At 38.4% G+C, this 144179-nt stretch overlaps 8 protein-coding genes across 17 annotated transcripts in view; 3 read left to right on the forward strand and 5 right to left on the reverse strand.

Moving 5' to 3' along the window:
* Positions 1–795: 795 nt before the first annotated feature.
* On the reverse strand, positions 796–11077 carry hmgcs1 (3-hydroxy-3-methylglutaryl-CoA synthase 1 (soluble)). Of its 2 annotated transcripts, none has more exons than XM_026172853.1 (10): positions 10906–11077; positions 8678–9126; positions 7412–7537; positions 6948–7112; positions 6040–6208; positions 5700–5870; positions 4855–4961; positions 4615–4740; positions 3930–4087; positions 796–1639 (listed from the first exon to the last, which is right to left on the reverse strand). In XM_026172853.1, exons 2-10 carry the CDS (start codon positions 9123–9125, stop codon positions 1562–1564), a joined length of 1548 nt encoding a protein of 515 aa, XP_026028638.1. In that variant the 5' UTR covers position 9126; positions 10906–11077; the 3' UTR covers positions 796–1561. The 2 variants fall into 2 exon arrangements, with proteins under 2 accessions (XP_026028638.1, XP_026028639.1); XM_026172854.1 differs by lacking the exon at positions 10906–11077 and adding an exon at positions 10315–10446.
* A 1413-nt stretch (positions 11078–12490) lies between these two features.
* Positions 12491–53638, reverse strand: ythdc2 (YTH domain containing 2). Its single transcript, XM_026172852.1, has 31 exons — positions 53460–53638; positions 51502–51667; positions 51234–51324; positions 49559–49755; positions 48811–49013; positions 48187–48353; positions 46326–46428; positions 44408–44564; positions 43342–43449; positions 43058–43188; positions 40288–40423; positions 39963–40089; positions 39582–39647; positions 36338–36513; positions 35319–35415; positions 34843–34930; positions 33233–33313; positions 33058–33140; positions 32820–32925; positions 31276–31395; positions 30923–31195; positions 30461–30587; positions 28798–28985; positions 27484–27673; positions 26459–26550; positions 25167–25286; positions 24918–25072; positions 22407–22575; positions 17078–17293; positions 16771–16956; positions 12491–13095 (listed from the first exon to the last, which is right to left on the reverse strand). The coding sequence occupies exons 2-31, from the start codon at positions 51659–51661 to the stop codon at positions 13045–13047; spliced, it is 4164 nt and encodes a 1387-aa protein (XP_026028637.1). The 5' UTR covers positions 51662–51667; positions 53460–53638; the 3' UTR covers positions 12491–13044.
* A 2443-nt stretch (positions 53639–56081) lies between these two features.
* Positions 56082–68208, reverse strand: dcp2 (decapping mRNA 2). Of its 2 annotated transcripts, none has more exons than XM_026172856.1 (11): positions 67603–68208; positions 66117–66268; positions 65778–65905; positions 62947–63045; positions 62698–62850; positions 61179–61291; positions 60243–60323; positions 58556–58655; positions 58112–58201; positions 57780–57831; positions 56082–57198 (listed from the first exon to the last, which is right to left on the reverse strand). In XM_026172856.1, exons 1-11 carry the CDS (start codon positions 67668–67670, stop codon positions 57074–57076), a joined length of 1161 nt encoding a protein of 386 aa, XP_026028641.1. In that variant the 5' UTR covers positions 67671–68208; the 3' UTR covers positions 56082–57073. The 2 variants fall into 2 exon arrangements, with proteins under 2 accessions (XP_026028641.1, XP_026028640.1); XM_026172855.1 differs by having other exon boundaries at positions 58097–58201; positions 67603–68207.
* Positions 68209–69594: 1386 nt separating this feature from the next.
* On the reverse strand, positions 69595–75566 carry cenpa (histone H3-like centromeric protein A). Its single transcript, XM_026172858.1, has 5 exons — positions 75390–75566; positions 72866–73006; positions 72543–72664; positions 70998–71072; positions 69595–70052 (listed from the first exon to the last, which is right to left on the reverse strand). The coding sequence occupies exons 2-5, from the start codon at positions 73002–73004 to the stop codon at positions 69924–69926; spliced, it is 465 nt and encodes a 154-aa protein (XP_026028643.1). The 5' UTR covers positions 73005–73006; positions 75390–75566; the 3' UTR covers positions 69595–69923.
* Positions 75567–76840: 1274 nt separating this feature from the next.
* On the reverse strand, positions 76841–87539 carry psmb10 (proteasome 20S subunit beta 10). Its single transcript, XM_026172859.1, has 8 exons — positions 87332–87539; positions 87098–87191; positions 86896–86993; positions 85819–85959; positions 85355–85470; positions 77595–77653; positions 77296–77447; positions 76841–77028 (listed from the first exon to the last, which is right to left on the reverse strand). Exons 1-8 carry the CDS (start codon positions 87394–87396, stop codon positions 76917–76919), a joined length of 837 nt encoding a protein of 278 aa, XP_026028644.1. The 5' UTR covers positions 87397–87539; the 3' UTR covers positions 76841–76916.
* A 6302-nt stretch (positions 87540–93841) lies between these two features.
* il6st (interleukin 6 cytokine family signal transduce) lies at positions 93842–107077 on the forward strand. Of its 5 annotated transcripts, none has more exons than XM_026172863.1 (16): positions 93842–94055; positions 94449–94523; positions 97478–97774; positions 98606–98753; positions 99234–99394; positions 99557–99708; positions 100227–100395; positions 100725–100804; positions 101777–102035; positions 102539–102706; positions 103299–103400; positions 103676–103822; positions 103927–104067; positions 104296–104392; positions 104733–104814; positions 105792–107077. In XM_026172863.1, exons 2-16 carry the CDS (start codon positions 94460–94462, stop codon positions 106404–106406), a joined length of 2682 nt encoding a protein of 893 aa, XP_026028648.1. In that variant the 5' UTR covers positions 93842–94055; positions 94449–94459; the 3' UTR covers positions 106407–107077. The 5 variants fall into 5 exon arrangements, with proteins under 5 accessions (XP_026028648.1, XP_026028647.1, XP_026028646.1 ...); XM_026172862.1 differs by having other exon boundaries at positions 93842–93952; positions 97475–97774; XM_026172861.1 differs by having other exon boundaries at positions 93842–93938; positions 97475–97774.
* A 13103-nt stretch (positions 107078–120180) lies between these two features.
* On the forward strand, positions 120181–125442 carry purg (purine-rich element binding protein G). The gene has a single exon (XM_026172865.1). The coding sequence runs from the start codon at positions 120530–120532 to the stop codon at positions 121556–121558; it is 1029 nt and encodes a 342-aa protein (XP_026028650.1). The 5' UTR covers positions 120181–120529; the 3' UTR covers positions 121559–125442.
* A 7527-nt stretch (positions 125443–132969) lies between these two features.
* slc38a9 (solute carrier family 38 member 9) overlaps positions 132970–144179 on the forward strand; it is a 16710-nt gene continuing 5500 nt past the window's right edge. The window contains exons 1-11 of one of the 4 annotated variants that reach the window (XM_026172868.1): positions 132970–133176; positions 133348–133419; positions 135411–135554; positions 137077–137206; positions 139644–139762; positions 139889–139952; positions 140130–140223; positions 141532–141702; positions 142169–142228; positions 142697–142903; positions 143692–143799. In XM_026172868.1, the coding sequence (XP_026028653.1) occupies positions 135457–135554; positions 137077–137206; positions 139644–139762; positions 139889–139952; positions 140130–140223; positions 141532–141702; positions 142169–142228; positions 142697–142903; positions 143692–143799 (1051 nt within the window). In that variant the 5' untranslated portion in view covers positions 132970–133176; positions 133348–133419; positions 135411–135456. Of the gene's footprint in view, positions 133420–135410; positions 135555–137076; positions 137207–139643; positions 139763–139888; positions 139953–140129; positions 140224–141531; positions 141703–142168; positions 142229–142696; positions 142904–143691; positions 143800–144179 lie in introns of all 4 variants that reach the window. The other 3 variants (XM_026172869.1, XM_026172867.1, XM_026172870.1) reach the window with 3 other exon arrangements.

Genomic DNA, 144179 nt, shown 5'->3' on the forward strand with positions numbered 1-144179 from the left:
CAACTCAATTTATGCCAATCTAATGTATGTATGTGTAAGGCAGTGACTGGAATACATATGTAGTCACCCTCATTCTACAGGAATAATAAAGGATTCTTCCATGTTTTGTATAAGTATGACAAGCAGCTACAGGAAATTTCTGATGGAAGTTCCTGCTTCTACGAGGTTGTCAAACTACAAGTTACTGAAATGAAATTGTTTGGCTGCTTTCTGCTTGCACTGTTTGCAACAGAAACCTAAAAGTACACATGTAAATTTGTGTAAATTTAACAACTAAATTTAATTAGAAGATCAGACTGCACTTTCAAGAATGATAGGATAAATTACTCAAATTCAAGAAGGTTTACAAAGGATTTCTAGCAGTTGTTTGTACGGTACCTATATTTTTCCCCCCTGAAACACTGATTAGATTGGATGAATGTAAATTTCAGATTTCTTAAAAAGGGCCACATCACAAGAAGAAAACCTTGCAGGCACTGGCTATAATGTTTCCATGACATTTTTAAATAATCTTCTTTCCCCTTTTTGTTTCCTGTAATAAAGTGAACTGTTTCTGTACACATAGAGGCAATAAATAACTTGCTTGCTATTTACTTCTGTAAGTGAACAGAACAGGTTTAGAAAATAACAATGAATGACAATGCAACCAATGACCTTACCCAGTTTAATGAATTAGACTGCAAATATGAAGTTTCAGCTAAAGTTCCCTCTGTCCAAGAACATGTCTTTTCTTGTCTGACCAGTTTCTCAAATTCACACAAAGTTCTTTTAAAAATGGGAAATTAGAAGCCATAGTCAGTTTGATATATTTGATTTATTTATCAGTGAAATGTTTAACACTATTAAACATTTTCTTACAATAACCCCTCAATAAATTGATTGGTGTCTCAACAAAATAAAACCAGGTATGTGTTACAAAGTATACAGTATGCTACAGTGCATATTTTCTTTTTTTTTTTCTTTTTACAGATTTACATTGGGTTTTAGATATTTGGCTCCCGGAATCAGAAGTTTAAAGATAACGCACCATTTGCCTACTGGAAAAAGCTCCTCTTTATATAGCATCATTTTGCCTCTTGTGTTGAACTGTTCTGGTTTATGATGACCAAGTGACATTGTAAAGTCAGCACCTCCATCATATGCTGTGACAGCAGTACAATTTTAAATCATAAAAACAGGTGACACATACTCTTCGTTCTGTTTCATTAGAGGAAAACCTGAAGTCACATCATCACTGGTTGGCAGCTGTCAGAATCAATCATGCTATGTCTATGTCTGTTTATGGTTCTCCCAAATATAGCTGTTCATGAAATATAAAAGTTGAAATAAAGGATAACTAAAATAAAATATTGTGGTAACAGACTCTGCTCAGGTTTACTGTCCTGCAGTAACACATGAAGACAAGGGGACTCCAGCTGTTTGTAGTCCTCCACTAATGGAGATTTAATCATAATTTTGCACGGCACAGCACTTTCTGTTGCTATTCATCTGATCTCTATTGTCTCGCATAGTTTCCAAACTGCTGGAACTTAATAATTCTCCAAGTAAGTGCAGAGTACTTTCAGTTGCTGACGGCTCTTTCAGAGCCAGCCGTGGCTGCAGGCATACGAGGCATCTTCTTTACTGGACTTGGGATGTGCTGAAAGAAGAAAAAATAATCAACATCATGAAACAATTCATTACTGTCCATATATTGCATTTTGACAAGTTAGAGCCCTCTGATTATATGGGAGAAGCAATGCTGCATGTGCAGGGGGATTCTTTCGTAGATGGGGAAAAGGGCTTCAGTATCTTGTCTAGGTACACCAAGACATGCAGAGAGAGAATGCTGACAAGCTTTCTCTTCTGAATCACAGGTTCCTCCACATTTATGTTTTACATAAACCGTCATCCATCCAAGTGCCCAGGAACACTTTTCAGGAAGCCAAATGGTTCCTTCAGACTACTGCTTGTTTGCATTTCCACTGAGAAAAAGAACCATCTGACCAGTTTAAATCTGAGATGACAAGTGTGGTAGTGTGATAGAATGCCACCAGTGGAATTTCTTTCCCATTCCACAGTACTCTCTTAGTTGTATTAAAACAAAGTGGAAGTGATTAGGAATGACAGCCACCAAGCGGTACGCCGTGTAAAAATCTGAGGATGCTGAGGTGCAGAGTTTGCAACATTCTGCAGAATCAACACCTCCAAACTTCCTGTGGAAATTAGCTCAAGGACAATGTGCAAAGAGCTTCGTGGAACGCATATCCCTGGATGAAAACTTATCCAACCCTTTCACCACCAAGTGCAATGCAAAGCAGATCATTTGTTAGAGCAGCTGAGACATGTTCTCTCCAGTTACAAATCACGACTCTCTGTTTGGCAATTCAATGGACAAGTCTGGGTTTGGCTGTTGCCAAAAGAACTTTTAATGTATTGGGGATTATGGTGTGGGGTTGTTTTTCAGGAAGGGCTCAGCTCCTTAGTTCTAATGAGAGGAACTCTTAATGATTCAGCATCCAAGACATTTTGGACAATTTGATGCTCCCAACTTTTAGAGACCAGTTTGGGGAGCCCCTCTTCCTGTTCCGACATGACTGCACACCAGTGTACAAAGCCATGTCCATAAAGACATGGATGAGGGAATTTGGTGTCAAAGAACTTGACTGAGTCCTGATCTCAAACCTATAGAACACCTTTGGGATGAATTAAAGAGGTGACCATGAGCCAGGCCTTCTCACCCAACAGCAATGTCTGACCTCAAGAATGCAATTCTGGAAAGGGAAGTGTCTAATGGAGGCTCCTGCCACAAATAGTGGACTGACATTACATTAAACTAGATGGATTAAGGAAGGGATGTCATTTAAATTCATATGCATGTGAAGGCAGACAAACAAATGCCTTTGGCAATATAGCGTATAGGAATGTGCATGACTAGACAACTACAGGAGTAATCGTCACTACTGTCACTAGTCGGTACCAGATGTACTAGTTGTTTAATGTAATTGTTTTCAATTGATGCCAAATATCAGTAAATTGTTGTCTTCTAAATGCTATCTACCACCAGGTGGAGCTGCTGCTCTGAGATTGTTGTTGACAAACCCCATAAATCTCTTAATCTCACCTGATCTTTTTGTTGACAAGCTTATTGTGTGCTTTGTAAAGCATTCACACTACTGAGTTCCTGTTTCTCTTTATTCTTTACTATTCTTCTTCTTCTAGTTGTTAGTTCTTTTTCTAAATGTAAAAGAATGAGATTGCTGATACCAGCTGTGGAAACGAGCTGTCTCTGCAAGGTGGATGGGCTTTCCCTTAGAACAGGCTGAGGAGTTCAGTCATTCAGGAAAGGTTTAGAGCACAGCAGCTACAAAAGAAGACAGTTGAGGTGGTCGCCTCCTGAATAAAGTGTTGCAACACCAGCTGGGCTTGTCATACTGAGGAGGAAGGCTCAGCCTCAGAACACGTTGGAGAGATGACATCTACCGACTGGCCTGGGAATGCTACAGTGTTCCCCCAGATAAGCTGGAAGAGGTGGTTCTCTGTTTAGCCTGCAGCCCCCACAACCCGAATATAACTAAATTATATAAAATAGCTGGGTGATTTCATCCATTCATCCATCCACGCTCTTCCACTTATCCATATCAGAGTCGTAGGGAGGTTGGAGCCTATTCCAGCTACCATAGGGCAAGAGGTTGGGTACACCCTGGATGGATCGCCAGGGATGACAGACATTCGTACTCGCATTCACACCTATGGCCAATTTAGATTCACCAATTAAAGGTTTTATACTCTTACTAAGCATGTGGACTCTTACATGCCCACCATGTCATTTGTTTCTATAAGGGACTGCTCATATAGTCATTTACAGATTAAAAAAAAAATACTGTTACAGAATTCATTTTGTCTATATGAAAGATAGAAAACTGCCCAAATATTTATTCCTCCTGTACCTCTGTGGCACTGCTTGAGCGAACCCGTTCTGATTCTGCTGGCAGGTCATCATCCAGAGGTCTGCGGGCATATTCCCTGCGGTGTTTGTCATCCACTCGCGTCAAGTACCATGTACCTGGGAACAGATCCTCAACAGAGCCTTGTGGGACATAGTTGGCTGTATGGAAGAAGAAAAAAAGTGATCAGTGTAAACAAGCCATTATTCCAAATACCAGTCTAGTTGTGTGTGTGAATAACTCAGTGAGCGTTTTAGCCAAACCAGCCTATTTTACTGAGGCAAGACTCTGACAAGTTAAAGACTTTCCATTGAAGTACTCTTCAGATGTGTGAATTTGAAAGCAAAGTCAGGGTACACTGTCTTACATTTACCTGGGGTGTGAATCTTCTATTTTTGTTTTTGACTTAAATCAGTCAATCAAGATTTGTTAATCATGTTTCTTTGTGCAGAATAATATATAAATAACCAAGTAACATTTTATATTAGGGCACAGCAAAAGCCGTTGTGAAGCTCTTTAATTATATTAGAACAAGAATCACATACTTGTCATTACTGTAAACATCACAATTAACATTTTCTATTTGTGCTTACATGAACGCTATTTTGTGCGTTTGTGACAGCTCTTAGTGTCCTTGCTGTCAGAAATATGGAAAAATAATAACCAAGCAACAAAAGCGAGGTCATACCCAAGTGGTGTGTGTCTTCTCGCAGCTTCATATTCTCAGAGAAAAGAGCTGGCGAAACTTTCTTCCTCGAGTCCAGTCTTGTCTTCAGGTCGCTTAGGCTCAATACAAGTTTGTCCAGACTAGATCCTGACACAGACAACCAACCAGAAATGAACTACAGTTTCTTTCTACTGTTTTTAATGGCAAAAGTTTGCAATTTTACTTATGTCACACAAGTCAATTGTAAAATATATGACTTACCAGGGATATGGTCCTGTGTCACTCTGAGAGAATACAGTGTAGCAGCAAATCCTGAACCATAGGAGAAAACTCCAATCCTTTGTCCTGCCATTTGTGATGGTGTGTGTCTACAACAGAGGCAACAAATATATATATATTTTTTTTTAATATACATACTGGATGAGTAAAACTAGTCCCAAATAAATAGTAATCTTAGCAGGACAAGCATTTCAAATCAAGGACAAGGATCCAAAGAGACTCTTGATGTTAGTGTTGTGGAATCAGTATGGATTCAGGACTTCTATGTGATCTGTTCAGCCTTTATTATTCAGGCAGTTGAGAAGTGAACTATAACATGGATTTTTAAAAAAAGAAAAAGAAAAGAAAAGAAAGGAAAATTGTGCGCTCCCGCTCACTCAAGCACACACACACACACACACACACACACACACACACACACACACACACACACACACACACACACACACACACACACACACAAAGCCTAACACAAAATTTGGAGCACATCCCACAGAATTTTAATTATGCCTCAAGTCTGAGTGGATTTTGTCTTTTTTGCCTTGACTAGATAGTGCAGTGAAGAGCAGACAGGAAGGTGGGGAAAGACATGCAGCAAAGAGCTCAGACTGGAGTTGAACCCAGGACATTACTTTAAGACTTGCAGCATATGTTCATCTGCTCCAGCAGACAGCTAAACTATTGCACCCATGTGTTGCTGCCTTTAATTTATTTATTATAGGTTAATCCAGGCTTTGACTTCAACCTTCTTAAGCACGTGATTCAAACTAATGTTTGACCTCAGTGGACAAATAAATGCAAAAGGAAGAAAAGACAATGAGACATACTGTGCAATAAGTGATGCCAGGCAGCCATAGACAGAGGGGGTGTACATGTTTCCATTCTGGTTGGAGATTAGCAGGGATGCCTTGGTCTTCCTCTCAAACATATCTGTACTGGCCTTCATGAATGCCTTCTCCACATCCCGGTCAAAGTAGGTATCCTCTGGCTGTACATCTCTGCAACACACAATGAGTAAGAAAACTACTACAAGTGCTTTTCCCCCCTTTGTGTTTGTATAAAAGTACAAATGATGAAAATGTCTAAATATGTCCAAAACTAGCAATTACACTTGAGCTCACGACTTTAAAACAAACTATCTGGCCAGGTGCTTTACTTTGAGAGTACCTGAAGGCTTCGAGGCCTGTGAAGGGTCCGGTCTCAGTGTTTGGGCTGGGGTGGTTCAGAAAGTCATTCAGCATCAGTCTTGCCAATGACTTCTGTACCAGCTTGCAATAAGGAGAGTGGAAGACTAAAAAGCCAAAGTCCTCCAGGCTGAAGCTCTTATCTGAACCCTCTGTTAGAAAATATAATGATTAAAGACCATGTGAAAAAATTAATTTACTGAATGACACAATGGTTATCTTGTGTGTAGCTCAAGCAGTACTACCACACTAGGCTACATACGGCACAGGTGTAAATGACAGTTTGAAATGATAGATAAGAGTTTCACTCAAACCAACACTTCTCTTGAACATGTTTTTTCTACATACAACTCAAATCTTGTTGCACTTCTTCCTAGCCCAGCATAAATTCCTGCTAGTTTTTAGGGCTTGATTTAGATTCTTTGTGACTTCGGTTCAAAATCAAAACACATTGTTCAATAAAAAGAAAGGGGCAGCTAAGAGCTTTTGGCTCATACTCCAATTTACAGACCCCATACCACAGAGCAGTTTATACCAAACCGCTGACCTTGAGAGAAAACCAAAGAAGTAATTTTTCTGGCCAAGGTGTGTGTGTGTACTGGTTTTTCCTATTTGGGGGGGTCCAAAATACGAAATTTACTATTCTTTGGGACCAACAGGCCTGATGGGGACCAAAATCCATGTCCCCATGAGTTTGAAGACTCAAAATGTGGTTTTAGTGTCATGGTTACAATTGCGTTATGGTTAAGGTTTAGGGTAAGGATTAGGCATTCATTTTTGATGGTTAGGGTTAGGGTTAGGGTAAGCGGCTAGGGAAAGCATAATGTCAATGAGATGTCCTCACGAGGATAGCAAACCAGACATGTGTGTGTCTTTCTATATACTACCAACCTCGTTGCCACTGTGCATGGATTTTGTTGCGGTACACAGAGTAGCAGCGGTCCAAGGCACTCAGGTAGCACTGTATCGACAGCTTGCCATCTACAACAGGATACTCTGACACCATGTCTGGCTTATAGAAGTCATATGCATGCTGCATGTGGGTTCCCCGTAGGCCTGTATATTAAAAACAACAACTTCAGTCATTCCCTCATTTTACCACAAATGTCAAAAGACATATGTTCAGACACATTTTGTGCGATGCTCATTTAAAACGTTGCACGACTGAGGTCATTTCTAGATACATTTTATCTACTAACAGATTTAACACAGTCCTACTGGTGTATCCATTACAAGTGCTTATATCATAACTCATCTGAGCAGAAATAAACTTTTTTCCAAAAATGTATAATTTCTTTCTCAAAAGCTCTGTCTCAGAGACTGAGCATAAGAAACAAAGCTATCAATTAACTGACCTCGCTCAAAGGCCAGAGGAGCATTAGGCCCAATCAGGATGGCCACAGCACCAGCCCCCCCTGTAGGCCGGGCGCTTCCTGTGGCATAGACAGCAATGTCCCCTGCTACCACCAAAGCATAACGTCCTGCAGAGAAGAAACACAAGGAGCAGGAAATCACTAAGGCATTCTTTTTAGAAAAACAGAAGCTGCTTCAGGTACACTCAACACAGACTACACCAAAAAGACACACACATAAGATAAGATAAGATAACCTTTATTAGTCCCACACGTGGGAAATTTGTTTTGTCACAGCAGGAAGTGGACATTGCAAAAGTTATGAAGCAAAAATTAGAATACAATAAGAATAAATACAGTACACAACTGTACAGAATAGAATAAAATACTATATACAGTAGAATAAAATAGAATAAAATATACAATAAGATAAAAATAGAATACAAATGCTATATACAACTGAGTAAAAATACCTACATACCCCACATACTGCATATACAAGTCTATCTACTTAAGTTTTCATGCATAATATAATGTTTTAACTTTATTTAAACTTTATTTATACAGGTAATACCGCTGAGACTTAGTGTCTCATTTACAAGAGAGATATGTTTGAGTCAGCATGTCACTAAACACTGGTGAAGAGATTTAAAAAAAAAGCCACTGTGGCTTTTCAAAAAGCTTACATGTGTTATATTTTGGGCGCTATGACTGCACACAGAGTCGATTCTAGACCTTTGTTCTCAAGTTGAGAACCCAGAGCGTTCATTCAGCACTTTTGTCTAACAGTCACATGATCGCACGACGGACACATCTGAGGAAACTGTTCAATTCACCAAGCTTCTGATTGGTAGACGCCCTGCTCACTCACCTAAGCCACAGCTCACTAACACACAATGATTTGTGAAATATGAAGAACTTGTAACACTAATAAGTGAACATTCATGAAATTACATTGCTGCATGACTTGCTGGGTAATGCTGAGTAATTATGCTTAACTGAAAGACTTTTTTTAAGTGGACTGGGATGATAACTATAGCAGTGCAATGCACTTTGGAGACTACTTAAGTTATTAAACAAAAAATGGAAACCACTCTGGAGCTCCAGCATCTCAAATGTTTACATTTTGTGGATTTCTTTGGTTTATCTAATTGTAAAATTTTACCTTTTGGGGTTTAGAGAGGTCAGCTTTGACTGGAAAACATGAGATATTTCTGGTAATTTTTGATATAAACAAAAGCAGCTTAACATTAACAAAAGCTTACTCACCATCCCATGAGCTGGATTCCACCCAGTTGACAGCGTTGAAGAGTGCAGCTGTACCACCATAGCAAGCATTTGTGGTGTCAATTCCCTCCACATCTGTATTGCCAGAGTTCTCAAATAGCTGCATGAGGGCTGTCTTGACAGACTTGGACTTGTCAATGATGGTTTCAGTACCAACTTCCAGTCGACCAATGCTGTTGTAGGATAGAGCATTCTTCTCCATCAACCTCTGGACCACAGTCAGGCAGAGAGAATTTATATCCTCACGGTCTGAACAAAAGCCCATGCGAGCTTGGCCCAAGCCCACGGTGTATTTACCAGTGGGCACACCATCAAACTCCTCCAACTCAGTCTGGTCCACATATTGGGATGGGAAGTACAGTTCTAAGGCAATGATACCCACATCTTTAGGCCATGGTCCCAGGTAACTAACTGGGGCTGAGCCAGGCATCCTGAACAAATTAGGGGACAAGAAGGGGTTTTATATTAAACATTATATTAATAACACACAGATAACACATAAAAACAGATATACTCTTAGTTTCCAAGCACACCAGTTTTAAAAATGTCAATAAACAGGGTGGATGGATACATACAGGAGTTAATTTATACTGATAATTTGTTAAACAAAATAAGGATTTGATCATATATGTTAAGTAGCTATATGCAGCAGTTCCAGTATCTACATCTGTGAGTATGCAGTTTTGGATTCACTCTCTGATGGTGAAATCTGAATCACTCTAACACAAGTTAAATCAGTAGGTTAGTAAATGGCACAATTTTAATGTTTTTATAGAAAATATGGAAAAATCCATATGTTAAGTATCACCATTCAGCCTTAAAATACTGGCATATGACCAGCCCCATTGACAGGTAAGTACTTGGTTATATCTCATTCAAATCAGTTTTATTTATATAGCACCAAATTACAGCAACATTTACCTCAACAGGCTTCCGACTAAAATACCCTACACTAACAGATGCTGATGATGAAAAGGGATAAAATTGGTTGTATAAGGGTTGAAAATGTACAGCCAAAATAAACTAATATAACAATATTACTTATGCACAGGCATCAGCACCAAAACCTTTACAGCTGCATAATTATGGGGGTACATTTTATTTAATTACAACAACGTCGCAGAGCACGAGTCATTACAGGCTAATAATCATAAACAATAAAATCCAACTCTCAAACTGTATGCTAGTTTGAGACTTATTAGAAAGTATTTAGAAAGCACAAAAAGTAATACTAGAAAAGAACAGTGTACTGATATTAGTCTATTTACTGATGATCTCTTTACCAATAATCTGACAGATAACGTTAGCCGACTTGCTGCGATTACGGGTGGCATTGCTAGCAACCACGTTAGCTAAGAGAACAGCAAATGTGATATACTTGCTACAGCTGTACTGATTCTATGACCTTCTTTCTTTCCTTGACTTTTACATAAATATCATCAAATGTTGACATATACTGTCACTCCACATGAATATTTAAGCCGGTAAGATTAGCTAGTCAAAAGGTCGGCCCAGCAGATTTTCAGAACCAAATCTTAAATCTTAGCTTAAAGTGGAGGACACGTTTCTGGAGCTGCCCATAACTATATATTTGCTTTCATACCATTCAGAATACGTACCTAAACGGCTACATAGAACTAGACGGGGACCAGATAAGTACAGTGGGCAACAAAATTGGGTGAAAGGGCAACGGCAACTGGATTTCCTGGAACTTAAGCAGTGCATGCCTGGGAGCCAAAGTATAGTCTACCACACTGAGTTAACGGGACACTTGCGTATGAAAATATGTTGTTTTCATTAAAAAAAATGAAATTAAAAAAAATTAAAAAGTAACTAGTTTGATGACATTCTTATGCAGGGCACATACTTTGATAGATCACAGTACGGACTACAAGCGTTTCTTCGGACAGTTTGCTAGTCGGAAGAATACAGCTGACGGACCAACTGAGGTGTATATATTTATATATGCACTCACTGTCATAAACCTGTACTAAAGGGTCTGACTCGCCATGTCTGCTTCAGTGTTAACATTCTTACATTAACTAAAACATCTATTTATATGTGTGTGTGTGTGTGTGTGTGTGCTCACACAAGAACGATTCTTTATTCTCATGTGAAAATCAGATTAACAGCAACGCACAATAAATTTATCTTGTGTTTTCTTCATAACTGAACATGTGTAGCTGCAGGATATTCGTAGCGATTCTCACCTGTATGTAGTCAACTTCAGCGATGAAGGTTATTCTCTTCGGCGTTTCTTATATCCAGCTCAGCAACCTCTAGCAGTCAAGTAGAGGTGTATTTATATCAGACAGTGACGAGGCAGCGTAACTTCAGTACTACAGCACCTGGCTTCCTGTCCAATCACAGCTCACAGGCACGATGCGGCGCTACGAACCCCCTGAAAGCTTCCAACCAATCGGAGAATACCAATCACAACCACGCATCACGGCCGTATTTGCTGTCCAATAGTATGACATGCATGATGTCTGGTGAGAAAGAAAGAGCCAATCAGGTTGCACAAATAATTCCTGGCGCGGTAGTGTGTAGCACTTGTAGTACAGAGCACCATGGTTATGAAAAATTGTAGCGGTCATAATTTCTGGTGAGTATCAATAGTTGCCAGGTGTTTTATACTGCAAAAACAATGTGAATTACAATAACATTATATACACATTACTTGTGCTAAAACTATATTAATCACTAATCAATAGGCTTCTAGACTACCTTTATATATTTTAACCTCCTAAGACGCGAACTCTTCCACGGCATACATTTTTAATTACTCTTTGATATTTGGGCTGATTGGGACCTTATGAATGTAAAAACAAAGAATTACCAGATTTATTTATTTTTTAACCAAATTTTTGTTTATAAGAAAAATGAGAGCCACATATGAGGATATTCGTTTAAAATTTTGATAGTATAATGTCCTCGTAATTAGATATAAGGCCCCTGTAGAGCAAAATTGAGTATTTTGGTCTAAATAACCCAAAATATGATGTCCACATATGTGGATGCCAGGTCCTAGGAGGTTAATGATGACAGGAAAATAATCAAAAGATGAAAGATAAAAGTAACCCCCTAATTGCAGAATTGACTAGAGTTAGTGGTCTGTACAAGTCATATGCGTTTTACATGCATATATACATGGAGATGTGTATAATTATATGATGAAATAATCTTCCAAGCAACATTTTAACACTGCAGCTAAGCCATAACGTGCTTAATAGCTATATGTTAAATCTGCTTGCCAACTACAGGTTTCCAAATGATAACCAGAGTGACTGTTATTTACTTTATTTTACCATTTTTCTGTGAAAAAACGAATAAACAAGCAAAATTAATTCGGTAAAAACACCACCACTTTAAGACGAGAATGAACACCATTACACTTCAATTGTGAATCTGGGTTGTATTATTATTCCAAAGCATAAAGATTTAGAAAAAAAAAAACAAAACTTCAAAATTATAGGTTATAAGGTAAATAACAGGTCAATACTACTGAGTCAGCAACCCCACTAAGAGTTGCTTAGTAGAGAGGAACAATTAAATGTAGTCTCTATCAAGAGCTACACAATGAATAAAAATGCATCAGCAAAAATCATGGGACAGATTAGGTATAAAATAGATTGATAAGAAGAGCACAAAATGTGGCAGGAGAAACCTGTGTGTGTGTGTGTGTGTGTGTGTGTGTGTGTACGTACATATATATTCCTTTAACAAAAGAATATATATTGATTTTGCTGATGGGTTAAAGACCTGATGATACCAAGTATGAGGCACTACAGCAAGTTGGCAACAAGAAATAATCACTGTTTATTTGCTATAAATGGGACACAGTGTAAACATTTGACCCTGTCAAAACTCTGTAATTCAAACTAACTGAACATCACAATTTCACAATAAAATGTATGATGAAAACAGTAACGTACATACATATTACAAACATAGTACAAGCATTTTTCTTTCATTCATTTTCTTGTCAGACATTTAAAAACCCTGTTTAGTAAGTTTTTTAAAGCATCAGATATTTTATTCTGAACAAACAGTTCATTAACACAACACTGTACCCTTTTGAATACATTCTAAAACTGAACTTGTGTATTAACAAGGGAAAAAAAATTACAATTAGTCAGCCCTTCTTCCATGCTCCTGCTACGTAGCCTTAGCTAGTAGAACAGTGTACCACTGAAGGTAAAACAGAAATAATGCGTGTAATAAGTAAAAGATTTAATTTATGCAGATATAACAACAGGTATGAGGAGATATAAAAACAAAACTTAATGAGTGTGGAGTATGGAGAGAGGTTTTTGGCTGCTACCTCTCATTTAACTTGACTCCCAGAATTAATTCTCCCATAACAACAGCAGCTGGCTTCCAGCTTGTGGCTCCAATTCCTACATTAGAAAAAAAAAATGGCAGAAAAGTTCAAAACAAATCAAATGCATAATCAAATTATTATATATTTATGAAAAATGTGTCTAATAATAACAATAATTAAAAAAAGGATCAGCTTTCAGTCCCAGTTTGTAACAATATGTATAGCAGAACATTTTAATCTTTTGTGTGAGGTTATTAAAATGTATTTTGATTGTTGCCTGGTTGAGGAATATACCTTACACCAGTGATTTTTAACCATCGGTGAGCCATGCCTTGAGGGGCGCAAAACACCTTTTTTGTTTTACACCTGTGGGCCGTGGGACATCATTAGTTATTAATTGAAGACACCAGGGACTACTGTTATCCATGAAAATCTCAGTTACAATACAGCTTCTCCCAGCTTGGTGAGAGTTGTTTAATCAGCCTCAATAAGCAAGCAGAAGAAGACACCCTGCCTGCCGTCAGCAAAATATATGGAGTAGTTCTTAAAATGCAAAAATGAAGATAAAAGTGACAACCCCCCCCCGCAAAAATTTTGTGCAAGTACAACCCTGACTTCCTGAATATGGGTTTGTGAACGGAAAAGAAAAGAAGCAGACCCAAGAGCCCAATGTGTGGAGTGTGGACTAATGCTATCCAACGAAGCACTAAAGCCTTTGAAATTAAAACGGCATCTCGAAACCAAACATCCCACACTCGCAAGAAAACCAGCGGAATATTTCAAGGGAAAAGAAAAATGGACAGCAGATGCAGGAACTGTCTGTTGTGTCACTGACTGGTAACTCTAAATGTGCTTTAAAATCTAGCTACCTTGTATCCAGACTTGTGTCACAGAGTAAAAAGTCTTTCACTATAGTGGAAGAGTTGATTTTGCCTGCCCCTGTACATATGTTTCATGAAATGATCGGAGAGGCTGCTGCAAAAAAGGTACTGACCATCCTACTCTCAAACAACACTGCAAGCCACCATATCATGGACATGGCCTTAGACATACAGCATCAGCTTCTAGAAAGAATAAAAAGTAGTTCACTGATGTCACGAATGGTGCATTATTGCTGGTTTCAGTTTGTTATCGCTGGGACAGCAGAAGACATGCTGTTTTGTGGAGAGCTACCAACACGAGCCACGGCTCAGGAATGTTTCCGCTGCATTGACAACTACTTCACTGAGAACGATCTGAACTGGCAGAACTGTGTTGGGGTGTGCACTAATGATGAAGCTTCAAAGACTGGCAGGCATCATTAGGCAGATCTTTGATTGTGCACCAGAAGCGAAATGGACCCACTGTTTTCTCTACTGTGAAATCCTTGTAGCAAAAAAGATGTCACTTGAGTTCCACGAGGTGATGGATGTAAACTATCAAATTCATTAAAAATAACTACAGATGTTTTACCAAGCTTTGTGAGGACATGGAAGCAGGTCAGGTCCAGCTGCTCTACCAGAGTGAGGTAAGCTGGCTTTCAAGAGGACTGGTCCTCAAGCATTTATTTGAACTGAGGAACGAGGTCTTCTCTTTTCTCACAGAGAAAGAAAATCTGCTCTTGCACATTATTAAGCCAAGCTTGCCTACCTCTGTGACATTTTTTCACTGCTGAACCAGCTGAACATCTCACTTCAAGGGAGAAACAGCAACATGTTTTTTGTTGCAGACAAAGTTGAAGCTTTCAAGGGGAAAATTGCTTTATTGACTAAGAGGGCCCAGGAAAAGAGGATGGACATGTTTTCACTTTTATCTCTCATCTTGGAAAACTCCCCTCAAGTGAAGATCAGTGATTCTGTCTGTAACACCTTTCACAACTGACAGAGAAATTTGATGAATATTTCCTATTTTCTGCAGATCCCACTCAAAGTGATGTCGCTTTGCCCTCACATCTCTAATCCCATCTTCTGGAAGTTTCCACCGATAGCACTTTAAAGTTGCAGTGGGGCAAACTGGACCTGGGCTCCTTTTGGATTGCTGTCTCAAAGGATGTCTGGCACTGAGAGCTGTGAAATTCCTCCCATTCACAACTACATATCTGTGTGAATCCGGATTTTCCACTGTGACCACAACCAAGACCAAAGCCTGAAACAAACTCAGAGAGCGAGTCTTTCTCTCTGCCTTATTGACCACAGTCTACAAAACTGTCAATAATAATATGCATAACAGTATTTCAAAAACTGCTCATCTACTGGGATTTCTCTAGGGTTTGCAGAGAATGGTCTGAAAAAGACAAAAAAAAATTTTTTTCCAGTATATCCAGTATCCATTTTTTCTGGGGAAGAAAGTTTTATAATAGGGTCAGGATTTGGGATAAATATGAAAGCACAGATTTATCATGGGCTTGGCTTGGCGCTTTGCCTTTTTTATTCCAACAACACTGTGGCCCGGTGCTGAAGGTCAAATTCATACGTTTGGTATTGGAAGTACTAACCTACTAACCTCAACCCCATCAAGAACTAGAATGAATATAATCCACCCACTGTTATCATCTTCAATGCCCTGTACCAACACAGAGCAGAGCAGCTACCTGAATGCTACTCCAACAGAGGTCGATTATCTTGTTAATAATTTTACCTCCTCACTATGTATGACTCTGGATACTGTAGCTCTGGTGAAAACATAAGGCCTCAAATAAGAAGTACCTGATTCTGTGGTATAATTCTCAAACACGTAGCCTAAAGCAGATGACTCGTAATCTGGAGAGGAAATGGCGTGTCACAAATTTAGAAGATCATCATTTAGCCTGGAGAAATAGTTTGTTGCTTTATAAAAAAAGCCCTCTGCAAAGCCAGAACATCTTACTATTCATCACTGATTGAAGAAAATTAGAACAACCCCAGATTTCTCTTCAGCACTGTAGCCAGGCTGACAAAGTCAGAGCTCTATTGAGCCAACCATCCCTTTAACGTTAACTAGTAATGACTTCATGAACTTCTTCACAAATAAAATTTTTATCATTAGAGAAAAAATTACCAATAATCATCTCACAGATGTAATATTATCTACAGCTACTTTTAGAAAACTGGCATGATTCTATCATGGAAATAACTGCATGGGATCAGGAACACTACCACAAATCACCATCTATAAATGCATTTCACCATGCCATCCACAAATCAAGTTCAAGTTCTCTGATACAAAGAAGAAGCCGGAGGCTATATGTAAATATGATACAAAAACGCCACCACCGTCTCTTTTAACCAACGTAAAATATTTGGTGCATCATAAAACTGTATATAGAAAGGACCACAACTGCTGAAAAGCTAAGATCCTCTATTAGACAAGAAGGGGACTAGAGTTCTCTCCCAAAAGATCTGCAAGTTTTAATGGGTGTTAAAAGAGGGGATAGCACACAGTAGGAAACATGGCTATGTCCCAAGTTTTCTGAGAAGTGTTGCTACCATCACCTTTTTCATCTTTAAAAGGGGATATTTGCTCAGTTTAAGCATTCGGTATGCTTTCTGTGTTTTTTGTGGATACAAAAATTGTTTAATGAGATCAGATTTTATTCACATTTTACACAACATTAAAACTTTTTGGAGTTTGTGTTTAGTTCTAATTTAGTGTTTGCAAATGATCCGTTTATTAACTGTTCACTGCATTCTCTGCTGGAGCAGTATGCCACTACCATTCGTGCTGGCAGTCACATTAACTGCTTGTACCAATATGTGAAAGAGCTTCTGTGCTGTGATGCACCCTGTATATGTACCTGCCCATCCCTGCTAATCTGGACCTTCTTGTTGTCATTCCATGGGTTGAGGATATGCTGGGTGCACTGGAAGGGAATATTTTCTTTGTGTATCCATTCTACACTGAAAGCCCCTCCTAGTTCCATGAGGCCCCAGTCATGACAGCTCTCCTCCTGACTGACGACAGACGTCATGCGAGCATAGCCCTGTGAAAAAGAAAACAAAAACACAAGTTTGGTCTTTCAAAACCGATTTTCTTTTTACTGTTGCAATTTCACAGTCAGCATCATGACTCTGGCACACATGATCATGCATACAGAGTGTCACCTGGAAGTGTCCAGAGCCCTGAACAGAGAAGATAAGGATGATGGCGCTATTCTCCAAAAAGGCCTTGGTGAGTTTGGTCTCATTACTTGGTGTAGTAGACCAGATGCCTTTTTGCTGAGAAATTTCCAAGTTCCTGATGTTGCTGCTTTTCATAATAAAGTATCGGACTAATGTCTGATGGCAGGCCAGCTGAGTGCACACAGGCTTCACAACCTGCTGCAAAAGTGGAGAGAGAAACATTAGCAAGCATTACCATCCAACCTCAATAACCCATCATTTAGTTAGTATGACTGTAACGTGCGCCAAGCTCACCTGTTTGTGTTTAAAAAAACCCCCAAAAGGAAGCAGACACTTAGAGACTCATTAGTTCATTTTGTTTGTGCTCTGTGTGTGTTTCCAAATCATATCAGATGCACTGTACTGAAAAATTATTTTAAAGTTGTTAACATACTGAACTGAGTTGAAATATTTGTTACTGGCAACACAAAAGAACCGGACTAAGATTGTCTAAGATATTAAATAAGATGAAAAACGAAAACATAGGAGTCTCAAATACATCTCAAATAAAAAAAATAAATACATACATAAATAAATAAATGATCCAAAAAGTAGCTATATTAATACTGAAACAAACAAGAAGGTAAAATATTCCCTCCAAACAAAACATACAGATTCTAAATGAGCAAATCAGTCCATGCATGATTACATTGATCAGCCCATGGAAAAGTCTATTAATGCTTATTGGACTGACAATTGTTGGTTTGAAAATTTTTACATATCACCCAACCTTAAAGGTTTCTGTCAGTTTATTACAGAGTATCTTGTAGTAATATTTAATAGAGATGGCACGATACCACTTTTTTATGTCCGATACCGATACCGATATCATAAATTTGGATATCTGCCGATACCGATATGAATCCGATATAGTGTTTTTTAATCAACAAAACTGTTTTTTTAAATATCTTGCTGCATTTTGTATAAGTTCATACTCAAGTTTAAAACAACAACTACACTAAAGCTATTCTGTTATACCTGTATGCAAAAAAAAAGATTTCATAGTTCAGCAATACTGATCAATCTAATAAACTTAAACCTACACCATCCTCCCTATTCTGGTATTTTAAAGAGTACTTAGCATAAATATTAAGCAACCTAACTAATAGGGTTCCAACTCCCAGCAACAACAAAAATAAAAAAATAAAAAAATAGGTAACCACCCCTCACGCTCCACCTCATGATGCTTAATCGACGTAATCAACCTTAATTTGATGCAGTGTGAAAAAAAATGCACAGAAATCAATTATTTTTCAAGAAATATTAAATAGATTCAACATCTTTCTTCAACAAAATTGCAGACTGCACAGATGGTACCTTCCCAAAGGAAAAAGTACTATAGCTTACTAGGGTATATATATTAGACTTAATAGTTACTATATACAGTAATTGACTTCTATTCATTTTACATCAAATTAAAACTTTGGGTGTCAGATAATTATTTATTAAAAGCTAGACATTTTAAATGAGAATAAGAAAGAAAAGTATGTCTTTGTGCCCCCTTTTCCCTGTTAATGCCCTATCGGCCCCCCTGGCTAAACTTTGCTAGATCCGCCCCTGCACAGTTACCAGCTGTCAGCTACGTAGAAAAAGATCCTGGAGTAGAAAGTAATATTAAATACATTCTAACAATAGCTGATCAAGCTTAAACGTGCTGCTGTTGTTCAGCCGCTGGTTTACTCTTTCTGGTGCAAAGTGGGCCAAAAACAAACTAGAGAGACGGACTCGCGACAGAAAAGCCGATCAGCTGATCGTTAAGCAGTTTCATGATTGAAGTAGCAGCAGGAGAGGCAGTCGCTCCATATATCGCTTGTTAAGCTTAACGCAGGAATGCTTTACATTCAGAGATGGACTTACACACTTGCTTTACTTCTCTCGGGGATAACTTTGTCGGAGATGAAATGCTGGGTTGCTAGCGAAGCTCCAAATGCTATCCAGACCACCGACAGGTCCCGCATGCCACAGCCGCTCTATCACGTGATGCATACTGCTCTGACGTGCTAACGTTCTGAGGTGAGTTACAGCGTGTTGCAAGTTTTGTGAGGTGCTTTCGTGATATTTAATGGATCGGATTACATTTTTTATTTTTCTCCGATATCCGATCCAGTAATTTAGGTCAGTATCGGACCGATACCGATACGTAATATCGGATCGGTCCATCTCTACTTTCTACTCCAGGATCTTTTTCTACGTAGCTGACGCTGGTAACTGTGCAGGGGCGGATCTAGCAAAGTTTCGCCAGGGGGGCCGATAGGGCATTAACAGGGAAAAGGGGGCACAAAGACATACTTTTCTTTCTTATTCTCATTTAAAATGTCTAGCTTTTAATAAATAATTATCTGACACCCAAAGTTTTAATTTGATGTAAAATGAATAGAAGTCAATTACTGTATATAGTAACTATTAAGTCTAATATATATACCCTAGTAAGCTATAGTACTTTTTCCCTTTGGGAAGGTACCATCTGTGCAGTCTGCAATTTTGTTGAAGAAAGATGTTGAATCTATTTAATATTTCTTGAAAAATAATTGATTTCTGTGCATTTTTTTTCACACTGCATCAAATTAAGGTTGATTACGTCGATTAAGCATCATGAGGTGGAGCGTGAGGGGTGGTTCCCTATTTTTAATTTTTTTATTTTTGTTGTTGCTGGGAGTTGGAACCCTATTAGTTAGGTTGCTTAATATTTATGCTAAGTACTCTTTAAAATACCAGAATAGGGAGGATGGTGTAGGTTTAAGTTTATTAGATTGATCAGTATTGCTGAACTATGAAATTTTTTTTTTTTTGCATACAGGTATAACAGAATAGCTTTAGTGTAGTTGTTGTTTTAAACTTGAGTATGAACTTATACAAAATGCAGCAAGATATTTAAAAAACAGTTTTGTTGATTAAAAAACACTATATCGGATTCATATCGGTATCGGCAGATATCCAAATTTATGATATCGGTATCGGACATAAAAAAGTGGTATCGTGCCATCTCTAATCCAGACCACCGACAGGTCCCGCATGCCACAGCCGCTCTATCACGTGATGCATACTGCTCTGACGTGCTAACGTTCTGAGGTGAGTTACGGCGTGTTGCAAGTTTTGTGAGGTGCTTTCGTGATATTTAATGGATCGGATTACATTTTTTATTTTTCTCCGATATCCGATCCAGTAATTTAGGTCAGTATCGGACCGATACCGATACGTAATATCGGATCGGTCCATCTCTAATATTTAAATCTTGGAAAACTGAAGAATAGAATAGAACATGACTGACAAGAGAAATGACTGCAAAGAAATAACAAAACAAAAAAACCCAAAACTCGTCAGTTTGTGAATTCAAGATAAAAAAAAAAGTACACTAATGGAGATCTTAAATACATTTTATGAACAGAGAATTACAAAAGTAGACTTTTAAAGTCTAGGACAGGGGTGTCAAATGTACGTCCCACATCCGGCCTGCGATACAATTATATCAAGCCCACAAGATAATTTCATATTCAGTCATTAATGGCCCGTCAGTACGTCGGAGCCAAAAAAGACAGCAAGTGTAGTGGTACAGGCCAGGTATACAGAAAGTTGGGTAGCCGGATTTTAATTAAGCATGTTGGAAAAAAAGTGAAGGAAGGAGCAAAAATGTGAATAAGCAGCATCTGGAAAGCTGAGTGTAGAATTGTGGAGGATGAAAAGATTCAAACTTGTACCTTAAAACTTGTGTGTTTTGTCTAGTAGTAGCAGATGCATATAAGGCATATAAGGCACAGAAATGTGTGCATGTAGCACAGAGCCATGGCTCGGTGTCGTGAGTGTCTAAATGAGTCTCACGGGCTTAAATGTGGTTCAAGCTATTTATACCTCTTAACTTGTTTGATCTGCTGCTCACCACAAACAAGCACAAGCAGAAATGTTGGACTTTTAGCTGTATTTTCATAAGTTTACCAGGTTTTTCTACAGATAAAAACCTCCCTTGTGGCCATTCATACTACACAAAGTAATAAAGCAATAAACAATTAAACTGTTGAACCCCAACACCTCCGGTACAGGGGCAGAACATCTGGTTTAGCAAGATGTACCGCCAGATGCTCAAAGAGTCATTTCAACAACCACCAAACAGCTAAAACAGCAAACAATTAACAAGAAGGTACATAGAGTCCACAAATAGATATGGACATACTGTCAGGAGCTGAAAGCAGAAATCTCGCAGATTCTGCAGGTTTCGTCACTCTGACAGCACTGTACACAAAACTTCTTTTTGCTGCTGGTTCAATAAAGTTTGGTCAGCCACTTTTTCTTTAGCCCAAAAATTACTTCTAACAAAAAAGCCAAATTTTTGCTACTTAATACCGAAGAAATTTCAGCTTTCACAAATTATGCCAAATTGCTAAATGCTTAGCTATGTCTCTAATAAATACTCTGTGACTTTGTGAAAAACAGAAGAGTAGCTGTTTTTCACTTTGTCTTGGTCCGCGGCTCGGTGTCTGAGGAGCGATTGGGATGCCCAGGTGGCCACGCCAGTCCATCAGTCACCATTCAGTGGTAACTACGGTTGATGTGGAATTTCTGGTTTCTATGAACTGTGTTAATCCTGTCACTGTTTGCTCAGGTTATTGTCCGCCGCGTTCAAGCCTTCACCTGCCTGTCCTCCTGGAGTTCAGAAAAACCGCCTATCATCCTCTCCGTCTTCCTGGAATCCTCTCCCGCGGACACTCACCCCTCCCTCCGGTTCCCACGGTCCGACCCCGATTGTAAGATAAATAGTTCTACCCCTGTTGTATGCCGTTATCTCTCCAGTAACTCTCTCCCCTTACTGTTGCAGCCTCCCACGGTCCTGATTGCAGCATCCCCAAATCATTTATCTCCCGGTCTCTTCTGTTCTAACATTAAAACAGCGTGTTCCCTTTGGTTATTCCGGGTCACCTTTAGTTAAGAAATAAAGTTAATTTGCGTGCATTCCCGCGTATTGTGTTTGCTTCTGGGTCCAGCTTGCGTGTTAGAACTACGGTTCTTGACACACTTATTACAAAACTTTTTCTGTAATTTTACACATTTATTTCTTACAATTTAAGTCCAAAGAGTTGTGCTGACCTATTTCTTTCACTTCATCATGAACAGTTAAATAGTAGTAGGGAAGTTTCACTGGTCTAGCCAGCTTAAGATCAATGTAAAATGAGTTTGACACCCCTGGTCTAGGATATGCATTGGGTATCCATCAGTAGAGTTTGAAAGGTGTTAGGAAAACATGATGTGTAGAAATAAACACTGCTTGGCAGACTGTTCATACCTTTCTTGAGAAGAAATGATCAACGGTATCTGACTGACAGTCCAACGTCGCAGAGCAGGAAGAAATACTGGAAGACGGATGATCAGAGAACTGATATCTGGACAGGGAGGGCTCATCTTGGCCGTGGGGTTGAATTTGATGTAGGTCTGAAGCTGTTGTTAGACAAAACCTAAAAGAAAATGATTAAATGGTGGAACAGTATGACCAACTATGTTACTCACTGTGACTAACATATAAAAGGTGTATCGAAAAGAATAATGTGGCTACACTGCAGGCGAAAGCGCATCAAATCTGACTTTTTTGACCCTATGCGACCCATATCCGATCATGGTATGACAGTGTGAACAGCACAAATCCGATATTTTCAAATCCGACCTGGGTCACTTTCGTATGTGGTACTAAATCCAACACATATCTAATGTTTTAGAAAATGACTGCTGTTTGAATGGTCATGTCGCATTAAATCTGTCTTTTACTTCACTGACACAAGACGGACGGCAATTATCAGCGCTGGAGAAGCGCTCGAAGACATCGTGAAAGCTTCCTGGCCATCCCGTGTAGATGTTAGTGAAACTGTTGGGAAGACAACGTTGGAGAAACGTGAACATTTTATTTGTACTGTATAATCTGCAGATTCTGACAGAAATTTCCAACTATCCTTTGAAGCACTGCTCCTCTCTAAAACAGCAATAAGGATCATTATTAGGCCATATGTAAATAACAAAATAACTTTATAACTTAAAGCAAAATTGGGAAACAAAGTCCAAAACAAGTCTTTATATTAAGGGCCATCAGTCAAACAATACTGTTTGGACTGGGTCTAAACAGAGCGCGTTTTGTGTGACATCTTCTTTTGCGCATGCGGGCCGCTTTGAGGGTTCACACTAGAGCGCGTTTGCTGTCACATTTTATGTTGGGTCTGCACTTCCACAGGCCAGGCTAGTTTAGAAACTTCTCGTTACATACAACAGAGGTAGAGCTATCTTGTTAACGACAAAAACAAGACAAACATCTTTTACTTGCTAGCAAGGGAAGGCTTGGTTGGAACCAGGCTCTTGGAGCTCAACGCTCCTCACCTGTCTCCAACCCAACTTGTTCATCAAGCCGGCCTCCTCGCAGGGTCATAAAAGCAGGAAGCTTACCACACAAGAAACAGATCTTTCAGATAGGATGTGCCTAATAAAGCCTCCCCCAGCACCTGAGTAGCTGGGGAGGTGGTCAGAGACAAAGGAATGTCTTTGATCCTACAGTTTGAACTAAGACTTACAAATTTAAGAAACACAATGACAACATTTAAAAATTTGACTCCAACATTTATTTGTAGTGTGAACAAGCAGACAAAAAAAAAAAAAAAAAAAAAAAATTGGATTTGATCAAAAAATTGGAATTGAGCATTAAGACCTGCAGTGAACGTAGCCTATGATTTCAAATTTTTTACAGTCTGCATCATTTCACTGGTAACAATTGAAACATGTACAATTAGAAAGAGGGGATTGGTGAGTTTCACATGGTTGCTGGGGAGTATTTTAACAACGCAGTGGTTGCATGGATCGCAGACATGCTCGCAAAAGTATGGAAGGAGTATAAACTATTGTACAGACATATCCCATATGGAAAAGAAATAGTAAAAACTTATATGTGATTACTCATGAAAGTGGCCACTTTCGCATTACTTTCATATATTGTTTTAGTAAGTATCCAAAACATACAAGTTTCATTATATAATTTTTCAAGGGATCTTATATCTGTTTTCACTCTTATATGCTTTTCATACAAATTTCACACAAGACAGATACAAACTTTATAAGATATAATATATCTATATCTATCTATCTATATATATATATATATATATATCTATATCTTTTCCATATGGGTATGTCATGCACCCAGAAGGGGACTCACTGAGTACTTGGGAACACTATAAGCTTTGTATATAAAAAGCGGCTGCTGAGACACTATGCACCTCAGCATCCGCTGATCCACTCTGTAATCTAATGGTTGAATGTGGAACATTTAGGTGCTTGATTTTATACACCTGTGGCCATGGAAGTAACCAGAACATCTGAAATCAATGATATGAGCGAGTGAATACTTTTGGCTACATAGTATACATGTTAATATTAACTAAAATCTCAAATCCACAACCACACAGTAGAATTACAGTGATTTGATTCTTGTTTTGTTTTTATTATTATTTGATTCAGCTTTTCCTTTGCTCCTGCTAAATCGCTTTAATAAAATATCCTGCTTTCAAAAAGTCTAAATTGTGGAAATCTTTACCATTTGATTTATTCCTTTTTAACTAGAAAGTAAAAAACATTTCCCCTTGAATTCTTGAATAAAATATTTAGTTTCTTAATATATCAGCTGTTATCGAGATGGCAAAATAATAACATATCTACTGTCGATATCTACTCTTTTGTCCTTTTGATTGATTTCGGATTGACAGGACATAATAACAACAATAGCATTAATTACACTGCGGTGTAAAAGCTATTGAACTCTAACCTTTCATTGGTGGTGGAGGTGGTGGGAAGTCGGGGAGTATTTTTGGGGTTTTTCACAGAGGTCCTTGTTCCTTCTTCTAATGGCATGGGCCTAGGCCGCTGACCAATGCCAGTGGGCTGCTGCAGGCCTGCTGCCTGCTCCTCTGCTCCAAGCACCTGAGGAAAGTTAGTTAAAAATGGCAGTCACTGAGAAAATATAGTGTATCCAAATAAGTGAAACGTAAATGGAAAGCAGAAGAATAAGACATACAGAAACCAGAGTCTGAATGACAGCCTCATCCTGTTGTGACCAGGGCTTTGAAGGACAACGGATCCTCTTGATAAATAGGCTTTGCCACTTCTGCCTCAGTTCAGACAGCAATCCTGCAGCCTGACCACAAGATACAACTTTATTCAGAAATGTATGTAATAGTTTATACCAAAATATTAATGTGACAAAATTCAAACAACACCAGAGAATATAGAAAACATAATTACAAAGTAAATAAAATGTATAAAGCTCTTTTATAGACAAGCAGTCAGTGCTTGGGAACAAAACAGGATAAAATAAGAATATAAAGTGCCACAACAGAAATACAAAATTAATTTAAGACAGAATAAAGTTAGCTGGTAATTTAAAAACAGTTTCATCAATAAAAAATCTGGTTAAACAAAACAGTTTTAGCTGCTTGTTAAAATAACCCACAGAGTCATTTATAAGTAGGTAGAGTGGAAGGCTGTTCTAAAGCCTTTGTGCCACCAACTGAAATGCTCCGTCTGCTAAACTACATTCTGAGCCTTTGATCAAAGACTGCAAGCAGCAGTATGTTTAGTAAGAAGCTGGGATAAATAGTCTGGCAACTGTCTTTGTATGCATGTAAACAAATACAGCCACGAAGACCACATGTCACAGCTTAGAACTGTTCATTAAATGAAAGAAACAGGAATGAGATTTTACATGTAAAGGCCCAGAGAGGAATAAAACACTACACCGCCATTTCAAACACTGGACTTGGCAGCTGAACAAAAAGAAGCAGAGTTGGCAATTTTACGCCAGATAGGTTTCCTAATGCAATATCCAAAGGGATTTGTGTCTCGGAGGGAATAATTTATTAGTTTGCCAACTTAATGTGTAAACCACGGCCTTGCCTCAGAGAACTGTTAATCATAGATGGCAACCATAGACCAATGCTAGTTGGAGTCTCAAATAGGATGGAAGGAGGTAATATCTCTAATAAGGCATGATGAGGGTCTTCTCTAGACTATTACTTTAATTTAGTCATTAAGTGTAATTGGCCAAAAAGAACTAAATGACTCAGGACACTGAGAACCATCTTCACAAAGGGTTTAACTTGAGTAGATTTTGGAATTCAATTATTTACAAAGTGACTGAGAAATGCAAAGCAATTAAAATCCTCCTCCTTATTATGATTTATGAGATTAAACAAGAGGATTTTTAATCACTGGCAGACAACAGCCCAGATGTTTTCATATAGGGAAAATAACAAAGGACTCCAAAAGGTAAAAAGTTGGCATTGGAAGCAATGTTCCCTTTGTTCCCACCTCTCTGTCCATTTCAAAGCCGAGCCAGTCATCTATCCTTATCTCGGATAGATCCTCTGTCTCACTGTCACTGATGTCATCCAGTGGATTTTCTAAAAGAAAGAAAATTAAGACATTGACTCTGTGATTCTGCACAGTGTGGGCTTATAAAATGTGGCATTTAAAAGATTTAATGTGTCTACATTTTAGGTTTTTTTGTTTTTTTAAATTAACAATGGTCAAGAAGACCATGTCTCTAGGAAATTCAACTCAGGAGTCAGGTCGTGAAAGAATAACCCAAGAACCTGAACCATGACCTATCTCAAAGTGAAACTAAAGCGCTTGAAATGAATGATTGAGAGTATCGTTCCTTGTAATAGTCTCTGAAGATGTATGCAATTTTTTTTGGTTCGTTATTGGGCTGGTTTGTTTTCGAATCATCCATTTCATTAAAAGTTATGTGTGCTTATTGGCTTCTTAAGTCTTCTTGTCCGTAATTTTATGGCCTGACTCAAGATAATTTTTCTTTAAATACTTTGCTTTTGACTCTGCTCATATAAGAATAACTCATAATTTCCTTTCTTATTGTGTTTATTTGTTGTTGTGTTCATTGGTCAGCTTTTCTGTTGTGTTTCTGTTCTAAGTATCCAGAAGTGATTAGTTTAGCCAATAATTAAGATATATTGTTGTCAGTAAACAGTGAGGTCTAACAAGCAGGCATTGCCATATTTTTCCCATGTTGCATGTCAGCACAATAATCACATGCACGTTGTGGACAATCTTAATCTTTGAATTCAGGTGCTTTTAGTCTCTTTGTCAAAGGTATAAAATAAAGTACCTAGATATACTACAATGCACTGTAAGTAATATTGCAAAGTGGGAAGCATTCAGAAATTCAGCCACAGAGTGGGAGACCACATAAAGTTAAAGAGTGGTGCAACTAAGTGCTGAGGCCAGAGTATTTTTGTTCATATTATGCATGTATTGTACACAAAACTTATATTAACATTACCAAGCTGAGCTATGTAGTATTATGACTTGCTTACCATTAGTTTTCTGTACAGCAGGTTCATGGAGGGCAGAGCTGTGTAATCTGGAACAACCTCCAAATATGGCAACAGTGATAGAAGTCACAAGGGTGCAACAGCGGACAGTGACCATCCTGTGGCCTCGGCTCATCTCGTCATAGATCATCCAATCTGTGGGAAGGGCCTGGGCCATTCTGGTTTGGTTCTTCTAAACAGGAGAAACACACATTCACACGACTAAAACCCTTTCCTTGCACTGATTTAAAACATTTTTAAATGTTATGTAAGAGGGAAAATAGTACGGAAATAATGAGCCAAGTGTGGTAAAAGAAGAATTAGATGATACCCAAGCACCTGCAATGACACATGGATCCAATGAGCTGAGAATAAATAACATGTTCTAGGTACCCCAGGTGGAAGGGAACAACTGCACGCACTCAAAGCTGAGACTAAGTAACATTAAAAAAACGAGTGCTAGAAAACTGAGAAGTAACAGGGCTTGATCGAACATCTATAGCAAATGTGCAAAATACAATCCAAAGTGATCAGAGAGGTAAAAGGAGCATTAAGAGCAATAATTGTACAAATGGCAGAGCAGCTCCAGCATATTCTAGGTGAAACCTCAAGAGGTTTCTGTCCAAAAGAGTGCAATCCCTTTTTAGATTAACTACTGGGCTTTCATCAGATTTGAAATTATCTTGTAGGAGAAGAATTAGAAAAGTGGAGAGAAAGTAAGAAACAGCTCATATTCCGAATATCACATCTGTCAAACATAGTGGAGGGAATGTTTTAGCATGGGCATGTAGGACATCCAATAACATCAGGTCACCAGTGCTTATAGATGATCTGACTGAGTGCACACACTGAGTGTAATTAAGTGATGTACTGCATTACTTTTAAGAAAAGTGTTCTGTGTAATACGTCTTCTAATTACTTTGTTGAGTAATGACCCCAACACTGATCACAAAATAGAGGAGACATATACGTCTAACATGCAACAACATGCATGGATGTAATGTCTTTAATATGCTGCTTAGAGATTGTTGCGACTCTCAAAGTTGAGGCAATAAGAAGCGATAAGAGAATCAAAAGGAAATCGAGAACATGGGAATAAGTACTTCACAATTAATAGAATACTTTTGTGAAACTGCTTGAATTAAGGCTGAAAGTTTACACCTTGAATAACATTTTGTCTTTGTTATATAAAATCCACTTTGGTGGTATACATAGGAAAAATGACAAAACTTAGGTCATTCTCCAAATACCCATAAAGCTAACTGCATGTATGCATAAGACTGTGTGTGCGTGTGTGTGTGTGTGTGCATCTCCTACCTCCTTAAACTGAAACTGGCTTAGGACAGATGTGGGATGAAAGTGAAGCTTCTTCAGGGAAGACTCTTTGTTGAAATTAACCATATTTGGGTACATGCCAGCTACCAGGGCTGCCTTCACCATGGCCCAGTTTTCCGAGTTTAGATTCACATCACGGATGTCACAGCCCCCACGGGCTCGCACAAAACCTGGGGGACAAACAGACTGCTTACCTTAACTAATCCCTAACCCTTCCTTGTTATTCAAATTTCATAGTAAGGTATAAATCAGTTTTAACCTTGGCCAAAAACCACAGGAATGTTTAAAAACACTGGCGGCTGCCATTGCGACCCCTCAGCCTCCTAGTAAATACACCTATAGTATCAATTTACACCACCGTTTACTCAAGTTATCGCAGTTACACGATTTTCCAAAAACCTGACCTCTGACCTTGAGGTCAAGGTCACCAGGATTCAAACTCATCTGAGATTTGATTTGAAAATCCTAGGTCACTTAGATATTTCAAATTTTTCTTTAGTTATTGGTTTCACAAAATTTTCAGAAAACTTTACCTCTGATCTGGTCGAGGTCACTAACATTAGAATTTATCCAAGATTTTTAGGAAATACACCTACAGCATTGAAACTGGCACCAACTTGCATGTATGCATGCACTCATTAACCCCCTGTGCTACTTGACTGAGCAGATCAATTTTCCATAAGTTTAACTGACTTGATGCTATACTCTTGTTTAAAAAGCATTACTTAAATTTTTTGAGTTGGGTAGTAATAATCCCTGTAACAGTCATAAGATATATCTAATACTTTATGTAAATTACAGTGTTCACAGATATTCTGTCAAATTCAAGCATTTTCATCAACTTTGCGTTTACATGCTGGTACTTTACACTGATTAATCTGGCACTGACACACCAGAATTCCTATTGTAAGACTTTAGCCACTTCTAGTAGCCTATCAAATAGAGGACAGTACAGAAAAACACACCGCAGTGAAGGAAGAAACTCATTGAGGAAAAAAAATGGGGGGCACACAACGTGCAAGTAAATTAGAGGCCCTATTAAGTGAACTGATATACAACTTTAAATGATAATTTTTTTTACAATCCACACAATGCTGTCCAACCCAATTATGTTAAATATCTGATTTTCATGATAAACTGAGGAGGATTAAATAAAAGAAACATTGAGAATTTCCCTGCTCAATGCTCTCAGGGACAGGAAATACCTAGGGCTTTGCCCTAAACACTGAGAGCCAGTTTCTAGAGAGCAACCTGAAGGACTGACTCAAATCATTGGCACTACAATCAGTGGTGTGAGCTATCACCACACAGTGATCATGTTATTGTTCCAATAAAAAGTAACCATGTTAAATGCAAATGAGCTAAAACATGCTTCAACAGAATGTAACATAATAAAACCAATATAAGGTAAAAAGGAATTTAAAGAAATTTGACATCAGACTTGATAAAATTAAGCAAAGAAGAATAGGTTTAAATAAAATATATTGATAACATAACAAATGATTTCAAAACCCAAAAAGCAAAAGCAGAATTTAAAATGGCCATTTAAGACTTATCCAATAATGCCAGCAGCAGGGTTTGGGGTCAGCGAATCTAACCTTTAGTGAGTTATGTATGGAATATCACAGAAAAAAGTAGAACTGACCAATTGCACGGAGTTGTCCTAGCAGTTGTGTCCTCATGCCAAGTATCATGTCCATGGTAGCCTGGGACAAGAAGTTCTTCTCACAGAAGGCTCTCTCCCAACCTTCACTGCGAGCCTTTTGCCATGCCTGGCACCACAGAAGACAAAGATGTCAGAGAAATGTTTAACAATAACTTTTAATCACAAGGGACTGACCTCAAATTTGTAATCCAAAACATGTATAAAAATACATTTTTATAGATCATCCCAATTAATGAGTCAATATTTTTTAAATCACTGATCATGCATTTTTGGTAGATATCTGTTAAAAGTTGTCTTCTTAGTGTCGTTAAGAAATTATGAGATTTACTTTTGAAAGGGAGATAGGAATAAATCAACGCAAGCGTCGTAAAACCCATCATTACAACATTGTTAAAATCAAGCACTCAACCTAAAACACTCTTCGTATGGGTTTCTGCCTACCTGGAAAGCTCTAAGTAAGGCCATGTGATCACTAAAGGTGTTGGAAGTGAAGCGTTTTCTGCAGCTTAGAGCAGCTCTCTTCTGTGAGCTTTGGGTGGGAAGAATGAAAGGGTCACGATATGCCAGGGTACAGGCAATGGTTAGAATGGGGTCCAGACACTTAAGAACAACAGCACACAGCACCATCTTCCCCAGATTGGGCTCCACAGGTAGATCAGCCAGGTGGTAGCCCAGATCAGTCAGGTCTTCAAACTGGTTCATAGCATCTATTTTCTAAAAGTGAATAGAAAGAGAAGAGTGGTGAGAGTCAATATGGACACAAAGGCTTATTGCCAGATTGTTTCAAATATTACCTTCAGCATTTGCACAGCGTTTCGGACAGCATGTGTGGGAGGTGGCTGGGGAGCCTTGGCCAAGAATTCAGCTACTGGACAGGAGGAGGGAGCCAGCAGTTTGGTCTGCAGACACAGTTCCTTACACACACAACATGATCTAGTGTTTAGAATTATTGGGATAAACAACCTACTGTACTGTAACACAGGTAACACACATCTATGTTACATGTGGAATTTTAAAAGGTGAAATAAAGCATCCTGCTCTTTAAGTAAGCCATAGTCAAATTTTATATCATGTAGCCATCATGATACAAGTTTTACAAATACTTTATTATTGCACAGTAGCGTTTTCTGCTCAGTGGCGCTTGATAAACTGCAGATTTAAAGTTTATGTGTAATGGCATCATTTTAATCACATATTGAATTTGTATGTCAAAAACACATCACATACAGATGCATTTTCATTTAGTAATGGTAGGTTAATTCAGGATAAATAGGTTAGTTTGCAGTGATGAGTTGACAGTAAAGCTCTGTGTTGAACTGGTGCACAATGGCAGTGGTGCTCATGGTTAATGTTAGGTTACACAAGTGTAGCAGAGATGAATTTGCATCTAAACTGATGATGCTTAGAGTCCTTCACTGAATTCCAACTTCAAACCAACTGTATCCTGTCTAGTTTAAAGATGGTATAAACAGTACAGTGTCAGTGTAGGGGATGGAAATCAGCCAGGATAGCTGTGAAACATCTGCTGATATCTTGTTGAATTCAGCTGTGTAAATCCACAAAGAGCAACAAGTCAGCTGATCACAGCACATAAACTAAGAAAACCAACTGGAGCTCACATTAGAAATTATTGAAAGTTATTGAAAGATTCTTTCCCTATGCTGAGCCACTACACAGATCTTAGAGTTTCACCACCTGTTGAATTCCACTGTAATCCCTGACTGTACTCATTTTACTGCTCAGGCGTGGAGAAAATATAGAATTATCTTTCACTGCTTGTGGCCTACATAATAGATTCAAGCTGAGTACATTCCTTAGAATTTGAATTTAGATTCAAATAAAATTTGCATTCTTATGTACTAATATTATTTTATTATAATATTAATATAGCACAAGGTTCAGTTACCTCTGTACAAAAATGGACAATAGAATTGTCCCTCAAGGAGCTACTTTTTGCTTTTTTAGTTTGAGTACATTTCAAAACCTGTACTTTTTTTACTTTTACTTGAGTAAAGAAGTTTCTTCAGTACTTTAACTTTTAACAGAGTATTTTTTAACTCAAGTATCTGTACCTCTACTTCAGTACAGAAAGTCTGTACTTTTACCAGTTCTGTAGATAACCATCAGTTCAACATAAGTGTTATGACTCTGCATGTTCGCTATAAAACTAATAGTAATGTTTTTGCACTATAGCCAGAAGTTGTAAGCATAGCTATAGGCTTTGATAAAGGAATATATATTTTACATATCATTCTGCAGGTGCAGAACAGCAACCAACTCCTGCACAACTGCAGGAATAGATTTAGACTTGAAACATGAACATGTAGTATGTTTCTACCTGTAGAGGCATCCGGAGGAGCTGTGGAACTTGGAATTCCAGCATATTGTTGAACCTGAGTCGACTAAAGAGATGGAAGCAAACCCCTGGCCTGCAGCGCCCAGCTCTGTAGACATGTCATTTGTTTAACAGCAATGGAGTAGTATTTGGTTGTAAGAGTAAAACCCATAAGCCAACAATGTAAGTTTTAGCATAGTTTTTTTTGATACTTATAATAAAAATATGAACACTACAATACCTTCCTTTCCTTTGCAGAGCACTGGCTTTTGAGATCCACACAGTCTTTAGCATGGACACATTGCTGAGAGTATCAAAAGACTTCTGCAACAGGCAACGTTTCAGTTAAATACTAACACCTTTATGAAATCCATAGAGTCATAATTTAAATCCAACTTTCTGAAGTGTTAGTGTACCTCTTTGACCTTTCCAGAATCAATGACGAAAACAACATCATTGATGGTGATGCTCGTCTCAGCTATGTTAGTAGAAAGAATCTGAAATGAAAAACTGACCAGTTACAATCTAGTTTCATAAGCACATTTCCTTCAAATATCATTTTGCGTTATATTAAATGAATAAAATACTCCTGAGCGATGGCACAAATCACTAGATTACAGCTTCTTTTGTGAAATGATGTTGAAACTTCCAAACTTCATAAAAGAAAGCAGACAATGCTGAATTAAATTAATGTCGGACATACCATTTTCCTTTAGGATACATTCTTCTGGGTAGGAGAATGAGGTTGTTTTTTTTTTATATATACACTTCACAGGTTGGTTGTTCCAAGTATCCTATTCTTCTTGTTCATTATTATAGGTCAAACATGTCTCGTGTTAGTTTTGGGGGTTTTGTACTACTGTGGAATAAAGTTCTAATCCAAACATTCAAATATGAACCAGATCTGAAGGCTGCACTGCACTGTATAAAGTTAGTATGAATACAGCCTATGCAATTAAACAGTCAACAAAATGGCTCAGTAATGGTAATAATCCCTAAATACCGTAATTGTCGGGCTATAAGCCGCTACTTTTTGCACAAGCTTTGAACCCTGCGGCTTTTAGTCAGGTGCGGCTTTTCTATGGATTCTCCATGATTTTTGTCATATCATAAGACGATTTGTTTTGTTTGTTCCGCTGTTGTACGCCACTACGTTGCCTGGCGGAAGGGCACTCCAGCAGTGGATTCTGACAGCGTGGAAAAGTGTGAAAACATCCATGATCACCAACGGATTTCGAAGTGCTGGACTGCTGCATGATGGAGAGGAGGACACCGCCACGGCCCTTCAGAGGGTGTTTGACTCTGACACTGACAACGAGGATTTGTTTGGTTTTGAAAGTGACAACGAATGAAAGAAGCTGAGAGTGGATGACGAAGCCACCCTGAACCTGTTCGTTCCGACACTGGAGAAGAGGACTTTGGTGGTTTTAGTGCGCAGGAATATGGTGGTGAATGACTGACTTTTCTTCTTGTTGAAGCCGTGTCACTGCACCTGAGCCTAAAAGGTAGTCCGAATCTATTTTTCTGGTGTGCTGTAGGTTATTGTTATGTACTACATTTGTTACTCATTTATGAAGCACAGTACATGTTTCGTACTTGTAATTACCAGTACTTGTACATATACCTAAAAAGTTATGCAAATATGTACCCGTAACTTGTTTTTCAAAATATTAATAAAATATTAATGTCTCCAAACAGCCATCTCTTTCCTGACAATTCCCTTTGTGCATATTCTCTTACATATGATAAGTCAACATTGAAACACCTGCGGCTTTTAGTCAGGTGCGGCTAATGTATGTACAAAACAGGATTTTCCCCTGATTTTAGCTTGTGCGGCTAATATTCAGGTGCACTTTGTAGTCCGGGAAATACGGTAGTTCAGTTCTGCTAAACTATTTGAATTAACTCCAAATTAAGTCTGGACCAAAAATTTGGTCCAGACTTAATTTGGAGTTAATTCGCATACACATGCACGCATACACACACAATACACCATTATACATCATCTGAAACACCAGTGACTCACTATCTTCCTGACACCAGGAGGAGAGGTCTTTAAGGCTTTTTTCTGATCCTGAGTCTGCATGTCTGAATGTAGAGTAAACACATGGTACCTAAGAAACAACACACCTCTATCAGAAAGCATGCACTTTTCTGCAAGCTTTTGTCTTCTCAGCACAACTTAATAATGAAACAAGCTAAGCAATGAAAATTAAGGACATATTTGCATTACATTACATTACATAATTTCCTATCAGCAACTAAATTGACCATGTGGTTACATTCCCAAATGCTTACAGACTTTTAGAAAAAGGTGCTCCAACGTGACCTGATACATGCCCCAACTTTTCTGAAATGTTTTACTGGTATATCAAATATGTTATTATATAAAACAAAGACAAAAAAAAACTCATTTCAACTTTGGGCTTAACATAATACCAGAATCATTGGATTGTGTTTTTCTTGACATTTTGAACTGTATCCCAACAGAAACCATTTTACCTTTCACTTTGGCCAGAGAATCTCTTATCATCATGGAGAATGCGGTCCCTGAGTTCCACTATTTCATCATATCCAGGAAGAAAAATTAGGATGGCACCTAAAGACCAAAAAAAGGCTCACTTTCTAGCACAGCTGGTGATATCTGTTAGATATACTAAACTAAGTAAGGGCATTGTGAATTAGAAAAGATTAAGACACTGCTATAAATCACAGGTTCACACCAATCTGCATTTTATGTTGATATTCATGTGCTACCAGATTTCCCATTGCTTTCTATGCTGTTTCATGTTACAGCAGAGCCTGTTGTAACCAGACTTAAGAGTATTGCACTGGCTAGCACCCAAAAACTTTGGCAGCCACCCTTTCATTAAGACCCTTTTTGATGAGGTGTCAGTGAACAGTACATGAATTCAAGAGCTCCTTGAATTCAGCTCCTGTGTCAGGTCTTTGCTAAATGTTTTCCTATTTCTTAAGGACATCTCTTTCAGATTTTCAGATACTATTCATCTGCTGCCGACAGTTTTGCTAGGCCTGCCACTTGTCTAGTTTCCTTAAGAACAGCCTGCACGCTAAGCAGAGATGTGCCATATTTTTGGCTAATAGCGCTTTGGAAATAACTTTGTTGATTCAAAAAAATGCTATTTTTGTGTCTTACAGTTGACATTTTCCTCATATCAAGAAATGGAAACAAATCATGGCTGACAGTAACATAGCACCTAAGGATAGAATTTAAAATTGGTTCTTTGCCAAATTCTTGCAGTATGTGTTATGTGCCTTTTTATGATTAAATGGTTCACAGTTCAGTATTAAATGGCTTGACAAACAAAAACCCTTCCTTTGAAAATCATCAGGTGCCATGAGTGAACTTAAAATCAATGTAAAAGCAGACAATGTCCACAGAAAAAAAGACCTTCAGAAAGTCTGGAGAATTATTGCTCAAAACCCCTTTAAAAGGACAAAATAGAGTCTGTCTCCCAAAGTAAATATATAAGGGGTGGCTTTATCGTCCTGATACTTACCATCACTGGTATTGGAGCAGATGTTGTGCAGCAGATTCATGATGAGCTCCAGGTCTACCCACTGATCATCAAAGCTATGATGGTACAGCCTGAGAAGTTCTTGGTCTTCTAAGCTCATCTCAGGGTCACACTGCACCAGAGCTGACTCATTGAGGTTGCTCACCTCTCCCAAAGGACTGCACAGTAACAAAAATATTCAGTTGCTTCACAAAGAATTCATAAACCTTAAAGTTTTTCACAAGACTCAAGTGTTGTAAACATAAATTACAATGAATAAAATTAACATCTGAACAACTAAAAAGCTTTTAATTTATGTATCTGGTATTTATTACATTTCAAAAAATTATAATCAGAAACTGACACTTCCCACACTTCATGATGCATGCTCAATCAGCCACGTAAGAAAATCCCAAAATGTTGATTCTGTTCATCTGGACATAGAGTTTTCAGTGGGAGAAACATTAAGTGACCCATCCAAGTGACTTACTCAGTCTCAGCTGACTGCAGGTTTCCCCTAACCTCATAAATAGTAAATTTGCATAATGACTGACACTAAATGGTAAATGGACTGATTCTTATATAATGCTTTTCTACTCTCCTGGAGTACTCAAAGCACTCTATACAACATACCACATTCACCCAATCACACCCAAGCACTGTTTCTATGCTTTGAAGTGCTAACTACAATTCAGACACATTCCTGCTCTGATGGATTGGAGAGGAACTTGGGGTTAATATCTTGCCCAAGGATACTTCACATGCAGACTAGGGGGAGCCAGGGACTGAACCACAAACCTTACGATCAGTAGATGACCTGCTCTACCTCCTGAGCTACAGCCCCCCCCCCCACTGGCACCACTAACGAAAAATGGGCTGTGAGGTCAGTTTCTTTCATTAATACGCAAATTGTCATGACCATTTGCATATTACTGATCAAGAATCACGCTACGTCCAGATGAACAGAATCAACTTTTTGGAATTCCCACACTTCAATGGGGGAGTTTGAGTTTGTGTTGCCAGAGTGGGGACCACATCTGAGGAGGTAGAGATTTACCTGGAGTAGTGTCTATCTGTGTGTCTATTATTTTACTATTTCCATATCATTATATATTCAGTACCAGTGTGTGTTTTGAGTTATGAGTGCACTTATTGCAAAATGCAGTGCTCTGATTGGTCAAATCTGTTTATTCCGATCCAAAAACTAGAAATAAATAAACAGGACAATGACCCCAAACACACATCAAAAGTGGTAAAGGAATGGCTAAATCAGGCTAGAATAAGGGTTTTAGAATGGCCTTCCCAAAGTCCTGACTTAAACCCCATTGAAAACATGTGGACAATGCTGAAGAACCAAGTCCATGTCAGAAAGCCATCAAATTTAACTGAACTGCACCAATTCTGTCAAAAGGAGTGGTCAAAGTTTCAATCAGAAGCTTGCCAGAAGCTTGTGGATGGCTACCAAAAGCGGCTAATTGAAGTGAAAATGGCTAAGGGACATGTAACCAAATATTAGCACTGCTGTATGTATATTTTTGACCCAGCAGATGTGATCACTTTTTTTTTTCTGTTAACCCATAATATAGTCATAAAAGAACCAAATTTCATGAATTTCTTTTGTGACAAAGAAGTATCTGTTCCATGTACTCTATCAGAGGAAAATCAGAGTTGTAGAAATAAGGCTGTGTGATGAGCCCTTTCCTCTACTCCCTCTTCACCCACGACTGCAGACCTGCTGATTGTTCCAACACCATCATTAAGTTTGCAGATGACACCACAGTGATTGGCCTCATCAGTGACAACGATGAGGCCGCCTACAGGGAGGAGGTGGATCGTCTGGCTGAGTGGTGCGACAGAAACAACCTGCTGCTTAACACCGAGAAGACTAAGGAGCTCATCGTGGACTACAGGAGGAATGCTGACCCACATCGACCCATCCACATTAAGGGGACGGCTGTGGAGTGTGTGACCAGCTTCAAGTTCCTGGGAGTCCACATCTCCGAAGATCTCATCTGGACGACCAACTGCTCCAAGCTGGTCAAGAAGGCTCACCAGCGCCTCTTCTTCTTGAGGACTGAGGAAGAGCCACCTGTCCTCCGACATCCTAGTGAACTTCTATCGCTGCACCATCGAGAGCATCCTGACCAACTGTATAACAGTCTGGTGCGGGAACTGCTCTGCCTCGGACCGGAAGGCGTTGCAGAGGGTCGTGAAAACTGCCCAGCGCATCGCCGGAGCACCACTTCCTGCCATAAAAGACATCTACAGGAAGCGGTGTCTGAAAAGGGCTGGGAAAATCATCAAAGACCCCAGTCACCCATCACATGGACTCTTCACCCTCCTGCCCTCTGGGAGGTGCTACAGGAGCCTCCGGACTAAGACCACCAGGTACCGGAACAGCTTCTTCCCCACAGCTGTCAGACTCCTGAACTCTGCCTCCTGACATCTGACCCACGTTAAACTCATGGACTGAACATACACACACCCACAACCACCTACACTCACACACACACACACACACACACACACACACACACACACTGGACAACTGTACCCTCAAACACACAATAATAAAATGGACTGAACCACCACTCACAACCACTAGCACTTTATATAGGCTCTGTAGAAATTATCCACATATCTTGCTTATCTTAACTGCACTACTGTATAGCTCTGTGTAAATAATCATTCTGTACATACGATAATTTTTAATCCTACAACTGTTTATAACTTGCATAGTTCCCATTTCTGTATAACTGTATATCTCAGATTTCTGTATAGTTTTTTATTTCATAATCCTGTTCATAGCCTGTACATAGCTTGTACTCACTACAGCCTGTACATACTTATAGTTATAGAATATTCATAACATACTTCATACCGTGTACATTATAACACACCATAATAGACCCATTTCTGTAATATACTTGCATATCTATATTATTGCTAATATATATTGTAATATATCTATATCATGGCTAAAGAAACTGCATTTCGTTGCCCTGTACCTGTGCAATGACAATAAAGTTGAATTCTATTCTATTCTAAATAACGGGAAACTCAAGAGAGCCGTAATATTTTGTTCTTTACAAGTGTATGTAAACTTTTGACCATAACTGTACATAGCTATGACCAACAGATGCCATATGTAAAAGGGAAAAACTCATTTAGAATTACAACTATAAGACATTAACACGTGTACATGTCTGAATACTTTCCAAAGGACAACATTTCAAAAAACACTCACATGGATGATTTCAATAGATCCACAGTATCAGTCTGCTGGAAGTGCTCGGCAAAGTCTAAGGCAGTCCTGAAAACAGAATAATAAAAAACAGAGTCACGTGTATGAAATTTTGCAGTTTATGCAACTACATTTTTGATTATTTTATTTATTTTGATTTCTTTCTTTCTTTATTTATATTTTTTTTTTACAGGAAGACTGTAGTAAACTGTAGTTACTGTTAAAGATTACATTACTTAATAACTACTACTACATGCTTTAATAAATTATAAGATATGCCTTGTCTATTTCTATGGATGATGAAAGAAAACCAAACAACAGGGCTGTGAATCACAGACTGGTCACTGTCGATTAATAAACCGGATTGTGACTGTGTTTTCTTACCATCCATTGGATGCCTTGATGTTAATGTCAGCACCCAGACTGAGGAGTTGCTCCAGCTGTGTAATAAATCCTCGACCTGCTGCTGCCATCAGTGGTGTGGTCCCTGTTTCACTGTGCATGTAGTCCACTACATAAAAAGATTTGGGAAATCAATCCAAATCAAACTGAACTGGAATATCATGTAATGTAAATAAAACTATTTCTCATCATTATTTTTTTTTGTAGTTTTATGATAGTATCTCCAGCTTTACATCAACTTAACACTGTTAGTGTTAAATGTTATTTTGTTAACAACGACACTTAAGATAACCCATCAGATTCATACCATTAACACTTTCACTGAGGATCAGATTGAAGAGCTGAATGAAAGAATCTTGGTCCTCATTTAGGAAAATGCTAGAAATGCATGAGTCCATCTCCCTCCTCAGCCATGGTTCCATCTGTTCAGTGTCCTTCTCATTCTGTAACAAAACAATATAAAGCATAACTTGTCTGGATAAAACAATTTGCTGACATATAAACAGACGTCTGTTTATATGTTGCCAAAAATCAAAGTTTGTGTTTTTGTGTTTACACCCATTTCCATTATCTGGTTCAAGAGTGTCAAGATTTCTATATGACAAAATGTAACCATAAAACGCTTCATAATTCTTCAAATTGCTATGGAAATAAGTATAAAGGCATCCAAACTGTAACTTGCTCTATAGAATTAACTCATGCTCCACCTCTGCTAAGAAACGGGCACGTATTAGATTCATTCAGGATAATAAACATCTTAATATCATTTTAAAAGAAAGTCCACGGAACACAAGCCTGTGTGCTCTTGTTTACTGGTACAAATGTCAAGTCTCTCCACATGCTTTTCCAAGTCACATCTGCGTCCAATCACTAAACCTGCAGCCTCTCATTCAGCCACCGCTCTGCAGCTTCATCTCCTAGGCTCTCCTGCTCAGGCCTGACACCCGATTGGCTGCTGTGCTCTGGATTTTTATTGGCTTGGATTAGTTCTCCACACTCTGGACTCTCAGCTCAGTTCAGCACTGCTCCTCAGAACAGCTGGCAACCACCCACTTCCCTATGGGTTTGGTCACATACTCCCTCACTCTGATCTGCTCAGTTCCAACTCAAAATATCATCCTCAACACAGCAGTAATTATTCATCTTTATAAGCTCATTTTAGGTAGAGTCATAAAGTATGAGATGATGGGATTTTATTTAACAGTTTTACAAATGTCAAAATGCACTCTTGGCAGTCAGTATTATTTAAAAGCTACTTTCTCATAGTAGCAAACCAAAGTGCGAGCAATGTGAATATAGAACTATAATATTGTTCTGATGTGTGTCTATACCAGGGGTCGGCAACAATAAAAGGCAGCAGGGCTGCCAGAGTCCAGAGTTAAAAGAATATCATTAAAAATCCTTCAAAGTGCTGTGTCAGTGATATGTAGTGATTTAAAACCAGATTGAAATTTTTCAGAGATCTTGTTAAAATCAAGGTGGGCCTGCAACTGTAAGTAGACCACTTTCTCCAAAACTTTAGAGAGAAAAGAAAGCTTTGAGATTGGCCTGTAATTGGACAGAAAAGTTGGGTCCAGGTTACGTTTTTTAAGAAGAGGCTGAACTATAGCTTGTTTAAAGCATGATGGGACATACATGCTTAACATAACATAATATAATTTACAAAACACCTAAACCCTATATTTAACTGAAAACAACATCTAATGTTAGAACCTGCTAATATTAATTTAATACAATCTTTCTTGAATATATGCTCATTATAAATTTATTGTAACACTTTTCAAAACTGTCGAATCAGTGAAATGCATGAAACTTCTACACAACGCAAGGCTCGCAAAATTTCAAAATCTCTGGTAGCCCTTTGAGCCGGCACAATTCAGTTTTTGGTAGCCCAAAATAAATTTAAGTAGCCCGAATAAAAAAGAGAGCATTTTTATTTATGTTTTTGTTTCCGTGGGCAATAATGCATTTCTTGCATTTCTCATGGGTTCTGATGGGGTCTTTCTTAAAATGACTGGTCCCAGTAACAAAGGCACTTGTTGACTCACAAATCGAATGAAACTCACAACACACCTGGGAGAACATCATGTTATTTAGCTCGTCATATTCCAGCTACAGAAATTCTTTTGTCCATGAAACCAAAAAAAGCTGCGCTTTTTTTTTTTTTTGCCTCATTGTCTGATTTGTCATAACTTTTCCATTTTGTGATCGGCTTTTCTTTGGCTGTCCCTTCTTCACCCTGACCTGTCTTATTTGGCTGAGCAGAACTAAAATACCGGCTTAAATCTTGCTGCTTTTACACACGTACTTACATAACGGTCAGCGATTCTCTGCGCGATCAACTTCTCACATGTTTAAGCTTGCTGCGAGAGATTTCACTTGTCATGTTTGAATAGTAAGCTAATGAGTGATAAGACTATGTCAGAGGAATTGGTGCGCAATTAATCGTCACTCACCAATCAGTGCTGCTGCTCTCTACACACCGTTCACGCGATCGCAAAGTGACGGTGAAAGCAAAAAACAAGCGCAAATTCAAACGCGATTTCAATATGTCACATATTGACAGTGGCTCATCAATGCCAATGACATAATTACCCAGCTACATTTTCGAAAGAATGCAAAAGCATTGACATATATTTTTCCTTCCTATGATAGCCCGACGGGCAGGGCAGAGATAGATTTTGGTAGCCTGACTGGAAAAATTGCTAGCCCTGGGACGTTGTGCTAGCAATTTTGCGAGCCCTGCAACGAACATTGGCTTTCAGTCCATCTGTGTCTTTTGTTAATGCACTAGAATTACAATAGTTTAAGATGCTGTTAGAAAACTTCAAGAAGTAAGCAGAAATCAAAACAAAAGTCAACTTCAGATATCAGTCTAAATGGTCAGTAAAGGGCTCCAACATTGGCATGGGTAATTGAAAACATCTGAAAACATTAGACACCCCTGTCTAACAGCCCTATCCCTCTCCTTAGTTTGTACATGTAACCTTTCTCTGCAGAAAACACAAAAATAATATTTTTTATTATTCTAGGTGTAACAGAGAACATGGTGTATTTTGGTGGTGGTGGTGGTTTACCTGCTTAAAGCCGCTAGTCCCACAGTCACTGTCAGGGAGGAAGCCTGTGGCATGGGTGCTCTGTTTCTGCCCAACAGAACTGGTCTGTACTGCTTGACACCACTCTGTTAAATATTTCTGTTCTCTGTCCTCTGAGAACCAGAATGTGTGATACACAAAAGAGATTAAGACAAGACCAAACAAACGCTGTGTATATGTGTGTGTGTGTGTGTGTGTGTGTGTGTGTGTGTGTGTGTGTGTGTGTGTGTGTGTGTGTGTGTGTGTGTGTGTGTGCGCAGTCATACTTTTTTCTGTCTCTTCCTTGTATTTCCTCATGTCCTTTCTGGTGAAACCTGTCAGCCTCAGAATATCCTCTAGAAAGAACTCCTTCACCTCAAAGTGTCTTCCTTTGACTACAGGAAAAAAAGGAACATTTTTGAACCCCTCAAGTTATATCAAATAAAATGAAAACATGACTTTTCAACACATATAGACAATCCACAAACCTTGGAGAAGCACACTCATTTTTTTATTTCCCAAACATATGAACTTATTTTTGAATATGGAAATGAACTGTTCCTGAAGGGAATCCATGAAAGCATGTCCATTTATCTTATCTGTATTAAAAAATAAATGCCTTAATGTGAGCTGTAGCTGCTGTACAGATTTATGTTCAATATCGACATGAATAAATTTCCTTCCATGTAACTTTGCTCAAATTACAAATGAATATAATTTGAAATTAATTTTGCATTTTAATTTCATCTGGATTGATTTAAATCCACTGTTGACTGTAGAGCTGCAAAATTACAAAAGAAGTATCATTATTTAAATAATTATGGACTATATTTTGGGCAATGGCTACTGTTAATCTAGAAGCTTTTGTCATGTGTTTCTTTGTTTATATAACGAAAATATTTATACTATATCAAGTATATATAACTGTTGCTCCATTGGTGAAAATAGTAGTCATTTCATTATTTGTAAGTGTTTCAGGACCTTGCTCTAAACCGCAATCTTTAATCTATTATCTCAGTTGTTCAGCTGTGACTCAGACTATGCAACCTTGTTTCCACTAGTACAAAAAAAAGAAAGGAGCTGTCATAATGAGCAAGCTTGCTATACTTATGACTTTAGATCATTATTATGACTTCTCATAATTACAAGATTTTTTTTTTTTTTACTACACAGGGTTATTTTTTTAACCTCTACTTGTCGCCATTATCCCAGATTTTGCTCTTATTGTAAAGCATTTCCTCTCATTGTAGTAAAAACAAAGGTAACTAATAAAGTAAGCAAAGTGCTAAAGCATCACCAGCTGGTATTAATTTTGATTTCACTAACACTTTGTAGACAGGTTTGTAGACTTACGGTGAATAACTGGGCAGGAGCCAAAGTATTGACGGAACAGGTCTATATCCAGAGCTGCACTAGACAGGATCAGTTTTATTGTGGGAATCTTCTGAAGCACATCCCGCATCTTCGTGAGGAGGAAGTCAGTCAGACCATCACGCTCATGCACCTCATCCTGTTGAGAGTCAGTTTTATTTTCTTTTAACTATCTCCATTGGTTTAATGTTGCTTTCTGTGACATGTTGTACTACATCTTGCCTACTATGTGAGAAGAGGTAACTTCTTGAAAAAGCAAAGAAGGCAGCAAAAACACTACATTCCACTAGGACAGTTTTCATTTATTTACTATTTATTTTATATACCAGAAACATAACCAAGTATAGCCAAAAATCTAAATCAATTGGACTGCAACTGTCAGCACCAACTTGGATGCCGCTGCTTGGCCATGGAAACCCATTCCATGAACCTCTCTATGTCCTATTCTTGAGCTAATCTGAAGGTTATGTGGAATTTGGAGGTCTGTAGCTATGGACTCTGCAATAGAACCTCACTAGTAGGGATGGTATCGTTTAGGTTTTATCCGATACCAATACCAAACCAGTACTTCTGAAACGGTGCCAGTGCTTAAACGGTGCTCGAACCAGTGCTTAAAGAATGGAGAACACACAATTTGTCCAAAAACCTCTTATGTTCAGCTGTTTTTTTGTGAAAAGATAACAATGTTAGCCTTTTCTGCAGCTATAGGGCATATATGGTATCACTCTTGGCTGGAAGCAGTGCTTAATCAATTGAAGAAAAAAAAAAAAAAAAAAAAAACTTTGTCCAAAAACCTTTCATGTTTAGCTGTTTCCCACTTTTTCTTTTGTCATTTTAGCCTTTTTGGCCAGGGTGAAGGGAGTATCTGCCATCAAACAAGAAGACAGCCGCATGTAACTACGACTGTGTTTGCTAGTTCACCTTACATGCATTAATGTAATAACGTGATTAGCCTACTCAACGTAAATTACACACGAACAACATTAAGCTACTCCCTCAGAGAAGAACGGCTGCTGCTGCCGTCATCATCCATCATCATTTCTGCTACACTGGCAGGGCTAGGGGCCAGGACTCTTCTACTCGGGTTCTTGGGGGATGTTGCTAACTCCGCGTCCGATAACAGGCACCACACCCGCAGTAGATGTGCTCGGTGTGTGGTTCGCAGCAAGCTATCAAATACGGCGCATTTCTCGGCTTTTAACAAAATGCTATACGTCGCCAGGTGTTTCATCAGATTCAAGGTGTTACCTCCTTTGCACAGTATCACCTTAAAGCACTTGTTGCAGGCTGCTGAGTTTGCATCTTTTGCTGTGAAGTACAGTCAGACTTTTGACCGCTTCGCCTTGGGCATTTTTAATCTGTAGCTCTGCTCTAAAAGAACGTACGCACCTGTGCCCGCCTACTACGCTTGCAAAGGTAAAATGATTGGCTAGAATCCAAAGTGTATGACATCTCAGGGGGGGGGGGGGGAAGCACAGAAATAAAGCACCGAAATGTGCGCTGCTTTTTGGTCTGGTTACTACAGTTTATGTCAGAACCGGTGCCTTAATAGCACTGGGTACACTGCTCAGTGATTTTACATGGCATCCTAAACTCCTAATTGCTTTCACTTTGTTTTAATATCACTAACAGTTTAATAGATGGCCTCCTATCACGGTATTATGCTATTATCACTGAGCTCCTGAGAGAGACCCATTCTTTCACACATTTGGAGAAGCAGTCTGCGTGCCTAGGTGCTTGATGTTACCTTGATTTACACAAGTGGCCCTGGAAGTGATTGGAAAAGCTGACCTCGATTATTTGTATGAGTGAATAATGTGTGAATACTTTAGGCAATATAATGTAGATGAAAATTTTTTTAAGACTATATGCTGTCTGCTTGTATAATCCTCATACCCACCACAATGACGTGTGTGACAGTTGTCAGGCTTGCATCTCCAGTCATCAGTGTTCTGAGGAGTACCCCACTGGTGCAAAAAGTCAGCAATGTCTTGGGAGATACCCTGAGAAATGCAAAGTATTCATATTTATAATTCCATTTTAAGAAACATGTAACTTCCAAACATAAATCACTCTTCAAAAAGTGCGAAGCATGTATTTTAAAATGAATTTCGTATTTAAAAAGCTCAGGTTTTTCATTGGCTCTGTCATGCTTCTGACATCACTTACATGTCAGTACTGTCAATGCTTCAGCTGAAAGTTCACACTTGTAAAACAAGCTGAGAGGACCTCAATGCAGGCGACTGCAATATCAGGATGAAAATGTTTGCTATTAGACTTGCATTGAAGCCAGATTGATTTTATAATTATTTGGGAATAAAAACACTGTTAATTTGAGATCTTTAAAAGGCAAAAGAATGAGATCACGGATCCCCTAGTGACAGGATGAGGAGTTCAGTCAATCAGCTTAGAGTAGGGCTGTGTTCATAACATTGACATTGTTGGCATTGTCCATTAAACAGTTCAAATTTAACGTAATATCTGAGTGTTTCTTAGTTTTAGACTGTTCAGTCAAATTTTCTTTTTTGCTAGTTTAGTCAACTGAGAAATTAATCGCTAGGAGCTTCCTTACAGCAAACACTCTCAAGCAGACAGGAAAGGAATTGCGATAAAACGAAAACTATTTTATAAACACTGGCTGATTACAACATGTTAGAAATCTCTCAGTGTGCACCATTAAGCTCATCTCGTCTATTCCGCACTGAAACAAACAAACCTGAGTTACTATGGTTTTTGTGTTTCAGTGTGGTGCCAGGCCATTTACTGTAAATTAAGCTAATTTTAACACCAGTAAGCATGACTTATTTTGTGTCAGTAGCTAACTGGAGTGTGCATTGATTTACAATGACAGGGGAAGATATCAGAAGACGTGCGTAACTGGCACAACAGGATGTCTCAACACTATGAGCACAATGCTCAAACTTTCCAAGAGCCAAGCCTCACTATTCCACAACAACACAGGGATGAGGAGGACAACCCTAATGCAAGGGTTTTCAAAAGCAGAATGAAAGGCAGAGCCTTTAGCTATAAGGCCCATTTACTATGGAATCAGCTCCCAGATTAGATTTGGGAGAGAGAAACTTTATCTAATTTTAAGATTAGGCTTAACATTTTCTTTTTTGATAAAGGTTATAGTTATGGCTGCCATAGTGTTAGGCTGCTGGAAGGCTTCCCATGATGCACTGAGCGTTTCTTCTTCGCTCATCTTTTTTTTTTTTTTTTTAACTATCTGTGTGTTTATACACCACTACTGTATTTAATCACTAGCATTATACTCTGGCTCTTTCTCTTATCGTTTGCCTTTTCTCCTGTCTTTCTCTGTTCTCTTCCCATTCCCCTCACCATCACAGCAAATGGCTGCTCCTCCCTGAGCCTGGTTCTGTCACAGAGTGCTTTTTTCTATGGGATTATCTAATTGTTGGATGTTCTTTCTAACATTGTAGGATCTTTACCTTACAATATAAAGTGCCTTGAGGTGACTGCTGTTGTGAACTGGCCCTATATAAATAAAATTAAATTCAACTATACTGTTGCTTTATATCCACAGCACATTATTTACAAAGGGACAGGTCTGCTTTTATATTTCGGTTTTGCCTCTAATGGTTTTTTTGGATATGAATTTTTTTTTAGGTTTAACTCTGATTATTTTATCAGTTTAAAAATTATTTACAGTTGCATGTGTACTGTGAACATGTTACAAGTCCTTTGCTTAACTGAAACCTAAATATAATTTGGTCATTTTTCGCTTTGGTCTTATCTACCTGCTCTCAAGTCTGATGTGATAGCCGACAGTCTGGCCCACACCTTCCCCCCTCTCAGCTGCCACTCTATCAGCCACAGCAATGGCAGCCAGGCGTCTGGGCTGAGTGCAGAAGATCCTGCAGGACTCTCCTTTCTTGCTGCAGTCATCCAGAAGGAACTGTGGGATCTGGATAAAATATATCAATATGTATAACCACATTGAAAATGGAAAACCCCAACACAGTAAATTTTAAGATCTATTTTTCCCAGACACAATATATAATTATGACTTTATTTTTTTTAAAACATGCATTAAATATTTTATCAACTATACTTTTGAAAAGAAACCCATTCTAAAAAGATATTCTTTGGATATTTTTAACATATTATAATATTAACATAACATATAGGTACAGGTTGAGTATCTAAATATTTTACTTGTTATAAGCAGAGGTACCGGAGGTAAGGTTACCAAGTAACCTCCACATCCTAAGAGCAATTACAGCCAGAGGCTACTGGTGCGTTGTCTACGTTTTCAGTGTGTATCTTAGGATAAACATCTTAATAAATAAAAAATGTAGAAAGCAAACATGACTAAGATGTCAGAACCGAGTGTTGGAATATCTATTTGTCCACAGACACACCTGTGTTGTTTTTCCAGAGCCAGTCTCTCCCAACACGAGCACGACCCTGTTTTTTTTGATAATTTGGATGATCTCCTCCTGGTGTTCATGCACAGGCAGGGAGCATCGAAAACTGTCCAGCTCTGATGGACTTCTCCTCCGAGGAACCATAGGAATCCCATTGTTTAAACGTCCGCTCGCTCTGTTCTTGTCATAACTGTTGTCTGAAAGAACACAACAAAGACAGGCTAAGAAGAATGCAGCTGCTGACTGAGCTATATCCAAAGACGAAAGGTGTCAAAAGATATTTCTGTTTCACTTTGTGTGTGTGTTTGTTATTATTTTACAATTACTGTTACAGAAGCACAATATGGGAGATTTGGTCCACATCAAAAAGCGTTTCAAACCCATATGACTAGTGCCGTCAGGCTTGGAAACACACACACAAAAAAAAAAAAAAGACAGCTGAAAGTGTGCACAGTCTTTAAAGCAATTTGGGTCTTTATTTTGAAATGTCCAAACTGGAATAATAAGCAAAGTTGACTTTATTTCTGTCTGTGACTTTGTACCTTTATATTTTAAGACATAAAGTTATAGCCAATGTATATCTACCAATGTTCTCCCCGTGCAGCCCAGTAAGCTAAGAGTCAACATTTTGCTTTAACATCAGTTTGGTCCTTTTTTTGTTGTTTTCTCTCCAGTTCATAGAGAATATTAGCAGTCATCAGTAAAACACAGCTGTATTTTATGCACACACAATGACAGTCACCAGGTTCTGCAGGCACAGATATGCCACTTTTTTCATTGGGTTGTATATCTATTCGTTCCTTCTTGCTGACGGGAAACCTCTGTAGCAGACTGCGGATGAAATAGAAGGTATTCTGGGAGAGTGTCATGGGTATGGTTGGCTGAGGATTATCCGTTTCATTCTTCTTCCTGATGGTGACAAAGCGATTTGGTCCCTTTCTGAAAGACAAGGAAAACGTTCTCCATTACCATACTTATTAAAACTTGTTTTGGTCTATTGCTCTGGGGGTTTCTGTAATTGTAAGTTAGGCTTGACAGCTCCTCAGTCCCAGTCTAGCTTGTGGGGATGTGTGGTTGGTCTTCAGTGAAGAAGTGATGTATTTGAAACCCCTGTTGTTAGGTTCACTAATGACCTTCCCTTTGCGTGTAGCAGTAAAGTGAGGCATAAGTGATAAAAGAGGATTTTGAAGGAACTGGAAAGAGAGCTGTTAAGGACAGAAATGACATAAAAAGCATAATTTAATAAATGTGTGCCAGGAACTGGTCATGCTGCAAAAACTGAATTGCAGTATTGTGAAAAACAAGACACTGTTCCTTGTATTAAGTGGGACTCACAGACAGAAACGTCTTGTATTTCTTGTTACACTGCTGTCAAGTTTTTGGGTTTTTTTGTGAATTCAACATTGGTTATTCAATATAATTAAATTTCTTCTTTTAATTACCCACCAGTTTACCAGCTGACAGTAAGATCTGACAAGTCTGACGAGAGGTATGGTGGTGATATGTCTAACTTAGTTGCACATACCTGTTTAGTTACCTCTAATGAATGTGGCTTAATTAATTTTAGATAAAATGTATAATCTTTAAATGCTAGCGTCTCAATCACCTCAGAGAATTTTATAGTTCCTGAAATAATCTAGAATAATTAACATTTATTAAAATTTAACCAATACTACTTTACTAGTCTTGCAGTAAATCACATAAAAATGTTTCAAGGATTAATTGAAATCTTTGATGAAATGTTCTTTTTAAATATTCAAACCCTGTTCATATCACATTGTGATTATACTTAAACACAAATTTGCAAATTGATTATAATTCAGTGTCTCTACAAATGCAAAATCTACAAGGTGTGATCAAAAGCTATTTACTGATATAATTACAATGGACTATGTCTGTACTCCTGTAACTGGAATTAAATTAGATAACTTTAATTAATCCTTGTGTAAGTGCTGAATAGGAAGCAGAGCAGTTATTCAAGCATGCATAGTTGTTTCTGAAAAGAAGGCTTTTGTCAACTTTTGGCATCTCTGAGGTAAATTGACCTCAGAGATGCCAAGTGCAAAGTTGCAGGAGAAAACACAAACAGCACAATTTGTAATGACCACTGGCATCTATGTATTCACCCTAACACTAATAATTCCTAAGTATTATATTTCTTTTTATTAAGGAAGTCCAGATCAGCAATAAGGTATGGCTATAGACATTATATGCAATTGCAAAGTCACCATTAAAATCACTTAAATCAAAACTACAAACCAACTTTACTGCAGATTAATGCTCTGTCTCCCTTTTAAGAAAGAGGGTACATTCATTTTTAAATTACTCAGCTCATTTTCAGTGCTAATTACTTACATTTAGCACAAGGTGTAATGACTAAGATACTGATGAGCAACAATCCTGGAGGAAGAACTTACCCTTTGCTCTTAGAAATGTAACCCAGAGACTGGGCCATTCGATGAATGAAAGCCCTCTCTGTACTGGTCAAGGAGGAAGGAAATTCCGTCTCTGTTTAGTCAGGGAAAGAAAAATAATAAATAGTAGCAAATTATTGAGTGACAACCATAATTATTTTCTGCTCATTCTGGGAGACGTAATGAATATGACACTGGCAAAATGATGTCAGATACTATAAGAATGAATGTTTTTCATTTTCTTATATAGACCAATAAAAACAGCTTATACCTTTCTGGTCACTGTACTGAAACCTCTCAAAAGCCAAGGTCACTGCTATCTTGACTTCTTCATCAATATGAATTTCTTTAAAGTTGCTGACACTGGAACCATGTTGTGGTGCATTATGAGTCATGGATGGTTTTTGTGTAGCTGCACCAATTTTTGACATATTGCACTGCAAGAAAACAACAGAAAAAGTGTTGTGAAAACATACATGCATGCATCATTTCCTGCAGCCTATTTGTTGTTAACCTCTAAACAAACCAACATAAAAAGAGAATCTATAGATTTGCATATCTCCTGAATGTTATTTTTTTTCCCCTGAGACTGTGACTCTGTTCAGCATCCCCACAACCACTGGCATGACAACAGCTGAAGCTAAGTAAGCAAGAAACTTCAGACAATCTTGCCTAATTCAATGGTAGAGGAATGTCTGAATGCACTAGTGATGCTCTAGCTAAAAAGAACTTTTAAAAATCAAATATTGTAGTTAATTTTTTTTAATGCGTGATTCAAAATGTTCTACTGTCTTTTAAGCCACTTAAATCAATCAATGTCAACTCACCACTATGTTATTGATTCATTTGTTTATTGTATTTCCATCTAGCTGTGTGAGGTGGTATTGCTATTGGGTGCTTCAAAAAGGAAAGATATCAGAAAAGATAAGGTGTTAAGTACATTAAGCTAGCTGTTAATTTACTAACAAATACAAAACATGACTAAAATGAATGAAATAAAAATCAATAGAGTCCGAAGTTTCATATATATGCATTTATGTGACATAAATCGCAAGCACACGTTTTTCCCACGAGTCCACAGGTCAGCCACATCTTGCTCCCTCTGTGAGCTGTATAATACCTGTTACTGATTTATGAAACACACCCATGTTAACTGGTGATCGTCACAGCTTTACAAAGTCAGGTGCCTGCTCAACATAATGCACCATCATACTATTATTTTGTTCAAAATAAAGACACGATTCATTTTCATCGGTTCAGTTATGCTGCTGGATTTCTTAAGTTTATGCGCGCGCTGTTGTGAGTATCAGTATCAGAAAAAAGTCAAATGGCAATATAACTAACAGATGATTTTTGTGGTGAGTGGAACTGCAGTACGATTGTATTGGACCTTATGGAAATCGTTCATCCTGATCTGTACTTTGGCGTAGATGAACCTTCAAACTTTAACCAGACACATGATCCCTTGTGCTTCCCGAGTGGCGCCAGCCCTACCTAGTTATGGTTTGGTCTGTTTCAGCCACTCACAGTCATAGAATGCTTCGAGACTCTTCTTTGGAGATACATGTCGTTTTCGAACAATTTTCTTTCCCGCCAATTACAAAACCGTAAAGGTAGCATCCACAACTAATGAGTTTAAACATTTTCAATCATAACCGAGAGAACTACAGAACTACAGTTCTCGGCATAGGGTAGTGCTTGTGGATCACAGTGTTGGTAGGCTAAGATTATACCTGTTTTGACCAGAAGTTGGAATACATTTTAGACGACTTTTACTCTTGCTTTCTACTTATATCATAGCTGCGACTTGAAACCTTTGGACACGTTGACATGCTGCCAAAACATCACCAAAAAGCATAAAAACAGTGAAGTTGGGACATCAATACTAATCTACTTTTGATTTATTTTTGAAAAGTTATCCAAAGAGTGCAACTTGTGTAAGCCGTGTAACTTCTAGCATAAAGGTTACCACTACATTACTAGCATGCTATATAACTACGAAACAGGTGCAGTTCTCGGCGAGAAGCATCTTACAACTTTAGACAAAGCAGTCTTTCGGTTAGCTACGTTTGCTTTAAAGAGCCCTCTTAACAAGTGGCTTAAGTGTTTCATTGTTTTGGTGGCCAAATACAGAAATAATTTAGCTAAGAGGAAAGGAATATCGTCATAAAATGTAGCTGACTGTAGGTCCAAACCTGACAAAAAACGAATTTAGAAATTATATCGTACCTTGATTAGTGAAGACGTTCGACTGTAGTCTCAACAATTCACATAGTAGGATGATTCACATGAATACGCAAGAAGCCAAAGCTGAATTGAGTTTCCTTTTTATGTAAACCTTAGACCACCGCTAATCTGATCCATTTAAACCCGTGTTTTTGTGTCTTCTTCTTCTTTTGAGTTTATTAGCATTACCGCCGCCTACTGGACTGGAGCATGGCTCCGAAGGCTGAAAATTCAAGTAAACCGTTTGTTTCAAGAATATAGGTGTTATGTATATGTTACATAGATGTGTATTTTTCACCAAGAAATTTTTCTGATGTTACCTTCAAGTTATTTCTCATGCGTGCTTTATAGATAGATAAATGTATGAAAGAAGTGATTTAATGAATCTATAAATCAAAGAAACATAGCTGCACGAAGGTATAATACAAATTATGTTTAGAATCCTATGTCTAACATGTGTATTCACCAGTCACAGAATGAAGAATTACCACAGAGCTTTATAGAGAACGGCAAGAATGATTTTCTGAAGCGTTCTTCATGGCGGCGAATCGGTCTGAGGGTGAAGGAGAAGTGTGGAGTTGAGTGGGAGTGATGTCCATGATGTAGAGCAGTTTATTCAGTGACCTCCTGTCCATCACTGACTCAAACACCTCCAAATTCTGACCAGTGATGCAGGGTTGCAGATGAGTTTGTTGATCCTGCTGGCATCTCTGGCACTGATGCTGTCCCCTTCCCTCCACGCCAGCAGCAAGCTATTTCCTCCTGAAGTCAACCACTATCTCTTTTGTCTTGCTGACACTCAGAAGGAGGTGATTTCTTTGAACTCAACAAAGTTCCTTAACAGCTTCCTGTACTCTCACTCTTGTCCACCCTTAATACACCCAACTACTGCAGTGTCATGTTTAACTGTTGTAACGGAAATCTGAGGTGTACAAGGTAAACAAGAATGCCAATAGGACCATTCCTTGTGGTTCCCCAGTATTACTAACCACCACATCAGACTGGGAGCCCCCCAGGCTTACAAACTGAGCCATCTCACAGGGTCAAAAGTATATACACAGGTTCAAATATAACACCCCCATGAATTTTTTATTAAATGTCTCTTAGGTACAGTAGTTGCACCTCAACCAGATGCTTTTGGTAGCCATCAAAAAGTTTCTCTGGTGGTTCTTGGCAGAACTGATTTTAATTGGTTGGTTCCCCAGCACAGACCCAGCTTTAAAGTCAAATTTTTAATAGGGTTGAAATTGGGATTTTTGGGGATGCCATTTTTCACAACTCAAATCAAGTTAAAAGTTATATTCCAATTCACACACAGTAAAGGTTTGAGCTGTCAGAAATATTCAAATTCAAAGCCACACAGAACAAGCCTGGAAAAAGTAGGAAGTGAGTGCTGTTACCACTCAAGAGTGGTAACAGCAGCATTAGAAGTTAAAACTCCAAATCTAGAAGAGTGGTTCCAGCAGATTGCAGGCACAACATTAGAGGTCTCTGTGCAGAAGAGTGTAGTTTTAAGAGCAGCTAAGACACTGTACAGACTGTTCAAACTCCCAGGCCTCTGGGTCGAGGACCCAAACTTGAGGATCACACACATATCAAACCCAGAGGATTAAATGGAGTAGATAGTAGTAGTGGTAGGCAAGATTTTTCAGATTGATGGGAAGTACAGCTGTACTACTTAGGGCAAACACCTAATACAGTAGAAAGGACTACTGGGATGCTATATGCATGGCGAAAGGAGGGGTGAGACTTAAAGTACAAGGCTTTCACTGAGTTGCATGTAAGGGTGGACACTGAGGAACAGAAAAATGACTTGTATTGATTGGCTGAGCAGAGAGACTGAGCTAGAAAGGACATGTAGCAGGTTAGGTGGTTAAGAACAGAGATGGAAATGTGCTAAGTGTGCTAAGTGAAGAGAGTGTTGAAAAGATGAGAGAGCGAGGACAGATGGAGGACAGATGACGAATTGGAAAATGCAGAGAAATTTTTAAGGAGCAGCTATGAAGAGAATGATAAAAGGCAGTTGGCCCAGATGACATACAGCATGGGGAGGTACAGGAGGTATGGAGATATTTAGGAGAGAGGGCAGTGGACTTTTGGACCACATTGAAGGGAATTTTTTGATGTATGATTTTATTTTAAGTAAGTTAAATTCTGAGACTGAAAAAAAGTTTTTATTAACATTCTCATTTAAAGTCAAAACACCCCAAAATGAATTACAGTCAATGGTAAAAGTAAGTCCCAGGGATTCACTTTACTAGAAAATACATCAAATGCAATGAAATCATCTGTAAGTGCATAATCCCTCCAAGGAAAATGAGAACTGCTTGAGATGTGGTTTGAAAACAGTTACTCTCAGTGAAACTATAATCTATAAAACTGCCCTTGCTTTTGTTTTCTGATCTAGTGGCTCAATGGTGCCATCCTCCATCAAAGTAAATAACCCAAACTTTTCCAGTTTTCATGCCAACAGAATACCATAGCAGTCAGATAGTGTTGCTATGACTGAGAACTTTTACAGTTAAGAAATATCACAGGAAACATGGTAAAACATGGTAGATGTGGTAAAAGGCTATAATTAAGACTGTTCGAAATAGACTGAGAAACACAGGTCTGAAGCAGATCGCAAATCAGTCAGATTGAGCTTTAATGATATATGAAAAAATCATCTTTGTACATTTGTACATATTTGATGGTGAAAATGCAAACATGACACCAAAATTAAAACTATTGTGTATAAGTGCTGCACTACCATGATGCTAATTAAACTGAATGTGAAATTCACTTATAATTTCGTATTTAAACTGGAAGATATTTGTGCAGTCCTCCATGTTTTTCATTTGAATTGTCTTCGATTCAGCTAACTCTAATCAAAAATAAAAGAAATATCCTGCTTCATGGTCATTCTCATAATGGCAGACCTTTTCACTTCTTGGATCTGCAATCATCAGCTTTATATAGTGATTTTAATATTGGCAGTCATAGAGTGATACAGTGACAGAGTAACATGAATTTAATGGCATTCAATCTAAAGACAACTTTATTTCTTTCCCAAGTCATTATTCAAAGATGTTATACAAAGTTCTATATTTCTGCATAAAATCTAAAGTTTCTTGAGAGGAAAAAAACTGAAGAACACTGTAATATCATTAAGCCAGTTTCACTGTTAAAAGACACCGTGCAGAAAATGTTTGCTACTTAACTGAATGACTGGAGGAAGCTATTATCTGAATATATTATAGCTTAAAACCAAAATATAACATGACAAATTCAAAAAAAGATTCGCTGGCCAAATGCACTAAGGATTAATTTCCCACTTTTTACTGTCATCATAAATGTACTTAAAAGTTCAAAGTAAATGTTTTCAAAACATCATTTACCTGTAAAAAGTTACTGATTTACCTGCGTAGTCCTCTACTATGGTTTACCTCTTTCAGGAAAACTTACTCTGAAGTGAGAAAGGCAACACACATGCACATAAAAAGCAAGTCAAGATGAGAAGGAGATGGTTTAGTTACATCCTTAATATCCCTTGTTTACTCATATCCTTAATTTAGAATGTCTCTTGAGTTCAAGGTTTGACGTTACAGAGGAGGCACAGATCAGCATCAACGATATCAGTAATCGAAACTCTTCATGATGGCGTCTCTGTCAAATCTGAAATGTAGGAAAGCCTTAGAGGACAGCATTGGCTCATAATCTCTACTCTCTTGATGACCGCAGGAGCTGCTTGGAGCTGCATCTGTTAAAAAAAAAAAGCCGTTTAACTGTGTGATGTGGCAATTGGAGGCTATCACAGTGGTCATCATCTATGAAATTAAATTAAATTAAATTAAATTAAATTAATCTTTATATGCATAAAATGGAAAGCACAGAAATTAAAAATCATTTGTCACACCAAATAAAATTATTGCTCCATACGTAACTTGATGCATTAGAGTGAATGGTCAACCATTCAGGTCAAAGGGATGACTACATAACTACTGTTTGCCTTTGAGAACCACATCACCATTATTTCAATAGATTCAGATGAAATTTACTTATAAGCAGTTAGATTTATTGCACACACTCCTATTGTGAGCATTACTCCATTAGATAATGATATATTACATGCATTTTATTAACAGTGTTAATAACATGTGATATGAAGGATGCAAGGAGCATTTGCCATTGCTGACTGTCCAGAAGGCTCTTAGATAAATTGCAGTGAAAGGAATATCTTGTCTTTTTAAGTGCTCCTTTGGTCAAATGAGTAGAAATAAACCCTCGATCTATGTAAAGGCTTTCGACCAAATAGAATGTCAGAGTGCTGAAAAATCATACCTCTTTCAAAACTGTCTTGTAGTCTTCGCGGTTGAAGTCTTTTATCTTCCTTCTGTAGAATCGGTTAAAGAGTGTGATGCTGGTAATTCATTAACTATTTACATGATGCCAAATTTAAATGCTTACTAATATTATATATTCAATAAAAACAGCATCTGAAACCCTTAATATTAGCTAAGTTGCACCAGCAGAAAGTGCATGTGCTGTTTTTGACTGATGATCTTGAGACTTTTTCTGGTTTAAATGTCAGCATAATGTCATAGGCTTCTCTGGTTACTAAAAACCGCTATCTGGACCAAAAATGTTTTGGCACTTACTAATATGGTTTTCACCTGCTGGTTGCTGGCTCCATTGTCACAAGAGCCTTTCTTCATATAAGGCAAGTCTTGAAATTTCTTCCCATTGCCTTTCACATTTGGTTTCTACAGAGTAAAGAACAGATTTTATGAGATGACTGTGGTTATAATAACAAATGACAGATTCTACTTCCATCTTATACCTATATAGTAATTAATAATATATTTAAATCAGACGTATTTAATAAAGCCTTGGCAAAGTCTGGACCTGAATCACATTGAGTACTCCACATGCAACTAGAACATAACAAATGCCTGTTCATACATGTTTATCTTTCTCATTTGGACTTGCTGAGACATACATTTTCTATGAGGACATAGGCTGAAAGAATCATTACACTTACTGATAGATTCTTTCCCTCATTTTTAATTATCTGCCTGCTGTTATCACATGGTGACTGACTGTAGTCTTTTTCTAACCTGGTTCAGTTCAAACTGGCCCAAAGTTTTCTGCTGCTTGTGTTTTGTCCAGCTCTCTCCTGGAAAGGCATCGCTACCTGGGAGGTGACGAGATTTTGACCTATGAGACAGAAGGAAGAACAAAAAGAAATTGGATTTTTGAAATTGCGGCAATCTATGAAAGTGTGGGAATTTCACTGAATTTCATTTCATGTTTTGATTTGCTTATGTTTATACATAAACATAACAATGCTTTTAAAAGCATTGAGAGCCCACATGGAGTACTCTCAGTGCTCTATGTGCACATGATGGTAAATTGCTTAGTCTGCCCATCTCAGAGAGACAGAAAAATTCCCAAATATTTCCAAAAACTAAGAGTGTCAACATTATCGTTATTATGCAACCTCACAGTCCATTCCTATGCAGAGTTCTAGTGATTGTCTACTTTGAGTGTGTGGCTTTCCGTGAATTTCTTGATGATGTTTCTCACTCCAGCTTTTTTACTCCAAGTCCTGTGATAACTGCACATCTTTTATGGGGTTGTTCTTTGGCTCAGGGAGGGGTGTGCAGTGGGTTCCAGGGGCAGTACCAGGGAAGGCTATTCCAGTTGCACGCCAGAGAGTTGGAGAGTCAAGGACATCAGAGCTGGCTGGTCTGTGAACTGTCGCATTGTAAATAAAGTAAAATCTGCATTGTGAGCCCAAATAGTCTGTAAGTCTGTTTGGGGCTAAGATTACACAAAGCCTGTTACAAAATCCATGTCCTTCTTTGTGAGCATCAACAGTTGTTTTTACTTGACTTCACAAGGTTTGAGCATCACAAGGCTAAAGCACATCATTGCACAGTAGAGCAAAGAATAAAGAATAAACCTGCTCTGTTAAAAAAGCACTTTAGGTGAAAACTTTCAATTTCATAGGGGGGCTTTTGTGGATGCATGTCTCTAGATTTTTTAAGGACACCAAAGAACCTGGAGACAAAAAAACCCAAACATTATTTAAGAAACGGAATAATGTTCTGCATAAATGGGTCAAAATGCCTTTTAGTCTTTCATGCTTTGAATGGTAAATGGTAAAACTAGAAAAGCCTGCTGCTAGGACTGAGGCGAATGTGTCGAGCTCCCAGAAGGTATAAATCTCGGTAGAGCTGACGGGAATGGCAGAGTTGGTGATACCTGACATGAGAGATGGCTGCCCCTCCCTGAACCTGCTTGTGCCAGAGGTTTACTGTTAAAAGGGAATTCCTACTGTCGTCAAGTGCTTGGTAATAGGGGATTGGCTGATTGTTGGAGTTTCTCTCTAAAGCCTGGTGCGGACATGAACACAGACGGGTGGAGATCCGACAGCTGAGTAGTCATTCCTGTCATACTTCTTTGAAGTCCACTGCCTGGGCGTGTTTGTAGCTGGGGGATTGTGATGTAAATTTTCTACAGACGAGTCTGTGCAATCAAAAAACCAAGTAGTTGACCCTTGCTGTCACTATCGCATAACAAAATTAACCTAACAGGGACCCAAGCAGACCCTACCAGACTCATAGATTTAAAAATTATAAAACCTGCTTAACCCTCCGAGGGTTAATATTGCAGGGTCTTTATCCTATAAAATAATGCGCCTTAAGGTAAAAAATTTTGTAATTAGGCCTTATATAAATACAATTGACTTGAACTGACTACCGTGTGGGATTTCTGTTGCAGAATTGTTTGTTTTTTTACCGAATGTTGCTGATGTTTGCAAAGTCCTCATCACTGTCTGTTGACTCGCCTTTCCTCCGGCTAATCCAGTCTCGCAGTGGTCTACACAAGTAAAGCAGAAGATCTGCCATTAGACATAAAATCAAAAACATGACAAACAAGACGCAAAATTTTATTTAGACAGTTCAGAGGTTTGACAGACTTCATGGATGCACAACTGGTTGATCAATATGCATTAACTGGACCAAATTACAAAAAGAAGGCTAACTTATATGGGTAAGGATCATTAGTTCTATTTTCAGATCTGATGGCCCTGAAGAACAGATCGTCTCTGACATCCATACTAATTTCAGAGCAGCTGCTACTTTTGATCCATTTCTCCCTCCATGAACTTGTTCATTTACTATTATGGATTTCATGCCAATTTCACTGAATATTTAAACTCAGTACATGAAACCACATCTTCACACTGACATTCTGACCCTGGGGAGTACCCAAACCCATGGATGTGTTAAAGGAGATGAGCTGAGATGAGAAATACTTTATTCGTCCATCGTATATTGATATTTGAAATTACTTTGCTACAATAATAACTGTATTACAAAGAGTAATGGTGATCATCTTAGTGTGACAAAGAAATTGACATTTCTTCTCTTCACAATTCCATGGTGAGACTAAAGAGAGCACATTAGCACGCAACTTCTAGGAAGTGCTGGTAGAAGTAGAAGTATTATATGGTATAAGTACTAAAATCGGCTCAGTGTCAGTGCAACCTTTTTTTTCAAGTCTTTACGATAAGCTGGGCTCAACACATTTCACCTGAATTTCAGACAGACACAAGAGTGACATTTATTTGCTCATCTTATTACCAGAAAGAAAACAAACGTATACCTTGCTATAACTGAAAACTATCAATGGACAATAAAAATGATTAGATGTTGTTTTCTAGAAACACACCTTATAAATGGAATGGCCATGAAAAACCTGTTTGGGGCAAGTCCAAGTTTAGACTTTGGTGTCATGTCATTCCTGTGACAGGGAAGCTTCTCGATAGGAAACCATTCAATGTTCTACAAGAAAAGCAAAAAAACAAAACAAAAAGCAAAAACAAAGTGAAAGCGTAAACATTTCTGTCAGCTACAGACAGTACAGATCAAGGACCAGAAAACTTCTGCTTCACTGCAACACCGAATAATCTTCACAAACATTAACAGATGACTGACTACAGCTGAAGCGAGTTGACAGTAGGGAGAATTAGCAAAATGCCACAAATGCAAATAGTCTAAGCCATTGAGAGTAAGGTTTTTTCAATTTTTCAATAAACACAGTCATGATCATTGCAATCTGTTAAGACTAGTGCATATAGTGTGACAGACATGATAAGGGTGTTTGCAGGAGCAGTGGACAAAAACAATACAGCCTCTTTTGTTCACTATCTACAGCTTGTGACAATAGGTGAGGGTTGTAGATATATCAACTGGTAAATGGACAATTTCTCGCTCAGTTCTATTTTCATCACAACAAACCATTTCAGTGTATTTATAACTGCACAAGCGGGCCAATTTTCTCTGCCATTTCCCTGCTCCCCTCTTCCCTCACTCGTGAACAAGACTCCAAGATACTTAAACTCCTCCACTTGGGGCAGTGACTTGTCACTTACCTGGAGATGGCACACTACCATTTTTCTGGCTGAGAACCATGCCTCAGACATGGAGGTGCTAATTCTCATTCCTGCCGCTTCACACCTAGCTTAGCTTTAGCATGCTGTCTTGGCAGATGCTTGCAAAGAACCAAAATTGTGTTAGCAGCATAATGCAGTTGTTTCTGTCCTGGATGCAGTTTTCCACTTTACCATTTATCTTGTCCTTTTGTGTAATAAAAATAAATATCCATATGTCTCTTTATTTTCCTCCTCTGACACATAAACTGAAATCTGCTGATTGTAGTGCAAGTGCAAGAAACGATAAGCGGAATAGATATGCAGGCAGACTAACAATTCCAAGGAACTGGACAACTGGGACCCAGTTTTCTAGAAGAATGGGTGCTCGATTCCTCTCCCCACCTTTATTGATAAAGTGAGGAATTCAGTCATCCAGAAAGGAGTCAAAGTAGAGCCACTACTCGTCCTCATCAAAAAGAACTAGCTGAAGTGGTTTGAGGATAGGACTACGATCCCTAAACCACCTTATATGAACATCCCTGGTAAGGTGTTCTGAGTGTGTCCTACTAGAAAAAGACCCAGGGATAGACCCAGGACATACTGGAGAGATTACACCTGTTAGCTGGCCTAAAAAGGTGTCAGCTAAGAGCTGGAGGAGGTGGATAAGGAGAGAGCTCTGGGCTTCTCTGTTCCCTCCTTTTTATTCAGTGCATTTTAATTCATTTTCATCCAGAAAGTGACAAAAGAGGCTTTGCACAAGCTCAAGACATTAATAAATCTGGACCGAAAGGTAGAAAAACTGTTGGTTTTTTTTACCCTTATCTCTTTTCTAGTTTTGGGGTTGAATTTTGTATCCTTGGACACTCCTGGTATGATGTAGAGCCGCACTAGTTGGTCAGTGATTTTCTGCTCTATGTAAACATCTTTGCAGATACGGTTCTTGATGTCAAAACCCGTCTCCTCCAACACCTGGAAAGCAACCATCATTATCAAATAAGAACTAAAGCCATTTTAAGATATGTGACTTTTATTTCTTTAAATTGATATAAGAACTGCCTGACTTACTTCACGAACTGCACAGTCATTTGGCGCTTCATCCTCATTAACCTTCCCCTTTGGAAAGCCCCAACCAGATTTTGCAAGGTAGCCCTGAACAAGCAGTACCTGAAATTGAAATAAAACAAAAGACCAGTAAGTTGAAACACACAGAATTCTTTTCATTCACCAAACACATGCACGAGTGTTCACAGGCCTCATACACTTGATAATTTACAAAAGAGGCAGCCCCTCTCCCCAAAATATCAGTGTCTCCCTGGCAGAAAACCTAAATCAGTTCTTTGCCAGGTGTGAGGAAAAAAGACCCAGCCGGAACACACTGATTCCATCTGACAACAGCATGAAACCCCTCGCTGTATAACAGCACAAAGTGCGACAGGTGCTTAGTGCAGTGAACCAGAGGAAAGCTGCCGGCCTTGATGGTGTGCCGGGTAGGCTACTCAAGGCATGTTCTGACCAACTTACAGAAGTCTACACAAAGATCTTCAACACATTCTTAGCACAAGCCAACATCCCACCCTTCCTGAAGTCTGCAATCATCCTCCCCCTGCCCAAGAAATCCACCCCTGACAGCCTGACTGACTACAAACAGGTTGCACTGTTGCTATGAAGTGTTTTGAGAGGCTGGTATTAAGACGCATTAAAGCCAGAAGCCAGCCAAAGCCTTATCCTGAGACCCACACCAGTTCACTCACAGGCAAAATCAAATGGAGAAACCATGTGCGAATGCTCTTTAATACACTAATCACAGACATACTCATAAACAAACTGTCTGCCTTTGATCTCCCCCTTCATACCTGCATCTGGATTAAAAAAAATTCCCCCCAGATTGCCAACAAACAGTAAAGCTCGGCCCCCACCTCTCCTTCACTCTCAACTAATTTCTGTGTGTTACACTCACACCTATCACCAGCTCCCCACAGGCTGCGCCCTGAGCCCGGTTCTATACTCACTATACACTCATGACTCACACCAATCCACGCCACTAACTTCATAATAGATTTCACAGATGACACCAACATAGTTGGACTCATCCAGAGGCTGTCCACCTGGTGCTCTGTGAACAGCCTCACCTTCAACACAAAGAAAAAGAAGGAAGTCATCAATGATTTCAGGGAGTACAGAGCAGACCATCTCCCTTTATACATCAACGGAGACTGTAGAAAGAGTCCAGGATTTCCGACTCCTAGGAACCCACCTAGCAGAGAACATCTCCTGGACTGCTCACACCACTGCCACAGTGAAGAAAGCTCAGGAGTGCTGGCACTTCCCTAGAGCCTGAAGAGAAACAAGTTGCAGCCGGAGCTACTGGTGAGAGCCCGCTATCATACTGCATCACAGTGTGGTATGCAAGCTCCTCATCCACAGACAAAAAAAAAAAAAAAGAAGACTACAGCACATCATAAACACAGCACACAAAAAAAGTCACTGGCTGCCACCTCTCATCCTTTCGGCAAATTGCAGTTAAACACTACATCAGCAGGGGCATAAAAATCGTCACTGGCTCTTCACATCCAGGCCATAACCTGTTCCAAATGTTGCCCTCAGGTCTCTGAAGACGAGAACCAGTAGGCTCAAAAGTTTATTCCCACAGGCAATAACCCTGAACAAAAACAACTACACAAAAACAGTTCAAGTGCAATAACTACAGTCAGTGTAATTACTTTACTGTGTCAAATCTGTTCTCAATATGAATAAAGTGGAGATTTTTTAAATATTCATTTTTAGTATTTATTACAATGCACATTTAAATGAATCTTTTTCCTACTTTTTGTTTATTTATTTGTTCACACTGCTTACATGTGAGACACATATCTGGGTGTGTTTGGTTGCCAACCGGGTGATGTGATTCAAATGTCATTGTGTTTTCAAATGCAGTGACAATAAAGGCTTTGAAATGAATTGATACATATCCCTGAACAGGGTCCATTATCCATATCACAGTGGGAGACATCCAAGAAAGAGTCAAGCATGAAGAGTTGGATAGCACCAGGTGCAGATATGATCCACACCTACAGGCTTAAGAAGCTAACTGTGCTTCATGAGTGCCTGGCAGCATAAATGAACCAGCTGCTAATGGATGAGACACAAACAGAATGGCTAACTGAAGGCCGGAAAGTCCCGACACTCAAGGATTCCCAGAATGGACTGGCCCTATCCAACTACCAGCCATGAACCTACCTCATCGAACATCTCAGACATCATAGCAGCGTTGCATGTGCGTTGCATTACTGCAGACACAGTAATCCAACAACATTTCTATACTACATATTGTTATAGCATCCCAATTATAGCATGGCATCTAGGTTTTGTATGAAAAACATAGCACAGCAGGCCTGTAGCAATTTTGATGTAGAAGCCAAACCACATTACTACGCATCTATAGTCATTGTGTGATGCATGCTAACCTAAAAAGAGGATTTTAATTCCTCAAACAAAAAGCACCTGCCAAATATTCAATACATTTTTCTGCCCACTACAAACCCAGGAACATTATTTACCATTTAAATTATAAGAATCTGTTGCAGTCAATACCATTTTTTATACTGGAAGTTTAGAAAACGTTTTCAAATAAACTAAGACCCATCCTAGAATCTACTATCCAGATTTCCTTAAGAATCAAGTACCAAAACGATAGGGTCCACAGAATAAAAATATTCCACTTCCACACTAATTACCACACCACTTGCTGAGATTTTTTGCCATATTGAGGAGTTGTTTTCTCTAAGTGCTACCAGATCTCAACATACAAATACAATACTGTCACTAATTAACACGGTGGCTAAAACAGAGGAAAAGAATTCACAGCCATTGCAGTGCATGAGTATACAACAACTCACATTTTCAAGGGATTCATCTAGAATGATTGCACCATAAGTGGGTACACCCATTTTGTACTCCTTCCACTGCTCAAGAACTTTCTGCACATCCTCTCCGTGAGGCAACAGAAACGGACAGTGATGGAACAGTTTGCAGCAGTCAAGAAAAATTATCTCTGCTAAAATGAAGTAACATAAACAGCAACTACACCTCATTTGATCATCTGAAGAGGTGCTGGACAACTACACTGCCTATTGTCATTATAAAAAATGCCTTCAAAAGTAATACACATTATAAAAAACTGATTATTTTTTTTTAAATCACAAGTTATTTAAAATCTCTGTAACATGTAAGGATATCAGCTTTGGCAAAGTCTCTTATCCCGCAGTGAGGAATTCCTGGAGTGTTTTGCATGCAGAAGTCCAGGTAGAACCAGTGGGCTAGCTCAATCTGGAAGCAAACTCGGATAGCATTGTCCCTTTCCTCACTGGGGATGTGCAGGATGAACCGGCTGGGGAAGCACAAATAAAGAAATGGGATTAGGACCAGAAACTGTATGTAGAGCTTCTCCTTTCACAGTACTGTCATTATACTTTGTGTTGCTCTGCAACTCAATGTTTGTACTGTGTCTTGTTACTTCATGTTGCGTTTTTTTCCATTTTAAAACTTAAAGGAAGGACATTAACCAGATTCTAACAAATTAACTGCAGACAAACAGTTTGCATGGGAAAATGAGAAAAACTTTGCTAATGCTGAGAGGTGCTTTCTTTGTGATTCTTGTAAACAACACTGAACATATATTACCAAAACCTTCCTTGACAAAGGGCTATTTAATTCTAATGCTGTTTTTGTTTGTTGAGCATCTGGTTATATTTAGGGAGTTAGGCATTCAAGTGTGATATGACTGGAGTCCATCTTAAGACATATGTATCGATATTTGGCTGTATAATCAACCAAATATACTTAACAGCTTTGCTTTGCTGTTAAGTAAATGTGTTTCAGTCTGTGTATCTACTGGATCAGTGCTAGTAGCAATGTTCCTCCAGTTAACAGTTAAAAGCTTCTTGGCGAACAATAGGAACATGTACTCTTTTCTTACAGCATTTTACTCTAAGCACCAACACCGTTGGGTCTGTAGAATAATAAGATTCTCCCCTTTCATATCCTGCCAATACCCCAGGCCCTCTCCTCAGTCATTAGATTTAATTCAAGCTCCCACTTTTTTTTTTATACTGAGTTTAGTGCCATGTCATTTACTAGTGTCCTATAGATGTGTGAGATACGAATCCAAGTCGTCAGATGTTTTTCAGTTACCGTAATAACATATTAGTCAATACTCGTTCATCTTTTCAAGCTTTCCCACTCACAGTGGGAAAGGGTGTAGTGCCTTAGATATAGGTAGCAAATCAAAACTTATGGGAGACGTGCAAATTGGTATTGTAATTGAGCAAATGACATTATTACCACGAAGTCAAAGTTATTGTATTCAAGCCTTTATTGTTTGAATCCATTACCCTACGACGATAGGTTGAAACTGATGTTACCAGCCACTGGATTAACTCGTGATACAGTGCTTCGCCCACGCTCCTTCTAAAAGGGTGGATTTCGGTTTGATGTAGTGGTCATCCTACGGATAAATAATATTCAGTGCACCCTTTACTATGTTCACAGTACACATACTGACTGAGCTACGGAGAGCTACAAAGATAATACCATGCGCCATAGACGCCACTGCTCTTGATCTTGTACTTCTGTTCATCGTGATACCACTTAATCGGTTTTTGTGATAACAATTAAATTAAAGTAAATAACAGTGTTAGATGTCCCCAGGAAACATCAAGTTACCTGCAGAGATCGTCCAATACGCTGGAGGGTATCTCCACTCTTTTTGTTTCCATGTTGGTGCCAGACATCCCGATTCCTTCTCACCATCCAAGTACAAAAGCCATTAGAGTCGCACACTAGTCCATTGTTTTTTAGTTTACGTTCTATTTCTAGCGCGATAAATCTCCAGCTTCAAACAAACTAGGAACGAGCAGCTTTCACTAACTACGAATTCGCCGTGCTCCTCCGGAATATGATGTTGAGGTTGCGTTCAAGTCATGTAGGATAGATGAAAATACATTGAAAGATAGTGGTTTGGAGAAGTGACGGGTACTAATTCAGCTGTGTGACTGTGGGTGTAAGAAAAACAAGTTTTTGTTTGTAGATGAAAACACTACACATTAATATTATACACCAACACAATGCCCGCTGAATGTGAGTTTATTTACACAGAATAGTGGACCTTTCCTGATTTGTGGTATTTCGAATGTTATATAAAAAAAATTTGACTCTCACAGGAAACTCGGACTCTCCCGTGATGCCAACGCGAACGCCATGTACAAATTAGAAGTTTAATATTACAACACCTTGAAATAAAATGAACGCCACGTTAGTTCACAACCGGATGTTCGTCATTTGGCTTCCCTTTCGGTCACATGATGAGCTCAGTCTGACGCATTTTTTTTCTTTCAATGAACTTTATTTGTCAACAACAATATAAACATATAAGGCACCGTTATTAATGCATCTATTCGGTTGAGCATTACAATAAGAGAAAAAGAAACACCAAAAAAAAAGAGAGAAAAAACAAAAGAAAGAAACAAGACAAAATTGAGAGCATAGGTACAAAAAGTGTTAACAAAAAGGGAAATCATGATCAATATCTCAGATAGGGAGGCCTCCTTTTAACATAAACTGAACTTACTGAATAATACAACAACTTAGCGGGCTTTTTTGTCATTTACAAGTTTCAGCGACTTACTCCAAAGTTCTGCAGCATGGGTTAGTTAGTGATGGGGTTCTTGTGGCACAACTCCAAAAGAAGAGCTGGCTCTTTTGGGTCCCAAATGGCTCTAAATTTAAAAACAAACAAACATCTGTAGCCTCATATTTTATCTTTAATTGGCAAATATGAATGCTTTGTGTTTTGATAAACCCTTTTGCATTAAAATCAAATGCCTCAGCTTAGATGGGCTGATTCGGTTTCTCCTCTTAGTTAGTATCTGCTTCTTCTTTAAACTGCAGCCAGATGCTGCTTCATTTACAGTTGTCAGTCATATGAGTTTTTGCGATGCACTTGCACCGTCTCACTCACTGACTAAGGGGTAATGACATGAGAAGCAACCCTGAACCACAACACTTTTTCCAGTTTAAAAAAAATGAAATATAAAGTTCACAGATTAAAAAAAACAAAACTGTAAAAATTGATACTTCATTTCATGTTGCAGGATCAAATATGAAAATATCAATATCTGATTGGATTAAATTGGTTTTCTCACTCATAGTCTTAGAGAGACCAAGACTAGTCTTCCCTGCACCTTCTTCACATATGATGGGAGGCCAACTGTGTAGATAGTTGTTAAGCTCTGAGGTTGTTTACCATAACACCAGGATCTTGTCCTGCTTCAGACAGGCTGTAAATACACTGGGGTCAGCATCCACTGACCCCACTCTGTGATGTTATATGGCCTACCACTTTGGGAATGACAGCAAAATAATTCAGGATCACAGACCACTGTTTAGCACAGTCCTCAATAATAATTATATAATTACTATATAACATCTGTCTTTCTTTTAGACCAATGACTGTCCAATAACTCCAGGGGTAACAGAAAATGAAAAGAGAAAATATTCAATAAGTGATCCTTGCTTATATCCAAGATCAAAGAAGACAGCCAGATTGCTTTGAGAGGTGAAAGCACAACTGAGAAAACCTCGTGGGTTTTTGTTTCCATTGTATGTTAAAATAAAATAATAAATTTTGTCCAAATCAAATAGATGAGGCACATGTAATAGAAAAAAAGAATATAAGTTTAATACAACGTGCAACAATATATACACATTAACCGCATATCAAATATTACAAAAAGAACAGTGATCACACGAACACATTAAATGTATTCTGCAAAGTAAAACCCCTCACTAATGTTTACAAAAAAAGCGGGGGGAATGAAAAAGCTTCTGGTTTCATTGGATGCCGTTTGTTTTAAGTCAACGTGTGAAAAGGAACCAAACCTCAACTCTCCACATTGTAGCATACAATTAGAAAACCTTTAATATAACAGTTGTAATTTAAACTAAATCAAAATGAAACAAATGTATTTCTGTTATAGGATTAAGAATTACAGATTATCCACCCCACGGATCCTCCGGGCTAGCTGAATGTCACGAGGGAATACAGTGACTCTCTTGGCGTGGATGGCACACAGGTTGGCATCTGAAAATATCAAGACGAGAAAAGCCTCTGCAGCCTGGGAGGACAAGAATGTAGAAAAGTTTGATTGGCAAGCTTTACTATGGCTTAATAGGAATATGTAATAATTACACAATATACACAATAAATAATTACATTATTTAGTTAACAAAAAGAAAGCCAAACAACACCAGCGACAAACTTGGAGAGCAATTGTTGCTGTTCAGAAGTGGGTTTATAAAAAGAGTTGTAAGGCCATTTCTAAAACAAGTCCATCAATGTACAGTGAAAAATATTATTCAGAAATGGGAAACATTCAAGGCAGTCACTAATCTTACCAGGAAATTTAACCCAAGGTCAGACTATGTAATGCTTCGAGAAACTATAAAAAACCCAGAGAGCTACATTTCACTCTTAAAAAAAGCTCCTAAAATCCTCAGTTACAGTTAGCACGTTACGTTTGAAAAAGACTGGACAACCGCATATCAGGACAAACACCTTATACCAAACAAAAGTATAACATGTAACTTTTTGCCAAAAGTATTGAACAAAGGCTGTGAATACTTATGTACATGTTTTTGTTTTTATTTTTAATAAATTTGCAAGAATTCTAAGCAAAAATTGTTCACTTTTTCATTATGAGATGTTGTGTATAATATTTTGAGGTAAAAAATGAATTCAATCCATTTTGGAATCAGGCTCAAACATGATAAAACTGTAACAAGTGAAGCACTGTGAATACTTTTCTGTCACAGTCACCTGTGTGAAAAGGGTACATAAGCTATCAACTGATCCCCACCTAATGGCAGTATGGCGATCTAAATGGCCTTATTTAAGGCAAAAAAACCCCAAAACAAACAAAAAAAACCCCAAAACAAACAAAAAAAACAAACAAACACTGCACACCATCACACTTGTAATTCTAGGTAAATGTATCAAATAGACAAGTGAACATTACAAGTGTCCACAATTCATCAAAAGGCTAATGGAGATGGCGTCTTACCTCTTGGAGGGCCAGAAGAGCATAAACCTGCCATCGAAGCCTTTCTCTAGAAAAGCTTTGGCACACCTCATGAACCTAAATCAAAAGGAAGAACCAACATCTTTTTAAGAAACAGAGGCTTCAGTCACATAGAAACCCCCCCCCCCCCACACACACACACACACACAACAAACACACAAAAAACCCTCTAGACAGTGATGCTTTTTCAACACCAACTATATGAGTATGTAACTGATTTGTTAAAAAAACAAACAAACAAACAAACAAAAAAAACACAACTGCACATGAACTCAGAAATGTTGGCACATGTCTGCCGTAGCAGTATCCCCTGAATGAGATGGTGGCCACCAGAGGTGATTACAGCTGTCAAGCTGAAGAAGGAGCACTGTTCGGACTTTGTTTGCCTGCCGGACTCCAGAGACAGCTGACAGGTCCTGACATCCCAAGCAGAGTCCAGCTCTGGTAGTAGCTGAAGCAAAAACTTGGGTGTGAGAGAAGTTCCCTGCCTGATCTTTGTGTTAACACTATTATTGCTAGCTCTTTAAAGGTGAAAAATTAGATTGCAGACACAAGCGGCAAATATGATCTTTTTTCAAAATGTGGCTGGGTTTTCAGGCTTTAGAGTTCAGTAATTTGATTTGGTTCAGAGTAGAGCCGCTGATCCTCCACGACGAAAGAAGCCAGCTGACGCAAGCGCCTCCCAGATAAAGTATTCTTACTGGGCAGCCCAAAACCTCTGCTTTCATAGAGGCGCTCACATTTCCTACTGATCAGTAAATCAAGTGCATTTGATTAGTAACACCTGGCTGTTACTTTGTGCATAGGCCAACAATACTGGACCTGGTGAAATGTGGCTGGTATTGGACAGCACCACAGGCCCTGGTGTAATGTGGATTGCCTTAACAGGGAAAGTAAGTTCACCATTACTTCTTCCAGTTTTTTCGCAGGACTCTATGCGGTCCTGCATCATATGTACAGTCCTTCATTTGACTGTATGCATTATGCAGTTAATTTATTTTTTATTTAATAACTATTTTTTGTGCCTGCAGGTCATTGAGAGAATCGACTCTGATGGCACCAAATGCCCGAATCCTAGTCCTAGATCAGCCCCAAAGAGGACAAGACTAAAATTCCCTCGTGTCCTTCAAAGAGATTATAGACATTGAATTGTACAAAAGAATCAGCTCCTTTTATCTTGGTTCTTTTTGCTGCCAGTTTCAGCCTCAATTCTGTGAACACAGTAAAGATTATTTACATGCTATCATCGTGAGGATGGAGACATAGATTTTGTACCGGACAAGTAGATATCTATAATGGTTATTAACATTAAGACCCGAGTTAAGAGACAGAATATATGAGCATATTTGTAATTACTGTAGTTTCTCTTTCTCGTACTTCCAACAATTAAAAGGCATTGAAAAAAAAGAACACTTCTATTGATTCAACTATAAAAATAAATAAATAAATAAATGAATAAATAAATAAAGACTCCCAGTGGGTAAAAAGTGACTTTATCTGTGTCTGGTCTGCTGTTGTCAGACTCACCAAACGGGCAAAGGGCGCCTTTCTAAGGAGGAGATCTGTGCTTTTCTGGTACTTGCGGATCTCCATCAAAGCTCTGGTTCCTGGTCGAAATTTCCTCTTCTTGGGGGAAACAGGAGGCTGTCCTAAATCCACAAATACATTTTGTTAGCAAGCCAATTAAGTAAAATCTTTGATAATCAAATAAGCCTTTGATTTTAAGTGCTGAAAAGTGTGTGTGTGTGTGTGTGTGTGTGTGTGTGGGGGGGGGGGGGGGGGGGGGGGAGAGAGAGAGAGCGGTCTTGCTCTCACACACACACACAAAATAGATTAAAAGTTACTCTAACCTGGAACTCCACTGCGACTTGGGGATGTTACACTGGAGGTCCTTTGGGCTGTTACACTGGAGGTCCTTTGGGCTGGCACTTGGGGGCGCCGTTGAGGGGTTTTACCCTTCCGACGGCTGGCAGATAAATTATGACGCATTGCTACAAATGTACAGGCACAATTACAAAGGGAATAACACCAAGGTCACAATTTAACTATATCAGATTAGGGACATTACTAGAGGCACAAAAAAACAAAAAACAAAGAACAAACTTTCAAGTTTCCTTTTCAGTCAGTAACTGTACTTATTATTTTATCAGACAAGGTAAGCAGTTATTTTGTTTTCATTTTATTTAAACTTTATTTATCCAGGTAAATAAAGGTATAGAGGGAGGTATAGATTCACCCTCTCTTCTGATAAAACAGCTTAAAAGGCCTAGAAAAGATCATCAGATTACAGAAGAAAATGCTCGGTAGATTGATTTTGTCTCAAATGCATTCAAAGTAAAAGGGGAAGTGTGGCTTACTTCAAATCACAGATCATTAGAAACATCAAGCTACCTTGACACATGAGAAGCAGCTCTTGTTTGCAAAGGTACTCATGCCAGTGGAATACGTCATTTTATAACTGCTTGAATGAGAAGGGAAAGCAGGACATGTGCCAATCTTATCCAAGTGTGTCAAGTCTTTTTTCCCCCCAGACACCAACTACTTCAGCTCCATCTTCAAAAATTACTTTCTCAAGAATACACCAACAGTCAAAAGTCATTTAATGTTTTTTGTTCCTAGGATCTGCTGGAGCCATTTGCCTAGCCTAGCCTGGAGTTCACTGCTCAGATTACCACTGTTACCCTCATCGTCCACATCTTCTCGAGTTCTTCTCTCAGCCCTCAGTACCTCTCCAGCAAGTTCCTTCTTCCTGATGTTGCTGTCATTCAGTATAGCTACATCTACCACTATGGCTGTCTTCCTCTGCTATGTACAGTTGGTTAGCCATCACTAGTTTGTCCGTCTGTATCTGGAAATCCCATGGGATCTTAGCTTGGTCATTCTCGACCACACTAGGGTGGTCATTTTAACCTCGGGACTTGAGTTTAAAAGATGTTCCTGTATAATATGGGTGCCTGCTAGCATTTGCACCCTGCTGTTATGTGCTGAATTGTCTCAGGGGTATCTTTACACAGCCTAAACATGGGTTCTTGCCTGGTGTGACAGACCCCTGCCTCTATGGATCTTGTACTCAAAATTAAAAGCCTTGGTAATGTTCACTTCACAGCTAGTTGCTAGCCCATACAGACCTTTGCACATCAGTGGTTCCTTCCTACATTGAGAATCCAAAGCATACATAGCTAAAGGACATCTTATAGCTTAAACGTGTACTGCACACCTGGCAGTTGGCTTGAATCCTGGTCAAATCACATTCACACCATAAACAAACCAGGAGTTCATTTGGAAACGTACAGAGACCACCTTCTCCAAAGGGTCTCTGTGGGATTACGGTGTTCACACTTGCACAAATGAACTGCAACAATTGGGAAAACAAAACAGAGTTCCATTTAAATGGACTGAATAACCCATCTGTGAAAGTACCCTAACAAATTAGTCACAAAGAATATCCTTAGAATGCATCACAAACCAAATTTTAAAAAATGGATATAATCCATTTTGGATAAAAAGCTGTTATACCATAAAATGAGGACAAAGTTATAGTTTTAAGTGGCATTGTTGTCATGCTCTGCACTGTCCCCCTTTTCTAATCTGACACAATTTCTTGTTTCTTATACAGTCTACAACATGCAATTCTGAGATCTTCTCTGGTACCTTCATTCAAGCAACTGTTTCAAATTACATTTTAGAAAAACAGAAAATTATGACACGGGCATTATAAATAAAGCCTAATATAACTATGCTGGGATGCTATGTCATATTCCTGCGAAGAATCACAGCGTTTTAAAACTACTGTATACAAGGAAATTGACAAGTTGCAGTCGCTAAAATACAAGCTACGCTATATAGCTAATACATAGTGTTGCTATAATATGAGCAAACAAATTTTACTAAAATATAGAGAAAGCTAGAGATAAGACCACCTTGATATAAAATATTTGATCTATTCGATCGAACCATTGGGTCCTGTTGCAAAAACTCGTTCGGAAATGGCAATAAAAAGGTAGTGAGGATTAACAATTTCAAATGGGTGACTAACTGACATCAAATTATCCACAAGAAATTGCACGGGGAAAAAGTATGAATGCCTTGTACAATATTTAGAGCAACATTACTCGGTTTCCACAGAGACGTCTGCTAAGGTCACACATGAAGCTTAAAAATAATAACGTGTTTAGTTTTTATTATTATTATAATTATTATTTCCCCACAAAATAAAAGTTTCATGCACGACTCGTACGGCCAAATGGAACAGAAGGTCCTTGCTTTGCAGATTGTTTATCTAAATGACATGTTCTAGGAGCTATTACACGTGAACAACAACACATTCACCCTTGAAAATGTTTCATTAGAAAAGTAAAATAATAGTACACGTACCTGTTGGGTTCAACACCACTTCTCAACTTGAAATACTCGAAGCCGATATAACTACCCGAAAAGCTACAAACGCCACACACTCCAGACTGAAATTCAAATAACGCCCCCCGCTGGCTCAGCCAATCAGCTTTGATCCAGCTTGCGGGCCAGATTCTTCTTCGTCTTTTCCCGTTTCACGTATGGCTCACAACTTGCGACACACGCCTGCTGGCCTCTACTGTTTATATCCAAGTTCCGTTTGAAACTTACTGAAATGTTACCACTATAAAGCTATTCGGTAATTTTTGTTCATTGCCATTTTAGGCTAGTTAATCCAAGATGAGCAAGGTTTTGAAATTGTTGTCCAGCCGCTCACAAGTCTTTAATCAGTCTCTAAACTCTTCTGGTGTGCATAATACCAGTAAAAGAGATGTATATCTTTTATTAAAATAAAGGTAAAAATAAAATAAAATTCTTGCAGTGGTAAAGATTGAGTCGTCATACTGGTTTTGAGCTGTCCCTCTTATACTTGCCTACCAGATGTTTTCCATACAGGACAAGCCCTGTCTTAACTATTTGATACTCAAAAATTAAAGAAAACCTTTATTCTTCTTTTATAAACTATGCTCTTAGAATCAGAAAGTATGTACACAGTTTCTGCATTTAGATTTTGTTCCTTTCATTTTTGTACTGGAATCAATTTTCCAAGTATTCTGCTCAGTTTCTTTACCTAAATTATTCATTACAGAAGTGTAATCTGAAAGTGGGTGTTGTTGGGCAATTTGTATTCTTTTCTCATGACACAGCATTTGTTGCCAAGTGATCTACAAACTTGTCCCCCTGTAAACTGCATGTGGTGATGCATAAAAAAGCCATCTCACTACCTGCTTAGTAATATCTGTGTGATAAAGCTCTAAAATTGTATCCGTTTGGGACTTGGATTTTATTTCTCTTAAAATAGTTAAAGCTATTGTCGACCACTAAAATAATAATTCCTGTGTGTTTGCTGTGAATACCCTTACTGTGATCTGATCTTCCATGTACTTTTTCAGGATTCATTAAATGTTGCTCACCCACTTTTTGGATCCTTTGGTGGATATGTGTAAATCAGTGAGTGTGCATTGTCTGGAGCTCTTTAGAGATAACCCTTTGGAAGCTATTGTTAAAAGACAGAGAAGTGTGTGACATAATACTCTTCAAATTATTCAATAAATAATCAAATATATACTATAAAGCATAATGCTGTGACATTATAAAGCTCAGCAATTAGCAATGCATGAAAATAAGATTTTATTGTGTTTTCACAGACCAGTAGGTCACCAAAAGTGATTTTTAATAAATTCCTTAATAATTCTTTAGACAACGGATCATGTTCTGCTATATATAGATTTTTTTTTTAGTAAGAAAAAGAAATAGTTACCATCTTCCAGTATTTTTCAGCAGTAGTCACTAAATAAATTTGCGAACACTAATCATTTAACAAGGTTTTTTTTATTCATCCTATTCTACTGAATACATTTTATTCTAGCTGAAAAATGCTGCTGAATTTCATTCAGTGTCCATAATCTGAACAGATTCATTGACCACATCCAGGGACAGGGGTGTCACAGTTTTGGTCAGGACAGCGGTGGTCCCAGTCTTATACCTGTACTGCCCTTCTCTGAAAAGAAAAGACAGAGAGAGAGAGAAAATGTAATGCATTAGATTTATCTAATTGGATTTGGATTAGATATTTCCTAAAGAAGAAAAACTGTCAGGTCAGTTTCAGATTTATCCACACATTCATGCCTATATTAAGCAGAATTTAGTGATCATATTAGTCTTTTTGTCCTTTATGAAAATGCCCATGTGAGTGCTCTGATTATGTGACCAGCAGATTAACAAACGAAAAAACACAAATTAACAGTGTAATAGAATAATGGCTCACCTTTTTCCCTTCGTTGTGGGCTTGTCATAGCCACGCAAATATTCCACTCCAGCTTCAGTGATGACACACAAGTCGACGTTACTGCCTGAACCCAGGTCACAGAAAATCCCTGCAGCGATGGCATCTCGTACTAGCTGCTTCGCCTCTTCCAACTGAAGACATGTTATTAAATTTCATTCAATTTATATGTCTTTCCGATTCTGTGGACATTATTACTTCAATTTGTTTATTCTTAAAGATTTGACTCTTTATTTAATTACCTACAGTATGTCATAAGAGGGAACATGACAATGCCTTACCTCCATATTTGGTTTGAACCTGTCCTCAAATACAGAGACAGCAGCTGCTGCTCCAGATCCTAAAATCAGAGCCAAACATTGTTATTATTACTATTACTGTCACTGTCTGTTGCTAGGCAAAAGTATTTTCATTCAACTGTATGTTAATAATGATAATTTATGACTGAAAGTTGGAATGCTGTATGAAGTATTAAAAAAACAGGATGCAACGAGCTGAAAAAATGATTTGTATAAACTAAGAACATGTATAATTTTAAGAAATATATTATAATTTTTAATGGAGCAACACATCACAAAATGATAGATTCAGAATGCAGTTTAGCATCGTCTTGCTGAAATATGCAAGACCTTTAAAAAACATCATCTGGATGGCGCTTTCCAGATGTGCAAACTACCAATCCCATCAGAGATGCAGCCTTTATAAACAAGATAGATAGAATAATGTTTTTCAAACATGTAAATATATGTAAAATAACAAGAGATAAGAAAAACTTAAAAACATCAAGTTTTCATGAATATCTCTATGTCTACACAATGTTTATGCTCATAAAGGAGTAGGGTGAAGTTTACACTTTTTCTGTTCCTTCCGCCTTATTTCAAATTCCATTATTTACAAATCAATATTCACAATTCGACATTATATGATCCACACATGTTTGACTGTATACAAGTCTAGACTCATATACAACACATAAACATACACACACACAAAAATTTCAGCTTGTAAACCAAAACACTCTTGCCTCAGTCTATGACTTTGAGGACAAGGCTTCAACAGAACACAATGAGAGGAAATTTCCTATATTCACGCAATTTATCATTTATTAAACAATCACATGAATTTTTGTATTGATGTCTTTTTCTTAACTTCATTTGTACAGGAGTTCCACACACTAACTGTTGTGACTGTAATGCTGTGACATTTTACATTAGTCCTAACTGCTTGCTGAACATAAGGATTCTTCCCAGGTTATGAGTATTTGGTCTTATCTGGAAAAAGTTCTGAATGTTGTGTGGCAAAGTTTACTTGCTGCTTTGTACATTGTACGGTTCTGAGGTCACCCAAATCCTTAAATCTGAGAATATTCAGTTTAATAAAAAGTGGATTTGATGGTTCTCTTGAGGTGGTTTTATTTATTATCCTTATTGCTCTTTTTTGCAGAATTGGATGGGTGTGTGCTTTATGTGTGTTTCCCCACACGTCCACACAATATGTCATGTACGGGAGTATCATAGAACAATAAAGAGTATATAATGCATTTGATTTATACGATCCTTAACCTTGTAGAGAATTGCCAGAGAATTGCCATGTTATTTATTGTCAGTTTACTATTGGTAGAATATGTGTGATTCCCAAATATTATGAATTTTGTTCTACTCAGGTTCAATATTAATTTATTATAGTCAAACCAGGTCTTCAGATTATTTAGTTCATTTTCTAGTTCATTCAGAAGTTGTTCCAAGTTACTTCCACGGCACAGTAATTTTGTATCGTCTGCAAATAATATTATTTTCAAAGACTTTGAAATTGCACACATCTCATTAATGTACAATATGAAAAGCAGTGGCCCCAAAACTGACAGCATATTCTTTGATTTCAATAGCAGTTGTTACTGTATCTATAAACTTCATTAACGTATGTGTTGTGGTGCTTTTGCATCTAATCTGCTATTCATTGTTTTTTGTGATAAACTCATACAATCTATTTTAAAAAATATTTTTCCAGTATCTTAGAGAACTGTGGTATTAAAGAGATGGGCTGATGGTTTGCGAGAATATGTTTATCTCCAGCTTTATATATTGGAACTAACTTTGCAATTTTCATCTCAGGGAATACACCATTCTGTTATGACAGATTACAAATGTAGGTAAATGGTTTCACAATACATCCAATAATACCTTTATTTCAATTTATAACAATGCCATCACAGTCAGTTAGTTAATTTTTTGGAGTTAAAGGATGTAGCTACATAAATAATTTCCTCTTCATCTACTCCCCTTATAAACATTGAGTTTGCTACATTAATAGTTTTAGTTTTAGGAGCATGTCCAGCTTTTACAATTCCTTAAGCCAAGACAGGATCAAAATCAAGAAAAAAGTCATTAAAACCATTTGCAATTTCTTTTATGTCACTGATCATTGTATTTTGTATTTGCAAGTTATTTTGATATTCTAATCCCTTAGTTCCTTTATTTACAATGTTATTTAGTATTGTCCACATGTTTTTCATGTTATTCTTATTTTCATCTAAAACTTTACTGTAGTCATTTCTTTTGCTGCTTCTTATAATTTTTATCAATTTATTCTTATACCTCTTATAAGTTTGTTCAGCTTCTATTGTTCTTTAAAAAAATAAAATAAAATTATACAACAGAGTTTTCAAATGCCACATCTTGAACATAGATGTTACTCCAGTCTTGGCTGTTGAGGCGGCAAATTGCTTCTTGTGTTTTATGTCTAATTAATTTCTTATTAGGTTCACATCTGTTAATCCTGGCATAGTTCTGTAATGTTGCAAAAACTGGTAGATGGTAACATATGTCATTTATTATTAATCCACTTAAAACATTCCTGCCAACAGCATTAGTGAAAATATTATCGATAAGTGTAGAAGTTATCGGTTATTCAGGCTATTCTTGTTGGACGGGAGATTGAGGGATAAAGACATAATGCTAGACATTGTATGTGTGATGGCTGCACTTACAGCCACACAGTGGTAATGGCCACCATATTAGCGTAAAGGCTTATACATAACACTGCATTCACATTTGTCTTTAAATATAGGAATTAATTTACAGGACAATGAATAACTGGTTTTGGTTTAGAATTAATTAACATATCCACATAACACTGCATTCTAAAATAAGTGCGCACATTTTAGTTTTAGTTAAGTATGATTAATCTTTGATTTTTGAGTTACCTTAGTTGCAGCTGCTCCAGTCCCTTGATTGAGGAGCCAAGAGGTGGAAAAGGGGCGGAGCAAGCCTTGATGGAAAACTGCAAATTTGCTCATTCCATAACTCGGGACCATGGGGGGGAATTGGAGTTCGTTATGTTAGTTTCAGTTAGGTTTTTTGTGTGTTAAACATGTAGTTTATACTGTGATGAGCTATTCAAGGTCTTCACAGTTTTATGAGGAACAAACACTGACCTGACTCATTTAAACATTAAAGAGGAACCTAAAGGGATGAATCTGTTTTATGTCTATACATATAAAAGACAGAAAACATACCAAAGAACCTATTTTAAATTGTATCATTAAGAACTTTGTTACTACCAGCCTGCAGTTTATACAGGATCACCCCAAGCAAGTCACCCCAAGGCTGTTTTTTATTGTGAGGTAAAGACCCTACAGTATTAGAAAGAAAGGAATTGGTGAGGAGTTTTAAAAAATATATATATATATATTTAACAGGAACAGGAACAAAAGCCCAGCAGAACCAGGCTCAAGGAGGTGCAGTTATGTGCTGAGGTCATTTGAGGTAAGGGGGAAAGGAAGAGAACAGAGAGAGGAAGAACACAAAAGGCAAACTACAGGAGAAGCCAGAGTTTATTAATTGCTAATGATTAAATACAGTGGTGGTGTATAAATACACAAGAGAGTGAAAGGAGATGAGTGAAGAAGAAATGCTTAAGCCTATTGCAGCATTACTAAAGGAGGATTTAGGGTCACCTGATCGAGCTCTAATATTAGGTTTTGTCGAAAATGAGAGTTTTGAACCTAATCTTAAAAGTAAAGAGGGTTACTGTCTCACGAATCCAAAATGGGAGCTACTCCATTCATACTGGCAGCTCCTCAAATGAGCCCTCCCAGCAAGTAAAATTATTAAATTTGGAATGAAGAGAATGAATTGGTGCTTCAGGACTGCTTTGATGCTACAAACTGGAGTGTGTTTAAGACTGCTGCCCTGAGAGAGCACAGTTCTGTGAATTTAGAGGAATAGCCAGTATGCATCAGTGGTTACCACTGATGCATACTGGCTTCCCTGGTTACCATCAGAGAAGCCAAGAGCCAGTACAGACTGAAGCTGGAAGGATATTACAACAACTCAGATTCCAGATTCATGTGGCAGGGCCTGCAATACATCATTGATTTCCAGCAGAGGAAAAGCAGGGTCACAGTCAGCTGCAACACATTACCAGACGAGCCGAATGAGCTCTACGCTGGCTTCGACACCTTCAACACCAACCAACACGGAGGCATTCTATCAGCAGAGGCGGCACAGAGCTCTTTGAGGGTCTGCTCTTCAGAGCTGGCTGATGTTTTTACAGACATTTTCAATTTGTCCGTCACCCAGTCAGCTGTGCCTACATGCTTCAAGTCCGCCACCATAGTGCCCTTTCCCCAAGAGAAACAACATAACCTGCTTGAATGACTATTGCCCCATCGCACTCACTTCAGTTGTGCTTTGAGAGGATAGTCATGACCCATATCAAAGAAGCCATCCCAGACACATTACACCCTCTGCAATTTGCATATCAGAAGAATCGTTCTACTGAAGACACTGTTAATGCAGTCATCCACACAGCCCTCTCACACCTCAAAAATAAGGACACCTATGTTTGAATGCTGTTTATAGACCTTAGTTTAGCATTGAACACTGTCATCCCAAACAGACTGGTGTGAAAGCTCTCTACTTTTTGACTGACACCCCCCCTCTGAAGCTGGGTCCTGGACTTCCTCACAGGCAGACATCAGACACAAACCAAGTACTCCCCAAGGCTGTGTTCTCAGTGTTCTCTGTGTTCTCAGTTCACTCCTGTACACCCTCTTCACCTACGACTGTGTCCTCTCCCAGCAACACCTAAGTTCGCTGACAGCACAACCTTCATCAGGCTCACTGGTGAAGAGGAGACTGCTGGTATTCTCAGCTGGTATTCTGGTGCCTGGAAAATAGTCTCTCCTTAAATGCTGAGAAGGGTATGATGATTATTATTACAATTATTATTGTTGTCTGGGTCTACTTTGCTAGCGAGAGACAGAGAGTTGTTGAAAGGCTGCTCCAACAGAAATTATTGTTTCGGAGAAAAACACGAACACAGTGTACAGTCGAGTCTTAATGGCTTACTTACAACTGGGCTACACTGCCCATGAGGCTACATTCTTTAGAGCTATGCCTGTAACATTCTGCCTATTGCCTTCATATTAAATAATTTTTTGAACAATAATTTTTAAAAATATTTCTTCACGTCATTATGCGGGCCGCAAGTAGAGGTGACATGGGCCGCAATTTTGAGACCCAGGCATTAGAGCCTCTTAATGCGTGTTTTCTTTAGGGTTCCACCGGCGTGGAATTACCAAAAATAGAGAGGGCATAGCCTAACATATGAAACAGGAAAAGACCGCCGTGTAATCCCGTTATTTCAACAATGTAACTGTATTCTGAATACCACCTTTTTAAATGGTAACTGTAACGGAATACAGTTACTCATATTTTGTATTTTAAATTCAAACATGTATTCCGTTACTCCCCAACTCTGTTGACTGATTATTGACCCGAGGATGAGGAGAGGCCAGCACACCGCACTATACATCAACGGGACTCAGGTGGAGAGGGTGAAGACCTTCTAATTCCTCTACAGGTGCACAGTGGAGAGTATCCCGACAAACTCCATCATAGTATGGGAACAGCACCACTCAGGACAGGAAAGCTCTCCAGCGTGTCATTAAACGGCACAATTCATCTGTGGAGTACCCTTCCCACCACTACAGGACATTTACAACACTTGGGTCAGGAAAAGGGCACACAACATCATCAAGCACCGCACCACCCCACAGCACACATTGTTCTCACTCCTGCCATCTGGCAAATGCTACAGGAGTGTGAAAGCAAGGACAACCAGACTAACAAACAGTTTCAATCCAAAGGCTATCAGGCTACTGAATTACTGACTTATGACCTGTAATTTGCAATTTTGTACAGTTGTATACAACATAACACAACTTCAGACACTATCAACATTTTAATACCACATACTCTGTATATATTACCACTGTGACAGTGTTGCAACTACTTGCAATTTAAATTCTGACTACACCTACACATAAGCTACAAGTGCTACAAACTTGTACTTGTTTTACTTTATTTATTATTTTCAATGCTATATTCTATGCTCAGAGTTAAGTTTAGTCTTTATTTTTATTTTTATTTTATGTTTGTTTTTATTTAGTTGTGTGAAGGGAACCTACAAAGTAAGAATTCCATTGCTCTGCTTAACCACTTGAATCTCTTGAATCTTTCACAGGAGTTGGGCCTAGAAGCTGAAGGCTCTGTTACCCATTCTATTTTTGAAAACTATAGAATATGGCAAAATGGTAAATTGTTATTGTACATGTACAACGAAATTGTGTACAGTGAGGAACTACACTAAGCCTACAGTATAAGTGTTGTGTTGGGATAGTAAGGTAGTATCAAGTCTCTAAGATATGAGTTTTGGAATATACTTCCAGAAGCTTGGAGAGCATGAAAGCTACTTAAAGACATTACAAGAAAGCTTGCCTAAGAGAGGTCAGATTGTGTTGTAAAATAAAGGTGGTCATCCCAAATATTAACTTTAAGCTTGTTAGACTTGTGCAGGGGCAGCATTGTTGCCGTACAACAAGAAGGTCCACGGCAACTCCAGCATCTGGGCCTTTCTGTCTGGAGTCTGCATGCAGTTTGAATCAATGCGAGTTCTCTCTGGGTAATATCTCCCACAGTGCAAACACATGCAGTTAGTGGGGTTAGGTTAATTGGTAATTCTAAATCGCCTGTAGGTGTGTATGGTATATGAGTGTGAATGGTTGTCTGTCTCTGCCTGTAAGCACTGCAAAAGACTAGCAACCTGTCCACGGTGTACCCAGCCTCTTGTACTATGGCGGCTGAGATAAATTCCAGCCCCGCAAGATAGATAGATGGATGGGTGGAATTGTCCAAACTCTACATTTCCCTTATATACTGTACTTGCATATGTATTTGCACATTTCAAAATTACCGTTTCTATTTGCTACTTTCATAGCAAAATAAAAAGCAATAACAGGTGCCTCAAGACTTTTGCACAGTACTGTTTTTATCATAAAGTAGTAAAACATCTCAGTTTAGGCATTTGGTATGTTTATAATATGTTATATGGTCAATAAAATATTAATTTATGAGATTTGCAAACTGCTGGATTCTGTCTGTGAAGGTTCTCAGTCATCCAGGTCATCGTAGTCTAAAGAGCTTGGAAAGAAAAGCATCTGGACTTGTTTAAGTTGCTTGAAGACGTTGCACCTCTGTCTGCCATCTATAATCCAGTTTTGAGAACCCTTCCTAGATGCCTTAACGCCCACTCACATCCTGGGCCATCTAACCTCAGGAAATCACATGATAGGATGGGGCCAGGTTTCACAATGAGCTCACCCGAAACTCTGGCTGATTGTGACCCACACCTGTTTTCACACCTCGGCTCATATGATTAGGTAGAGGATCATCAGGGGGTCCTTTGTCCCTCTTTGGGGGGGAAACTCCCACTGGGTTTATATCTGGGACTCTCCACCATTTGACCCTTAGAACCGAAGAAGCTACTCAGATGAGAGGTGAAACGTCTTCAAGCAACTTAAACAAGTCCAGAGGCTTTTCTTTCCAAGCTCCGTAGACTGGTGGATTCTGTTTTTTTGTTGATGTTTTAAACCAAGTTCCAACTTTTAAAATTATTTGATTTTTCTTCTAGAAAACTCTTAGACACCTGCCACAGCATTCTGCACATATAGTAGACAGTACCCTAAACATATACATACCCATGGTGAGAAAAGGCAGTTTGTCATAAGAGCCATGAGGGTAAACACTGTACAGGTGAGCTCCAGTCACATCAACTCCTCCAACAATCAGAGATGACCCCACGTGACCCTGGTACCTGACAAATCAAACAGATGGCATTACCACAACATCCAGCTTTTTTTGTTAGAGGAATACGGAGCACATCCTCCAAAATGTGCACATGTGAATAAGCAACAAAACAAAAACAATAGAGTACAGAGACAATGAGGGTACACGAATGCTTATCGCTCCAGCAAGCCCTAGTTCAGAAGCTAATGATAGAAAATTATCCAATTTAAATTTTAGTAAAATAATAGTGTGTAACCCTTGTTTATTTTCCCATAATAAGTTAGCTTTACCCAACCATAGCAGCTCTATGCCCGACAATTTGAATATTGCTTGTTTAGCATCCAACTATTAGTTACTTATGCTCTATTGCTCTCACCTGAACAGCATTTGTTTGAGCTGTCTGGTAACCATAGCAACAAGTGGGGGTCGCCCAGTGTTGAGCATGTGAAGTTCCACATTGGATGACATGATTTGTGTAGTTATCTCTGCATCTGCAGCAACACCAGCTCCACAGCAGCTACAAAACATACAAAAAAATTGTTAGACAAGTCAAACAATAACCCGTTTGACGAACATGGCATAAGTATCTCTGCTTAGCCTTTGACGCATAAAGAAAAAAAGCCACATTTTTGTACTTTTGTACATTTTTATGCATTTTTTAATTTCTTTTGTTTTGGAGATACATGGCAGAACGGTATACCATGTATTGCCTCAAGTCTTATTATCCCTCTCTGTTTTTATTCTTCTTTGTCTCTTTGTTTTTTGTGTTTTTAAGAGAGAAGGAGAGAGATCTGAAGAAAGTAAATAAGCCATATAGTTGCTGAATCTGTCCTCATTTTGAAAATTAAGTCTGTCCTCCGAAGTAGACCCTTGCCTCAGCAAGTATAAGTGTCAGTATAACAATGCATCCATAGTGTCTATAGCTGTCCATGTGTATGACACCCAGGAAGGTGCCAGTTTGCTCTGATGATGTGTGGTGCATCTCCTGCCCTGGAACTGGAGAAGCATCAGACAAAGGGCACCAGGAGACAAGGAGGAGGAGACATGAGAACTAAGGAGGCATTGGCCAAGTCAGGAACTGAAAAGTCATCAGCAATTTTAAAGAAAAAAATTAAATGTTAGCAATAGTATTTGCATTCTAGCTATTGGAATGTTTTTCTCTGAAGAGAGAATGATGGCAGAATCAGCACTAGACGAGCAGATAGGGGCCACAAGAGGTAGACTTTGGAATGTGACCATTTAGTTTGTAAGCTGATTCAGGCAGATGGCTGGCTGATGGGCCATACTGGTTTAAATCTTGACATCAGGAAAGAAATCAAGAAACTGAATGAAATGAAGCTGGCATGCTAGGAGCCTTGCCGCCATCGGGGGTCTTGTTTTCTAGTGAGAGCTATCTTCAAAGTGAGTGAGGAGTCAATTCGACTTGTCCTGTAAAATTAATGAGTAAACTTACTAGATTTTTGGAGCAATGTAGTGAATTTTCATGCAGTTTTTGTCAGCCACAACCATGTCATCTGTAGCTCTGGTATCTGCTCCCAAGATGACTCCATCCTAACACCACAAAAAGGAAATATAAAAGTTAACACACTTTAAATGATAATTCAGCTTCCTAGTGTATTACTAGTGTTGTCCAACCACTGATGATTAATCCAAACCTTGTATACAATTCCAGCAATGGTGGTGCCTGTCTTCCTGGCATTAGGAGCTTTGTAACCAGCCTGAGACAAATTAGACTCCAGCACGGCATTCCTGGTAATGACACGGCAGAGAAAAGGGAAGACAGAGAGCCTCATATTAGTGTGAAATCGCTAATCTTTTTTTTTTTGTTTGTTCCGCCATTAATGTCGTAAAGCCGTTTTTGTAAACGCTGTTAAATCCAGTTTGTGTACCTGCGGCTGTTCTCAAAAGAGAAACCTCCCGGCTGAAGCGCAAAGGAATTCAGACTGTGCAGCATATTAGGTGCTGATTCTAAAGTAAAAGACTAAAAATCAAAGAAAACCCTTGTCGCGGTGCGTCAGTTTGTGTAGGTGCTTCTCAGAAGTTTTCGCTTTTACTTTCACTTCTCAGAACAAGTCCCGCCTTACCCGCTGTAAAAAAATATCCACATCCGTCTGACATTTGCTCTTTTCTCTTATCTGTTCTCGTTGTTTATTGTTATTCGTTCTAAACAATTATTCATTTCCATGAAAAATGTGTTCAAAGAATAGTAAAGATATATGAGTTTTGTTAATTTGTTAATACGAATAATCTCATAAACCACTAAAATTAACTTCTGAATTACATTGGTAATGTTTCTTTGCAGTGTATTAAACGTTACCTGCAAAGATGGAACCTGCTCCCGGAGGCTTAAACTGGCTTAAAGTGGCAGTTTAAGTGAGGCATCAGGATGAAACCTTTAGTCTGGGTTTAGTCTTTTTCTCCTCGCTTTTTTTTTTTTTTTTTTTTAAATGTTAAGGCCTAGACATCTATTGTAGACTATCTTTTCACCATTAGTGGTCAAGAACTGAACTGGAATTCAAAAAATAAAATAGCGTTATGGCACCTTCAGTAGGTTATTAAATCTGTCAGTTTAACTGTCTAAGATATTTTTTAATGTACTGCAGGCTGGCGACAATAACAAACGGACATCAGTCTCCTTACACCCTAAACATATCCCTTTTTTTCTCCTCGTGTCATGGCGCAGATGTTTACGTTGGGCTTGTAACATAGTTAAAAAGGTTCAAGTAGCCTTTTTGTTTGTACTGATACATAAAGAAAGTTCTGCCAACAAAATAAAAATAAATAAATAAATACAGCTAAATAGGACAATGTCACCATCTAGTGTCAAAAGTCATCCCGCACTGACTAGAAATGGCAAATGACTGTGGATAATCCTCAGCGTGATGAAGGATTAACGTTAGTGGTGTGATACGATGTTGGTATTCGCCCTAAACCAGGGCCAGGGTCATTACTGCCAATGCCAATACTGATATAGATACTTTTAAATTCAATTCAATTCACTTTTATTTATACTGGTTGATTGGTGCTGCGGCACTGATGCGGATGCTGTACCAGTATGTTGTGGTGAAGAAAAAGCGCTTATGTATGGAAAGATTTTCACGGACACAATACATACTCAACTCTACTGCTCCAGCCACAGATGCATTTTCCTTACAAATGTGGGGCCATTTAAGGAGACATAAACAGGCTTTAAACAGTGTGAGATTTACTGGGAACAAGCATTGTTACAACAAGGAAATCATCAACCAAACATAAGTGTCTAAAATTTTTGTACTAAGTTTATTTGGCCAATCTGCACAGCTTTATGTTGTGTCACATATATCATTTCAGAAAGGGCTCTGTAATACACTTGAAATGGGCCACACGTTGGAACAGAGAGTAGCAATGTGGCTCTGAAACAAGTATTAGTAGAGAAATACTTAAATATATCTTTTGATATATGTACAGCGGTGCCACTGAAGCAGATAAGGATGCTCAGCTCACAGCTGACTCACAGTTCAAGATGAAGGCAAACATAGAGAATCAAGGCTGAGATGGTTTGGACATGTACAGAGGATGTTGAAGGTTGAGCTGCAAGGTGCGAGTAGAAAAAGAAGACAGAAGAAGAGGAGGTTAGGGTGAGTGTGAGACCTAACAGGACCTAAACTTAATTAGTAAAAAAAAAATCTTGATCAGTCGGTTTATTTGTTTATTTATTTTTGCATGAAGAAATTAATGATAGTTTGCTACCTACTACAGACACATGGCTGTCTGTGATGACACCTCAAAGGAGATGTTTCTTTTTTGTCTGTTGTTTTTTTCCAGCCTTGTGTCTGTTGTGTTTGTTGGTGTCAATTTTGTCTGTCATATCATTGTTTTTCTGCTCAGTTTCTGTATGTTATTCTTTCCAGAAGAAAATTGATGGTTTCTTACTCCACCTCTACCTTTGAAATGAAGTGATGGTTAAAGCTCTTCCTATTGTCTTTGTAAATTGGCAGCAGATTTGGCAGCTAATGCTTCCCAAATGATTAGGGAAGACTAGCTTCACTACCTAAAGAATTACAATTCTCTGAGAATGTATATGCCCCCTTCCTGATTTCTGACATTTTTGCCTTGTTTTGAGATCTTTTAGCCTAATGTTGTTCATGAGACTAAAATCATCTCACTGTGGTAATGTAAATATAATATGGCCAATATTATATGTATTGTCAGATTATCATGATATAACAGCAGTGAGCTTGAACTCTGGGTCAAAGATTCAAGTTGCAGTTATTTATATTTCCTATTACCGTAAATCTTCACTCAAAGACAAGTATCTGTGACAGTATAGATGTATTATATATAAGAGACAAATATTGTTTGTTTAATATGTTGGCATTACTAAATTTGGCTCAATGCTTACATACATGTGTAAAAAGAAAATGTACGAGCTGTGAAAACTGTTTCTGACAAAATGAAGAGTAGACTGATATATTAAATATTCCTTTATTGTGTGAGAAAATCAGACCATGTCATAACTGCTTTAAGTCATACAGAATAGATATCAGAGCCTTAAACAGGATGACTTCTGCTAAATCGCTGCAGGGCACTGAAGCTGGTTTTATGCATAAAACCGGAATAGTGTACGGGGAAGGCCAAGTTTGCGGCCTACAGGAAGCGGTGTCTGAAAAGGGCTGGGAAAATCATCAAAGACCCCAGTCACCCACCACATGGACTCTTCACCCTCCTGCCCTCTGGGAGGCGCTACAGGAGCCTCCGGACTAAGACCACCAGGTACCGGAACAGCTTCTTCCCCACAGCTGTCAGACTCCTGAACTCTGCCTCCTGACATCTGACCCACGTTAACACATGGACTGAACATACACACACCCACAATGGACAACCGTACCCTCAAACACACAATAATAACATGGACTGAACCACCACTCACAACCACTAGCACTTTATATAGCCTCTGTAGGAATTATATCTCACTTATCTTAACTGCACTACTGTATAGCTCTGTGTAAATAATCATTCTGTACATTCGATAATTTTTAACCCTACAACTGTTTACAACTTCCATAGTTCCCATTTCTGTATAGCTGTATATCTCAGATTTCTGTAAAGTTATTTATTTCATATTCTGTATAGTTTTTCATATTTATATCCTGTTCATATCCTGTACATAGCTTGTACTCACTACAGCCTGTACATACTTATAGTTATAGAATATTCACAACATACTTCATACCGTGTACATTATAACATACCATAATAGACCCATTTCTGTAATATACTCACATATCTATATTATTGCTAATATATATTGTAATATATCTATATCACTAAAGCACTTCTGGATGGATGCAAACTGCATTTCGTTGCCCTGTACCTGTGCATGTGCAATGACAATAAAGTTGAATTCTATTCTATTCTATTCTATTCTAAATGGGTCAAACTGGGCAGAAAGTACACAAACACATAACATCCTCATAGAATATGATGTAACATATAGATCAACTTACCTCAGAATATATAAAGCATATAAACAATTACAGCAATATGATGCAACAAACACAGCAGTGCTACTAATCCAAAATACTCAAAGCTTCATAGAACTGAAACAAACATTTGTTATTCTGCTGCTGATACATACTTTAGGTTTCTGAATATTAAACTTGTTTCTGCCTTTCATAGTGTGTAACTTGAAGGCCCTGAGTACTTTCTCCCACACTGAAAACACTGGAATGATAACATTATTTGAACATTACCTAATAAGACTGATTCAGGGCAGACAATTAGTTATGTTAAACTTTTCTAGTAGTCCTTCACAAACAGGGAACAGTCTGTCTATTCTCTCCATCTGTCAGCTGCTGCTGGCTCTTCCTCCTCCTCTTCCTCACACACTGCTGAGTTTGTCCTGGTGGATCATCAGGGGTGCGAAGCCTCACAGATGATGCGCAGCAGTGGGTCCCTCAGTCTGTCCTCACTCTGGACACTTGCAGTTGTCACACATGGAAATCAAATGTGTGATAAGCTGCAGGATTCAAACACAAGTGTAACTTATAAACACATGTTCATACTTTTATTCCACAATCAGAGAAAAAGAAACAGAGAGAGAGTGCAGGACAGACAGACAGGTGACAGTCTCGGGTGTACACACTGCTACAAAACAGCACAAGAGAAGGAGGATTTAGTGTTTGTGTTATTACAAGTGCTAAACAAGAAGAGTTCCCAGATGGTACAGTGGACACATGTGTGACTCCTGTGATTAAAGCATCTTTCTTTCAGCTTAACGAGTGAACCGTCAGCTCGTTCAAACACATGTTAAAATCCGTTTGGCTCGACACCACCGAACAGAGGCAGCAATATAACATAGCTAACATTAACAGTGCAGTGAATCCTGCTTGTGCAGTGATATTCAGGACTGCAAACCGAGCAGCATCACTCGGCTTGTTGTGTTTGTGAATATATGACTGACTTTAATTATCCATAAAATCATCACATTCTCTGTAAGATTAAGGTCGACTATTGGTCGTCGCGTGGCGGTGACATAATCGCACTTAAAATGCGTACTTCAAGCGTGCAGACCCTGAATTGGGACACAGCCAGTGTTTCTTAGTTCTTTCATGTCCCTGCACTAAGTCTTGCTTATAGTCGTCTCAGTGGTCATTGTCGTAGTTTTCGCTGTTCTTAGTTTCTCCAGTTTAGGTTTTAGTTTAGGTAGCCACAGTCCCTGCTGTTTTGTTATGCCTTTGTATCAGCCCACAATACAGGCTCGCCTTTTTTTTAAAGTTCAGTTCTGCCTCCTCGCCTGTGTCTGCTCCTGGGTCCTCCATTCTCTCTCCACTCGGTCTGCGGGGCAGACCGTGACAATGGGGTGGAGGACATCTAGAGGGCTGTGATAGAAAAGGATGTTAGCGGCAGATAGAGGCTGATGTGGCGACCTTTATAGGGAGCAGCTGAAAGAAGAATTAGAAAAAATGCACTCTGGGATTAACACACAAGTCACCACCTGATACACATTGAGACATCCTTTAGAATGGGCAGAGCAAGAACTCTTGCTCTTCATTTGATTCGTACTTTGAAATATAACTACTTTTTTTCAACATTTCACAACTCCACAAGAACAAAAATACACACAAATACACATGGGGAAACAGTTTGTCTTGAAACAACAACTGCAATCTCTTAATTTCAACTTTATATTCAAAATGATCCATTGTAATTTTTTTCTTAAATTTCTCCCATTGCTCTTTTTTTTCTCATGGTCTGATTTTTGTTTGTTTTCTTTGTTGTCTGTCCAATGGCATATCAAGATGAAATAAATGTAGTACATTAACCTTAGTCACCATTGCCCCGTTCTCTGTTGCCCATACCCACTCAAACTGCAGGACCACCTTTTACCTGAAAATGTCCCTGTTGGGGCATTATAATTAAAACCACAGAAAAAATGCGTTTTATAACCACTAGTGAGATTTGGAAAATATTTAAGTTGTTTTTTTAAAACTTCTGTTGAGCACTAAAAATTGTGAGGATACTCATTTCTAATCTTTTCCCTCTCAGTCTCTTCAAGTAACACCACAAAAGACCCAGCCAATGCCCAGACAATACACGATCAAGCTGCTTTTATGGTCGAGCTCCCTGGAGTGATGTGGACAGCAAATGGGTTACCTGCTTAACCATAAATTCCGCTTCTGTCAGAAGTGTACGGGGACGGCCAAGTTTGCGGGATCATAAAACCAGCTTCAGTGCCCTGCAGCGATTTTGTAGAAAGGCAAGTAGAGACTTGTATCCTTTTTTATATCCTGAAAGCTTCGTCTATAGTTATCGTCTTCTAAATATTCATTTATTAAAACTATCGATAAAATCTATGAAAACTTCTTACTACATATAAAACTGTATCATTTGCATATATAATATTAAAAGTAAATGTAAATGATTCTGCAGCAAGCAGAAGGAGGCTCTTAACATATGATTATAAGCTTCTGCTTTTATTTACATTAGTGTACTTCCTTTTAGAAACTGTCCGTAGGCATGTTAATGTGCTGTCCCCACACTTCTCATCAATGCCTTGCACAGTATGTAAAGCCTGTTGTTTGACAAGGGTCTAACAAAGAGTGACTAATTCCAATTTCCAACGGATCAGGAATATCATGCTGCTTTGTCATGTAGCTAAAGTCAGTGCCAAGGGATTCCTGATGTTGTGTATTCTTGTTCTGAAGGCGAAAGGCGGAGACATACGGGAAATAAGAGCGCAAGTCCCACCAAACACACACAGCAAAAGTCTCCGATTCGTCAAAGTTGTTTAATTGACAGTTTGTCTGTAAAATCAGCAAACAGCATTTAGTCACGAGTGCACTTCACCAGATATCAAAACGCTTAGTCAATATGGCAGACACACAGCAGAAATGGTTTAGGGCCATCACGACGTTGTGAGATCGGCTAATGAGTAGCGCCGCTACGTAACCTATTGCGACACAGGCTTACCTTTGACGGGAAGTGGGTGGTCTTATACCAAGAACCAGACGCACGGTGAGCGAGAAATGGTATCTAAAAATTGTTTAAGTTGTCTAGACACTTGCTGGGTGTACATAAATATACTACGCGGCTAACCAGCATTGTACAAGGACAGTAACGGATAACTTTTACGTAAGTTATGACCGATTTCTTTTGATTGTTTTTGTGGAAACACTACAATTAGCAGGAATGACAATGTGAGTTCGTTGGCTAATGCGACGTGACTGCCGTGGACATGGGTTCCTAGCATCGACGCTAGCTGCTGTTTCGTAGCATCGTAATGAAATCCTAAATTTAAGTGTCTTTGCCACATTATTAGTATCACAGTTATTACTGTTATTACTGTGGTATTACAGTTATTACTAAACGTATGAAAAACTCAGTAAATGATTATTCAGTTTAATTAACTCAACGCTGTACGATACGATGATGCTAAAACAAGCTGCGAAGTTGTGTGTTTGGAACAAAACAGATACAATTCTTTCCTAACTGGTGTTATTTATTTATTTTTGTCTTTCTATATAGTCGTTGTCATCATGGTCTCTGCGGCTGTGCTCCATCTGTGGGTTTTAGCTTGGCTGGCTTCTGTTCTCGCTGCTGGTCAGTATCATCAACAGTACAATTCATCTTTAGTCACTGGGGAGTGTTATCTTTTAGTATACACGCAAGAATGAATCAAAATGGACACTCAGAATGTAGATTGTTTTTGACAACATTTTTAGTGTCATATTTCCTGCTGCCCCAGTGTGGGTATAATAACACACTTTCAGAAGGTTTTTTTAAGCATATTTTACCACGTTCAAGGTAAGGTAATTCAATTGTGAGTAAAAAATACTGGCTGAATTGATATCAGCTCAGTAATAAATACAAGTACTAGTAAACATTGCTGATTACATATTTGAGAATTATTATCTGTCAAAGGGAAAACGGCGATGCAGCTTCATGTGAGATGTGGACCAAAGGGTTATTTTAGAGGTGATGCAGTTGTTACCTAATAAAAGCCTTTCTTTAGTGCTGCAAAGATGATGCACAAAATAGAGCTTTCTCATCTGATTCCTTGTGTCCTAGCATGTGTGTTTTGTGGCGGTGATAGAGCGAATAATCTTGATTCATTGCTTATTTCTTTATATTGTGGTTCTAGAGAACCAGATTTTGTACTCATTTTTATTGACATATCTTTAAGCATTAGTTCCCCTGGCTTTCTGATGGTCTTTTACAGTTTTCCCTAAGCACTGGCTGCTTCCCCCCCCACTCATTTCACTTTCATTTTCAGTCCAGTCTTTGTTCCTGGCCATTATCATAAGAGGGTTGTTTCTTTTCTTTGTTAAGACCCTTAACACTAAATCATTCAAATATAAAAAGGCACCTAACTTAGTGTTGTCTACACATAACAGACAACTTAGCAAAGAGCCTATTTTAAGTTGCCAGGTTGGTGGACAGTGGAGGACAAAAGAAGTGACAGTCCTAAAACACTATCTACAGTAATTGAAGAGTGTTTTAAAATTATTTCCTTAAAAATAGAAGAAACAAAATCCAGCAAAGACCTGATCAGGTGATCAATCTACTATTTGCTGAAACCTCATCAGTAATGGTCACAATCAATAAGCCACATTTAAGGAGGGAAACAGGACAGAAAGGCTGAGGCAAGCCAAATCATACAAAAAATAGACTCAGAATCAGTTCTGAGCAGTTGTGCTACATGTAACACTGGCTTTATTTGAATGAATTATCTAATTAGTCATCTAGACACTGGTTCTATCCAACTAATGTGAGAGTGGAAACAGTGTTTTGTCATTGACATTGTGTACCAGTTCAAAATGCAAATGAAGTGTTTTGTTTTAACTTTACCTCTGCAGGCCTTTTTTGTAAAGGCTGAGATAAACTGTACTTTTCAAAATTGAAGAATTGAGGTGATTTAAAGAAAAAAAAGAGCAGGCCTCTGGACAGAGAATTCTAATTAAAAAGTTAAAGTTGAAAATACAACACATATATAGTTTTACAAATTTTTTTTTATTACATATGGTTAGTAAGGACAAGTGAGAAAAAGCACATGCAGTTGATATTGAAACAGACAAGCTCAGGGGAGCAGCATATGGAAAGGAGAGATAGACAGAAGAGCAGTGTGAGACCTAACAGGACCTAAAATTAATTAGTAAAAAAAAATCTTGATCAGTCGGTTTATTTGTTTATTTATTTTTGCATGAAGAAATTAATGATAGTTTGCTACCTACTACAGACACATGGCTGTCTGTGATGACACCTCAAAAGAGATGTTTCTTTTTTGTCTGTCGTTTTTCTCCAGCCTTGTGTCTGTTGTGTTTGTTGGTATCAATTTTGTCTGTCATATCATTGTTTTTCTGCTCAGTTTCTGTATGTTATTCTTTCCAGAAGAAAATTGATGGTTTCTTACTCCACCTCTACCTTTGAAATGAAGTGATGGTTAAAGCTCTTCCTATTGTCTTTGTAAATTGGCAGCAGATTTGGCAGCTAATGCTTCCCAAATGATTAGGGAAGACTAGCTTCACTACCTAAAGAATTACAATTCTCTGAGAATGAATATGGCCCCTTCCTGATTTCTGACATTTTTGCTTTGTTTTGAGATCTTTTAGCCTGCCTCGCTCTGTCAAACAAGTTCTATTTTTGTTGGTTTTTATCGATCTGGGTGTGACCACCGAAATTAAACTCAGCTTTCTGAAACATATGATTAATCACAGTTAATTCATAATTTATCAAGAACTGAGATAGTGCAAACATTATATTGAAGTTCTTCCTCCCAATGGTGGCACAGGTAGCTATTAGGTTCGTAGGCAATTACCTTTTCACATAGGGCCTTGTTGGTTTTGATATCTTTATTTCCTTTATAATTCAAATAATTTACAAAATCAATTTTGTATTTACCTGGGTTTTCTTTGTTTAAAATACAGTTTGTTTGATGATTTCAAACGTAAGCGTGAATGATGCGCAAAAAAAATAAGCATTTATGGTAAAGGTTAAATAATTTGTACATCTGTACTTCATATGTACAGATGTTTGGGGGCCATCAGAATCCCTCCAGCTTTCTCTGTTTCAGGGAAGCTAGTTACAAGCCAGCATGATGAGCACAACGTTTTAGCTATGCCCACCTCCACCTCAACCTTATATATCCCAAAAGTTGGGAAATTGTAACTGCAATGTTAATTATGTAATGACTGTAAAGACATTGTGCTGTACTGTAACTAGTGTAAAAGATGATTATTTTTCTGACTTGGTATAACCATGGACACCATGTGTGTCCATGTTGCCGTGACAGGCGGAGTTTAATGTTGCATTAAAAAGAGGAATGTGGTCACGTCTCATCACACTTAGCAGCAGATGTTCCTATTGTGGTTGTATTGCTTAGACTGTGACAGGAACTGTGGGTAATTTGATGGCTCAGACTCACAGAAATGTATTAATAATCTTGTTGCTGACACAAGCACAGTGCTCATCAGCTATATTTTTCTGAGTTTTACTCTGCATGTGGGTTTACTTTTTTTTTGTGTGTGTGTTTGGTTTTTTGTTTTGACCTTCAGAAGACGACTATCATTTGGTGATAGCCCCACAGTCTCCAGTGGTTCAGATTGGGTCTAACTTGACAGCTATCTGCATGATCAACAACACAACTGAAGTCACAGCAGATGATCTCTACTGGAAGCTTTCTGAAATTATACCCAAAGAACATTACATCAAGATCAACAGTTCAGCACTTAATGTCACTGTCACCATCAGAAGTGAAAAGTCTGAATGGTTATTTTGCAGCTGCAAGACAGAGTCACACTATGTTGTCCTAAACAGGGGCAAATTTACTCATGGGATTTGGCTGAGGAAAGGCTGTAAGTTCTTATTGTCATAACTTGAAAATCTATTGCTGTTTTTACCCAAATGCAGCTATAACTCTTTTTTTTTCTCGATCGGTTGTGATAACAGTAGTTTGTTTTCCTTTCTGTGTTTCCAATAGTATATGATGACAGAATTATTAGCCCCCCTATGAAAATTTAATTTTCAAGTATTCAAGTATTTTCCAAGTGCTGTGAAACACAGCTTTTCCAAATATCTTGGTTTTATTTTGGATATCTATATTATTTTACTTTGCACACAGAAACAAAATTAGTTAAGACAAACTAATACCAGGGTTAAAATGATTAACCCTGATGCTATTAGTCAATTGTGTATCATTTTTTGGAGAAAACAGCCTGTAGTGTTGTCTTGATGTATGTTGAATCATACAGGCAAGGAAATGCCAAAAATGTTCATCTGGCTGTAGTGTTTAAAATGGGAGAAACGTTGATACCATAGATGTATCTGGAGGCTGAAGGGTACCACTGGCCGTTGCCAGTATTTATTTATTTTTGGGGGGTGAAATACTTCTTATTGTGGGCTAATATAAATACTTAATGCTGTTTTCTAAATAAAACTAGTCTGTTAAGAAATACTATGTTGAAAATCCCTTTCTCTGTTAAAAAGCAAACAGCAAAACTTTGATAAAAACTTTGAATTTCATAAAGGGGTAATTATTTTGTCCTCATTTGTAAGCTGAATTTAAATTTAATATATATATATAAACCACCTGATAATGATACAGAAAAAATGCACTGAAAATTGTAATTTTGTGGCATGCAGAGATAAACTTTGTGAGTTTAGTTTTTGTTTTGTTTAAATATCAGATCGCCCGGAGAAGCCAAAGAATCTGTCCTGTATAGCAGTTCAGGAGAGCGACACTATCTCATCAAACATCAAATGTCAGTGGGAAGCAGTAGGACATCAAACGGAAGCTGTCCCTACAAATTATACACTGTTTATTAGACAAACGGGGTGAGTACACGCTTCATGAATCATTACTTTTTTTGTTTACAATTCTGTTTTTCATTCATTATGGTGAAACTAAGTCAAGCTGTATGTTAAAGCCAGCTCATCACAGTAGTGTTGTATTACATTTTTATGTTCCTGGTATGGACAATTTAAACATGTAATGTCTGTCAGTGTCAAGTTGTATAGCCACACGGCCACAATCAAATATGAACACACGAAACATGGGCACCTTGACACATAGGGGGTAATTTATCCTGACCACTTAATCTAACATGCATGTGTTTGGACTGTGGGAGGAAGCTAGAGTACCTCAAGAGAACCCATGCAGGGGCAAAGAGACCATGCATACCCTGATTGTGCAAATCTTTGCACCATTATGCCACCTAAATGTAATGTGACTTTTTAAACTAGTAATGAATACCAGTTGTCAAGCTTTGTGTAGGTTTTACTGTCAAGTAAATTGTCTTCTACTTCTTTTTTTAGTGATAAAATTTATACTGCATCAATATTAGGGCCAGTAAACAAAACCACAGTGGATCTGAATCTCTTTCCTCATCATATGGAACTGGAGATTTGGGTGGTGGCACAAAATGAACTTGGAAAAGAAGAGTCTGAACATCTGATAAAGCTTGCTAATTGCTTTGGTAAGTAAATAGTACATTTGATTATTATGTTTAACATATTTGCATGTTCTGAGCCAGTAGTCTAAAACGTATATTCAGATTAAGTGATGTTGATTGTCTTGAATTCTCTGTGTGTGTGTGTGTGTGTGTGTGTGTGTGTGTGTGTGTGTGTGTGTGTGACAGTAAAAACAAAGCCTCCATCCGTCGCAGTCATTTCAGAGGCAGTTTTTCCCACCTCCCTTGTGATGAGCTGGAATTCTTCTATTGATAAAAGTTATCTGGAAACGATATATGAAATTAGATTCTGCCCATTGGGATCTCAAAAGTGGTTTTATGTAAGTATGTTTGTATACCCTTCCATCAAAAATTGCCATTGTAAAAGACAATATTACCATATTTCTAAAAGATTCAAACTATTGTGTAAACCTGTAAATCAGTTAAGATTCCAGTGTTGTGTTATGTATTAATGAACAAATCTGCAGAAATTGTATTACTGACAATTTTAAGAAAATCTGATTTAGTTTCATGACATGTTGAATCTGTTCTCCACAAAGCTCTTGAGAGTGATTGAGAATGAAGGTTTACTTTAGCACAGTAATATGTTTTTTTGTGTTCTATACAACCTTCTACAGTGTCCCTGTACAGTGTGTACACCATTTTATCTTTGTAGCACTTGCTCAAGGTGCTCAAATGGTAACACAGTGGCTCTGTGGTTAGTACTGTTGCCTCAAAGCAAGAGGGTCCTGTATTTGCTGAAATCTTAGAGTCTTAATATTTTAAATGTGATTCTTCTCAGACTGGTACATATTAACTCTTGTTTTATTTTTAAGTGACATATGGTTTATGTTTTTAGGTACCTCTGGCAGACACTTCGAGGTATATACAGTCCTTTAGACTCCAGAACCTGCAACCAGACACAGTTTATGTCACTCAGGTACGGTGCAAATATAATAATAATAACAAGCACTGTGGTTACTGGAGTGACTGGAGTAGCAACGTTACCGAGAGAACACCAGAGGATTGTGAGTATTATGAATTCCAGTTCGGACTAGTTTCAGTAAAAGCATTTCATCAAATGAAATATTTTGCTACAGACAATTAGCACAGTTATGATTAATAAATTGTTCACTTAATACTATGTTATACACGATGAATAAACTATTCAGACTCTGAAGTCCTCAAGAGCTTTTTGTATCCAAAAGCATAAAGATTGAAAATAAAAACCTCTGGCAGTGAGAAGATTTACTGAACCTGTGAAACTGCATACATTGTCCACCCATGTGTTTACGGGTTCTTTTGTCCTTTTGATAAACTAAAAGATTTAATATTCTGTTCTTTTTCTTTTACCTAGTACCAAAAAGTAAACCAGATGTATGGATAATCACGTCGGAGGAAGGCCTAAATAAACGACAAATTGAGTTCATTTGTAAGGTAAATTTCCATCACATTCAATTTAACATTTAAAAACAGTTTTATCTAACAATACTCCTGTTGTCATAAGCACAAAGCATTAGAATTTATTTGACATGAAAGGTTTAACATAAATGATAGACATTCTACAGATGGACCAAAACATTTAGATACATTTTTAACTGAACTGAACCAGTTAAAAACACAAACAAAAGGAACTATTGCTGCCAACCCTAACTCACCACAGCCAACATGTTAGAACAGACTGTCATAGACTATTTTCATAGTCTTCAGTATAGTTAATTATAGTTAAAATATTTTATTCATTATAGCAAGCAGTTTGATGAATGGCTAGATCAATAAAATTTTAACAGAATAGAATGAATGAGTTGGACAGATTGCGATATAGTCCTGGATATAGTCAATGGTTTGAATAACAGATTTAAAAATTGGAATACGAGAGGTCATTTAATAATATTTGTTCTTTTCTTTCAGACACACTAAAGATTTCCTTAATTTTTATGTATAGCCTTATTCGGATAATATAACAATCCAGTTTAAAAATCATCTTATTTTATTGTCACACCAAGTTGTAGATTTGCACTTTGCACCAGTTGTTGTAATTGCATATGTTTGCTTTTCAAATATATGCTACTAACAGGCAAGTTACATATTGTAACATCAACAGTGTTAACATAGATAAAGGGTGTTTCTCTCATCTCTTGTTTATTTTTTAAGGCATAATTTGATATTTGTGGCTATACCAAAATTTTGGCAAGTAACTAATATCAGCCAATATATTGGCCCCACAGATTTATCTGTCGGGCTCTATTGAACACACTGTTCAGTGTGATAAATAACATAAATAATTTTGTTTCATAGACACACTGGCATTTTGGGGGTTTTTTTAGCATTTATGCTAGCAGTCATGTTGGTTGTTTTTGTGTAATAATGAGAACTGTCTGCATACTGTCTGCAACTTTGCTCATCCAGGATCCAGAGTTTTCCAATGGGAGGATAAGAAGATTTAACATAATGATTGAGAAACAAAAGGATAGTATCAGGAATGGAACTTGGGAGATTATTCCAGTGAACAGAAGTCTGACAGATGGCAGCTCAAGTAAAAAACAGATCACTCCACTAAAAACGATTACCTTGGATGATGAGGAGTCTGTGACCGTGTATGTCACAGCCATAAATTCTGTGGGGGCATCTCCTCAGGCAAAGTTGATCATTTCCCGCAAAACACGGGGTAAGTGTCCATGTTGACCTTGAATTTACAGGCGTGACATTTAGACACAACTGTGACATATAATCTAAAGCAGTCCAGATAATATTTTCAGCATAAAATCACACACACAAATTAGAATGTTCTTGATTAATAAGTAACAGTAACAGAGACGTACGATGGTATCCAAAGGGACCCAGCAGCAACCATGAACCAGGATGCCATGTGGTTTATGATCATAATTTTTAACTCTCAGCTGTTTGCGAAGCCCCAGGTATAAAACTGCAGTTAACAGAATCAGTATAGTGGTGTGAGTAATGTATGATTATATGCCTAGTATACACATAGTAGATAATTTCAGAACTTTAACTCAAAGTTCTTAGCAGGTTTTAACTCGAGGTCAGATGAGTTTTATAATTTACTAAATGTAGTTTATTCACTAAGTCTGGTCCAAATCAAGACCCAATGTATGACAAATTGGGCTATGGTTATATTTGTTATTTCATGTGTGTGTGTGTCTGTTACAGAACCTCCTGCAGTGGAAAAAACGGAGGTACAGTCCCATAACGGTCAGCTGTTTCTTTCATGGAAACCCCCTAACAGAACAGTGTCCGAGTATGTGGTGGAATGGGTCAGTGATGGTGAGAGAAACTGGCAGAGGGAAAATGGAAAAACAAACTACACTGCAATTAAAGGTATTTTTTTCTGTTTTTCTGAGGGTTTAGGAAACAAAAAGTTGTTGTACAACCCTCTTGAAGAAATATGGAATAACCACGTTTGGAGAATGTTCATTTAGTTGTTTAAAGGCATATGGCACCCATCATAAAATCTCTCTCGTGTCATGGCTGTTGTTGAAGCTGTTGTTTAGTTTGAGCTGTCATAAAGAGGAGACTGACTGTACTGTGCAGATGGCACTTTAGGTAGATCTTTTTAAAAAGCGATAAAAAGGTGGAGTCAAAAAGCTAGTCTCTGATTTCATTGTTTAATGATAATGATATGGCGTTATAAAGAGTCAAGTTTCTTATTGATAAGCAACACAAATGATAAATATGTTATAGTGACTTTAATACAACCTTGTTAAAGCAAGAAAGTATTCTCTTGTAACAAGGAATTAATATATTTTGCATACACTGCAGCGGATCTTAAAGCAAAACCTTTAAGTTAACTTTTACTATGGCTGCTAATACTAATAGCTTCTGTTGCTTTACTCTAACTGCATGTTGTATAAGATTGCTATTAATTAAAGAGTGCTTTTCCCCCCTTTTTTAACCTTGATGTCAAATCTAGGGGACCTTAAGCAATTTGTTCAATACAGAATATCAGTGTACCCTATATATGGCAAACTGGTTGGGAAGCCAGTCCTTGAACGAGCCTATTTTGAACAAGGAGGTAAGAGATCATACTTGTCAATTAATCAATAGTAAACCATTGTATTTTGAATTGTTGTGGATATTATAATTTGAATAATGCTGTTAATCTCGTAAAATTGATGTTAACGCCATAACCGTTATAATGTCATTTTAACGAGATTGTATAGAATGCATTTGATGATTCTATGCAAAATTTTTATATTAATCATTTGACAAGTTATATATTGTCTATCAGTTATTTCCACAGAGATGTTCTTAAAGTCAGTTTGTTGTTATTTTTATTTTTTTGTACAGTTCCATCACAAGGCCCTATTGTTAACCTGAGTGGTGACCCAGGATGTTACACAGCCAAGCTGGAGTGGGATGAGATTCCTCTGATAAAACGACGCGGCTTCATCACAAACTACACAATATACTATCGAAGTGGGACTGAAACTCGTGGTATCTACTGGTTCCATGTTGTGCTGAACTGTTAGGTTAGCTTTTTAAAATGAAAACACTCAATTGCCAGGCTAACCTTTGATTTCTGTTGTTCTTTCTTGCAGGCATAACTGTGCCAGCTAACACCACCTCATACATTTTGACATCATTATCACGCAACACAAAGTATGACATTTGGATAAAGGCTTCAACTATCAGAGGCTCAGTCAATGGCTCTAACCACTCGTTCACTACTCTGAAATATGGTCAGTACATGATCCAACTAGTTGAGAAATGTCACAAAGTCAGTTTTACCTTTTCCAAAGTGTCTGTGTAGGGTCTCAGTCAATCGAGGTGTTGTAATCTTGAGAGATTGAAAAGAAGGCTACTGGAGCGTCTTGGATGAGAGGCTAATTGAAGTTTAGATTTTTACCATTGGTTTTTGAATTGCTGTTAACCCTTTGTCTTATCTATATATCTTTTTCACCTCACAGCACCAGGAGAAATTGAAGGCATTGTGGTAGGAGTGAGCCTTGGGTTTCTGTTTGTTGTTCTCATGACCATGCTGCTCTGTTTCTGCAAAAAAGATGTGTAAGTTACCCATAAATATCTCTTGGGATGTTTACCGCCTCTCAGTGAATGGCTGTAAACTGAACACGTACATCTAGGGTTTCCATTTACTCTTTGTTGCATCTTACCTTTTCCAAGACTGCAGGCATTTTAACGTGCCTTTGGGTGTACAGCACTTTAGTCATTGGATGAGGCACATAATACTAGTTTATTTTGAGCATACCAATCTTAAAAATTGTAAACATTCATTACTTCATACACAATATTCATCATAATAGCTCCACTGAAACTGTGATTTCAATATTTTTGGAGTTATTGTATTTTTCTATATAAGTATGTTTTGTTTTTTTCTTTTCTACAGGATCAAGGACAACTTTTGGCCTCAGATTCCAAATCCCGGAGATAGCACCATTGGAAACTGGTCTCCAGATTATCCTTTGAAAGTAAGAGTTTCACATTAGTGCATAGGTGTCAAACTCTGGCCCGCGGGCCAAATGTAATTAGGCTGCAGGCCAAATTTGGCGAAGCCATACCAAATTACTATTAGAGCTGGCCTACTGGTATTATACAGCTAATATATATATTGTTTAGTATTAAGCTTTGTTTGTTCCATATTCAGTTTTTCAGCAAAACGTGTTTGAGTCCATAAGAAAAGATTCATTCTTATATCTGGAGGAATAAATATCTTTCAATAAATATTAACGTTAGCCCGCGACTTTGTTCCAGTTTTGAATTTTGGCCCACTGTGTATTTGAGTTTGACACCCCTGCATTAGTGTGTCAGCATGACCAGAATAATGGTAATAAAAAAAATATTAAACCACCAGGACATAGCACAAATGATTGCTTGCATAAAGCAGATTGCTCATTCTCAACCCTGTTTGTCATCACTGCATAGACATTTCTGTTAGCTAATGACACTTGCCTCATACAACAAGGTCAGAGTACTGAGTGAAGAACTGTCTTCCATGTTTCGTGTCATGCATAAAATGTCAGCTGAAAGCATTGCAGGTACAGCTTTCAGAGAGGTCCAGTGACTAAAAGAATTACCCCATTAATAGTGTCCTAATTTACAAATCCCTTTCATAGGAGAGGAAGCACAGAGGTGTCAAACTAACAAGCTTTTTTTTATTGAAACATTTTTGCCTCTATTGGATAGTGGAGCAGTGCAGATAGAGAAGAAAGTGGTGAGGGAGGGGGAAAACTTGCAGCAAAGGGCCACGGTTTGAACTCGAACCTGGGCTGTACTTTGGCCAAGTGGCATGTGGATGCCTGCTGAAGCACTGAGTTACAGTGGCACGGCAAAATTAGGCTTTAAAACTGACTAATATGTCTAATATGTCTTTATCTGTAGATAGCTTAATACTGTCCCGTTTTGTATTTAATCAGATGCATTTCTCTTTTGCTTTCTTTTTCTACAGGCAGAGGCACCAAGAGAGAACTGTCTATCTGGCATCAGTGTGCTTAATGTGGATGTTTGTGATGCAAAGTGTGTATTTGAGGAGGACAAGGCAAGTCTGCCTCTGAAAAAGGACAAGTATCTGTCTGAGGAGCACAGCAGTGGAATCGGTGGCTCCTCCTGCATGTCCTCACCTCGACAGAGTGTGTCTGACAGTGATGAGGGTGGTGATATGGCTGACACCACGGCCAGCACTATTCAGTACTCCTCTGTAGTCGCCTCCAGTGGTTACAAGGGCCAGAACCCAAGCTCTCTGCCCCAGCAGTCCATTTTTTCACGGTCTGAGTCCACACAGCCACTGCTGGACTGTGAAGAGAACCATGACACCATGGTGCAGGAGGGCAGCAGACAGTGTTTCCTGAGACAGCCCTGCTTTACTCACAATGCAGGGAATGAAAATGCCACCGACAGTAATGACTTCAACCCGTTGGAGATGGAGCAGCAAGAGGTGCTGGACTTCTGTCCCCTGGAAGAAGACACTGAACACACAGCACCTGCAGATTGCCAATCTGATGACTGGATACCAGCACCGGTCTCCAGCTACATGCCTCAGCTGGGTGGCTACAGGCCACAGTAAGAACTCAGATGGCTCGTCTGATACATGCATCACCTACATATGTGGTCTTGTGCCTTTGTTAGTCCTGGGTGTTTATTTAAAGTATTGAACAAATCCCAGTATATCTTTTGCACTTAATCAAATGTAAATAGTCCCATTATATTACACTGTAAAGAGTAATGTGAATTAGAGCTTGCGGTTGTCGTTTGCACGCTTTACTCTCACAAGGAAAAATTACATAGCCAGTTCTTTGTAAATAAAACAACATCTTCAACATAATGACGAAATACAATTTTATACTAACATAAACTGCTAATGGCATGCCAGACTGCTCAGTGCAGCCTAATGTCCTTAATCTCACTTGAATTTTAATTTTTAAGTGACAGTTTATAGCTGAATGTAAAGTCTTATGTTTTTATTGCATTTATTAAAGGCACCATGAAGCTCTTAAAATGTTGAAACTGTTGTTTTTCAGTTTTCCTAATGTTAATTCCAGATGTTGTTGGAAGATGTGTTTTCTCACCTAAGGCTGTGTCAAAGCAAGCATTATATCTTAATTTGTTGTATCACAATGTTAAAACAATTTGGAATACCGTGTGGTCATAAACAGCATTGCTTCAGCTCTGATCAATCACTGCTGATTGTATTTCTTTTTCAAATGTCACCATGCTAAAGCTTAACAATAAAACATGAAGGGAAGTCAGTAAGCTTCGTTTTTTTTATTTTTGCTAGACATTCCAATGAACTGCTTTGAGTCACACGTAAGTAACCTGGGAGATGCCTAATTGCTTGCTTATGGGGTACATTCTGAGATGAAGGAAACTGGATTCTCTCTTCCAGAGTTTCTTGCTGACTACTTGCCTCCTGCTGCACTGGAAGTAGAACATTGACAGCATATAGTGGAGCCAGTAATCTAACTTTACATTTATATCTACATTTTATAAATGTTGGAAGTCCCAGTGAGACAAGTTTGTGGACACCAGGACACTTCCTAATATGAGTGATCATCCTAGAAGGACCTTAGTCAAGGAGGTGACTAAAAACCTAATGGGCACTCTGACAGAATTTCAGCGTTGCTCTGTGGAGCAAGGAGAACCTTTCATTAACTATTTCTGCAGCACTCCAATAATCAGGTGTATATGGTATATGCAGTGTTGGTCAAGTTAGTTGAAAAAAGTAATCAGTAACTAATTACTGATTACTTCCCCAAAAAAAGCAATCCAGTTTACTGATTACTTATTTTCAAAAGTAATTAGTTACTTAGTTACTTTTTAAAAACACGATTTACAACCTGAATAGGTGATAAAGCGAAAGGTCTTTCAGCCCAATTCTACTTTTTCTGTATAATCCATCATACAAAATGTAATCAAATGGCAAAGTCTCTTTTTTTAAACTTGTTTTATCAGTTTTAATCTTTTAACTTTAGAGGGAGTGCAGAATTATTAGGCAAATGAGTATTTTGTCCACATCATCCTCTTCATGCATGTTGTCTTACTTTTCCTTTTCTTTGGCAAAATGGGTCAAAAGAAGGACTTGACAGGCTCAGAAAAGTCAAAAATAGTGAGATATCTTGCAGAGGGATGCAGCAGTCTCAAAACTGCAAAGCTTCTGAAGCGTGATCATCGAACAATCAAGCGTTTCATTCAAAATAGTCAACAGGGTCGCAAGAAGCGTGTGGAAAAGCCAAGGTGCAAAATAACTGCCCATGAACTGAGAAAAGTCAAGCGTGCAGCTGCCAAGATGCCACTTGCCACCAGTTTGGCCATATTTCAGAGCTGCAACATCACTGGAGTGCCCAAAAGCACAAGGTGTGCAATACTCAGAGACATGGCCAAGGTAAGAAAGGCTGAAAGACGACCACCACTGAACAAGACACACAAGCTGAAACGTCAAGACTGGGCCAAGAAATATCTCAAGACTGGTTTTTCTAAGGTTTTATGGACTGATGAAATGAGAGTGAGTCTTGATGGGCCAGATGGATGGGCCCGTGGCTGGATTGGTAAAGGGCAGAGAGCTCCAGTCCGACTCAGACGCCAGCAAGGTGGAGGTGGAGTACTGGTTAGGGCTGGTATCATCAAAGATGAGCTTGTGGGGCCTTTTCGGGTTGAGGATGGAGTCAAGCTCAACTCCCAGTCCTACTGCCAGTTTCTGGAAGACACCTTCTTCAAGCAGTGGTACAGGAAGAAGTCTGCATCCTTCAAGAAAAACATGATTTTCATGCAGGACAATGCTCCATCACACGCGTCCAAGTACTCCACAGCGTGGCTGGCAAGAAAGGGTATAAAAGAAGAAAAACTAATGACATGGCCACCTTGTTCACCTGATCTGATCCCCATTGAGAACCTGTGGTCCATCATCAAATGTGAGATTTACAAGGAGGGAAAACAGTACACCTCTCTGAACAGTGTCTGGGAGGCTGTGGTTGCTGCTGCACGCAATGTTGATAGTGAACAGATCAAAACACTGACAGAATCCATGGATGGCAGGCTTTTGAGTGTCCTTGCAAAGAAAGGTGGCTATATTGGTCGCCGATTTGTTTTTGTTTTGTTTTTGAATGTCAGAAATGTATATTTGTGAATGTGGAGATGTTATATTGGTTTCACTGGTAAAAATAAATAATTGAAATGGGTATATATTTGTTTTTTGTTAAGTTGCCTAATAATTATGCACAGTAATAGTCACCTGCACACACAGATATCCCCCTAAAATAGCTAAAACTAAAAACAAACTAAAAACTACTTCCAAAAACATTCAGCTTTGATATTAATGGGTTTTTTGGGTTCATTGAGAACATGGTTGTTGTTCAATAATAAAATTATTCCTCAAAAATACAACTTGCCTAATAATTCTGCACTCCCTATATGCATCAAGCAAAAATTTAATTATATGCAACATTCTCTGACTTAAATTAGTTTAACATTTAAACCTATTTTCTGCACATTCCAGCACATAAAATAAAATATTTTTTGTGTTTACACTCAGTCTTTCAAATAGATGCAAGTAAAACACAGCAGAACATAAATAAAATCAAAGACTAGCTGTTCTGTTGCTCTATTTTCACCTGTAAAGCAGGAGTGGGGTAGGCGGAGGTGTGCTCTGGTGCAGGTGTGCTGCAGCAGTCAGTTGAAGAATCCGTGAGTTTCTCTGAATTTCCCATTACGTCGTTGTGCACTCGGTGCTTGTTTAGGGGTTTTTTTGCTGTAAAAAGAAGTTTTCTTCCCACGCACAACGGACGCTAATGTTTTTGTCACTTTTTATGGAATCAAACTCAAAGTAAGGTCAGTACTTCCACGCTTTAAACGCTAGTTAAAACGCTAGTTAAACGCTAGTTAAACTGCAGGAATATCTTTAAGATATTCCTGCAGTTTAACTAATTGGTGTGTGTTATCTGGCCTCATAGATAGATAAAGTTTTGTGTCATCTGCATTGCAGTGAAAATGTATGCCATCTTCTGATGATTCTGCCTAAGTGAAGCAGAAACAGAATTGGTCCTAACACTGAGCCCTGTGTAACTCCATAATTAACCTTAGTATGTGAAGAGTACTCTCCATTTACATGAAAAAATTTGGAGATTAGATAGATATGATACAAACCACTGCAGCGCAGTCCCTGTAATACCTACAGCATGCTCTATTCGTTCTAATAGAATATTCTGGTCAACAGTATTGCTGCACTGAGGTCTAGCAGGACAAGCACAGAGATGAGTCTACTGTCAGATGCCACAAGAAAAATAATTTGTGGGGGAGCTGCTACAATTGTGACAGGAGTGTTGCTCAGCTGAGGACTGATCAGGAGCATGAAAAAACCAAGGCTTGAGGCAGAGAAAAATACGATCCTAAACAGAACCATAAAAAACCTGAGATGAGACGAGATGAGACCTGACCTGACCTGACACAATACAAACAGAGCAAAGCAAACTCCAGCACCTGGCTGTGATGTCAGCAGAGAAAGAGATGCTTGAGAGACTTGACCACCAAAACGTGATAGACAGATTTACCAACCTCAAGGTGAGGCGACATAGGTTAAAAGAAAAGAAAAAATCTGCAGAGCCATAGTAGTATCTGCAGTAAAGATCATTGTATACATTGTACCATAGGTCAAGGTGTCTCAATTTTTCAAATTTTTTAATAATATTTTGTACTCTTCTATTTTTGGAGTGTATTTTTATGTATCTGTATTATATTATACATACACATTAAAAGTGAATCCGTCCAAAAAAAATGCGCTCAGTTTACTTTTTACTCACTGTTAGCATCATTCATTATTCTCCCGCAGTAATTAAGGTTAGGATATGTTTTTTTTTTTTTTTAAATTCCAATCCATTCTTCTTTGGCAGTAGTAGTCTTTAGCAGCATTTAAATAACCTTTATCAGATTTGATGGTTTTGTTACAGACTTTTCAAAAAAGTGTTTTGCTTTTCTTTCACAAATGTGGGGATTCAATTGTGTTAAAATGTACAAAACAGTGATGTCATGTTTTGTGACGAGGACCCAGGCACAGAGAGACTTGATGAATTTAAGAATCTTATGATTTAATAAAGAAATTTGCAGACTTGCACAGAGAGTGTAAAATTATTAACCTTGGACTAAATGAAGAAATGGATAGACTCAATACAGCAGGAACTCAGCGTAATTGGCAGTCCACAAATATAAACAAACAGTATATGAGCGACTTTGACCTTTGCGATGCATGGCGCTCCCTTCACCCCAACAGTAAGGAATATACTTTTTTTCTCACATGTCCAGCACTCCTACTCTCATCTGGATTATTTTTTGGTCAGCAGCTCACTGCTGAGTGACATTTCAGACACTAAGATTCACCCTATAGCTGTCAGCGATCATGCTCCTGTATCGTTAACACTAATGCACAAGAATAATACTACGCCAAGTAAAAACTGGAGATTTAATACATCACTGCTTAAAGATGAAGACTTTATTAAATATTTTAAAAAAGAATGGACTCTATATTTAGACTATAATGACATTCCCGGAACATCAGCTTCTGTTCTATGGCAAGCAGGGAAAGCTGTGATGAGAGGTAAAATAATTTCTTTCTCATCACATAAAAAGAAAGAAGAAAACAAAAATATTCCCTAGAAGAAGCCTATGTGTCCCACCAAGATCAGGAAACATTGAACAAAATAAGCAAAACAAAACTAGAATTAAATGAGATAATTGTTTAAAAAAAACCCCCCAAAATTCTTAGTACAAAGACTACGCTTACAAAATTATGAACATAGCAATAAATCCGGTCTAGCAAACCAGCTAAAAATAAATAAAGAAAAAACAACTACATGTGCTGTTCAAGATTCATCTGGGAACACAATATATGACCCGAAACAAATAAACAACATTTTCAGGGATTTCTATAAAAGGTTGTATTCACCACAAATAAACCCGTCTAAAAAGGAAATTTTTAGACAACATAACTCTTCCAAAATTATTGGACACTCAAGCAATGGCACTGGATTCACCACTGACACCAGGTGAACTCCAGGAAGCCCTGATAAGTATGCCCAATAATAAGGCTCCAGGTCCAGACGGCTTTCCTGCAGAATTCTACAAAGAATTCTGGTCGATTCTAGCACCAGTTTTTTACAGAACGTTGTTGGAAATCAAAGAAAAGGGCAGACTTCCATCAAATATGAATTCTGCAAACATTAATCTCCTGCTAAAACCAGGCAAAGACCCTGTATATCCCTCAAGCTATCGTCCAATATCCCTTATAAATGTAGACCTTCAAATAATCTGCAAAGCTCTCTCAAAGAGACTGGAGAAAATAACCCCCCTCTTAATTCATCCTGACCAAACTGGTTTCATAAAAGGTAGGCACTCATCAACAAATACACATAGATTACTTAATTTGATAGACTACTCATACAGTAAAAATCTTGAAACTACAATATTTTCTTTAGATGCAGAAAAAGCATTTGACAGAGTTAACTGGAAATTTCTAATTGCCACTTTACACAAATTTGGTTTTGGATCCTCTTTCATTAACTGGTTAAAAATATTATATAATTCCCCAACAGCTTGTGTTAGAACAAATGATCAGACATCCTCCAGCTTCTGTCTCCTGAGGGGCTCCAGGCAGGGAGCCCCTTCACTGTTTGCAATTTTTATTGAACCACTAGCAGCAGCAATTAGACAGAATTCAGTAATTAAGGGCATAAAATGCAAGAACGTGGAACATAAAATCAGTCTTTATGCGGATGATGTGTTACTTTTTCTCCAAAACTCACAAACCAATATCTCTGGGGTGATTGAATTGATAAACTGTTTTGCAAGAATATCAGGTTACTCAATTAACTGGTCAAAATCTACAGTCCTTCCGATTAATTGCTCTGTCATAATTGTCATAATTCTTCTTCTACACCACTGCAATCGGGAAATATTAAATATTTGGGTATTAATGTTTCTCCCAAGCTTGCAGATCTAACTAAATTAAACCATATCCCACTTTTAAAGAAAGTAGAAGGTGATATGGCTAGATGGAAATGTCTACCCATATCACTCATGGGAAGGGTTGCCGCTATAAAAATGATGGTCTTACCAAAAATAAATTATTTATTCTCAATGATCCCAACTAAACCGCCACAAGATTGGTTCAGATCTCTAGATTCATGTATGTCCAAATTCCTTTGGAAAAATAAACCCCCACGTATAAGCTTAAAAACACTACAAAAGACCAAGGATAAAGGAGGATTAGAACTACCTAACTTTCAGCACTACTTCTTAGCCAACAGGCTTATCTCAGGATGGCTAAAACATACCCTCTTAGACGAAACTTGGCTAGATGTAGAACAAGCACTTTGAAATAATCTAGAGATTTCAGATCTACCATTTATCACCTCAAACATCCAACGACATGAATGCTTCAAAAGCATCAGCATCAGCTCTTCTCTGACAGCATGGTGGGAGTTTCTAAAATTCACGGAGTCTTCATTAATCCTATGCAAACGTACCCTGACATATTACAAAACAATAATATGATAAACTTTTCAGATTGGAGTGGTAAAGGAATCAAATATTTAGAACATATATTAGAAGGAACAGAATTAATTTCATTTGACAGACTAGTTACACAATATGGGATCATATTATAAAACAGATGAATCAATATCACTTCCTATTGCAAAATGGGAAGCGGATTTATCAATTAACTTAGACCAAAACTTCTGGTCTCAGATTTGCTTAAAAACCTTTCATCTAATTAGAAATCCCAGTCTTCAATTAATTCAATACAAAATACTGTCAGGGTCTGCGGTGGGTGACTGGAATTTCCGTAAGGCTCCTGAACTTACCTGGGATCCGCCCCTGGGCAGGGCCAACTCCTCCAGCTCGTGCAAGCCTGGAGCCTATTGCAGGCAATCAAGTCAGAGGGATTTAAGCCACACGTTTGTCATCAACCCATGTTGGTAACAGGTCCTTATGCGTCAAGTTCTTGCTGTGATTTAGCTTGTTAACAAGACTTTCTTGTGCTGCAGTTGCTGGATTCACCTTGGCTCACGCTCCACCTCTTGCCTCAGGATACCAAGCAATCATTTTGAAAATCTCTCTGTGCCTCACCTGCCTGCCCTCCTGCCATCACACTCCATCTGAAGCCCCGGATCTCAGGTCAGCCTTGCCATGCCACTCAGCCTCCCCTGGATTCTCATCACCCCCCTCTCAACACTCATGTCCCCTACTGCAAGTAAGAATTGCTACTCTTACAACTTGCCACTTCAGAGCTGCCTCCACTACCTCCCTAACTCCACTATCTTCTCTCTTCAGTGTGACTGTTCCCTGCTCAGCTCCACTCTGCATCTCAGGCCCCGTTCCCCTGCCCTAGCCACGTTTCCCAGGCCACGCCACGTCAAACTCCGTCTTATTGTGTTTTTGTCCTTGCTACGTTTCTTGCACTTAAGCCTAATAAATAATTGTTACATCATCTGCTGTCTCTGCTCTGGGTTTCTGCACCTGAGTCCTGTTCAGTACAGGCCACTCGGCCTCATGACAAACACTACATAGAGTGCACTATACAGGTCATCGGATGTTCAAGATGGGCTTTACGTCTACCAACAACCGCTCACACTGCCAAACCAATTCACCGGACAATTATATCCACGCTCTTTGGTTCTGTCCACCAGTTCAGAAGTTTTGGTGCGAGATATGTGAAGACTTATCGAAGTGTCTGAAATGTAACATTCTAACTTCCCCTTTAGTGTGTTTGTTGGGCAGCTTAGATAATGTCACTTCAGAAAAGAATATCGCCCATATGGTTTTCACTGCCCTATGCATAGCCAAGAAAACAGTCCTCATGAACTGGAAAAATAAAAATAATCTTAATTCTAACCAATATAGAAATTATCTATTAGATTACATTAGTCTTGATACAGCCTCTGCCACCACATCAGATCAATTGCTCTGGGCTCCTTTGATCAGCTCCATCACCTGGTGGGGGGTCATAGTTTGGTCCCACCTTCGCTGTTGTGATTGATGTGGGGGTAGGGACAGGCTTAGGGCGTCGGGGGGTTCTCCAGGAGCATCTTCCTTGGAGGGCTCAACCCGGGGTAGCGGTCATGGCCCATTAAGGGCTCTGTTGGCTCTTAGGTGACTGTTTCCTCGTGGCTGCGTGCAGCGTGGCTAGGGGAGGGGCGTGGGTTACTGACCTGGTAGCCTGGCTGCCCCTGGGTGGGTCCAGGACGGGCGTGAAGTTCTGGGGGTGCTCCGTCTCTGGGCTGGGGCCCTGGCTGGGCCTCGGGGGCTTGGGTCCTGGTTGGTGTGTTGCCGGGGTTGTGGGCGGGTGGGTGTATGGGGGCCCAGTCCTGGCGCAGGGTGCCGCCGGTGCATCAAGCCACCTGGGGGGCTCTTCAACTGGTGGGGGAGGTTGTTACATCTTGCAGGAACTCACTCTGCAGGAGGGGGAGATACAGGAGAGGTGGAGGAAGATCTCAGCCTGGGCGTCTATTGTCTTGTGTAGTGTGGAAGATGAGTGGATGACGGGGTGGGTGCAGTTTTCTTTGAGGTGGGGTTGGGTGGGCTGTCCCGGGCTCTGTGGGGCCGGGCGGCGCTGCTGTACTGGGCCCCGGTCCGGATGGGCCTGGGCCCCCTTTCCATGGCGGGTTGCAGAGTATGGGGGTGCCTACTGGGATCAGCGGGGGAGCTGGCCCTAGGGAGGGGTCACTTGCCCCTCCCTTCCTTCCTTCCCCATCTCCAGCTGCCTCCCTCTTCCCGCTCCACCACAATCACCCACACATGCAGGGCCTTGGGGTAAAGATGTGTCACCAGGGTGCAGGGGAGGCATCCCCCCCTCTGTCCCCTTCTGGCTGCCTGTGCCTCAATTTTATCTCACAACTTAAACATTCACATTACTCACACTCTCATTACACATACATATAGGATCTTGGGGGCTGGGCACGCTACATGGAATCCAAAAGACCATCAGGGTGTACACCTCACCCCTGGCATCGTTGCCCACCTCTCAATTTTAAATACACGTAGACATTGAGGGCTAGCAGGAGGGGCTATGTGCTTACCTGCTGCTCTCTGGCAGGTAGCTCCATGCCCTCCTGGGTTTTAAAGGCACCTTAGAACGCACATGCATCAACACTACATATGAGCGGGCGGAGGGAGGTTTGGAGGGGCAAGGGTACCTAGACCCAGGACTTAGAGTACGCTTGGGGAGTGTGATTGTGTGTAAAGTGTCTCTCTGTCTTTCTCCACGTTGGGTGAGTGTTGAGTAATTGCATATGAGAGCATGAGGGAGGGAATGAATGTTTGTATCTGTGTGTGCCTGCTTGTCTGTGTCCATATGTCAGGCCGGGTATCAGACGCCACCTCTCTGGGGATATCCCAGGTCCTCCAAGGTATGGAGGCCTATCTCCCCCACCACTTCCCCTGCCAGTGGCAGACGCCCTCAGACATCGGTGCGTTGGTGGTTCTTTGTGTCCGGGGATGGGCGCCCAGGTACACAGCAGCACACTCCTTGGTGGCTGCTTATCAGGGCCTGGAGCCTGGGGCTCGATCAGGCCACTTCGGGGGTGGGGTGCCCTCAGCCTCTCGGCCTGGGGCTCGGTCACTCTGGCACAGCTGGCTGCCGGCGGAGCTCACGGGCACGTCACTGCAACCCCGCCTGGCTTCTGCTCCGCGGCTGCTGAGTGACCCCTCATCTGGGACTCTCGTCAGCTCTTTCTGGGATAGTGGCGCAGCTGCCCCTCTGTTGGTCTTCTTTGGTCTCTTGTGTTCTGGGGGCCTCTGGATGTCTGGAGTTTTGATCTCCTCCATACCTGCTTCATGCCCTGGTGGACGGGGCTGTGGCTCCCCACTAGGGATGGGTATTGATAAGATTTTCACGATTCCGATTCCATTTTCGATTCTGTTTAACGATTCGATTCTTTATCAATTCTCTTATCGATTCTTTTTAAAAAAGGAAAACACTAAGGTCGATTAGCTTTAGAACTTTGTTTTATATCTTCTCTTTGAACAAGATAGAAATTTAGGAGTAACATGGCCTTACAAACTTAGCGGTGAGATCTTAAGAGATCCAGCCTACGGCTCTTCAATGGGGTGTCACAGGGTCCCCAGGAAAAAAATTGTAAATGTAAAATAATAAAATGAATATTCTTCTCTAGCAATAACAAAGTATAACATAAATTGTTCAGTAGCAATTACACAAGAATATCCAGTAATGTCCCTGCCTACAATTAATCACATTCACTTAGCGAAAATCGGGGGCAACTGCTGTGGCAAATGGGTTCAAGCCATTTACCACAAACTTAGTCACTGCTCGGTGACATTCGTCTATCCTGGCCTGAAAGGAGACGCTACCGCTAGACTGCAGCGAGAACTGCCAGCATCTGAGCCAGACTCTGTCTGTCTCGCTCATCATGGTCACCTAAATGCACAGTAATTGCAGGTTTTGTAATAAGGCAGATCGCGCTAACATAATATGCACTGTTAGTTGATTATTTACCTGCCGCATTAACGGGAGAGGACGTGCAAACGTTACCACTGCTGCTGGGTTGAGATTCACGAGTCCGGAGCGGAATTAAAAACATGACATTCATTTAAGGTTATCGCGTGTTTTGTGAGCAAATGCTTTTGCATATTTGTAGTGTTTCCTCCCTTAAATGAAATATCTACTTTTCAAGTATTGCAAGTTGCACTGTTGTCATCCGTTCTCGTAAAGTATAACCAAAGTTTTGAGGCGCCATGTTTCCTGCCAGGTAAATGACGCGCCGCAACGTGGTGACGTCATTCGGGGTGACTGGAATCGTTTGCAAAAATGGCAAACAATTCCAAGGAATTGAAACAGTGGGAACCGGTTCTCAACAAGAACTGGTTTTCGATACCCATCCCTACTCCCCACACCCTCTAGCAGATCATTACATGAAGGAACCTTTTAAAAACAAGCGCGTTCATGCTCACAGGTGTACACACAGGTGCTCACACACACAAACTACACCCTTTTTGGCTCCTACCTCAAAGCACACTGTGCGCAGTCGATCTTACGTGCTGCACAATAATGTTTAATATTTAGTATTTACTGCTATATTCCCATATATCATAGTGATGCTGTTTATTCTATTACTCTCGTTTTCTTCTGCTTGTTTTCTTTTTTCATTCTCAACAGGTGAAATAAAAAAAAAAACAACAAAAAACAATAACATGTAATATTTAGTATCTACTGTTAGTTAGTTTATTGTGATGGTGTTGTTTTTATTATGTTGCTCTTTGTTGTTTGTTTTCTCTACTGTTTTTTTTTTTTTTTTTTTTTATCTCCATACAGGTGATCCAGGTGTTTTTGTTTTTCTTTTTTTTCCTTCCCCCTTCTCACCATCTCTTCTCCCCTTTTTTTCTTTCTCTCCCTCTCTCTCTTTCATTCTTTCTCCCTGTCCTATCCCCTAGTCATGTCTGTCCCGTCTTTAAAAAACGAAAATAAAATAAATACATAATTATAATAAAGGTCAATCGAATGGACCAATATGGCAAGGCCATGATGATCCACTTGGTAAAGTAAATCCACTTGGCATCTTTCTTGGCCTTCAGACAACAATTCTGATGGCTAAAGATCCAAACGGGACAGGCAAAAAAAAAGAAAAAGAAAAAAGAGAGGGTAAAATTATGATGACTGATAATGGAGATGAAGGCAACAGATGATGAGGACAGGGAGGAACAGGGGTTTAAATGCACCAAGGAGACAGTCAGAGGGAACTTGGTACAACTGGAGACATTTAAGGATGCAGGGACTGACAGAGACGGGGAAGACGTCTCATTATGACGAGTAAAGTTTACCTTGCCTGGATGGGCAGCTCTCTGGGTGCTCAGCACCCCCAAAGCTCTGATCCTAGAATTGCCCCTGATGTGAACACTGAATGCTTCTACTTCTTGGGTTTTGATTTTGATGCAAGTGTCATCCACATATCTGTACCAGTGGCTAGGTGGTGTCCCAGATGTGCTGCAGGGATGAGAGGTGAAATGTCTTCAAGAAAATTAAGGAAGAACAATCGCTTTTCCTAAGCTCTTTACATGACTTATAATGTGTCTGCTTATGTGCATTTGCTCTCTTAAGTGCATCAAAATTTTAGCAAATGTATCACTAGAGATTATTAGCTCATTTTAATCTTCTGAGCAACCTGACTGCTGACATATCACTGGTTGGTTTGTTGGTTTACAGTGAAGCTCCAGTTTCAGGTGACAGTAAGTCAAAAGGATGTTACCTGTCAATGGCCAGCAGGAGCCCAGAATTAATTTGAATATTGCTATAAATTGATATGGATTGGTTCATATCTTTTATCAGGTTGTAAATTATGTTTCACTGTTAAATTTAACTTATGGTGACAGCACAAACACCAAGAGAGGAGAGAGAGCAGGGTGAAGACAGCAAAGAAGCAGAGATAATACAAAGGGGAAAAAAAACAGGTAAGAGTGGACATGTAGTCAGTTAACAAAAAATTATAAAGCTGATGTAACTCCTGTTTTGTGCACATTCATTAATGATGATTTCACATAACTAAGTTGTGTTATATTGTTATCAAATGGGGATCCCCTACCTGCTCTTATAATAATTATTATAAAATTATATTTTCATGTTTATTTCTAGTTGAATAAAATGCATTTGTATGTGATTGTCAGAACAAAGAAGAAGTGAGGAGGATGGAGAGAGGACAGAGAGATTAGAGCTGTCCTGGATAGCCTGGAGAATTCTTTAGGTACCTTCCCAACTGTGACAAATGGCCAGCTGGGATAACAACTTTTACTCAGGGCATTCTTGATATGATGTTCTTCTGCTCCCTGGTCGCTGTGTTTTAAGATGATAAAAGACTGTTGTTTCATCTGCCATCATGATGACATCTCTCATCCTCCACGAAATCTGAGGACCAAAGCTATCATTGTTATGATCAATGGTAATGCCAATTTGTATATTAATGATCATGGAACTGACCTCATTGTCCATTGTTGATCATTGATCATTGTTAGTCTTAGTGATGCAGCTGTACTGTGACGTCAAGATGATTAATCAATTTCAAAATATGTAAAGCAATAGTAGTCTACAGGCAGCAGTTTGACTGTTTCACAAAGACGATGATTTAATTTTTGGTATTTTATTTCAATCCTCTGTTCTGATTTACGAATGCCATAATTTGAGATATTAGGGGTTTTTGTGTCATAATAATCATCTTACAAGTTTTACCCAAATTCTCCTAAAGTCTGTCTAAAAAATGTGAGTGTATCAGAATTGCACCCTTCGGTTAGAATAAAAGTCGTGTCTCTTTAACTGAGGTATTCTCAGGACGGGGAGGGGGGTGGATAGGTTCATCGGGTTCATGTAGTATTGGACGCCTCCTCCCATTTCAGGTTGGTTGTTTCCCTAGCTCCCTTAGTAAAAGGGGAGGTATAAGGCAAATACTTGACAGAAAATGGAATGTAGGTCTGCACTGGAAATAGCTAAATAGGAGAACTTGACCTTTTATCGGGACACAGAAAGTCGACCAGCTGATGATTCCAAACTAGCTGCCATTTTCAGGTCATTCGAGGCATCTCGCTAAATTGTTTGTTGCTCCAGATATTTGTATGAGTAAGCCTGCTTTATTCGCCTGTTAATTTCCCTTTGTAATGGACAAAACGCGTTGTCCTGTGCTGTCTAGTGGTGGAATATAAATCATGATGGCTGATGGATGTTGCAAAGGAATGGAAAGAGGCAGGGGTAAGATTGCATCAGACTCTTTACCAAGACATGCATTTCCTCAGCAATATGTTCAGACCTGGTCACAGCAGCAAGGAAATGACATCCAAGAATTAGCTTCCAAACGCGTCGACATCCAGAAGAAACGCTTTTATCTGGATGTCAAGCAGAGTGTACGCGGCCGTTTCCTTAAAATAGCCGAGGTGTGGATAGGAAGGGGCCGTCATGATAACATCAGAAAGAGCAAGCTGACACTGTCTATGTCGATGGCTCCCGCTCTACGCTACTGTCTGGGAGACTTTATAGATTATTACGCCCGCATTGGACTGCGGGGGGGGCTGGCGCCTCCGCAGGTCGAGGACCACAGTAACAATGGCCAGGGCCGCGGGAACGACTCCCGTAAGAGAGCGCAGGAGCATCACGCGAACCTGTCCCCCACCGGTTCTGTTGTGTCCGATGACCATGCACATCGTGTTCTCAAGAGCGAATTTATTGAGCGAGACAACAGAAAGTACTTTCTGGACCTGAAGGAGAACCAGAGAGGCAGATTCCTCCGCATACGGCAGACTGTCAGCAAAGGACACGGCACAATGGGCTACTACGGCCAGGGCATCGAGCAGACCATAGTGTTACCCGCACAGGGACTGATTGAGTTCAGAGACGCTCTGTCACAGCTGATTGAAGACTACGGGGACGAAGAGAGCGAAGACCGCAGCCGAGCAGGCTCCAGGAATCGCAACGACAACCCCGAGCTTCCAGAGGCTGCGTCTTTTCGAGTGGACAACAAAAGGTTTTACTTTGATGTGGGTTCAAACCGGTATGGTATCTTTTTAAAAATCAGCGAAGTGCGACAGCCGTATAGAAACACCATCACAGTTCCCCTAAAAGCCTGGGCTAGATTCGGAGAGAATTTCATCAGGTACGAGGAGGAGATGCGACGAATCTTTTCTTGTCACAAAGATAAAAGGACAGATGGCCAGCAAGACAGTGAGGAACAGGAGGACTGACCTTCATGGTGCTTTTAGCATGTAGCCTAATTTAGGGTTTCAGTTTTGTCCAGATGTGACAATAATATGATGTACTGTATGTGTCCCTACCATACTACTCAGATACGATGTACTTCATTAACTTTTCAGTTTATTTGCCAAGGGCTGATAAACTCAAAATTTTTAACATGCCAAGAAGTCAGTCATCATTTTCTCATTGCCGATTATTGTGTTGTAGCCAGTTAGTCAGGGCCATCCCAGGGTCCTGAGCCAGCTGCATCCCTGCGCTCCCCCATACCATACTCATACCTCCCTGTTAAATTCAAGAGTGCAGTGTTCATTTGCTTAAACTTTAATTCTAAGTTACATAGAAAGTTGACGCTAATAATATCTGTTAATATTTTACCCCCAAAGCAATATGGTTAACAATTTTATGGCACACTAATGTGCAGAAATTTTGTCAGTTTAAATAAACAGAGTTAATTTGTTAAGTATAGTGTGTTTTGTGATAGGTACAATTTAAGAAATGATATAGAAAGAAAAAAAATCGGACCCTTTTATTAATGAAGAAAATACCTCATATATTGGAACTTACTATAAGTGCAATACACACAAGCAGCATTATAGAACACTTGCAACCCAACTGGACAAGTGGAGAAGAAATTAAATTACAGGAATCAGAATTGGAAATGGGAAACGAGTGTTGTACAGATTAATGCTGCCAGTTAAGACTTGGTGGGAGGGGAGAAAAATAAGACACATATTGTGACATTAATCACATACTGTTGGTGTGTGCTGCCTTTTCACTGGTCCAGCCGGAAGGTTTTCATTCATGTTAACAGTTCCAGTTTATGTTGCCTCATATGAGACACAAAACATTGCTTTAAATGTCCATGATAATACTGGCAAAAATGAATTTAGTGACAGCTTTTCCTGCAGTGCAGTACTTTAGGCCAATCAATCTGTGCAAATGACCAGACTAGAGCATCCTGAAATGTATAAAATGTGCTGCTTACCTCGGCAGCATAATGATGGGGGGGAGACATGTGCTGTAGAAGCCTGCTTTAAATTACAAGGACACAAAGCACTACATGATGTTCTGGTTTTTGATAAGACTCTACCCTGCAGTTGTACTGTGTGTTGCATTCACAAAAATGGGGGAGGTAAAATGAATTAAAAAAACTTTATAGGTACTGCAATCCAAGTCCAGTAATTCTATCCAACACAAGCACTTAAACCTTATTTAGACTTCTGCGTGAAATCTGTGTTGCAACACTTGAAAAAGAACGGGCTTGTAGAATTTGCTGAAAGACTAGATCACTTGATGACTTGATATAATTACCTTAAAAATGGTTAATAAAACTAGAAAACAACTATATATGTAGCGGTCCATTCAGGAACCCTAAAATACAGCTCAACAGAAGAATAAAAAACTGACTGCTATCTGGAAAGACACACAGATCTAATGTCACATTTCTAGAGAGTAACTGTGTTACTGGAGTTACATTATTTATTTTATGTGATACTAATATCCTAATACTTAAATTTACATAACATATTGACAGAAGGAAAGGTATTTTACATGTGTTCTGCTGAACACACAACATTGTAATATGCTATCTTTAGTGGCTGCACCCTCTGTCGTTCAGTGTCTTTACTACATTTGACAGAGCCTAAACGTAGACCTGAAAAAAGATGCACCATGTTGCATGACTGCTTGGAGTGTGGCTGCTCTTCCTATTATTCACATGAATTTGAAACATATAGCGGATGGTACACTGATGGTAGAAAAGTTCTAAAATAATAGAGAGAAGAGGTCTATGCACTTTGACCTAGACAAACAAGCCTCCGTTTTTTGTTTTGTTTTTTGTTTTTAATCTTTTGGCTTTCACTCATTACAGCCAAGTTCTACAAGTTCTAAACATTTTGCCAAAGAGAATGCTTCTTTTCATAATTTATTTTTGGCATGAGGAGGAATAATTAAACATCAAAGTTTATACTTTAAGTACCTTCCTGCCTATTCTGTAATATTGTGTGGTGCTATGAAAATGGTTTCACACATTGTCTTTTGAGGATGTTGATACCCAGTTTTCACTATTACAGCTCAGGTCCGTTTTTTTTTTTTTTTTTTATATATATATGACGTAAATAGATCAAAGTCAAGGTATAAACTGGGCTTGTTACCTTGATGTCAGCAAATAGCCCAGTGCTTACTGGTGAATTGGGGGTGTTGGGATCGAAAGGGCTCAACATCAAGCTCAAATGGGTCTATAGAAAATCTTAAATCAATATGCTTGTGCCTGCAGAACCTTGTATTTTACCTTTCCTTGCTGTCTATTGATGAACAAGCGATTACATTTTTTTGAAAGTGTAAATGTAAGTGTAAGTTCATTTTTTACTTTAAGTCCTTAAAATCCATCCAAGTGCTGCTATTCATGAGCTTGGATGGCATTTTGCTGTATATTTGCCTATGTTTGCATTCTGTGACCAGCATGAAAGTAGAGCTGGTCACATTGACAAAGAACCCAAGCCAGACTTTGACTTGAGCATCATACCAGGATAAGGCAAAAACCTAGATCAACCTTAATGTCCTTAAAAAGGACAAAAACCTAAAAACTGAAGTACCTGAACTCTAAATGTGCAAATGGTAAAGCTAGTTTTATCTTCAGTAGATTTTAAAGCATAAACCCAATCAATTAAATAGATTCATGTTAATGCTTAATCTTAACATGATTAACTTAATTCCAGTAGCTTCTTTATACTTCCCACTACCACTGAAACACAGTGCAGTACTTTACTGTGAGTGACAACATCATTTCTGTTATAAAAAAGAAAGAAATAGTAATATAAGCAGAAAGGGATTCGTCTGCTACAACACGATATTCCTTTCTAATATGGAAATTTACAAGGAAAGTACCTCTGGAGCTGAGGTACACCCTTTGAGATTAGATAATATTTTTTAAAGTACAGGTCCTAATAAGCTAAAGTACGTTGACTGTTTGAACTTTATTTTGAATTAGGTGGGCAGCTTTTTAAATTCTCATGCAGGAAGTCATATTTCCCACGAGATGCTGATGCTTATATGAAGAGGTGTCAGAGCTAATTGTCAAGTTTATATCTGAACAGAAACAAGTCAGAAGTTAATATTTGATACCTCATGTCTGTTTTGGGGTCTTTGTCTCAGTTTCACAGATTTGAGATTTAGTGAAATGAAGAAGGGGAAAAAAGGAAAAATAATTTTAAAAAGAGTTTCAATTGTTTTTTTTGTTTTTTTCTAGTTTTAGTAGGCAATTCTTGGAATGCTTTTGTGCTTGAAAAGCACAGGATTGGTTTGGTGTGTCTGTTGTATGATCTAGTGAAGAGTTGTTTTATTTTCATATAAATGGCAAAGTATATATGGTACAAAGCACAGTTTATTTTAAAAAATTAAATGAAATGTAATAATTTAATTAACTCATTAGTGAAATGTGATTCAACATTGATTGTCACAGAATTAGGAAAATTGTCTCATCTACCCTAGATATTGGTTATGTCAATAACTGGCTGAGGCCAAGATATGGACATAAAAACAAAGTATTATGTTTGAGGTGGAATATGACATTGTTTAAAATTATGATGGATATTCGTTTTGAAAATTCCAAAATCAACAGCACTTTAAATAAAAGCTGCACTTTTGTTCTGCTGCTTTGTAATTAGTTGACATAGAGGAACTATCTCTAGATATGCCTTTGGTGTAAAGTGACAATCATAGTTCTCTGCTTGTAGAATCTGCTGATGTGTGCTTCAAAACTCCTTTCATTGTCTGTGTTGGTTTTTGACAGCTTCTTATTGAGGCTCTCAATAGTTTAACATCTATATGTGTATATTCATGCAAATGCTATATTAAATTTTCATTATCATATGTACCAAGACTCTAGAATCTCACAGAATAATGTGAAATCAAATGTTCATGTCAGGAATATTCTGTTATGTTGACATGAACAATGTGAAGAAGTACTTGAACATGAAACTACTGGTGAAAAAATGTCAAATATGGCATTTTTGAATAATAATTGACACATAACAAAATATTTTAGCTGTCATTAGTCAGACAATGCTTAATTCTTTGAGTAGTCAAATGTCATTGTGTGTTTGTTCACTTTAGCCTATTTTAACCCACATCTGCTAAAATAGCAAAGGTATGAATTGGTGTTAAAGATTAGATGGATCTACAAAGAGAGAGGTTTTTAGTTCTGCTGTATAGTTTTCCATTTTTCCTACAGTTAGTTCCAGAGAGCAAAGTTCTGTTCAGAAAACATAATAATAATAATAATAATAATAATAATAATAATAAATAAAATAAAATAAATGTATTATAAATACTAATAATACGAAATTGGAAAACAAAATGGTTATTAAGTTTAACTAAATATAGCTTTTTAATTTGTAACAGTGCATCCAACCTTTGAGACATACAAAAAAAGAAAGCACAGAAGGCCTGCACAAACTTTAAAAAACTTCCTGAGATCAATTTGCCAGTTTGCTGACAAAGACCATGGTAATACATGAAATTCACTACCTTAAATTTGCATGAATTTGATTTGTTTGCTTCCCAGGTAAAGGGTGGAATTTTCTTGTTTAAATTATGTGTTGTCAAGCTTGCTCTGAACATCATATGTCAGAATCACAATCACAGAAGTATGAAAGCACAAGAAGCATCTTATGCAGCCATATTTGACCACTTTGAGTACTCAGAGTAAAAAAACACTACATAAGTAGAAATCTGTTTAGCATTTATTATATGTTCTCTTTAGTATCATTCAGGGGCTTTACATAGAAAATCAGTCAAAAAACAAAACAAATAACTGTTTAAGTTATAGTCAGGGGTGCGCATTCGCTGTCAAAATAAAAGACGCGCACCAGATAAGAAGTTGCAACGTGCGTTTGCGTACATATAAAAGTCACTGTTTTTGACCGCTAGAGCAGGATTTTTACGGCATATTCCGCACCACATCTCTGTGCGTTCATCATCATTTTTTTGAAGGCAGCTCACCTCCTGCAACCACTTCTTTTGCGGTTCGGACTCCTTTTGACATTTCTTTGGAGGTGGGGGAACACCAAAGTAATTGCTTAAAGGAGCTTGCTTCTTCGACATCTTTAAGAGTTCTAAACAAATCTCTGTCCTCCCACAGAAAATCTGATTTACGCAAATGCGCGTTGCAACATCTTATCTGGTGCGCGTCTTTTATTTTGACAGCGAATACGTACCTGCGGACCACTTATGTGCACCCCTGGTTATAGCTGTAAGTACATTGGGTGAGTCCAAACTTTTACCAATTAGCCGTACTTTTTTTTTCTCCATAATGTTTGAGCCCTCATAACTTCATAATTACAGGAGTTTGCAACATGAAATTTTCATTTAGGTCCTGGTAAAAACTTTAATCAGTGTTTCATTCACTGCAAGTGTCACAATTTACAAACAAATGAACATGTTCAGCGTGATTTTGTTTTTAAAATTAAATGTAAGCAATTTCATCAGTGTCATGGGGTACATTGTAGTTTCAAGAGAAAAAAACCCCTTCAGTTTAATGTCTACTAAACGTTCATATTTTCCAAAAATGGACTTTTTCAAGGGTCATATAACCATTTGGGATAGGTAGTGGTCAAAAATGATATAGTATCTGAAAAGTCTCTTTTACTTACATTTTTATACCATTTTATACCAAAAATTCTGTTGCTATCTTTTGTATTTATAAAGTTATGGGGGCTAAAAAAAAAAATAAAAAATTCTGAACAAACTTATGCACTTTGAGAGCCTGTAACTTTGACAGTTTTCATAGTATGAGGGTAAAATTTTGCATGCCTTAAGTCATCTCATTTATTGTATAAAAAATCCAGCTGATTATGGTGGGAAGCACTGCTTTATTTTTTTTTTTTTTATGTATATTTTTTTAACCCACATGCCGACTACTGGTCTGTTTCTTTATAGCAGATGAGACTATCTCAACATCCATGGACAGTAAAAGAAAAGATAAGGCTATAGGCTGAGGGCTACAGGTTGTTGGACTTTAATTAATAGCTTGATTAAAAATAAATCTGGACTGTTAACTGGAGCTAATGTTTCCAACCCTGGCGCCTTAAAGCATCTTCACAGATTTACTGTATCTTCTGATTTTTATTCCTGTACTTTGTTTTAGCAGAAGGCATTCAGTATAGTCATCTAAAAAATTACTGAGATCATTGCTATAAATTTGGATAATATATTCATATCCATCATAATTTACCATAGTATTTTTTTAGAACTCGAACTGTATGTGTTTATATGGTTGTGCTTGTGCAGGCAGAGTGATGTGAATGTACACGTACTGAAGAAGACCTGCTGCTGTTGTTTGTAGTTTTCATCATCAGAGTTTTGAAGTGGGAAATGTAGGGATATAAATGTTTGCTAATCTTTTAAAAGTTGAGTGGATACCGAAAATGTGCAAGTGTGTAAATTTATATTCATGTAATGTAATACATTGGTGTGTCTTATATTCATGTTACCTAACACTTAAAAAACAAGGAAGTTTTGTACTTTAGCACTTTCTTTGATGTGTACTGTAAAAAATCATCTACATGTAAAGTACTGTATTAATAATCATTACTTGCCTTGTAATGTTTGAAATGATGCTACATTTAGAAATGGTAATTATGTTTTTAGAGTGTATGCATGTCCATGGTTGGGTCCCAGTATAATAAGAAAATTATAAGAAATATGGTGCTACGTTATATTATATAAAGGTGCTTCTATGGACCCCCAGCTGAATGCATGCAAAGGTGAAGTATAAAAAGTAGATAAAAGAAAATTGATGTCCTATTGCTGTTCTCAAATAGTGCTGCTTCCCAAAGATGTCAGAAATTTGGAAAAATCCAACTTTCTACTTTTAAAATGCAACAGCCCTACAAAACACAATCCAATCTCATGTTTACATACAGAAATGTGACAGCTATTCAATGTTCTCTGCAAACATGAGCACACAGTGTTATTTCCACTCCTCCAAACCCATAGAGTGAATTAGAGATAATTAGGGTGTGGCATTTTAACTTGGACAGAGAAAGTTTCAATGTTGCCCATGTTCTTCCCTATTGTTTTTCCTCCAAACTTAATCACCAGAATACCTGGAGTATAGGAAAATTTCGACTTTTTAATGCATAGTATTTCTGAAATGTGATGTATGTGCATCACCTGCATCAGGAACACATATCTTAGGTTATCATAAATGGTGCAGTTTAACTGTAAATAATAAAATCACCCTCGAGCCCTTGGATAAACCAGAACCAGAGTCAGTCTGATGAAGGGGTTGTTATCCAAGAGTATCTTGAACTTAGAGGCACTCCATTGTTAGATGGTCTATGTTTTTTTTTCTCTTTCTTTTTGTTTTGTTTCTGTTTTTTAAACAAAAAAACAGTCATGTCTATTTACAGTTACGCTGCCCTTGTGACAAAGTCTAAAAGATCTACAGACAGACAATCTAACATAATTTTGTAGTCTTATTTCTTCCAGTGTTTATTTATTGAATAATTTATCATGTAGCAGTTTTTGGACAGCAAACATCAATATAGTCTTTGACAGGTCAAAGTTGTTTGAGTTTGGAAACCTTTGTGTTGATTGTTGCTGGCAAGGAATTTGGAAAATTAAAAGGTTGTACTGATTATTGTTGTTGTTGTTGTTTTTTTCCAATAAAAGATTTTACAGGATTATTAATGGTTTCAGTTTCTATTTTAAGAATCAATCCAGCACTATACCACACTGTTATAAAAAGTTTACAGTAAATTTATATTTGATCATATCTTCCCAACTTATTAAAGGCCATGCGATATTTCATACTGCTACATACTGTAATGCTGTGCATTTCACATTACACACTGTTGCAACAATCCAACGTGAACATGCAGTAGAAACATCAGCTTGCAGATTCTCCTTAGAAAACACAATCAATAGTGTGTTTTCTTTGGAGCACACACACTCTTGATAATATTGCTTCACATCAGTTGCTTCAGTGTCACATGAAATCTTGCAAATCTGCAAAAAATAGTATAGATCCCAGTAGGAGACCAAAAATGCAATCTTTGTGCTTTTTGAGAAGAGTTTGTTTTCATGAGAAAAATGTTTGCATCAAATATTTTGCACACAGAGGTTTATTTATCACTGTCAAACAAGGTTTAAATGTTTCAGTGTTTAAGAATATGACTGGAAATGGGAGTAATTTCAGCTTAAAACCAAGACTCAGTGCCACATTGACAGATAAGAATCTATAAAGTATCATGGTGTTTTTAAGTCTGTGTCAGAAGGCTGAAAAGACCAAAATACAACTCTGGGCTCAGATGCAGACTCGAAACAACTCTAGTTGATGCAAAAACTTTGAGCCATTTAGCTTTCAGAAACCAGCTTACCAATAGAGAGAGCAGCATTAATTTTGATGATATGGCAGTTATATTTGTAGTATGAAAGGTTGGAAGAGGAGATTGCTTACTTGTGAGCAGAGGCAAGCAATTTGTAGGAGGAGGTAGCCAAGTAGCTTCTCTCCTCCTGTTTTCTACTCAAAACCCCATCCCCTTAGATACGGTGTCTTCCAGACAACAAAAAACAACAACAACACTAAAATCAGCAAAAAATATGATTTAAACATAAAAAACAAAGAAAAAAATAATATAGTATTTGCAATTGCACTAAAGAGTAAAACAGTGAAATGTGGATTATTAATCATTAGGTCTCTTCTAAGTCCCCATTAATACATAAATTAATAATTTCTCAACAAATTGATTTACTTTGCCTTACAGAAACCAGGTTGAAGCACGAGGATTATGTTAGTTTAAATAAATCAACACCCCTGATTTATAGTAATTGTCAGAATCACAGACTGAGAAGGGGGTGTGACAGCAATCTTCCACTCCAGGTTATTATGCAACTAAAGCCTCACCCATCCTAACTGGAAAACTCAAAACATAATTATATAGTAACATATTTTCTCACCTGAGTATTTTTCCAGCTCAAATGAAGATCTTCCAAATTACTGCAACAACATTTCTTCTCCGGCTTGCTGTTATCTGCTTTTAACGTGTGCATTTGTGAGTTGTACATGTGTGACAAGCATCTTTCATTTGTTTCCTTCTTTTTCCGAGAAGCCATAGCGTCCAAAGTCATATGCAGTGAGGATGTAACACTGTTAACAAGATAATGGACCTATGTGGGATTAAAGTTTAGCTAGCTGCTCTGCATTGGATGAAGGAATCCCTTCCTAAAGCATAGTTACAGACCTGGTTCAGTCCAGTGTTCATTGTTGCTTAAGGATTTATTCTAAAATAAAATGAGTAGTCAGACAAAATACTGTTAAATGTTCAGTCTCTATTCTATATGGTAAAGGTACTGGTCACTCCCAGTGAAAATCATAGCATTTTCAGCTCTGCCACCTCCAGCTTGGGCTCCTTTCTTGTCGTTAGTGCCCCTGTCTTCAAACTATACATCATATCAGGTCTCACTATCATCTTGTAAACATTCCCTTTCATTTTTGCTGCTAATTCTTAACCTTCTGTCACAAATTAGACTTCAGCATTTGTCTCTGTCCACTCCACTACAATATACTCTTCATGACTTCTTTTGTCTGTTGCTTTGGATGGTTGACCCACGCTATTTAAACTGATTCAGGTGTGTCGACCCAGGGTGAGATCTAAAACCTGCAGGACACCGGCCCTTGAGGCCTGGAGTTGGCCAAGCCTGCTCTAGATTCTACTGTCTGCTGCCCCCCTACTGGACAGCTCCGTACCTCCAAAAATGAGATGCTATACCTGTGGTATGTCATCTGGGCTAACCACCTTTCCAGCTGCTCTTATTTCAACCTTAATCCTTGGCACTTTTTTTAACATTCAGTTCTACTTCCTAGGTCTAATTATTGGTGATTTGTTTTATATGTCCTCCCACCTGTTGTCTGTTGCCTTGTTATCCTCCGTGTTTATATTGTCAACTCTGCCCCTTGTCCTTTTTTTTGTCCTGCCTCATGATCGTGTCTTCTGTCTCAGTTTTCTTCCTTTAACATTTGTCATTTTTGGTTTATCTGTTCCTCTCTGGGGCTGTAACCAGGAAGCAGATTCCACATTGAATTGATTGAACTTACTCTGATCAGCTGTTCTGGAACAGAAAACAGTGATGGGTACAGGATGCTCATGGAGTGTGTGGCGCATTGCCTTTATTGTGTTGAGACTGTGTTGACATGTTGATTAATGGCTCATTTATTCCGATTTTTTCATACCCAATACAATTAATATACAGTATGTCAAATGATGTAAAATGCAGAATTTACAAAAAACATGTTTGCAAAGAAGTATAACTAAAAAAGTAAGAGAAAATCAAAGCGCAAGTTTTGTTTCTAGGAAATAAGTGCTTGTGACATTGGGCATACTTGTGTATGTGAGGGGAAAATGCAGGGTTAAATTACCCCAGACTGGAGAAAATGTCCCCAATTTATCTTTTCATTGTACAGCGGGTGATGGCGAGCTCCTCTCAGCATGAATACAACTATGTTGAAACTTGCACTTCCCAATAAACACAATTCTCACCGCTGTACGACACATCAGCTGAATAGGTCACGTGATTTTTCTTACAGTTACACACCCACCTATACAGGGTTTTGCTCTTTATGCTTGATGCATGCACTCATCACTATGAAGCTTAGCGTTGCCAACCTCAAAGTTAACCAGGAGCGGATCTACATAGGTTTTCTGAGGGTGGCATGGAAATCAAATGGGGTGGCCATTTGTCATTTTACACATATGCAGGTGTTACAGTCTGTAATATGCATTAGAAAAGTAAAGGCACACACAAGCACGCACGCACACACACACACACACGCACACACACACATATACCAATAAAGCCACCTCTTAGTTTACCTTCTCTGTTTCCGAGTCTTGCATGTGGGTCCTACTCCACCTGCCACACAGAGAGCCTTGACAGCTTTCCACTATCCCGCCTTCTCTATCTTCTTATTCTTAATCATTCTAACCTGATGCACAGCCTTTCCATCTCCATTGCTCTTTCTAGTAAATCTGTAAAAGTCCTTTTCCATTTACCATGTAGTTTCCTGGGGCAGTGTCAAAATGAGACATTTTCCTGGCCTCAGACCAATCTGACCAAAATCAAGTGCTAAATTTCAAGTTCTGTTGCGACAGCAATTATTTGCAGTCACTGGCCATTAACTTCTAAAGAGTTGTCATGCTCAAACCTTAAATGGCCCAGTTCTCATAGACAATAACTGGAAGCAATACAGACTGAAGCACATGAAAGTTTGAGTTGCTTGATATTATTTATTAAACTGAGAATCAGATTTAATTACTCATTACACCTTCACCCAACTGATGGTACCTGAATGCTGGGCATAACCAGGCTTGGCAAACTGTTTGGAAAATTTATAAGCAAACATTAAATGGTTTATGTCGCATCAGAAGTCCAGAAACGTGGTGCACCACGGTAGAAAATATGTGGCGACCCCTAACGGTAGAAGAAGAAGAGGAAGGTGGAGGGCGGCATAGCGTTCGTCCGGCCTAAATACACACGAAGAAGAAGAGGAACAGGAAGAAAACCAACACATCGTCACTAAACCCAGTTGGAAGACTGCTGAGTATTTGTAAATTAAGTTCTTCTTCCTCTACGCCGTTGCTCGGCTCATTAGTCGTGTATAATTATTAATTAATTATTATTTCTTTTCGGAATAATATTTAGCTGATGTCACCGGTGGTATTAGACTTAAAAATGAATAACAACTGTGTTGATATTTGATTTCACTTCAACTTTCGAGGTGAAACAATAGCAGAGACAGCAGAACTGAGATGAGCTGAAGACCCGAGGAGAGGACACTTCACTGCAGACTGTGAGTTCTACAAAGAAGCCTGCAAGCCTAGCATCACATCTTTTTTAAAAAAAAGAGATTTTTAGATACGAAACGTTGCCATTCAACTACCAGCCTTTGTTGTACACTCAGCAGGTTCTCTCGTTAAGGTGTTTAAAGTGTCTGAGCTTTACTGTACGTGACTTTGAGTATAAGAATCTTTAAAATTTACGTAAAAAGTACGTATCTGTGTAGAAATATGGTTTCGGTAGGAATTCACTATGGATTATTATATCTCAGTATCGACTTGTTACTTTGTCCAGAGAAATATTTGTGTTGTCACGTGCATGGCGGAACTATGTCTATGAGGTTAAGTCGCTAAAGGCAGAACAAAAAGCTCTTCCTAAGAAAATGTGAAATAAGTGTGGTGATTTAATGTAAAACAGAAATTATACAATTCTAAAAAGCTTGAAAATTGATATTTGGTATGAAAACACATTCCAAAGCTCGTCTTTGGATGTCAGCTGCCTTTTATTCCATTCTTTTAAGACATCCTGCACTGCTTCTGTGAGGTCTGTGCTCTGGGAATACCATCAGATGGCAATATATGTGGTTCCAAGGAGACTTTATGTCCTCTAGAAGTTTATATGAATACTACTTTCTGCTGAGTTTATGAGCTCACTCACTCATTTTGTGTAAAGTAAAAATTAATTGAACCTGAAATTCGGATTCATTAACCCACAAGACCTGTTGTCACTTATTTTTCATGTGGGTTTTGTGTATGTTGGCCTTCCCGTAGGCTTTACTGAATGGCTTCTTGATAATGATCCTTCCACTGGCTCGTTCCTTGAGTTAGGTGCTTTTTTAATGGGATGATTCATAGGACAATGTTAAGTGGCTTAACAAACAACAAAAAGACATTCCTCTGAGAAAGGCCAGGTACTAGTATTGAATTAAAAGTGAGTGAAAATGCAGCCAACACCAGAAGAGAAACTTTGAAAGACTTTCAGAAAGCCTGGAGAGTTATTGCTCAAAGAACATCTGGATCATTGGAAGCAAAATATGAAGAATTGTGGAGTGGCTCAGAAGTTTTATATAGCTGTTGTATGTTGAAGCCTTGAATGGCTTTGAAGCTTCTTCCTCATTTGTCTCTTTATTCAAAAGAGAAATAAGGAAGGAGATGAGTTTCAGGTTTAAAAATTTTGTCAAATGCACAGTACTGAGATACACAACACACAGCAGATTTAAAAAAAAAAAGAGCTTTAAAAGCTATGTACATATTTATACTACATCAGTTGTATGTGCAGCAGACAGCAGTTGGTGTTCAAGACAGCTGTGAGAATGCGATTGAGTGTGCAGGAATGTAGATTGAGGTAATCTGAGGTTATAAACTCCTGTCATGTGTTTTGGAGTCTAATGGCATTGAGTTCTTTTGTTTACAGGTCCTAGATTTCACACTTCTATACCTGCAGCCTCAGGGTAGAAGTGTGAACAGACTTTGTCGAGGGTTGTGTGGGTTTTTTGATAGTTGATCCTCTGCAGAGAGGGCAGTGGATTCCTAATGACCTTTACAGCAATCTTCACTCTACAGGCGTTTGCAGTTCATAGCATTGGCAATGCTGTGCTGCAGCAGATTCACGCTCTTGCGGGTACTCGGCTTTCAAAGCTTTAAAATTAAGACTTTTGACAGCCCAAAGGAAGAGGGGTCCTAATGGGACTAGCTACTGTGTTAAGCCAAGTTACATCCTTGCAGCAACATGAGCCTTGCTTAAAACCGTTTTTTTTTTGACAGTTGTGAAAATGACGTTTGCCAAATGAACTATCAATAGTTATTTTTTGCACTGGATTACTTTAATACGGGTTAATTTTTACAAAATGGTGAAGTAAGCACATCTGGAATATAAACCCACACATTCAAAAATTACCTTGAAAAATGTTGATCTGCACACAATTAAACAAACAATTGTACTAAACAATATCTTATGTTTGCTGTGGTTGTATGTGTTTAGATTTTGTAACATGTATGCTTCCAGTTAGGTGACACCTGTTGAGAAGCTAGAGCTGCAAGTCAGTAGAATCATGGAGGATGACTCCAGGCCTTTGCTGAGTTCAGAGCAGACTGGAGAGGACTACTTGCAAAGAGACTCCACAAATTCGCTAGACTTGAGAACTAAAAGGTAAATGCTGTGCTAATCAGTACAAAGTATGAATCAGTTTCTCTCCTGCCTGTCACATGCCATAGGTTCATGTTGTTCATTTCATTGCTAGATAATAAACAAGGTGCTTTATTACCTTGACTTCTTGGAATTCACTTAGCAAGCAAATACTAAGATGTTAGTTGTGAGATGTGTGAGTACTTCATTTTCCTAGCACCATTTCCTGTGTTAGTGAGTTTTAATCCAGTTCACACAATGATTAGAACCTCTCAAATCTCAAATATTCATGCTTTAATGCATGAATTTTCTTAGTCAAGCTACAGTGTGTCACAAAAGTGAGTACACCCCTCACATTTTTGTTGAAATTTTATTATGTCTTTTCATGGGACAACATTGGCAATAAGACACTTTGATACAATGTAAATTAGTCAGTGTACAGCTTGTATAACAGTGTAAAAATGCTGACACCTAAAAATAACTCAACATACAGCCATTAATGTCTAAACTGCTGGCAACAAAAGGGAGTACACCCCTAAGTGAAAATGTCCAAACTGTCTCCAAAGTGTCAATATTTTGTGTGGCAACCATTATTTTCCAACACTGCCTTAACTCTGGGCATGGAGTTCACTAGAGCTTCACAGGGTCCCACTAGATTCCTCTTGCACTCCTCCATGATGACATCATGGAGCTGGTGGATGCTTGGCCAGCCAAGTGCCTTTACCCTGAGTTTATATAGCAAGGCACTGGTCTTTTTGGAGGTGTGTTTGGGGTTGTTATCATATTGGAACACTGTCCTATGGCCCAGTTTCTGAAGGGATGGGATCATGCTCTGCTTCAGTATGTCACAGGACATGTTGGCATTCATAGTTACCTCAATTTACTGTAGCCCCCCAGTGCCAGCAGCACTCATGCAGCCCCAAACAATGACATCCCACGTGCACTCAACTTCTTTGGTCGACAATAGCGAGGTTGTTCTGAATGGAACCTGTTCCGTCAAACTACTGTATGGTCTTGACCAGTATGCTGCAGCTCAGTTTCAGGGTGTTGGCAATATTCTTATAGCCTAGGCCATCTTTATGTAGAGTAACAATTCTTTTTTTCAGATCCTCATAGAATTCTTTGCCATGATGTGCCTTGTTAGACTTCCAGTGACCAGTATGAGAGAGTGTGAGTGCACTTAGGGGTGTACTCACTTTTGTTGCCAGAGGTTTATTCAATAATGAAGGTGTCTTGAGTTATTTAGAGAGGACAGCAAGTTTACACTGTTTCAAGCTGTGCACTGACTACTTTACATTGTATCAAAGTGCCATATCTTCAATGTTGTCCCATGAAAAGATATAACAAAATATTTACAAAAATGTGGGGTGTGTATTCACTTTTGTGTGAAACTGTTTATAAGGCCTCATCTGATTGTAACATATTATACTTTAAATAATATAAAAAATGTAAATTGTGCAAATCCTTACTGTATGCAGTGAAATCAAAGAAGTTATGTGTTTTTACGTGACTTGAAAAATGCATGATTTTTATTGACATCTTCCAGGCCTTTCCATGTGGAACGCAAGAACATTATAAATGATGGCCCTCAAGAGACAGTATCTGCGGAGGCTGCTGTACTCAACAGCAGATTACACTACTACAGCAGACTCATGGGGTCTTCTGATCGACAATTGGTAAGTCGAGTTTATTGTCACAACCATGAATGCATCACAACCATAGCTTCTGGGCAAAAAATTTGCCAAGAGCAAACCACTTAAAAACCCCCAAAACAAAACACAGTAGCAACATAAAGCTTATAACATGTTTTGACCAACAGATTGGTGACAAATTCAATATTATTAAATACAATTTTAAAAGCATTTATTCATTGCATGGCTTTAATCCAAAAAAACTGCATTTTGGCATGAAAGCCTTTAGAAAGCCTTGATTATTCTTTGTTGTAGACACAGGCATGGAGAGCTGGTGACCGCGTGATGTAGTAGGGATTCCTAATTTAAAGTTTTCATGGATGAGTATGTAGTCACAAAAAACTGACTGGCACATAGACACATATAAGAATCCTTGTATTCACTGTCTAACAGAAATTGAAATAAAAACTTCAGGAAGTTAAAGAAAATTCACATAAATGCTAGTGGTTTTCCAACAATGGCAAACGTGTTAATCCAAAATGGTGTTAACACATTTGCCCAAAACATTTATGAAATTAACTTGAAATAACTTGTGTAATTTTAATACTAGCTATTAGTTCCTCCATACAGCCCTAATTTTGAGCACTGTCACCGTGGAAGAGATTACTCCTATCTGCATAAAATTATAGATTACCTTTAGCATCTAGCTGTACAAAAGGGCACTGAGTGTAAGCAAAGTTGTTTTTCTTTGGAAGACACAGGTAATGCCATATACTGTGTTACGCTTCTAAAAGAGCTCAGTAAATATGTTTTCATTGTACTTAGCGGTCTGATTTTTTTTCTAGCAAGTAACAGTATTTTGTAGCTGAAATATCCATCCATTTATCAATCTTATACAAATTAGGGCCACAGGGCACTGAAGCTTATCCCAGCTGCCATAAGAGACAGGGTATATATACTCTGGACAGGTCACCAGTTAATAAAATGTTTTTTGAAGGCACTAGATAATCAACCTTTTGGGGTTTAATTTATGCTCATCTGGACGTAGCGTATTCAGTGGGAGAAAGGTTTCGTCACTCATCCAAGTGACTTCTTTGGTCTAAGCTGACTGCAGGTTTCCCCAACCTTATAAACAGTGTATTTGCACAATAACTTAAACCAGCCCATTTAATGAACAATATGGTGTGAGGTCAGTTCCTTGATAGTTAATATGCAAATTGTCATGACCACTGATCAAAGACCACTGATCAATTGCCATGAGTACCATTCACAGAGTTGGAGAATGGCTGCAATCACAGTATTGTAAATGGTACTCATGACCATTGATCAGTCGTCTTTGATCAATGGTCTTTGATCAGTGATCGATCTCAGGCTATATAAATTGGTATTATGGACTGTAATAATTTATATTACTTGAAAGAAGTCCTAAGTTTAAGCTGATAACCTTAACTAATGCTTTTAAAGTTCCAAATTTTTGGAAGGAAGCCATGATAGATCAATAGGGCATGTAACATGTCAGAATGTATTGGAAAATCCAGTTGGCTAAATCCACAAAAAGCTGCCTCAGAGCCATAGAGGCAGTACAGGTCAATTGATCACATAGCCTGTCCAAAAAGAAAACAGATCTGTAAAAACTACCAGAGCTCAGAGTACAAAGCTACTTGTTCATTTTGAGGTGAGTCATTTTTCCTGCTGCACTGCTACATCAGATCTTGGGATTCTCCCACCTGCCAAGATCCACTTTAAGCCCTGGTTGTCCCATGCAGTGCACCTGTGTCAAAGCATCTGTATTGTTGTTTCTCTTGCCATCTGTTTTTATTTTTACTTAAAATAATTTTAATTTGCCTTTCTATTGCAATTATGTTTCCATCCACTGGATATGTTAGCACATAGTTGCTTTTCATTTCATGAATTCTCACAGAAAAAAAAAGTTATTGCTACATGGTTATAACTTCAGATTCTAAGGGGCGATCGTGGCTCAAGAGTTGGGAGTTCATCTTGTAATCGGAAGGTTGCCGGTTCGAGCCCTGGCTTGGACAGTCTCGGTCGTTGTGTCCTTGGGCAAGACACTTCACCCGTTGCCTACTGGTGGTGGTCAGAGGGCCCAGTGGCGCCAGTGTCCGGCAGCCTCGCCTCTGTCAGTGCGCCCCAGGGTGGCTGTGGCTACAATGTAGCTTGCCATCACCAGTGTGTGAATGTGTGTGTGAATGGGTGGATGACTGGATATGTAAAGCGCTTTGGGGTCCTTAGGGACTAGTAAGGCGCTATATAAATACAGGCCATAAGGGGTTATCAGCTACCTCCTAATCTTCTTCTTTTCAAAGTTTTGTAGTAACACTGAATTACAAACTGAAGATCTGAAAATGAAGCAAACCTACCTTAATAGGGGGAATGCTATTAAAGTTATCTTTGTAATTCTAAGACGTCATGACATGCACTTTTCTGAAATCTTTACCTTCACCTCTCCATTTTTCCTCCCTAGAGTCCTCCAGATCACGTGATTCCCCAGCCAGATGAGATCTACATCTATAGTCCACTGGGAACAGCTTTCAAGGTCCCAGGCAGTGATCATACCTCTAAAAACCCCAGTATCATCACCATGTAAGCCCTAGCAGTAGTAAAATGTGAAATCCACTGCACAAAGCATGTGAAAGCTACATGCTTTCTTTGTACTTAACTGGATGCATTTAACTGCTTTGATTTATTTATTTATTTTTCTTGTCCCAGATTTGCTATATGGAACACAATGATGGGCACATCTATACTCAGCATGCCTTGGGGTATAAAGCAGGTGATGTGATTCAGTTTACATACTTGATGTTTTCAGCTCATTCAAAACCACACCTAAAATCACATTAAAAACAAAAAAAACAACAAAAAAAACCTTTGTTTGAGAACTTTGTTCAAATAAAGGTTAGTGTAGAGGCCAAAAGCTCAAAATAAATATACAATTTTGACTTTATTTCAGGCTGGTTTCACCCTTGGAATCTTCATTGTCATCTTCATAGGCCTGCTGATGCTGTATTGTTGTTATATTGTCCTCAAATCACCAAAGTCAATACGTAAGTAATTTTTACAAACTAGGTTTGGGATTAATAGACCAATACTAACAGCTTTCAAAAAGTTTACAATAGTACCTAGTTCACAATGGCTTGTTTCAGATCTCAAATGCTAGAAAAATATTTTTCATTCCATATTAGTATGCAAAATTAAGGCTAATGGCAAATTCTCAACATACACATTGTATAGGGTTCTTTGTGAGAGAGCAGTTATGTTTTTTGTTGTTAGCATTTCTTTAATATGTTGTCATTCACTTTAGCATAACTGATTAATTATGCTCTTTATAATTTGCAGGCCAGAAAGACAATTATACCCATAAATTTAAAAAATAGAGTACCTGTTTATACTTAAAATTAAATGTTTTTCCCCTCTTATTCTCTGCCCAACACTTTTTTCCAGTGTCTGCATCATAAAGATTTTACAGAATGTTTTGTTCCAGTATCATTCAGAACCTGATCTATAGAGCAATTTATTCCCCAAAATGCATGATGAAAACTAATGTATTTATTGGGATTTATCAGAAGTTGCAGTTTATGAAGACAAGTCTGTCTTCTGCAAAGTGTTACATTTTTGGGTGATCACTGTACAGGAATGTCACTGCTGTATTTGCTCTGTTTAATATCAGTCAGAGCCTGATCTATGGAGTATTCCTTACTACTGTAGTTTAAAAGCTTTTACACTCCGTGACCTGAAGACAGCAGCAACAGCTTTCATCTTACCTACTTATAATGTTTCAAACCTTTACTGAAGTCTGCTCTTAGCAGGTGGACATGGAATATGCTGACTGTATCAGCGAGTCAAAGAAATTCCATCAATTTAACTTGAAAAGCTCTTTGCTTGCTTTGTACATATATCTAGGATATTTCCTCCTGAGTGAAATTGATAACTAGATGAAATGAGAGATTAAAAAAAAAAAAAAAAGTGTATTTGTATAAATATGAGTTAACTACTTGTTACATGCGAATATGCAGTGTTGTTAATACATCTAAACACTTGCTTTTAGATCATGGTTGCACCGGTATATTTTTGGCATAGTTACAAGAAGTTATTGTTAAGACAGAAGGTACAGAACAAATGAATTCAGCCTAAATAAAATGGTGAAGCTTAACACTGAACTTATCGAACATTATTCCTGAATCAAAAAAACAATTTATGCTGCTGCATTTACTAAATGACTTTGCAAAAGAATGTTAGCTCATAAAGTTCACGTTTGTCACCACTGTGTACTATGGAAAAGCTTTTGTGATATATTAATGTCATATTTGGGAACCAAGTATTTACCTCTGTAATTATTCTTTGTGCTCTCCTAGCCTGTGTGGACACATCAGACTGGGAATTCCCTGATGTCTGTCAGTACTATTTTGGAAAAGTTGGTCAGTGGTCCAGCTTGATGTTCTCAATGGTGTCACTTGTTGGAGCTATGGTAGTCTACTGGGTACTCATGTCCAACTTCCTCTTCAACACTGGGCAGTTTATTTACAGTAAGAAACAATGGTTTTATCTGCAAAAGAGTGGAATTATGTCATTCTATACTATTGTTTGACATGTTAATCCTTGTTTATGTTACCATATGTGCAGCACAGTGACTTCAGAAACATTTTAAGCAAAAACAAAACTCACAGCTCTGCAAGCTTTAATTAACTTTAATTAATATGACACATAGTGGGCCTGATGTTTGTAATAACTTTTTTTTTCGCTGAGGTTAAGCCATTGGATGATCTAAAAGATATTGTTACATTATTTTTCAATTTCTGTTTAAATACACAGAAGTTACCACTCAAGGCAAGAAACACTGAGAAGATCTCTGAAATTTGCACAGAAGACATTTGCATTACACAAAGACATTGTGCAGAAAGATGTAAATTCATTATTTGCTTTATCAAGCTTTTGGCTTTTGCAAGAAGGCTCGTTTCTCTTAACCGATGGCTTCCTCTTCTCTGTCCATAGACCATGTTCACAATATCAATGTGTCAGATTCAGAGTTGGAAACCAATGGCTCAGAAAAAGGTAAGTCACTTGCTGTATGCAAAGTTTCAGCTTTATCATATACCTTTCAAAAAAGGTTATAAATTCCAAGTAAATAATTCACATCCAGGGAATCACAAAGTTACTGCTTTGTAAAGAGGACATAGACCACCTGCATACTAAATATTGTAAAAGTTAAAGTTTTTTGGCCCATATTTCCAGTCTGTTTTCAGATTTTTATTAAAGTTAGAATTAGTTTTAGAATAAAAGTCTGGGAATGTCTGATGGTTAAATCTAGAGGCAAAATGTTTGAAATGAAATAATATTAGTGAACCTCCTCACAAAGACCACCAAACAGACAGCGGTTAGGCAAAAAGCAAAAGGAGACTGGAAAAGCATGTGACTGAAAACAAAGATGTACTTTATGACTTTGATCTGGTGCATTTTATAATTTTGTGTTACCCAGTTAATTAACAGTGTTTGCTGATATTCTGTTAATTTGTTCACCAGTCATCTGCCCTTACCCAAATACTAACCCTGGAGGGAACAACACCATCAGCACCCTTTTCCTCAGTGACAATGGAAATATGTCCGATGTGAACCCTTTTGAACGCTACTGGAGTAAAACCAACACTGTCCCCTTCTATCTCATCATTCTGCTTCTTCCACTGCTCTGCTTCCGCTCAGCGTCCTTCTTTGCAAGATTCACTTTCCTGGGTAAGACATCAAGAGGTTGACTGGAGCCACAGCGACCCCACCCTGGGTGGGAATGTATCAGGATTATCCAGATGGAAAAAAAAAACGCTTTCAGTTTTTTCAGCATTGTCCACTCATTTATCTTTCAATCCCTGGCTGCTCCAGTCTGCATGCCAAAATATCCTTGAGCAAGATAAGCCCAGGTTGCTCTTCAATGCAGCCATCGAAATGTGAGGATGTGTATGAATGTTAGATAGAAAGTACCGAAGCTTAGAAGAAAACTTCTATGAGTGGGGGAGGCATATTGTAGCATAAAGCACTTTAAGTGCTCGAGTAGAGTATAAAAGCGCTACATAAGAACCGTTCTATTTACCAACGGCAGTCGCATTGTTTTAGATTAGTCAGAAAACTTGGGCTTCGTATATAGAGGGTACTGGAATTTCTTTACAATGCACTGTTGGCATTTGATTAAAAAGGGGCCAGCATAGAAATGTATTCTTTTTGTCACATCATTTTGACTGAAGGCTCGAAAAAATGGCTAGATCCTTTTCTTTGTAGACATGGAGTTAAGACTGGTGTCTTCTCATTAAGAATTTCACATTTGCTCAAAGATGAATGAGTGGTGAAGTGCAATACTGATCATGGTTTTCCTTTATTTAACATTTGTACTTAGTTAAATAAGCATACTCTAATGTAGAGTAGAGATACGTCAATTCATTGTTAACTGTGGGGCTTGATTAATCTGCTTTCTGTGTTGCATCAGCAATTCATCCATTAATGTATTGATGTCATTCATCCATGTTGTACAGGCACCATATCAGTGGTCTACCTGATTGTTTTGGTCACTGTCAAAGCTGTCCGCCTAGGCTTTCACCTGGAATTCCACTGGTTTGACAAAACAGAATTCTATGTTCCAGGTAAAACTGGTGTTAATGCTTCTTTGAGTGTCTTTCAACAGGAATGTAGATGTATATGTAGATATTGGTAATAACCGAAAGAAATGACACCAAAGATGTCCATAAATTGTGTAATAATATGAAATAACACAGGGAAAAAGCACATGAAGAAAGGGAGGTGCAAAAAGTCATGACACCAGCTGAAAATCTAAATATTATATTATTGAGGTGCAAAACGGAGGTCCATTGGCTGTACACCCATGGAGCCATGTAATAAGGCATATTATGACCACTGACAGAGCAAGTGAACATTTTATCTTCAAAGCTGATATGTAAGAAGCAGAAAAAAAGGGAAAATGTAAGGATTTTGACAAGATTTGATGAGGGCCAAATTGTGATGG

Source organism: Astatotilapia calliptera, chromosome 7 (assembly GCF_900246225.1).
Source record: "Astatotilapia calliptera chromosome 7, fAstCal1.2, whole genome shotgun sequence".
In the NCBI taxonomy this organism is placed as follows: Eukaryota; Metazoa; Chordata; class Actinopteri; order Cichliformes; family Cichlidae; genus Astatotilapia; species Astatotilapia calliptera.

Bases quoted from the DNA above. Each gene is read 5' to 3' on its own strand.
- hmgcs1 (XM_026172853.1), bottom strand. From the start codon at position 9,125: ATGCCTGGCTCAGCCCCAGTTAGTTACCTGGGACCATGGCCTAAAGAT. The intron at 6,209-6,947 runs GTTGGTAGTATA...ATTTTCTAACAG, and splicing joins CCATGCACAGTGGCAACGAG to AGGGTTCAGATAAGAGCTTC. The intron at 1,640-3,929 runs GTACAGGAGGAA...TTCTTCTTTCAG, and splicing joins GCTCAAGCAGTGCCACAGAG to CACATCCCAAGTCCAGTAAA.
- ythdc2 (XM_026172852.1), bottom strand. From the start codon at position 51,661: ATGTCAAAAATTGGTGCAGCTACACAAAAACCATCCATGACTCATAAT. The intron at 48,354-48,810 runs GTGTGTCTGTGG...TATTTTATCCAG, and splicing joins GCTCTGGAAAAACAACACAG to ATCCCACAGTTCCTTCTGGA. The intron at 35,416-36,337 runs GTAAGTATCAGG...TTTGGTCTTTAG, and splicing joins CTGCTCCAATACCAGTGATG to GTGCCATCCTAATTTTTCTT.
- dcp2 (XM_026172855.1), bottom strand. From the start codon at position 67,670: ATGTCTGGCACCAACATGGAAACAAAAAGAGTGGAGATACCCTCCAGC. The intron at 65,906-66,116 runs ATATCCTTACAT...ACTGCTGCAAAC, and splicing joins AAGAGACTTTGCCAAAGCTG to TGTTCCATCACTGTCCGTTT. The intron at 63,046-65,777 runs GTGAGTTGTTGT...TTTCAATTTCAG, and splicing joins TAGATGAATCCCTTGAAAAT to GTACTGCTTGTTCAGGGCTA.
- cenpa (XM_026172858.1), bottom strand. From the start codon at position 73,004: ATGCGTCATAATTTATCTGCCAGCCGTCGGAAGGGTAAAACCCCTCAA. The intron at 71,073-72,542 runs GTGAGTCTGACA...CTTTTGATTTAG, and splicing joins AGGCGCCCTTTGCCCGTTTG to GTTCATGAGGTGTGCCAAAG. The intron at 70,053-70,997 runs GTAAGACGCCAT...TTGTCCTCCCAG, and splicing joins CTCTTCTGGCCCTCCAAGAG to GCTGCAGAGGCTTTTCTCGT.
- psmb10 (XM_026172859.1), bottom strand. From the start codon at position 87,396: ATGCTGCACAGTCTGAATTCCTTTGCGCTTCAGCCGGGAGGTTTCTCT. The intron at 85,960-86,895 runs GTAAGTTTACTC...TATGTTTTGTAG, and splicing joins TACATTGCTCCAAAAATCTA to CTGCTGTGGAGCTGGTGTTG. The intron at 77,448-77,594 runs GTAAGGCATTGT...ACATGTCTTCAG, and splicing joins GGTTCAAACCAAATATGGAG to TTGGAAGAGGCGAAGCAGCT.
- il6st (XM_026172862.1), top strand. From the start codon at position 94,460: ATGGTCTCTGCGGCTGTGCTCCATCTGTGGGTTTTAGCTTGGCTGGCT. The intron at 94,524-97,474 runs GTCAGTATCATC...TTTGACCTTCAG, and splicing joins GGCTTCTGTTCTCGCTGCTG to AAGACGACTATCATTTGGTG. The intron at 100,396-100,724 runs GTGAGTATTATG...TCTTTTACCTAG, and splicing joins CGAGAGAACACCAGAGGATT to TACCAAAAAGTAAACCAGAT.
- purg (XM_026172865.1), top strand. From the start codon at position 120,530: ATGATGGCTGATGGATGTTGCAAAGGAATGGAAAGAGGCAGGGGTAAG.